Source organism: Macaca mulatta, chromosome 9 (assembly GCF_049350105.2).
Source record: "Macaca mulatta isolate MMU2019108-1 chromosome 9, T2T-MMU8v2.0, whole genome shotgun sequence".
NCBI classification, from domain to species: Eukaryota; Metazoa; Chordata; class Mammalia; order Primates; family Cercopithecidae; genus Macaca; species Macaca mulatta.
In genome coordinates, this window is record NC_133414.1 from 4601086 (window position 1) to 4743368 (window position 142283).

General features: G+C 48.9%; 2 protein-coding genes and 1 long non-coding RNA gene across 7 annotated transcripts; 1 reads left to right on the plus strand and 2 right to left on the minus strand.

The window, feature by feature from the left end:
- The first annotated feature begins 5387 nt into the window (after positions 1-5387).
- Positions 5388-71941, plus strand: PFKP (phosphofructokinase, platelet). Of its 2 annotated transcripts, XM_028825933.2 has the most exons (22): positions 5388-5581; positions 17499-17572; positions 34675-34752; positions 37125-37314; positions 39138-39303; positions 40469-40513; positions 40747-40855; positions 42073-42168; positions 43527-43619; positions 44185-44310; positions 46788-46852; positions 47999-48068; positions 48253-48399; positions 51795-51865; positions 53826-53913; positions 54949-55101; positions 64945-65109; positions 67541-67602; positions 68366-68477; positions 69688-69787; positions 70870-70972; positions 71586-71941. In XM_028825933.2, the coding sequence occupies exons 1-22, from the start codon at positions 5470-5472 to the stop codon at positions 71713-71715; spliced, it is 2355 nt and encodes a 784-aa protein (XP_028681766.2). In that variant the 5' UTR covers positions 5388-5469; the 3' UTR covers positions 71716-71941. The 2 variants fall into 2 exon arrangements, with proteins under 2 accessions (XP_028681766.2, XP_028681768.2); XM_028825935.2 differs by lacking the exon at positions 54949-55101.
- On the minus strand, positions 69445-72277 carry LOC144331055 (uncharacterized). Its single transcript, XR_013397882.1, has 2 exons — positions 72139-72277; positions 69445-69582 (listed from the first exon to the last, which is right to left on the minus strand). It is a non-coding gene; the product is annotated as an uncharacterized LOC144331055 (long non-coding RNA).
- A 594-nt stretch (positions 72278-72871) lies between these two features.
- On the minus strand, positions 72872-109077 carry PITRM1 (pitrilysin metallopeptidase 1). Of its 4 annotated transcripts, none has more exons than XM_028825919.2 (27): positions 107967-109077; positions 106310-106412; positions 103296-103402; positions 102194-102345; positions 101327-101441; positions 101152-101248; positions 99634-99794; positions 95586-95712; positions 94968-95056; positions 94026-94154; positions 93289-93402; positions 92685-92781; positions 92181-92315; positions 90854-90992; positions 86231-86347; positions 84629-84761; positions 83212-83332; positions 83028-83104; positions 82610-82775; positions 82102-82202; positions 80536-80656; positions 78889-78963; positions 78043-78155; positions 75817-75942; positions 74051-74196; positions 73366-73468; positions 72872-73267 (listed from the first exon to the last, which is right to left on the minus strand). In XM_028825919.2, the coding sequence occupies exons 4-27, from the start codon at positions 102321-102323 to the stop codon at positions 73174-73176; spliced, it is 2826 nt and encodes a 941-aa protein (XP_028681752.2). In that variant the 5' UTR covers positions 102324-102345; positions 103296-103402; positions 106310-106412; positions 107967-109077; the 3' UTR covers positions 72872-73173. The 4 variants fall into 4 exon arrangements, with proteins under 4 accessions (XP_028681752.2, XP_001102165.3, XP_028681759.2 ...); XM_001102165.5 differs by having other exon boundaries at positions 108983-109038; XM_028825926.2 differs by lacking the exon at positions 101327-101441 and having other exon boundaries at positions 108983-109077.
- Between the last annotated feature and the right edge of the window lie 33206 nt (positions 109078-142283).

The following is a 142283-nucleotide window of genomic DNA, read 5'->3' on the forward strand; positions in this document are numbered from 1 at the left end:
TTCACTCACTCAATCACTCACTCATTCACTCATTCTCTCCTTCACTTGCTCACTCACTCATTTACTCAGTCGTTTACTCATTCACTCACCCTTTTACTCACTCACTCGTTCATTTACTCATTCACTCACTCATTCACTAACCCATTCACTCTCTCAGTCACTCATTCACTCACCCATTCACTCACTCACCCATTCACTCACTCATTCATTCATTCACTAACCCATTCACTCACTCAGTCACTCACTCATTCACTCATTCACTCACCCATTCACTCACTTTCACTCCCTCATTCACTCACTCAGCCATTCACTAACTCACTCTTTCACTCACTCTCCCATTCACTCATTCACTCACTTATTCACTCACTCACTCATTTCCTCATTCATTCACTCAATCATTCACTCACTCATTCACTCATTCACTCACTCATTCACCTCTTCACTCACTCATTCACTCACTCACTCACTCATTCACTCACGCTTTATTCACACACTCATTTATTGACTCATTCACTCACTAATTGGTTCATTCACTCACTCACTTCTTCACTCACTCATTTACTTGTTCACTCACTGACTCATTCACTCACTCTTTCCCTCACCCATTCATTCCCTTATCCACTCATTTGCTCACTCACTCATTCACCCACTCACTCATTCACTAAGTCATTCATTCACTCACTCACCCATCACTCATTTATTCCCTCGGTCATTCACTCATTCACTCACTCACTCATTCACTCACTTATTCACTTACTCACTTATTCACTCACTCATTCACTAAATCGCTCATTCATTCACTTACCCACTTATTCACTCATCCATCCATTCACTCATTCACTCATTCCCTCACTCAGCAATTCACTTACTCACTCACGTTCACTCATTCACTCATTTACCCACTCACTCACTCATTTGCTCCTTCACTCATCCACTCACTCACTCATTCACTGACTCACTCACTCACTCACCCATTCACTCATTTACTCACTCATTTACTCCTTCACTCACTCACCCCTTCATTCATTCATTCAGCAGCACCCATGACAGGTTCACTCTGTCCTGGGCTTTGCTTTGCCCTGGGCCTGCAGCAGGGAATAGTCAAAGATCTCTGAATCCATGGCATTCAGAGTTCAGCAGGGGTCCTGTCGAGAAGCCCAGCAGATAGGTGAAATGCCCCATGTGTGACACTGACGAGGATGTTTTAAGAGAAGCAGGGAGGGAACAGGAGTGTGCGTGGAGCACAAAATTTCTAAGAGGGTGATCTGGGGAGGCCTCACCATGCAGGATACCTTGCAAGACAGACCTGAGGAAGGTGGGCAGAGTGGGTAGGGAGAGGAGGGCCTGGGCTGAGGAAAGAGCAGGCTGGTCCTGAGGTTGTCGGGTGCCTGTATGGGCCTCTGGGCAGTACCAGAATCTGATGGGACCAGAGGACAGGCCAGTGGGCCATGTGTGGGGCCTGTGACTCCGAGTCAGCAGAGAAGATGCCTGAATTACATCCTGATAGGTGCACCCTGACTTTGAAGCTGAGGACACCCGAGACATGGAGGTGGGGTGGAGGTTGGGGCAGGGCAGGGGATGAGGAGGGAGCCTGTTCTGGTCCAGGTCAAAGGTGGTGGCCTGGCCCCAGTGGCTCCAGATGCAATGAAGAGCCAATAGGGACTTTCCTGAGGGACTTAGATGCCGGGGTGAAGGAGCACTGCAAGGCTTCAGTCTGCGCCCCTGGGAGGCTGGAGTCACCAGGAGCTGAGGTGAGGAACACTGAGTGGTGGAGGGTTGTGCGGGGGTGCAGAGGCCTGAGCTCAGTTTGGGCCCTGCAGATTTGAGATGCCCACTCCATGCACAGGCCGAGACAGCAGGGAAGGGGAAGAGGCTGAAGCTCAGGTAGCCCTGGAATGTGCAGCCCCACATGCTGGGGCACTGGGTCATGGTGCCCCCATGGCTGGGAGCTGCTTCCCTCCTGGGATGCCAGAACTACTTTAGGGCACATCGGCAACCTCTGCGCTCACCACTGAGGGGAAGTGGGAAGGGCAGCTGTCCCTATGCATGTTCTCCTTCACCTTGTCCTAGGCGGGTCCCAGGCAGCACCTCCCCTGCCAAGTGGCTCCCCTTGGCCGCTGCCCCTAGTGTTCACAGCCAGACCCTTGAAGAGGGCTGGACTCAGTGGCTCACTTCTGATGAATAGAAACAGGCAAAAGAGATGGCGGTCTCCCCTGAGATTGGATTGTGGGGGGGCTGCAGGTTCCATCCACTGGAACTCTCCCCCTGGCTCTTGATAGGTGCTAGTTCTGGCAAAGCCCGTCACCTGCCCAGGGCAGAGGGCAACCTGAAGTTGATGCCACGGAGAGTCTGGGGCCTTCAGTCCAACAGCCTGCAAGCAACAGAATCCTGCCAGCAACACAGAAGCGAGCGTGGAAGCAGCTCCTCCCCTGATGAGCCTGAGCCTTCAGAAGACACAGCAGCCCTGGGCAGACACCTGCTGCAGCTGTGGAAAGCCCCTGGGGCAGAGGGCCCAGTGAAGCCTGCCTGAACTCCTGGCCCAAGGAGTAATCATTCCTGGGGTATAAGTGTGTGCTGGTGTGGGCCACACTTTGGAGTAATCTGTCAAGGGACAATAAAGAACAAACACACACCTCAGGTCCTACTGGGTGGAAGCTGTATGGTCAGCATGGCATGTAATATCTTCCTCTTGAATTAGAAGATTCATTGCTAAGACCCAAGATTTAAAAAAAAAAAAAACCTCTAGTTGTAGCAACATTGAAATACATGACTTGCAAAAAACAAAAACAAAACAAAACAAAAGAGCCATAGCTATTCTTTTCCATCTTTGCTACAGGTATATATTAATATATGTTAATTCCTTGACTGACTGAGCAATGGGCCAGACTCATGAGAACAGATGTGTGAGGACCGTCAGTGACCACCCTGACCCCAGCCCTTATACACAGACAAACTTTTGAACATAATCCGTAACCTTGGGGGTCTTGACACTCTAAATTTTATTGTTTTTAATTAACTATTTCTATTCCCTAAACAATACCTGTTCATCAGAGAGAAAAATGGCATTACCTATACTAAGCAAAAGAAAGGAAATAAAATGCTCAGAAACATTTACATATGTATGCAGACTCACACACACACACACACACACACACACACACACACACACACGCACGCACTCACACACAGGCTCACACTGCGTCTAGGCCTGCCTTTTCACTTATTTGTATGTCCTGAATATATTTCCATGTCAGTAGACACTTATCTTCGTAGCAATAACAGCAATTAAATATTACTGCAGCGTATATTTTTACCATCATTTATTTAGCTCATGTTTGAACTGTTAGGTTGTATCTATCGTTTTCTGTATTACAGACAATTTGATGACAAATGACCAATCCCCTAATGTTCAATATAAAAATATCAATTGTATAAGGAGATAAGGGGTATTTGGCTAAAATAAAATTCAGTGTGCTCCACCTTCGCCACATGTAATATGCTCTAAAAAGGCATGAATAATTAAATTAGCCCTTCTATTCTCCAGCACAGATCCTGAGCCCAGCGGTGGGTGCAGGTGCTTAGAGCCTCGGTCTGCTCTTCTGCCCGCCAGAAGGCAAAGGCCACTCAACTGCCACCTTAAGACAACCAGGATTCTCCTCTCCTTTTTTATTAATAGAATAATGCTCAGGCTCAGTGCATGAGAGCAGCGCTCTCTGACTTTGCATTCATCAGGATAACCTAGGTCGTTTGCTTAAAAATACACATTCCCTGGCTGCGCTCCCAGAAACTGGACTTCAGTGGTTTAGTTGGGGTGTGCATAGGACAGGTGATTCTGAGGACCACGAGGGGTTAGGAATTTCGCCGTTAATTCTGGCCAAGGGAGAGAGCAGACCATCCAGCATTGTCCGCAGCATATTTTTTTTCCCTCTTTTGCAATGAATATTTGATGCTCAGCAGGATGAGCCCCAGGATGAGGCACACATCCAAGAAAAATCCATGCCTCTCCATCTTTTCCCCAGGATTGCCCTTTGGCGAGACTCTCCTTTGCGATTACTTCAGTTTCCCCACAAAACTCTTCTTAGTCTCTTTTGTCGTCTCTTGTCTGTTCAACAAACACCCACTGCGCAGGACCATCCTCCGGAAAGCCCTCGAGTGGGGCCGTTTGGGAGCCCTTCTTCGTGGGGTGGGCACTGAAGGAACCGGGGCCCCATAAGCCCGTGCTTTTGTGGGGGCTGCTCCCTCTCCCATGGCAGGTAACTGGCACCAGGCTGTTAAGCTGTGGATGGGCAATTGGCACAGCGCTTTGGATGCGCGTATTTCAGCACGTGGAGTTGGCCAGTGGAGCCGGCCGAGGTCGACACAGCGTACCGCAGCGCGCGTGTCCGTGGGGAGGAAGGGTCGTCCCGCCTCCCTCCCAGGCCAGTCCTGTTGCGCCTCCTCCTGCCCCACTCTGACTTTCGCGCGCCCAGGTGTCTCTGAGGGTCGCGCCCCGATATCCTCCTCCACCCCAAGGCTTCTTCTCTCCAAGGGCCGGGCTGGGAGCCCAGGAGCGCCACAGCCCCCATGGGCCCAGGAAATCGCAGCTTCGTCATAGCTAAGCCCACCGCGCTCAGCTTTTCCCACCACCTGAAGGATCCACTCTCCATCCGTCCTTCCCGACCTCAGGCTGCAGAGAAAACCTGGGGGCGGGGGTCGAGGAAGCCGCCCCCCGAGGCTCCCAGCGCAGCCCCAGGAGGAATCCTGCCGGCAACTAGAAGCTGTGCGCGCGGCCGGGCTCGGCGCCGACAACAGCCGGAGCTGCCGGGCCTGCAGCGAACCTCCGCATCCAGGTGGGGTCTCCGCGCCCCAATTCCACCCCGCCCCGCCATCGGCGCTCCCCGCAAGTGCGGGGTTTCCACCCGCCCCGGCGTTCGCGCCCACTCACGGTCTCCCTCGCCCCCTCGGGAGACGCTCCCCGCGTTCTATCCGCCCCGCCCTGGCGCGCCCCGCAAAAGATGTGACCCCGACCCCCTGCGGTCTCAGCTCCCCCAGACGCTGCCCCTGCCCCCACTTGGGGAGCTCCAGGCATCTCTAAAGCCCCCAACCAGAGTCCTCCAACCCACCCGCGAGGCTAGCGCACCAGCAACGCGGCCCCACCCGCAGGGACCCCGCCCACCTGTGGCGCTACCCCCGCCTCTGCGGCCTCCCACACTGCTAGCGCGGTCCCCACCTACGACCACCCCGGCGTAGGTGCTCCAGCCCACACCCATCCCCCCGCCAGCCCCTGCCCCTTTCCCTGCCCCTGCCCCGAGCCGCGCCCCCGCTCCCGCAGCCCCTCCCGTGCGCTCGGGCCCCGCCCGTCACCGCCCATTGGCGCTGGGGCCGGGCGGGGGCGCGGGCGGGGCGGCGGTTCCGAGTCGGGCGCGCGCGGGCAGGGTCCCCATTGCCTGCTGCGCACCCGGACTAGCGGCTGCCCTCGGCCTCCTCGCCATGGACGCGGACGATTCCCGGGCCCCCAAGGGCTCCTTGCGGAAGTTCCTGGAGCACCTCTCCGGGGCCGGCAAGGCCATCGGCGTGCTGACCAGCGGCGGGGATGCTCAAGGTGCGTGCCCCCCTCCCAGCGGCGAGGGAGGGACGGACGGAGAAGGGGAGAACAGGGCGAAGGGGATGGGGGGACGGGGCAGAAGAGGGGGGAAGCGATGGGAGGACGCGGGGAAAGGTGGGGAAGCGATGGGAAGAACTGGGGAGAAGAGCGGGGAAGCGATGGGGAGAACTGGGGAGAAGCCCGTGCCCGGGAGCGGCAGGGGTACCTGCGGGGCGGCATGAGCCGGCAAGGCAGCCCCGGGGTCCTTGCCGGGTGGGGCGGAGGAGGAAGGGACATGGCGGTAGGAACCTCCATCCGGAAGATGGTGAGCTTTCCACCCCCTCCGGTTTATGTTTTAAATTGAGCCTGGCAGAGGGGGTCGCCTGGAGCGCCCTCGGGGGTCGTTCTGCCTCTGAGCTGTAGGACCCGGCCGGGCTTCCCCTCCTAAGCGTGGGTACAGCGCGATCACTTCCTAAGTGGCCCCCCGCCCCCCAACTCCGCCCCACGCCACCCCCTAACATGTCGAGGAAGAAACGGTCGGGTCCCCGCGCGCCTCCTGTCGCCTCGTGCCCCGCGCGGCGTGGGCGGGGTCCCGGCTGCTGCAATGCGGGACGCGGCGGGGTTGCTCTGGGTTCCTGCCTGGCGTCTGCGAGGCGGTCCGGCAGCCCCTCGCGTTTCCGCTGGGAGATTTTAAAAACGGGTTTCCTGCGCTCGCATGTGCTGTCGCCTTCCGGCTCGTGACAAAACCGAAAACTAAAATGGGTCCCAGGCCCTCCCCGCCAGCCTCCGCGGACGGGAAGGACCAGGAAGCGGGGACTCCGGGACGTCAGCGGCGCCGCGGCGCGGGCTCTGGGCTTCCCCTGCTCTGCAATGTGGAAGCGGCTCTCCAGGAGGGGCCCGAGTCTGGGTCCACGACGCGGGCGCGCCGGGAGGACATTTAACCTTGAAGAGCGGGAGGTGGTGGAGACTGCGCGCCCCAGGCCCCGGGTGCACGTGAGGGCGCCGATGCCCGGACGGTGGAGCGCCCCAGGCCGCGCAGCCCCTGGCGGGTAGATCGGCGCTTCCCAGGCGAACGCTACCTGCGAGCCTTAGCGATAGCGCGGGCTGGAGACGCGACGCGCCCGGAGCTGGGTTTTGATTTTTATTTTCCCGGTTCCTCCTGCCGCAGATGCGTGGAAAGGCCCAGATGGCGGATTTCTTCCCGTTTCGGGACCGCGCACTGCACAAGGATGGACCGGGGATGGGCCCATAGCCCACTGCCCCGGTGACCTTCCCTTCGCCCTTGAGCGCGCGGGGCGGGCGCGGGCGCTGCAGGTTGGGGCGCTGTGGGCGCCGCCCCGCCCGCCGCGAGCGCCTACGTGATGCCCGGCCCGTCGTCTCCGTGCGCCCAGGCACCGACATCCGTATGCCGCGCGCACTCAGAGCCAGCAGCGCAGCCTCCCCAGGCCCAGCGCCCTCGGCGGGAGACCCTGGTGGCAGCGCCAGGCCCCGCCCCGCAGCCCGCCCCTCAGCGCCCCTGGGAAGTGCTCTGGCGTTAGCGTTCTAGTTAAAGGATCCCAGCATCAGCGTTCCTCCTGCGGGGTTGGGTTCTCAGAGAAAGAAAAGGTGATGCAACAGAGGCTGGGATTGGAGAAATTACGAGAGTGAAGTGGAAAGAGCCTGGCCAGCGTGACTTAAACCGCCCGGGAGATGTGCGAGTACGAATGGAGCCGCCTTGGGGTCGGGATAGGACCCAGAGTGGCTTCTCAGTCAAAGGCCTTCAGAAGCAGAGGGAGCATCTTGAGTGACTTTACCCCGGCCGCGAAAGACAAGAAACCTTTGGCACGGGAAGAGGAACTGACCTCTGGAAGCCACCAGGGCGGGTGGAAGGTCAGGGTTTCAAGGTGATTTTGGAATTTAAGTGCTGTGGGTCCTGCACGGTAGCTCATGCTTGTCATCCCAGTGCATTGGAAGGCCGAGGCAGGAGGATCGCTTGAGCCCAGGAGTTCCAGAGCAGCCTGGACAACATAGTGAGACTCAGTGTCTACAAAAAAATAAAAAAGAAAGAAAAAAACATTAAGATGCTGTATGTATTGGAAAATATTTATGGGTCATTCTTTTGAGCTCCATGTCTAAAAGCTTGCTAAAATGCTTGGGAGTTTGTGTACAGGCATGTGAGATTAGGATACATTGGCAGAATCGCCGTGTTCTCTGTTGCCCTGGTTTTGCCACCTGGGAGGAGTTACACGTATTGAAGGTTAGTAAGTCCACGCCTCTTCTGGGGAAAAAGGTACTTTGGAAACCAGTATTATGTGGGAACGCGGCTTGGTTGGTACAGCCTCGGGTTAATGGGAGACAGCTGCCCTCAGCTCTGCAGGTAGCATCAAATACGGTGGCCTTGAGCCCACATGGGTCACACCTAGGCTGTCCCTGGGGAAGCCCGCCACGGCGGGTCGCCTGGGCATTCTTTCCCTGGCAGAGCCGAAGTCACAATTTTTTTGCAGACTCTGTAGAGAGCTTTACCCTTCCGAGATACGATCTCGAACCTGTTGGAGCATTTGGACGTATTTCTTTTAAGGAAGTTCACCTCCAGATGTGCTTAGAGGGCCTGGTCTTAGCTGCCACAGATTTACAAATCCTTACAGTAAGTAGGTTATTCCTCGAGAATTTATCTGTTGTGCCCCCATTCTTTTTGCCATTTCATTCTGATTCTATATTAGTACTTGATTTTCCCTGACATAGAAGACTATTGCCTGTAGCTGGAGATGAGAGAACACATTCACATTCAAGTATCAATTTCAGGGGAATTATCTGTCAGATGTGAAATTATGGTAAAATTCCATATATTAAAATGACCATAGCTACCATTTGTTGAAAATATTTTGTGTACTAGGAGCTTTACAATTCTTATCTCCAAGCCTAGATAGATGGTCCCAAGAGAGGCATGCCCTCATTTTGGAAGTGGGGAGAAAGACTCACAAAGAAAAATAGCTTAGGTAAGGGAGTGAGGTGCATACGCGATTGTGGTAGGAGCAAAACAGATCCTAATTCCAAATATTGTACTCTCCCTTAGACCACGAAGAGTACTTATGTCTGGCTCTGTCACCCACGCTGGAGTGTAGTGGTGCCGTCATAGCTCACTGCAGCCTCAAACTCCTGGGCTCACGTGATCCTCCTGCCTCAGCCTTCTGAGTAGCAGGGAAGACAGGAATGCAGCATCATGACCAGCTAATTGTTGTTATTATTATTATTATTATTATTATTATTATTTGTAGAGACAGGATCTCACTATGCTGCTGAGACTGGTCTTGAACTCCTGGCCTCCTCTAGTGAGCCTCCTGCCTTGGCCTCCCAAAGAGCTGGGATTACAGACATGAGCCATCATGTCAGGCCTCCACCATGCTTTTCAGGGGCCTTTCTTGGTGAAGCTCCTTATTCTAGTTAATGCTCAAAAGTGAGCAAAACCCAACTTGCTCAAAATTACACAGATATTCTTTGGGTGGTTTTGTAAGGGGAACAGAAAATAACTTTTTATAGCGATAGGAGTCAAGGTGGCAAAAATGATATTAAGGCTTAATACCAACGCGATGGGCTGCTTTTCTTCCCCGAGTAGAGTTTCATATTATTTAATTATAATATAAAATTGAAAATCTCTTTCCTATGTTCCTGACTCCCCAGGCCTTGAATGAAGAAAGTATTTCTCAGGCTGGGTTTTTTGTTTTTTTTTTGTTTTTTTTTTTCCCTACTTCTTTGGGTATCTTCTGTCTCAGGCTGTGGGTTTTTGTTTTTTATTTTTTTTTCTCTGCTTCTTTGGGTATCTTCTGTTGTCCCAAGACATGTCTGGAAACTTAAATTGATTTTCACTCAACCTAAAATAAGCTCCACAGCTCTGGATCGCGGACTGACCATGACTAAGTGCCCACCGCCACATCATGCTGTGCCACACACCAAGAGTGACTCATTGTCTTAGTCACAGGTTGTGGCTTCTGCAGGGCCTGGTGCCTGGTGGAGCTGAGTGTACTGGGAAGTCCAGGTGCATCCTTAGGGTGGGCTGGATGCGAAAGCGGCGTCCTTTTTGCCTGTGGTGACGTGAACATCAATACAGTATTTATAGAAAGTTCATATAAATGGAGTAAGTATACCTTTCCAATCCTAGTGAGAATAGCTAGTGTTTAGTGACTCTGTTATGTGGCAGGCCCTCAGTGATGCTGGGCACTGACTTATCCCCACTTTACACATGAGCAAGGGATGCCCGAGGTGTACCGGCTTCCCTGAGTTCACAGAGCTCCCTGGTGTGGCCAGGCCCTGTGGCTGCAGCAGGGATGTTCAGGGCTGCGTGTAGCTGTGTCTTCACTGGTGTCCTTCTCGCGCCCAGCACCACACCTGGCGCTTGACAGGAACGCAAGCATTTGCTGCCTGCCTCCCGCCTGGAATCTCCACTGAGGAGCAGGAAACCAGGGGTTCTAGCTGTCTTCTTCATTCATGAAGTCCTTTAGAGGAATTCAACCCTCTATAATCAAAAGTTTCCAATATCCTCAGGTCAATGTGTATAAACTGTTAAGACTTCAAGATTACAACCTCAAAACCGAAGTCAGAAGTGTGAGGTTTCAATTGACTGGACATGCATTAGGTCAATGACACACATATTTATTGGACACCAGGCTTGAGCCCCACATGGGCACCTTTGGTGTCTGAAGCAATATTCCTTGGGTGGTTTTGTGAGGGGAACAGAAAATGACTTTTTGTAGCGATAGGAGTCAAGATGGCAAAAATGATATTAAGGCTTAATACCAGTGTGATGGGCTGCTTTTCTTCCCCCAGTGGAGTTCATATTATTTAATTATAAGATAAAATAGAAATCTCTGAAGCAACGCTTTGGAGCCCAGTAGGATGGAAGGGGAAACTGAGAACAGCAAAAAGTAGGAAAACCAGCAAAAACCTATCAATAGGAGATTAATGAATCCATTATGGCACCTGGAATGGAAGGAATTTTTGTCAGCGTTTAATAAGGAGCTTTGTGCTGGTCGAAAGTCAAGAGGTGCACAGTACACTCAAGGGCAGTATTGAAGAGCCGAATCCAGAGCAGCTCTGCACAGCAGATCCCCCTGGGGCCAGAGGGGCCGTTTGCAAATCCAAGCAGATCCGCTTCTTGGAGGTTTCTCCAACGGGAGCATCTCCCAGGATTGAGGCTTGCATGGGTGGCCTGTGTTATATATGCAATTTTAAATGATCTAGTTACCACATTAAAGAAAGGCGGGCCAGGAGGGGGTGACACTGCGTGCCATGACTCACGCCTGTAATCCCAGCACTTCGGGAGCCCAAAGTAGGTGGATCACTTGAGCCCAGGAGTTTGAGGCCAGCCTGGTCAGCATGGCGAGACCCAGTCTCTACAAAAAATACAAAACAATTAGTCAGATGTGGCGGTGCACACCTACAGTCCCAGTCCCGTGGGAGATTGAGGTTGGAGGATTGCCTGAGCCCAGGAGTTGGAGGCTTCAGTGAGCTGTGACTGCACCGGTTCACTCCAGCCTGGGCAACAGAGTGAGACCCTATCTAAAAAAAAAAGAAAAAGTAAAAAAAACTATATTTTATATTCAGCCCACTATTTTGATAACAATCAGTTATTGTGTTATTAATATTTTACACTGTTTTCCATACTAAGTCTTTGAAACCCAGTGTGTAAAGAATCTTCAAGTACATCTCCATGTGGACGGGACACATGTGGCCAGCGGCTCCTCTGAGGGACAGTGTGGTCATGGCGATGAGTGGCGTGTGCTGCCTGTACATAGGTCCCCATGTGTTTCTGCGAAGGCCCTGAGGGATGTGCAGGGGAGGGCAGACACCGTCCCAGCCATACAGAGGACCCTGGAATGCAGCACGCTGCCAGCGCGCCCCCGCCCCAGCCCCTCTGCTGCCTGAGCTCTTTCCCAGATGTCGACTTAGCTAACCTCCCTCACCTTCTTCCCTTTCCTTCTTTCCCCAAACGTCACTCTCAGGCAGGTCTGCAGGCTCTCCGATTGTCAATGGCAGCCCTTCCCCATCCTCCACCCTCTTAACACCCCCCACCCCACTTGTTATTTTTCTCCTCAGTGCTTACAGCCATCCACCCCTGGGCATCATGCATTTGTTCACTGTGTATCTTGCTTTCGGGTCTCTCTTGATCAGAACAAGCTCTGCCAGGACCAGAGGCTTTCCATTTTGTCACCGATGCATCCACATAGCGCCTGGTAGAGATGGCTCTTGGGGCACCTGAGGTGGACAGTGGGCCGGTGGTTGAGCCCTACAGATTTATCTCAAGCCCTCCCCTGACCCTACCGGAAGACACGGTGGTCTGCACAGTCCAGATAGTCAGAGAGGCCCCCGGCTCGATGACTTTGAACCTGCGAGGGTGAGGAGGGGGGAACAGCACCATTGACAGAATCCCCCATTGGTATCCCACCTCCCCATGCCTACATAATCCCTACATTATCAAAGGAGAGACCCCTAGAAGGAGGTTTGGCAGCAGGAGTGAGATCAGCGCAGTGTAAGCTCATTTTCTGACAAACCAGTGGGAGGAGTCGGCAAACTGACTTTCTCAAAAAGAATGTATGCATCGAAATTAACAAGTGGGCCAGGCGCGGTGGCTCAAGCCTGTAATCCCAGCACTTTGGAAGGCCGAGACGGGCGGATCACGAGGTCGGGAGATCGAGACCATCCTGGCTAACACGGTGAAACCCCGTCTCTACTGAAAAAATACAAAAAACTAGCCGGGCGAGGTGGTGGGCGCCTGTAGTCCCAGCTACTCGGGAGGCTGAGGCAGGAGAATGGCGTGAACCCGGGAGGCGGAGCTTGCAGTGAGCTGAGATCCGGCCACTGCACTCCAGCCTGGGCGACAGAGCGAGACCCCGTCTCAAAAAAAAAAAAAAAAAAAAAAAAAAGAAATTAACAAGTGATCAGCAGTGTGGGAAAATTCAGGAAAAGCAGTTCAGTGCTGTGAGAGAGGGCGAGGCAGGGAGCTTGATTACTCCAGACAACGGAGGAGGTAAAAGGATAGACCTAGATTATTTCATTTGAGTTCATCTATTCTTACTTTTTTTTTTTTTTTTTTAGATGGAATCTCGCTCGGTTACCCAGGCCGGATTGCAGTGGCGCAATCTCGGCTCACTGCAACCTCCGCCTCCCGGGTTCAAGCGATTCTCTTGCCTCAGCCTCCTAAGTAGCTAGGACTACAGGCTCATGCCACCACGGCCGGCTCAGTTTTCTTTGTATTTTTAGTAGAGACGAGTTTCACCCTGTTAGCCAGGATGGTCTCAATCTCCTCACCTCGTGATCTGCCTGCCTTGGCCTCCCAAAGCACTGGGATTATAAGCATGAGCCATCGCGGCCAGCCTATTCCTTACTTTTTTCTTTAAAAAAAAAAAAATACAATTTAGATTTTATCAGAGCAGAATCCCAGGAAGCTGAGATTTGTAAACTGGGAAATCCAGCTCCTCCAAGTAGCCAGGAAATCAGGGTGACCTAAGTCATTCTTGCTAGGCCCTGGTGTGGGCCGGGGATGACTCTGACTCAAGGAAGAAGCCGTCTTGTGACTCTCTTACCTGCACTGTGGTTTAGTAACAAGCTGTTAAAAAGTATATCATATGAAGAAAGTGATTTACTAATTGGTCAGAGTAATGACCACAGATTTCCTATGTAACCACTCCCTCATTATCTCCAACTTTATCTTTGGTTCTCATGACAAGATTATCACTTCCCAGAAAACTGGGGTTTTTGCAAATTACGAGGAGGTGTTTTTCCAAATGGTAAGGTTCTTTGGTGGGAAGATGTTTTCTCCTGGAAATCCTTAGGAAAGTTACTTGATTCTTGGGTTGGGCTCCCAAAACCAAAACAAAACGAGATGGATTATCCCCAGGATACCTGAGCTATAAGGACAATCTGTAGCTTGAGCGTGGAGTGAAAGACACTGAAACTGCCCTTTGTCCCAAATGGCTGTGTGCGGGGCCCTAGAACAGCCCTAAGGAGGTGGTGAAACAGGTGACATTTACCTGTGAGGCTGAAAGCCCGCACTGCAGGTGTGCATGTCTTCATCCCTGTCCTGTGGGTGACAGAGCCCGCCAGTGAATGCTGGTATATTTCCTTCTTGCTTTTCATCCACCCGTGTTCTCCCTCCTAACCCCTCACTGAATGTTCCTGGGGCTTCCTCAGGTTTCACCCTGCAGGGCCCAGCAGGAGGCAGCTGATTTGCAGTCCTCACCATTCAGAAGTTCAGAGGGAAGGCTTAGAACCAAACAGGCTCCACCCCCAGGCAATTAAATGAGCATCTGGCCTCAGCAGGCATTATTTTCCTTCAAATTCCCATTGGTGACTCTAAGGCACAGGTATCCTAATAGAGGAAATCAGGAAGTCTTGAAAGTTAAAAGGAAATAAAACTAGGGTTTACCCTGTAGCTTCACCACTTCACTAAGGTCGTTACCTTCCAGTAAATCAGTTTATCCCCCTCAGAGCCTCAGCTTTCTCCTCCCTCCAGCGAGGTGTCAGGAGCTCTGCGGGCTTCCTGTGAGAATCATCTGGGCCAGGGCTCTGGCTGTGGGTGTGCAGTCAGCAAGGGACTCCCTACTAGGTCCCACCAAGTGCTGCCAGCCCCTGAGCTCAAGGAGGACACGTGAAGAAAAGCCCTTTGCAATGTAGGGCTCCATCCCACCAACGTGCAAGTGAATAGAAGTCCTTTCAGGACCTAGTATTGTGTATTTTTAAAAGTGTGGTGTCCCGTCACCTGGAAATTGCTAGAAACGCACGTCCCCAGGCTCCCTCTCCACCTGTGAAACTCTGGGGGTGGCCCAGCTACCGGGGGTGCCGCGGCCGCCGATGGTGAGCTCCTGCTGTGGGGTGGTGTCACCGTTCTTTCCAGGTGGGTACAGGTGGACCCAGGGGTGGGGGGTGGGGAGAATCCCGCAGGGACTTCAGGGACTGAGTTTAGTGCTGGGGTGTGTTTCTACTCTGCACAGCAGTCTCCTGGGGTCACCTTGTGTATCATGTCCAGCTTTTTTTTTTTGAGACAGTGTCTCGCTCTGTCGCCCAGGCTGGAGTGCAGTGGCACAATCTCCACTCACTGCAAGCTCCTCCTCCCGGGTTCACAGCATTCTCCTGCCTCAGCCTCCTGAGTCGCTGGGACTACAGGCGCCTGCCACCACTCCTGGCTAATTTTTTTTTTGTATTTTTTACATTATTATTATTTTTTTTTTTTTGAGATGGAATCTGGCTCTGTCGCCCAGGCTGGAGTGCAGTGGCGCAATCTCGGCTCACTTCACTGCAAGCTCTGCCTCCTGGGTTCACATTATTCTCCTGCCTCAGCCTCCTGAGTAGCTGGGACTACAGGCGCCCACCACCACACCCGACTAATTTTTTGTATTTTTAGTAGAGACGGGATTTCACCGTGTTAGCCAGGATGGTCTTGATCTCCTGACCTCGTGATCCACCTCCTTGGCCTCCCAAAGTGCTGAGATTACAGGCATGAGCCACCGCACCTGGCCTCATGTCCAGCTTTTAAGAATTTTATTCCTTCTGCTATTTCTTTCCACTTAACATTTTCTAAAATCCCTGAGTTCTTCATCATCCTTAATGCAAGACCGGTGGGAATGAGGTCTTCAGAGAGCAGGGGAGGAAGGGGTGAGCAGGGGAGGAGCAGGAGCAGGAGTGAGGGGCCATCATCGGGTCTTAGTTGTGTTTCGGCATCATCTGCTTCCCAGTGTTGGCACGGGCTAAGTGTTTGATGGTTAATTCATCCAGTAGAGTGAGCAGAGCATAAGGTCCTGGAACCAGAGCGGTGCCTCTACCCTTGGAGTTGAGGAGTCCAGGCACTGCTGAGCCTGGCCATGGGAGAGATGGGTGAGGACGTCCCACAGGTGTGAGACCAAGGGGGCGGGAGGCTTTGTCCTGCCAGGAATAAATGGAATCAGGTGGGAGGCAAGCCAGGCCCTCTTCCTGGGAGGTGCCAGAGCCAAAGAGGAGAGGAGGAGGAGGAAGGAGGAAGAGCGTCGGAGCATCGGAGGGCTGGTGGGACTGCCACCCAGGTTCAGGGACAGGAGCCTCCAAGTGCTGCCAGGCAGGTGGGAGGTCCCTGGGGCATGACCGGGAGCTCAGGGGAACTTGGGTTTTCTTCTCGTAGCCCTGGGAACCTGCAGGAACGCGGTCATATTTGTGCTTTAGAAAAGAACATTGAAACTGATATGGAAAACATCTCGGATGTAATATCAAAGTGTAGAAAGAAATAATCAGTGTGAAACTTCGCACAGCCCGGCAGCAAGGCCCCAGCCCCACACCCAGCTCTCCAAGGGGCTGGGGCTCATGTGGCCGTTACTTCATTTGTGTTTTTTTCTAAACAAGGAGAATATATTCATAAATTATTTGCATAAAAGCAAACAAAAGAGAAAAAACTGTTGGAATCCTTCTGGCCACAGTGTGGCTCATGTCAGAGGGAGTCAGGAATTCAGGGGCAGTGTTGGGAGCAGCTGTCAGTTGTATAGGCAGGAGCCAGCAAGGGTGTCAGTAGCATTCAGCACCAGCGACAGAGAAGAAAGTCGTGCTGTTTGGCAAGAGAGAGAGGGTACAGTGGGGGGAGGAAATGTTCAGGGTGAGATGACCTGCATTTTGAAATGCTGAGTTTCATGTTCTTGAGAGATGGCCACTAGTTAATCAGCAGGTCATTAGAATTCTTTTTGTTATAAACTAGGTTTGAATATAAAGTAAATAAGACTATGTCATATATATATGCATACGTGTATGTACATATTAGATACATAGTAAACATGCATTTACCTCTAAAATATGTATCCCCAAGCTTTTTCAGCTAAATAGATATTCTTATTCAGAATTGTGAACTTTCAGAGGTCATGGGGGCTCCAGCATCGCCAACCTGGCCCAGCGTAATTGAAGGTTTTTTTAAGCGTGTCCTGAGCCAGTCGCCGTCCAAGTGCACGTAACCTGCCTCTGTGTCCCAGATGCCCCTGCAGGACCAGAGTCCTGTCATTTGTGGTTTATTGACTGGAAGCATCGCTTGCTTCATGGCCCATGAACTGCAGCATCTTTAGTCCTGACAGCTGTTTCTGAAATTTAACTTTGTGGAGGAGGAAGCTTGGTGCTCTCAGGTGTGTTTGGGAGCGAAGGCACTGAAGGCTCAGGTGCTCCTCATCCTTAAGCAGCAGTGCTGCATGGCTGTGGGGGCAGCCCTAGTGCCTTTTCACTCCTCTCCCGATGGGCCTGAGCTCGTTAGCCACGACAGCAAGACAGACCCTCCAGGTCCAGAGGTGGTTCCAAGACACTAGTGACTTCAGCTCCCCCAAATCCGTCTGCAGTGGAGAGCGAGATGGAGGCTAACAGACTTACATGATGATATATTGTAAACAGACACATATTGTGATACATTGTAAACAGACTTATGCATTGTATAACACTGTTCTTCTAAAGGGGGGCCTCCCTTTATCTTCATGAGGTATGATTATTTGTAATACACCGGCTTATTTTAACTTTACTGATCATAACATTGCATGACTTGTTTTCTGTTGAAGCCCATTGCCTGTTGTTTTTTACGTTGGTAGTTGGTGATGCGATAATCCATTTTCATCTCCTCAAATCACACACACACAGAATTTGGCTAGCTGCAAATAAACACCTATTCTGTAGTTTGTTTTGCAGTTGGATGGAGTGGCCTACAAATTCGTATCAAGTCCAGAGAGTGATGTTTTGAACTGAAAGTACGCTGGGCTCTTAGATTCAGCCTGGGCACAGGGGCACCTTGCATTATGTTGGCTGTTTCTTTTAGTCATTCCCCTAATCCCAGAGGAGTGTGTGTACCCATTTCTCATATTAGGAGATGAGGCATTGAGAGGTTACGAAACGTACGCATGGTCATGGGTAATTAGCGGCAGAGCCAGAATTGCCCCAGGCTCTTCAGTGACTATTGCTCCTGTTTCCACTGCAGGTATGAACGCTGCCGTCCGTGCTGTGGTACGCATGGGCATCTACGTGGGGGCCAAGGTGTACTTCATCTATGAGGTCAGTGTCTACCCCACGCCCCCTGTCACTCTTCCTTCCACCTGCCCGGAGCCCTGCAGGCACCAGCGCTCACCCACCCCTGCCTCCCCCTGCGGCAGGCAGGGGAACCAGGTCCTGCCAGCCAGGGCCTTTCCTCAGCCCGCAGGAGCCCCTGGTGGGGACCGTTTACATAGGAGGCCATGCCCCCTGGTCTCCAGGGATAGATGCCTGGTCTGCAAGTTTTTTGTTAGGCAGCAAGGGGAGAAAGGAGATGAGAGGGAGCCCAAAAAGCCATTTATTTATTTAGACAGAGTCTTGCTCTGTTGTCCAGGCTGGAGGACAGAGGCATGATCTTGGCTCACTGCAACCTCCTGGGTGCAAGCATTTTTCTGCCTCAGCCTCATGAGTAGCTGGAATTACAGGTGCCTGCCACCACGCCCAGCTAATTTTTTTATATTTTTAATAGAGAAGGGGTCTCACCGTGTTGGCCAGGCTGGTCTCAGACTCCTGTCCTCAAGCTGTCCACCCGCCTTGGCCTCCCGAAGTTTTGGTATTACAGACGTGAGCCATTGTGCCCGGCCCCAAAAGGCCATTTTGATATCAACTTCCTGGTGTTGATTGATAGTATTAGAGGTCAGCCAGTGATCTCTGCTTGGCTGTACTGGTTGATCGGTTGTATTTGTCTGAGGCTCTGACTGCTGTAGAGGTGATTTATTAATTTCCAATGTAGCCTGAATTTGAACACGCATTTAGGGAAATGGGGAAAAACAGCGACTTTGAGCTTTTCATCATTTGTATAAAATGGAAACGATGCCTGGTGTCTGCTGATGTCTTAAGTAACAGGAGGGACTCCCTGGCTGCCACTTTTGAAGTCCTGGCAACTTAAGACTAAAAAGTATTTGAAGGGAAGGCACGAATATAGTTTGGATCACAGTACTGATTTCAGAAATTATTAGGAAAAATATTTAATGTTTAAGTTTATAAAACCTAGCTTTAAAAATGAGAAGAAGATATTTTTGTAAATCACTTAATGCCTCCAAAATGGCTATTAGTGTTTTAGTCTGATTTCCCTCAGTATGACGTATGCAAAAGACCGGAAGGAAATAAACACATATTAGGAAAAGTATAGCAAACACGTTCTGTATACTGTTTTTTGTTTACGACTATATCGTGGCTTTTCGCTATGTAGATTCCATGACTGTTGCTTTAACTTATTTTTTATTTTTCTGAGAGAAATCTCATTCTTGTCCCCCAGGCTTGAGTTCAATGGCTTGGTCTCGGCTCACTGCAACCTCCGCCTCCCAGGTTCAAATTATTCTCCTGCCTCAGCCTCCTAAGTAGCTGGGATTAAGGTGCCTGCCACCATGCCCAGCTAATTTTTGTATTTTTTAGTAGAGACAGGGTTTCACCATGTTGGACAGGCTGGTCTCAAACTCCTGACCTCAGGTGATCTGCCCGCCTTGGCCTCCCAAAGTGCTGGGATTACAGGTGCGACCCACTGCGCATGGCCGACTGTTGCTTTAAATGTCAACATACTGTCCCATTGAATTGATGTCTCATCATTTGTGATGGACCCTGTATTCTACCATTCCCTTGGTATCGCATTATTTAGCTTTCTCCCCGTTTTTTAAGCTATCATAACAATGCAAGATCTATGTTAATAGAGCGATTTGATGTTTTGTTATTATTTAACACTTTGGTCCTAATATCGGGCACTGACTGAGCTGAAAGGGGCAGTCATCATGATGGCTTGGGATGCTTCTTGCCTAAGTGATTCCTGAAACCTGTCCAGCCTCGTCCCAGCCCTGCGCAGGGAGTGCGGCACACTAGCTCCCCGTGACGACGCTGTGTGCAGCTGGATGTGGCTGCCTTCTGGGCACTGGCATGATTCCCCGTCTGCTTTCTAAGCCCTGTTTCCCTTTGGTGAAATGGCTGCTGCTGTTATTCTTTGCTCATTTGTGTGTGTATCCATTTGTTTATCATTCGCTGGAAACAGTTTTTTATTTTTTTATTTTTTTTGGTTTGCTTTTATTAAACTGGTTATGTGGTTATTGTTTGTATTTATCCGATTTGGGCAATTTTAATGGTGGGTCTAACCGTAGCATTCCCAGGCTGTTGTTTTTTTCATTTCATATTTGGACCTTTTTAAGGTCAGATTGCCCTCGTGAGTTTCCCTGCCTGGGCCCTGGCCCCAGTGGCACCTGTCCTTTGCTCAGGGACGTGGAATGAGCACGGTAGACTCAGTCTCCAGCACAGTCCTCCACCCGGTCCCCAGCACAGTCCTCCACCCCCCTCCCCGGCACAGTCTTCCACCCCCCTCCCCGGCACAGTCCTCCACCCCCTCCCCGGCACAGTCCTCCACCCAGTCTCCAGTACACTCCTCCACCCGGTCCCCAGCACAGTCCTCCACCCAGTCTCCAGCACAGTCCTCCACCCGGTCCCCAGCACAGTCCTCCACCCAGTCCCCAGCACAGTCTTCCACCCAGTCCCCAGCACAGTGTTCCATCCAGTCTCCAGTACACTCCTCCACCCCCTTCCCCAGCACAGTCCTCCACCCGGTCCCCAGAACAATCCTCCACCCAGTCCCCAGCACAGTCTTCCACTCAGTCTTCTACCCCTCTCCCCAGCACAGTCCTCCACCCAGTCCCCAGCACAGTCCTCCACCCCCTCCCCAGCACAGTCTTCCACCCAGTCTCCAATACACTCCTCTACCCCCTTCCCCAGCACAGTCTTCCACCCAGTCCCCAGCACAGTCCTCCACCCAGTCCCCAGCACAGTCTTCCACCCAGTCTCCAGCATAGTCCTCCACCCCTCTTCCCATCACAGTCCTCCACCCAGTCCCCAGCACAGTCCTCCACCCAGTCCCCAGCACAGTCCTCCACCCAGTCTCCAGTACACTCCTCCACCCCCTTCTCCAGCACAGTCCTCCACCCAGTCCCCAGCGCAGTCCTCCACCCAGTCTCCAGTACACTCCTCCACCCCCTTCCCCAGCACAGTCCTCCAGCCCCCTCCCCAGCACAGTCCTCCACCCAGTCCCCAGCACAGTCCTCCACCCAGTCTCCAGTACACTCCTCCACCCCCTTCCCCAGCACAGTCCTCCACCCCCCTCCCCAGCACAGTCCTCCACCCGGTCCCCAGCGCTGAAATTTGCACACAGACTTCCAGAAGAGGCCGTCACCTGCACCTGACACCAGCCAGCTTGGTTTCTGCTGCTGCTGCAGCGTATACATGTGCATACACTGAATACCCTGAATTTGTTTCCTTTGCCTTTTGTTTTTTTTGGGGGGGTGGGAGAGAGGGTGGGTGTGATCTGCCTTGGACTTTGGGAGACGGTACCACACCCGTCCTGAGAGCCGCTCTTAGTACAGAAATGTGGTTTTAAAAACTGTTTGGGGATGGAGTATCCCGAGATGAGTTTTTTCTATTATAATTTGCAAAATGTTTTTAAATTCATGAGACTTGTAGTTCCTAGAATGTTTCCCAGGACACCTTGTGATTTTCGCGGCTGCTCCTGTTCCCGCGGCCCTGACGCTGTTGTGTGTTGAGTGGAAGGAAGTCCCCTCACAGAAGTGGCGGCCCGAACACTCACAGGGATTCTGGGTGCAGAGGAAAGGAAGGAAGTGACCTCTGTTATTTCACAGATAAACCGACTCATCTTGGTTCACTTTCTCCATGTCACCACTCAGCATTTTCAGGGCCAGGAACAGCGTTAGACCCCCGACCCCTGGCCTCCAGCCAGAGGTGGGGAGTGATTTACCCCCTCAGGACACTCACTCGTGTGTGATTTACCCCTCAGGACACTCACCGGTGTGTGATTTACCCCTCAGGACACTCTCCGGTATGTGATTTACCTCTCAGGACACTCTCCAGTATGTGATTTACCTCTCAGGACACTCTCCGGTGTGTGATTTACCCCTCAGGACACTCTCCAGTGTTTGCAGCGTTTTTGGATTGTCCCATTATTGAAAGGATTGTCCCTGGAATGTACTGGGGAGAGGCCAGTGATGCTGCCACACCATCTAGGATGGACGGGATCACACCCCACAAAAAATGGTCCGGACCCAAACGTTGACAGAAGCAAGGCTGAGGGACTCTGCACTAAACCAAGGGCATGCTGGGTTTGGTTTCAATGTTGTTAGTTGAGTATGGGTGCGGGGAGTGAGGCCGAGGGGACTGTGAGCGCCTAATCTTGGATGCAGTCACTGGCGCACTTTAGTCTTTCTTGATGTAAGGTTTGTGTTTTTGTGGCAGTTGTCGGGTGTCTGATTTTTATTGGTCACTGTGTGCTGTAGTCGCCCATCTGTTTCCTGGTGGGATTGAGATGTCCTCAGACCTGTGCCTGTCTGCGTGGCAAGTGCCAGAATTAAGGAGTTGGTATGGAACACACTGGGAGGCCTACCCAGGAGGCCCTGGGCTTTCTCTGCTTTTTGTTTCATTCTTTTTGAGACAGAGTCTTGCCCTGTGTCACCAGGCTGGAGTGCAGTGGTATGATCTCGGCTCGCTGCAACCTCCACCTCCCAGGTTCAAGTGATTCTCCTGCCTCAGCCTCCTGAGTAGCTGGGATTACAGGCATCCGCCACCATGCCTGGCTAATTTTTGTATTTTTGGTAGAGACGGGGTTTCATTCTGTTGGCCAGGCTAGTCTTGAACAGCTGACCCCAAGTGATCCACCCACCTTGGCCTCCCAAAGTGCTGGGATTACAGGTGTGGGCCACCTCACCCGGCTCGTAGGCCCTGGGCTTTCTTCAGAGGTAAACCCCATCTGTTCTCTCTGTCTCAGCTGGGAGGGCTGGGGCTCTAAGGCCCATCCATGTGACTCCATGGCCGCAGGTGCTATCTGGACGAGGTCTGGACAACCTCGTCCGGCGGGGATCGTGCCTCTTCCTGCCCCTGCCCTCGGTGGCGAAGGCGGGGTTCTGACTCTGAGATCTCATTTCCTTTAGAGAAATTCAAGGAATTTCTGCAATTCCTTTGCTGAGATGTGGCCGAAATGAATCCTTGTGTGCAAATGGTGTTTTGGGGAAATTCTCATTTTTATGATAACTTTTCTAGTAAGTGGCACTTTCGAAGCTGTCTAGGGAGCAGAGCCAAATGGACTATTTATTAATTTTGGCACAAAGAACAATCAGGCTTTTGGAGTTATCTTACTGAGGGAGATAGGAGCAGCCTGGGGATCGGCTCATTTGAGCCCAAATTGCCTCTCTGACACCCTCCCTACCAGCCCCAGAAGGTGGGAAATCCTTGTGAACGGGTCCTGTTCCTCACCTCCCTCCAGAGGTAGCCCAGGCATCAGCCTAACTCTGGGCGCCTTGGGAACATAAATTCTCATGGACCCTCAGAACGCCAGGACTTTGTATGAATGGTGGGTTCTTTACCCAGTTGTAGCAGTAAGTGTTGAATCCATTTAGGGTATCATCATTTTGCTGTTACAGATGTAAAAATCCTGTATCTTTAATTCTAAGATAGAAAACACGCTAAAATCTGCGAGTGTTTTCCTAACTGGGCAGCAAAGTCCCGGCTGACCTGGAGCGTGTTACATGGGGGTGATCCCATCCCCCAGCCGAGGTGGCGCCTCCCACCTCTCTCTGCAGGAGTGGGTTTGGTGCTGAGCACACACTCCCAAGGGCCCAGGATAGAGGTAACACACACGGTGACGGCTCCCACCTCTCTCTGCAGGGATGGGTTTGATGCTGAGCACACTCCCAAGGGCCCAGAGTACAGGTGCAGTAACACACACTGCTTTTTAAAACATTTTTTATTTTTAATTATTATGAATACATAATAGTTGTACCTATTTATGGGGTACATGTGATTTTCAACATTTTTTTTATTGAAGTAAAATATGTGTATATCATTTAACATCTTTACTATTTGTGGGCATAGAGTTCAGTAATAGTAAATACATTTACAGTCTTTTCTTCCCTTTTATCCTTTCTTTTCCCCACCCCTCCCTTTCCATACCTCTGATAAGTGCAGTTCTCTTCTCTATGAGATCAACTCCGTTGGCTCCCATGTGTGAGTAAGAACACGCAATGTTTTTCTTTTTATGCCTTGCTTATTTCTTATTTTTCTTTTTTTTGATACAGTTTTGCTCTGTTGCCCAGGCTGCAGTGCAGTGGCACCGTCTCAGCTCACTGCAACCTCTTCCTCCTGGCTTCAGGCGATCCTCCTGCCTCAGCCTCCTGAGTAGCTGGGATTCCAGGCACCCGCCCCCATGCCTGGCTAGTTTTTTGTATTTTTAGTAGAGGCGGGGTTTCACCGTGTTGGCCAGGCTGGTCCCAAACTCCTGACCTCAGGTGATCCTGCCCGCCTGTGCCTCCCAAAGTGCCGGGATTACAAGCATGAACCACCATGCCCATATGCCTGGCTTATTTCACTTAACGGTAAAGCACTTTCATCCCCATTGCCACAAATGACGGGGTTTTCCCCTTTATGGGTGAACAGTGTTGTGTTGTGGGCACGCACCACGTTTTCTGTGTCCATTCATCCACTGACAGGCGCTGAGGCTGATTCCACACTGGGCGGTGGTGATCAGGAGTGAACATGGGAGTGCAGAGGTCTCTCTGTGCCGATTCCCTTTCTCGGGGTATATACCCAGTGGTGGGGCTGCTGGCTTGTGGGGGAGTTCCAGGCATGTCATATTCTCATACAAGCATGTGATGCATTATGATAAAATCAGGGTAATTAGCATATCCATCACCAAGATCGTTTCTATGTTAGGAACATTCCAGTTTTACTCTTTTAGTTATTTTGAAACATTATACATTATTATGTATACGTTATACATTATATATAATATGAATTATATATGTATTATACATATTGTATACAGTGTTACACATTATGTGTACATCGTTATGTATAACTTTGTTGTATATTATTATTATTTTTTGAGATGGAGTCTCGCTTTGTTATCCAGGCTGTAGTTCAGTGGCACGATCTCAGCTCACTGCAAACTCTGCCTCCCGGGTTCACACCATTCTCCTGCCTCAGCCTCACGAGTAGCTGGGACTACAGATGCCCGCCATCATGCCTGGCTAATTTTTTGTATTTTTACTAGAGACAGGGTTTCACTATTAGCCAGGATGGTCTGGATCTCCTGACCTCGTGATCGACCCGCCTCGGCCTCCCAAAGTGCTGGGATTACAGGCGTGAGCCACTGCGCACGGCCTATTATGTATTATTAAACATTATTATACATCATTAACTGTAGTTCCCCTATAGTGTCACTCACCCCTGGATTTTATCCCTTCTATCTCAAACTGTCTTTACGCCCCCCTGCTCCCCACTACTTTTCTCAGCCTCTGGTAACCATCATTCTGTTCGGTGTCTCTGCGAGATCAGTTCTAACTCTGTCTTCATGAGATCAATTTTTTATTTAAGCTTTAACGGATGAGTAAGAGCGTGCAGTATTTGTCTTTCTGTGACTGGCTTATTTCACCTAATTTCTGCCTGTTCCATCCATGTTGCACTAAATGACAGGATTTCATTCTCTTTTATTGGCTGAATAATATTCTGTTGTATATCAAGATGTGGAATCAAGCTAAGTGACCATCAGTGGGTGCATGGATAAAATGTGGTGTATATACGCAATGGAATATTTTTTCAGCCGTAAAAAAGCCTGCTTTTTAAAATCCCAAGCCTTCTGCGTCCTGGTGTGCCTGTCAGTCCTGGGTTTTGGGTGAGCAGTCGTGGGCCTGCAGGAAGTACTCTGGTGACTGTGGACCCATAAATCAACGTTTCGTTTCTGTGTGCTCATCTGTGCAGTAGAAACCGTGTGTGCCCTCCTGTCTGCCTGGTAGAAAGGACTTGGAGAAGTCTTGAGACTAACGGGGCAGAGGCGCTGTTTGACTCCTTGTCAGGGATGAGATGTGCACGTCTTTGACTCCGTGGGTGTGTGACCAGGTGGGGAAACGGGGTCTGCACCTGCACACATCTGTTCATAGGTGGCTCTGCATTGAAGAGGCCCAGCCCCGTCCCCGGCCCACTCTCCAGGTCATACCACAGGCTGGGCTTCTCTCTGAGTCTCAGGCTATGGCATCTGGGGCTGGGCAATTCTTGGTGGGGGGGGTCCTTTGAACCACAAGAAGCTGAGCAGCACCTCTGCGTCCACCCACCCCATAACCACGGCAGTCAAAGATGTCCTTACATCTCCAACATCAGTGAATGTCCTCTGGGGGGAAAAATCACTCTTTTTGGGTACCATTGTTCTAGACCTATTTGGGCTCGAATTGAGAAGATGTTATGTTTTATTTTTTTTGAGCATGACTCAGTAATGTATCCAACAGAATTTTTCACCTATACTCTAGTTTCTAACCTACAGCTCTCTAGGTTACCAACAGACCAAAACAATTAAACAGGTTACTATTAATTAAAGGGGCTTGTTTTTTCCTTTAGTAGTGCATGTGTGAAGAAAGTATTAATCTGGAAACAGTGGCATTTCTGCTGAAAGCCTGGCCTTGATCGACTGAGCCCTGCTGTCTGGCCGCTGCTTGCGCTCCTGTAAACCTGGGCCAAGCCTACGTGTGAGGCATGCCAAGCCTTGGGCTCCCTTCCAGGGAGACTCGGGGAGGTTTGCCAGTTAACCCATTCTTTTCTACCTGGTGAACCAATTGTTAGTTCTTTCTTTTTTCTCTGAAGCTAAGGTTTTTCCTTAGAAGCCTACAAATGGCTTTAGTTTCTTGGAGATCATCATCTCCAAGATGTTGATCTCATATACCAAGTATATCAGATGCTTTGACCCAAAGGCCATGCCCAGGATAAACTACCCTGGCTCCGGTGGGTCAAAACCAGGCTGGGGCAAGTCAGTTGGTTAACCCAGGGCTGCCACTGTGGCTGCGGAAAAGAGTCGACTCCTTGCATTTGGTTTCATTAATGGATTTAATATCCTGTTGTCGAAGATTTTCCTGCAGAGTTAAAAAATTGTTCATCTTGGCCGGGCGCGGTGGCTCAAGCCTGTAATCCCAGCACTTTGGGAGGCCGAGACAGGCGGATCACAAGGTCAGGAGATCGAGACCATCCTGGCTAACAAGGTGAAACCCCATCTCAACTAAAAAATACAAAAAATAACTAGCCGGGCGAGGTGGCGGGCGCCTGTAGTCCCAGCTACTCGGGAAGCTGAGGCAGGAGAATGGCGTAAACCCGGGAGGCGGAGCTTGCAGTGAGCTGAGATCCGGCCACTGCATCCCAGCCTGGGCGACAGAGCAAGACTCCCTCTCAAAAAAAAAAAAAAAAAAAAAATTGTTCATCTTATTATAGTTCTTCAAATGTGACTCACTTAAGATTCTTGCCGAGCACCGTGGCTCATACTTGTAGTCCCAGCACTTTGGGAGGCTGAGGCGGACGGATCATTTGAGGTCAGGAGTTAAAGACCAGTCTGGCCAACATGACGGAACTCCGTCTCTACTGAAAACACAACAGGTAGCTGGGTGTGGTGTAATCCTTGGAAGGCTGAAGCTTGAACTCAGGAGGTGGAGGTTGCAGTGAGCCTAGATTTGCACCACTGCATTCCAGCGTGGGTGACAGAACGAGACTGTGTCAAAAAAGAAAAAAGTCTTTTATCTTAATTTTTTGTTTGTTTGTTTTAAAGTTTGGTTCCGCTCTGGACAGCTGTTTGTAAATATTATCAGAGCCTTTGTCATCGTCCACACCCTAAAGAAAGGCTAGGAATAATTCTGATCATTTTATCAGCTAGTTCTTTCCATGATTAAAAACAACACATTCAAAAGGTGTCAGATAAGTGATGCCTTTTTATGTTGAAGGGATAACGGGTGTTGGAACAGCATCAGCATCCAGCCTCTGGTCTTCCCAGATGTGCTGCCACAGAGCCTGTGCCACCCGCCCCCTCCCCCAAGCTCACCTCAGGTGCCCGAGGGTCTCCATCTCCCCACACCCCCTGGTCAGCAGCTCTGTCCCTGCACCCAGACAGGCCAACCCTTCTGAGCTTGAAATATCAGCATGTGATCTTAGCTACCCTTGTTTCAGCCCTGAGCATTACAGCTTGACTTACTATACCAATACACAAACCATTAACTTATCAATGAATTGATTGGCATCATGCTTCCCCTCCTTAGTCGGTCTCATGGAGGTAGAGAGTAGGATGATAGAGAGCAGAGGCTGGGAAGGGGGTGTGGACAGGAGGGGGTACAGAGAGGTGGACAGGTGCAAACATATGCTTAGATAGAAGGAGTAGGTTCCAGGGTAATAGCAGAGTAGCCTGGCTGTGTTAGCAACAGCGTATTAATATATTTCAGAGTAACTGGGGGAGAGGACTGGAAATGTTCTGAATGCGTAGAATTTAAAAATACCTAGGGTGACGGACACCCCAGTACCCTAATCTGGTCATTACAGGTTCTGTGCGTTCAACAAAGACTCACATGCACCCCACAAATATGTAAAATAATATGTGTCAATAAAATTGAAAACATACGGGGGAAAAGCCTTTCCCTTCCTGATAGAAACCCTTCGTTTGCCATAGGAAATATTTCTTTTTGAATAAAATGAACCTCCTGCTTTTACAATTTTTTAAAGTGAGAAATCTCACACTTGGGACCCCAAATAAACACCTTTTCCCCAGAAGTGCTGCTGCCCCCCCTGTCTGAGGAAGAGGGTGGAGGGGCCTCTCCTAATCCAGAGGATTCCTGAGCTCGTGGGATGTGTGGATGGGGGTGGCCATGGAAAGCAGTTGGCAAGACAAAGACCAGGTGATAGCACTGGCCCTGACTTTTGGGGCTATGTCTGATTTTTTTTTGTTTTTAATTTGTCTCACCCCTGCCATCCCTGAGTGTGGCCCCTACCTTCCCCCAACAGTGTTGAAAGACCAAGTTTGTCCACATCCCATTCAGTCACATCTCTTTGATGTTTTAAACATAACTGTTTCTGCCTGTTAACTTCCTTGAAGTGAAAACTATTCAGCCACTCCATTTCTGTCTAAAAATAAGTGATGCTTGAGCACAGCACTGTGCAGTTTCTTACGTGTAGCTGTTCGTGACCTGACTCTGCAGGGTCTTGACCAGAGCCCATGCCTTCCACTAACACGCGTGTGTGCTCACCGAGCTAGCTGACTCCCAGAAGGCCAGTTCAGACGGCCTGGGTCTGCTCTGCACTCCCTGCCTATCGCTGGAACATTGTCCAACAAAATCTATGCATCCAGGCTGATGGTAACCACAGGAACAAGCATTGTCTTTTATTACATGTTTATACGCCAGCCAGGTCCCATGCTGAATTCTTCATGTATGATCTGCCTTCATCCCACCACCACGTACGCCATTGCCCGTGGCTTCAGACAGTCTGGTTCCAGTCAACATTGCAGACTGCAGAAGAGCGTCATCTCCGTTCACCGCCACCTCCCACCACTGTGCTCAGCTGAATGAGCCTGGGGGAGGGGGGGTCTTTGCTATAAGGCCACTGCTGGGCCAGTGCTTAGAACTCTCTCTCTACTGGGGAGGAAGGGTGACTGGCTTCGCTCCTGCTGGGGCTGTTGGTTGTACAACTTACCTGGAATTGTGCACTCTTAGCTTTGGCTTAAAGAAATCTGTGATGCCAGAGGGCTAAATACATCATGCTGTTGCCTTATTGGTCTTCCACAGAAGCAAGTGCAGGACCATACGATGGTGTGTCGTGTTCTAACCTATTTCAGAATTTTACAGTTGACTGAGTCTCCCAAGAAGAAATCCTGAGGCTGCTCTATAGAAATTTTCTATCAAGTAATGAAATCAGTGAGTGTGCTTTGCTGGGGTGATTGGTAGGGTCTCTGGACAAGAGCGTTCCTTCAGAGTCTTGGTGGGGAGGTGAGCAGGGCTTGGGGTGTGTACTGGCGCGGGGCTGTTTAATCTCAGGCTCTGCCTCTGAATTTCCTAGAGACAGGATAAAACCACGATTCCTGGCCTTTGAAAACCATTGACATAGTGAACTTCCTGCCGCCTCTCTTTCATGCACACCTAGTTTTGAACGCTGGTGTTTCCTGAGTCTAAGCCTAGGTAGCCGTTCGGAGCTGACCTCTCTGCATGCGTGCCCTGAATTCTAGAGGTGAAACATTTTAATTTATTAAGGAATATTGTAGCTTTAGGTTCTGTGGGGGAGGGAAAAGGATTAAACTAGGGAAAGCTTGATTCTGTAGGAAACAAAAAAAAAAATAGTAGGCCCGGCACGGTGGCTCACACCTGTAATTCCAGCACTTTGGGAGGCCGAGGCGGGCGGATCACGAGGTCAGATCGAGACCATCCTGGCTAACACAGTGAAAACCTGTCTCTACTAAAAATACACACACACAAAAAGCCAGGCATGGTGGCGGGCACCTGTAGTCCCAGCTACTCGGGAGGCTGAGGCAGGAGAATGGCGTGAACCCAGGAGGCGGAGCTTGCAGTGAGCCGAGGTCACACCACTGCACTCCAGCCTGGGTGACAGAGTGAGACTCCATCCCCCCGTCCCCCCCACAAAAAAATTAATATTTACTCAGAAGCAGCAAAGCCCATAAATCTCTAAATGCAGTAACTATGTCTGCAGGAAGCTGGTGATAACATTATCTGGAAGACACTTTTAAAGTCTGTTATCTCCAGTAGCTTATTTTCTTCTGGTAGTGGGAATGTTCACCATTTGGAGTTAGTTGAGTGAAGAATTCAGGAAATCAGATTGGAAAAAAGCATTATCTGGTTGAGAAGACACATGGGCCCATCCAACAAGCATTCTGAAAGAAAAAGCCTACTGCTGCCACACAGCAGTATAATTTCCCTTTGTCTGTAACTTAAAAAAAAAACAATACATCTGAGATGTCCGAGAAAGCCATCCATAGGTGAACTAGTTTACTCCATTTATGATGGATTCAGTGAATGCCTAAAAATTCTGGCCAAAACCACCTCTACATATGGAACAATCTCCTACCTGGTTAGAAGACTGTGGTTATTTTGGCACGGCTCAAAACAATTTCGAATAAGTTACAATGACTTCAGAGCCTGTGGCATGTTCTTAGATGTGATCAAATGACTCAGTATAAAAATTCTATCGGCCGATGGATCCGATGCAGCCAACAAGGAGCGCTAAGGTTCATCTTGTGAGTCAGAGTCCACAAGACAGAGAGTGTTACTTTGGCCAGAAAACTGAGATAAGGTTAAAGGTTTTATGCTCTGTTTTTCCTATGTGAGTCATAAAACTGGCTTGGAAGGCAAATTCCAAAAGGGTGTTTTAGGAAACATGTGGTCTTTGGCTGTAGTAAGATAAATATTCAGCCTTCTAAGAAGACTTCAAAAGAGAAAACTCATCTGAATTTCTACGTTGTAGTACGTTTGGGCAAAATGAGTCTTCCTAATTTAGTAATATCTTCCTTGCTGGTGAAAGACAGCTTAGAACTGTGGTTGGTGGTTACTTTTCACATGTTCCATGGGCATCGTGACTTTGCAAATTAAAGAATGAGTCATTTCCTAGCAACTTAGCTGACGCATGCACTAGACAGGCAGCTTTGGGGGCGGCACTCAAAGTCCTCCCTTTTAATTTTTTAATTGTTTTCTTTGCCATATGCATCTATGCAACACAAAATAATGAAATTATTTTTAGAGAACGTTTTACTTTTCAAAATGTTGTGGTTTGCAGAGCAGTTTTATTACTCTAGAGGCTAGGGGATTCGTTACCATGTTTGATTAAATCCGTATTTAAATTCTGTGAACTCATGCAGGGAAAGGCAATTGTTTGGTTCCCACTATGGCATATTAAGTAGTAAAGTGCCGGGTGGCGGTCGACTTGGAAGCAGCGTCTGGGATAGCACGTGCTCCAGGAATACTCTGAAAGCTGATGCCGTGAGGGGTGCACGGTTGACTCCTGGGCCTGAGATGGCCTCAGGATGCTGCAGCAGCCTTGGTGGCATCCTTTTAGCAGGGCAGCGGCCGGGATGGCGCCTTCCCCTCAGTCTCTTTATTTACCAGGAAACTGCATGCACAGAAATGACTGCAGCAGCTCTGGGTGTGGGAATTTAGAGCTGTCCGTTTTCAGTTTTGCCAGAGCCCCAGGGTTATGACCACTCTACATCCCGGGCCACCCAGGGAGGTCCTGGTTTCTGCTGTGGTTCAGGCCTCATCATGGGCCATCTTTTCTCTCCTCCTGAGATGTGGGCTTGGAGGATGGGATGTCGTCCCTCTAAGAAGGGTCTGTTTCAGCATGGTGGTGTAGGCTCTGACTCTTCGGCCCAGGTCACATGCCTGCTTCCTTGTTTCCTTGCCCCACAAGCTTCATGGAAGTGAATCTGGAAAGTCAAGATCACCATAGATGCAGTTTGTTCAGCGTTGCTCCCAGACCTGAAGAACGAGGTGCTCTGTTGTACGCGCAGCATGAAGCATAATTCTTAGCAGAAACCTGGGAGTTTGGGGTGGTAGAGATCACTAAAAATGCAACCCCAAGGCTAGGTTATCTCTTTATTTATGTATCCACCCAGCCACCCTCCTACCTATTGTACTTCAAATATTCTAAGGAATATGGCCTCCAGGAGTCACTCACGGCTTTGCATGCGGCCGTCTGTGCCTGGTGCGTCTTTGTGTGGACTACAGCACCCGCAGCAGGACAGAACAGAAACGGTGCCTCCCAGGGTGCCCTGTGCAGAGGGGAGGCCTGCGTCCGACCTCACACTTGCTCACCCTCACCCTCCAGGGGGACAGCTACACTGAGCTCATCTGCACTGCAAGGGAAATCTGTTTTCAGAGCAAGGGGAGACAATAATAATAATAATCCCTCGAGTGAGACTGGGCTATGTTTAGAAGATGTTTCACTGCTTTGCCATGGAGGTAGGGGCCTGGTGATGAGCAGTGCCTATACCAGCCTGTGAGCCAGTGGCTGGGTGCCTGGGGGGGTCTCAGGAGGTGCAGACGGGGCTGCCATCGCTGAAATGAACCAGCTCTGCTTTGGGTTCTGTTCCATTCCAGACTGTTTTCTCCTTTCTTGTTTATTACATGTATGACACTAAATTATAAACACACACGTGGCCAGGCGTGGTGGCTCACACCTGTAATCCCAGCACTTCAGGAGGCCCAGGCAGGCAGATCACTTGAGGTCAGGAGTTGGAAACCAGCCTGGCCAACATGGTGAAACCCTGTCTCTACTGGGGAAAAAAAAAAAAAAAAAAAGCCAGATGTGGTAGTGTGTGCCTATAATCCCAGCTACTCCAGAGGCTGAGGTAGGAGAATCACTTGAACCCGGGAGATGTAGGTTGCAGTGAGCCAAGATTGCACCACTGCACTGCAGCCTGGGCGACAGAGCAAGACTCTGTCTCAAAATAAAATAAACATATATGTATATATAATGTTTCTGATGGAAATTTACATTTATAAATATAAGTATACAAATTGGCCAGCTATCAAGGTGCCTGCACCATTGATTAATTTATATACAGAACTCCGTAATCTATGAATCATTTCCTTTTTAAAAACCTTTCTTCCTTTTTTCTGTCCTCCTGACCCTCACTAAGGAGGGCTTATGAATCCAACAATAATCTATTGTGAACTTTTCTAAATCCCTAATAGTTATTCCTTCTTAAGGTTAAATCCTGTGGAAGGCGAGTTACATAGATGAAGGTACCAATAGGCATTGCTGCATTTCCTAATCTTGTAGATTCTGTGGAGAAAAAGATGGGGATGCATTTAGCATTGAAAGGTAATTGTCCTTGGGCTTCTTCTATCAATATGTCCTCACATGTTGATATCTGATTCCCTAATGCAGTGCAGTGTCATTAATGGAGGGTAAGGCAGACAATTATTATTCGGCTGTGCTGTTTAATAATATTTAATATATATCTCAAGTGGCCCAGGTTGCCTTGGCAGATGGAGCCCCTGACAAAATGCTCCCTTGTATGTCCTGTGGTCGACAACACTGTATGCCTGTGAGTTTGTGCTGAAGTATGATAAACACGTTGGGTGAACGTGACCCCTTTCAACCTCTCAGGAAACACTGGGCCATAGGAGAATGGCTTGATTCCTCGTTGCACTCGCAGGCTGAGTCTAGGCAGAAGTTCCCATTACTAGGGACTCGGTGTGAGGGACTTCCTCACAATTCCCTGCTTTCACCCAGCACTGGGGCAGAAGTTCCCATTACTAGGGACTCGGTGTGAGGACTTCCCCACAATTCCCTGCTTTTAACCAGCGCTGGGGCAGAAGTTCCCATTACTAGGGACTCGGTGTGAGGGCCTTCCCACAATTCCCTGCTTTTAACCAGCGCTGGGGCAGAAGTTCCCATTACTAGGGACTCGGTGCTCGGCCTTCCCACAGTTCCCTGTTTTCATGCAGCTCTGGGGCAGAAGTTCCCATTACTAGGGACTCGGTGTGAGGGCCTTCCCACAATTCCCTGCTTTCACCCAGCGCTGGGGCAGAAGTTCCCATTACTAGGGACTCGGTGTGAGGGCCTTCCCACAGTTCCCTGCTTTCACGCAGCTCTGGGGCAGAAGTTCCCATTACTAGGGCCTCGGTGTGAGGGCCTTCCCACAGTTCCCTGCTTTCACCCAGCGCTGGGGCAGAAGTTCCCATTACTAGGGCCTCGGTGTGAGGGCCTTCCCACAGTTCCCTGCTTTCACCCAGCGCTGGGGCAGAAGTTCCCATTACTAGGGACTCGGTGTGAGGGCCTTCCCACAGTTCCCTGCTTTCACCCAGCGCTGGGGCAGAAGTTCCCATTACTAGGGACTCGGTGTGAGGGCCTTCCCACAGTTCCCTGCTTTCACCCAGCGCTGGGGCAGAAGTTCCCATTACTAGGGACTCGGTGTGAGGGCCTTCCCACAATTCCCTGCTTTCAGCCAGCTCTGGGGCAGAAGTTCCCATTACTAGGGACTCGGTGTGAGGGCCTTCCCACAGTTCCCTGCTTTCACCCAGCGCTGGGGCAGAAGTTCCCATTACTAGGGACTCGGTGTGAGGGCCTTCCCACAATTCCCTGCTTTCAGCCAGCTCTGGGGCAGAAGTTCCCATTACTAGGGACTCGGTGTGAGGGCCTTCCCACAGTTCCCTGCTTTCCTCCAGCGCTGGAACTGCCCTGTCCTCTGACCAGCGGACGCTCAGGATCTAACATTCACTGTTATTTTTCCCATTTTATATAGTTTAAGGATCACTTCCCATTTAGTGAAGTTTATCTCAGTTTTAAAAGATTCTCCCTTTCTCCCCTAGGGCTACCAGGGCATGGTGGACGGAGGCGCGAACATCGCGGAGGCCGACTGGGAGAGCGTCTCCAGCATCCTGCAAGTGGTGCGTACTGGGCTGCTGTCCACAGGGTTCTCTGGGTTGGAGACTCTTTCATGTGTAGTAAATTCCCAGAACACTTGAGCTCAGATCAGTTGATAGAGATTATGTGGACAGAACAGACTGTGAGAAGCTCTTTACTTTTGGTTTGATCTTTAGAAATGCATGTGTTAATCTGTGACTCACTTTGAGTATTTGCTAATAGAAATAATCCAAATCGGTGCCTCCCCGCTGAAGACACTCGTGGGGCCCACACCTTCCTGCTGGTCTCAGGCTCTCTCTGCACTGGGCGCCTCCTGATTTCTGCCATATCGGAAGGGAGGTGGAGGGAATTTTGACAACCACAGAAGTTAGGTGGAGCAACATTTGCAAAACATCAGGACGTTGTGGGCTGAATTCACACAGGGGAGCATTTCCATTCTGTGGTCGTGATTGACGTAGGAAGACGTGAACAGAGGGCTGAAGTGTGTGTGTGTATCAGTGAGTTTGTGTTTCTGCATGTGGTATATGTGGTGTGTGAATCTCAGTGTGTATGTAACTGAGTTTGGTGTGTGTCTGTATGTAGGTGTGTGAGTCTGAGTATGTGTGGTTTGCCCGTGTGTATGTGTTAACTGTGTGAGTTTGTGGCTAGTGAGTGTGTATCTGTGTGTGGGATGTGTGTATATGTGGTTTCCTTGTATGTATAGGTGTGTGTGGTGTCTGTGTGTGTGTGGTGTGTCTGTGTGTGGCGTGCCTGTGTGGGGGGTGTGTGTGTATGTGTAGGTGTGTGTGGTGTGTGTGTGTGTGAGCGAGCGAGCGAGGGAATGGGAATGGCACCCACTCCTCTGCAGTCCAGTTATCCTGGTTTCGTTCCCAAGTTGCAGCCACCTCTTTTGTCTTTTTGGTGGGAGTTTCTGGGTTGCTGACTCTACCTCCCATCGTGCCGGCTCTCATGCTGCCCCCTGGCTTTTTGTCCGGGCAGAGTCTGGAGAGCACCCCTGCCCTGCTCTGCGCCCCTACCCTCACCTGCCTTGGGGACCGGGTTGTAAGTGGTCTCGGTCACACTTGGTGCTGGTGACACAGGATCGTGTGGAGTGAATTTCAGTTTTTATGACCTTTTCATAATGCTTTGACAAATTAAATGATGGTAGGTTTCATGTAAAAATATAAACTTTTCTGGGATTTGGAATAGTAATAAGTCTCCATATGTGAAAAGGAGCTGTGTGCATGTACCATTGGTGTATTGAAACACACACACATAGGCCAGGCATGGTGGCTCACGCCTGTAATCCCAGCACTTTGGGAGGCTGAGGTGGGCGGATCACGAGGTCAGGAGATGGAGACCATCCTGGCTAACAAGGTGAAACCCCGTCTCTACTAAAAATACAAAAAAAAAAAAAAAAAAAAAAAAACAGGCGTGGTGGCGGGTGCCTGTAATCCCAGCTACCAGGGAAGCCGAGGCAGGAGAATGGCGTGAACCCAGGAGCGGAGCTTGCAGTGAGCCAAGATTGCGCCACTGCACTCCAGCCTGGGTGACAGAGTGAGACTCTGTCTCAAGAAAAAAAAAAAAAAGGAAGAAGCAGGCAGTCACATCAATGCAGGGGTTTCCTGGGAGCTGCCTGCAGACTGAAGTCAGGGAGAGCCCTTGCCTCCAGCACGGAGACAACCCCTGCTGCGCTTATGAGCACCTTGCTTGACGAAGTCAGCGTGCGTCTAGGGATCCAGTCTGGACTGGAGTTTGTTGGTGCATTCATGATTTTATTTAAATGAATCCTGCATTTGTCAATCCCATCAATTCTTAGTTTTTGGAAAACCAAGTGTGATGAATCATGGTCTATGTCCCCTGGAAGTCTGGATGAAATAATTTAAGTTCCTGAACACATAGCTCTTTAAAAGGGGCAGCAGGTATGTGGTGCAAAAAAAAAAAAATCCCCTTGGCCCCAGGTTCCTGCTGGTTTTACCTGTAGGTGCTGTAAGGGGAGACTGGAGGGAGAGCCTGGCCACTGGTCACGCCACTTCCCTTGTCCTGGCCGGCGTGCTTGGTGGTCAGTGGGTTCGTCTTTGGTTCCACATGCATCTGGTTGAGCTCACTGGCCCGTGCTGGGGCGGCTGCTGTGACCCCACAGGCTGGTTCCTGCTCCATGTATTTAACTGATGGCTGCTGTGTGTCTGGCTCCTCCCCTCCCTGGCTCCTCCTGGTGTGATGTGCCTGTCTTTGTGGAATGCTGGTCTGGGACTAAAAACAGGAAAATCATAGTCTTTCATAGCTAGTTACTGACAAGGTGAAAATGAGAAAAACGTGAATTCCAGCCCCTGTTTATAGTCAGCCTGTGTGCGCCATCCACCTGGCTTTCTGTCATGCTGTGAGGAGATGAGTAAGCTGGTGTCGTCTTTCCCAGGGCGGGACGATCATTGGCAGTGCGCGGTGCCAGGCCTTCCGCACGCGGGAAGGCCGCCTGAAGGCCGCCTGCAACCTGCTGCAGCGCGGCATCACCAACCTGTGTGTGATCGGCGGGGACGGGAGCCTCACCGGGGCCAACCTCTTCCGGAAGGAGTGGAGCGGGCTGCTGGAGGAGCTGGCCAGGAATGGTGAGTGGACGCCTGCTCCCGTGTCCTGCGGGTTTTTGTCCTGTTTCAGAGCTTTGGAACGGACACGTTTCCCTCTTCACTGCAGCGGAAGCACCTGTTCTCACAGATCTTCCAGTCACCATCTCAGGACTTTTTATGATCTCAAAACACAACAGCAGCAATCATAAGAATGCTAGTAATTTAACCTTACCATGTGCCAGGCACCCTTTGACCTTTGACACAGATAGTTTTATGGAATCCTCACGACAGCCATCCAAGTCAGTTTTTAGATCATCCCATTTACAGATGAGGAATCAAATAGCCACTCGGCTGTGGGGTGGGCCAGGTCCCCAGCAGCCTGGGACACCAGTGTCCGCCTTTCAGCCCTCACACTGTATCCCTCCAGCTCGCTGGGGTCCCTTAGAACTGAAGTTCTCACAAGACTTTATTTATTTAGATACATTTCTGCCAATACATCATCTGGTACCACCTTTGACACTACTTAGGAAAGCGTTTCTGAGAGTCCTGTGTGTATGTAGGTTTTTTGGTTTGCTTGTTTTGAGACGGAGTCTGTCTCCCTTGCCCAGGCTGGAGTGCAGTGATGTGATTTTGGCTCACTGCAGCCTCTGCCTTCTGGGTTCTAGCGATTCTGCTGCCTCCTTCTCTTCCTCCTGAGTAGCCAGGATCACAGACATGCACCACCACACCCGGCTAACTTTTGTATTTTTGGTAGAGACGGGGTTCCATCGTGTTGGCCAGGCTGGTCTCGAACTCCTGACCACAGGTCATCCATCCACCTCGGCCTCCCAAAGTGTAGTTTTTCTCCCTTGAAGCAGTTGTTATGTAATTTCAATGCAATATTAAATATGACCAGGGAAGCATATTGTTTAATAGCAACTTGATGAGAGGCGGCTTTGAGGCAAAGCAACTGTCTCCAGGCTTGTGAACATCCTTGTAGGGGACGGAGAACGCTGCCTGCTGGAAGCAGCCAGGCCTCACAGTTCTTGCTTGTCCACATCGTCCTGGTCTGGCACAGCCCACTGAGTGTACAGAGCAGGACAGCGGCCACGAGTCCGGGCCTAAGCTTGCCCCTGGCCCTTCGATGGTTCCGACTCCCTTTATGCAGAGCTGCGCAGCCTAGGTCTGTCCTGAGTGCGCGGTAGATGCCCACCCACGATCCAGCTTCCCACAGATGCGTGAGAAATCAGTGTGAAGATGGCCTAGTGTCTTAGATTCTCAATTCCATAATTGTAACATATCCGTGTTCAAAGCCGTGTCATTCTCGGAAGCTGTTGCCAGGAAATACTGAGATTTTTGTTTACCAATTGCAAATGTGGATCCTTTCTTTTATTTTTCGAATCCACTGCTCTTGTCTAAGTGCCAGGTGACAGTGCCCATTGTGTGTAACTGCTGCCAGCTTTGTCTGGCTTCTCTTTCCTTAACTATGCAGAATCCGGTTGCATTGAGTTCTGAGGAAATAAAGAATTGACCTGGGCAGTGGCTCACACCTATAATCCCAGCCCTTTGGGAGGCCAAGGCAGGACGGTCTCTTGAGCCCAGGAATTTAAGACCAGCCTGGGCAACATAGAGTCTGGCTCTACCAAAAAATTAAGAAATCAGCCAGGCATAGTTCTAACTTCTCAGGAGACTGAGGCAGGAGGATCGCCTGAGCCCAGGAGTTCAAGGCTGCAGCGAGCTATGATGGTGCCACTGCACTCCAGCCTGGTCAACAGAGTGAGACCCTGTCTCAAAAAAATGATAATACATAAATGATACCAGTAACAAATCAAAGAGTTTAGAGTGTTTGTTTAGGGTGGTTGTGTTGCTGTTTGCTCCCCACGCAGGCCAGATCGATAAGGAGGCCGTGCAGAAGTACGCCTACCTCAACGTGGTGGGCATGGTGGGCTCCATTGACAATGATTTCTGTGGCACCGACATGACCATCGGCACTGACTCCGCCCTGCATAGGATCATCGAGGTCATTGACGCCATCATGACCACGGCCCAGAGGTAAAGCACTCAGAGGAACCGGCGGGAGGCCACGTGGGGCCCGATGTGTGCCCAGCTCAGATGTTACCACGGGCTCTAGAACATTCTGCAGATTGGGTGTCCTGGTGCTGGCTCGTAACTTGACTTTTAGGAACTATTGCCAGAAAATTGTTCTCTGGTCTGCTTTCCATTTTTAATTTTAAAACATTCCTTGTTTTTAACCCGATGATAAAAGAAAGCTGTTGATTAGAATTTGAAAGGAAGAAACAAAATAATAATTATCTGAATGTCCTATCCAAACATCTCCGGAAGGAGTGGCAAGAAGTAAACTATGGTATGGATTTTCCACACCACTCATGAGAGATGCGGCCAGTGATGTCCTGCCCTGTGTAACCTATGGATTCACAAAGTGTGGTGGGGCCAGTGCATTTGATCCGAGGTGCTCTAGACTCGGCGGATTATCACTAATGACTCTGTGGGGCACCCTACAATTTCTGAAGCAATTTGCATGAAAACCATGTGAAATGGTAAATAGAATAAGTGTCTCCCCTTTAAGGACGAGGTGCTTGAGACTGAGAGAGTGCTGAATCCAGTCCCCGGTGTGGTGCCTCCCAGTCCTCTGTGTGTCCTGTTCCCAGTGATGCCTTCACTGGACATTCTCAGTGCGTAGGCGTGAACCCCACGGTTGGTGGAAAATCACTAAGTTGGAAGGCTGCTCGGAGCAGTTGGATTTTTCCATTCCCTGGGAAGACCCAGTCTCTGGGTGTTAACCACTTAGTGACACTGGCACGCACTTGTTTCCCTGGGAGAGATCCAGCCGTGGCTCTTGACAGCAGCCACCGACTGTGCCCAATAGAGAAGGTATCTGGGAAAGAGCCCAGCACGGGGCCTGGGAGTGTGAGTGTGTCCTGGGCACAGGCAGGCGAGGTGTCAAATGTGCAACTGGAGAGCGCAGAGGTGGCTCAAGTCATTTTCCTCACAGGAGTCTGGAAGGCTACTGCATAGCGTTTGCCTTAGTAGAAAATGAACCATTTTTGAAGCCTAGGTCCTTGCAGGCCTCCTGGCTAACTCGGCTGTCAAAGCCCCTTCTCTCTGCTTTCTGAGCTGTGTCCAGGGCTGAGTGGGTGCTCCCTGTGTTTCTCTGCTTTCTGAGCTGTGTCCGGGGCTCCCTCTGTTTTTCTTCCAGCCACCAGAGGACCTTCGTTCTGGAGGTGATGGGACGACACTGTGGGTATGTACCTGCGGTGGGTCCAGTGTCCGCAGTGCGGGTTGGGGACCCTTAGCGTCATCTCCCTGAGGCTATACCCCACATCCAGAATGCTCCCGCGGAGAGTCCTGGAGGGGCTGGCGTCCCGCTTCATACCTGGCATTAGATCTGCCCATCTGTCACTGAGTGGGGTGCCTGGGGTACCTTCATGGGAAGGATCCTTCTGGGGTGTTGATGCTGTTGCCTTGTCCACATAGGTACCTGGCCCTGGTGAGTGCCTTGGCCTGCGGTGCAGACTGGGTGTTCCTTCCGGAGTCTCCGCCAGAGCAAGGCTGGGAGGAGCAGATGTGTGTCAAACTCTCGGAGGTAATGTGGGTCCTGTGGCCGTCGATAGCGGGTGATGCTGGCTGCATTGCTTTAATCAGGATCCCAAGTGGGACGGCATTTTAAGCAAGTGAAAATATTTCTCTGTCTCCAGTTTGTCACACTTTGTATTTCACTCTATGGACTGTGAGCGTGGGGCATGTTTTCCTCTATGAAGGCTGAGACTCAAGGCAGGAGAGGTCTCATTTAAGACCTGAGTCTCAGACAGAGTGAGCCTGGTTAGAATGCCCCGTGTGCCTGACTCTGGCAGGTGGACTTCAGGCACTGTTGGCTCCAGGCTCCACACAGCCACCACTACCATTTTCTACGGGCGGGGCTTTAATGCGGGGCTTTATAGAAAGCGAATCCATTGAGGATGAGTTAATCCCACATCGTGGAGTGGTCGCTGTATTCCTTTCATGACCTCTTTAGGCTCACGTGACTGCTGTGAGCATAGGAAGGACGATGGGGACAGCAGCCATGGCGGCCCAGCAGTGCAAGGCCTTTCGGGTGTCACTGTGGCCACCAGAACCCGCTGTGTGGGCCCTGTGTTCGCTCACACTGTGTTTTCTGTCCCGCCTCTCTGCTGCTGGAGCCTGTGCGCAATACAACTTCATGCCAGTGGCCAGGCTTCGGGGCCTCCCCTGGGAGGGGCCGGGGAGGAGTGGTTTACAGGGAGGGGGCAGGACACTCTGGAGGGAGGCAGAAAGCATGAGTGCATGAGGCGCCTGTGGGGAGTCCATCTCTGTGTCCTTCCCCTTGGGAACCCCTGTCAGTCACACCAGTGCCCTCCACCGAGGGCTGGCTGGGGGCCACATTTCTGTCTGTGGTGGTGATGTGAGCTCCCAGTCCCAAAGAGCTCTCTTCCAGTGAGCCACAGCTGCCCTGCCCTGCCCCTTCACCCCTGCCCCTCGCCCCTGCCCCTCTCCTCGCCTCTGCCCCTCACCCACCCCTGCCCCTCACCTCACCCCTGCCCCTCCTCACACCCCTGCCCCTCCTCACACCCCTGTCCCTCCTCTCACCCCATCCCTCCCTGCTATCATCCAGAGCACCTTTCACCACCTTCTGATGTCATTGGGAAGCAGCTCTTAGGAAGCTGGGCAAAGATTCCCGCCCAGAAAGAGGCTAGTTCAGTCCAAGACAGATTTCTGTGGTTTTGTTGTAGTTGTTGCTAAGAATGGGATTAGGAATTTGAGAGCTTTAATTTTCTGTGTCTGCAGAACCGTGCCCGGAAAAAAAGACTGAATATTATTATTGTGGCTGAAGGAGCAATTGATACCCAAAATAAACCCATTACCTCTGAGAAAATCAAAGAGGTGAGTGCGTGCAGCTGTTCCCTTTCGCTTGGTTTCTGCCTGGAAGCAGGGGAGGTTAGCATCATGGGCAGGCTTGGTTTAGAACACTGAATTATTAACTTTTTATCCTTGATATTTAAAACATTTTCATCATGACTCAGAAGTTGGACGGCCTGGGAAACACCCAGCTGCCGCTCCTGGGGGCCTGTTCCGCTTGCATCCCCTCTTGCCGAGCCCCTAGAGGTTCTGGGACTCCCCCGCAGACACAGAGGTCAGCTCGAGTGGTCACACGTGTTCTTTGGATTAGAGTGTTCTGGCTCTTAAACGTGAGCTGCTCTGAGAATGAGGACTGAACACTTGGCAGCTGACCTGGGCTTCTGTTTGCCACAGGGGGAAAAGGCGGCGCCTTGCTATTCCCTGTGCCCTCCCGTAACCCAGAGCATCAGCTGAGCACATTCTTACTCACAAAGAAAGCTGCTGTGTCCTCGTGGCCCTGCCAGGGGACGGGCTCTGGCAGGCTTCATGCCCTGGGGCTTGCTCAGTGCCTGCCCATCTGGAGAGGACTCCGATGCCATGGGCCGGGCTCCTGCTCTAGACGGGGCTGGGGACGGGCTCTGGCTCTAGCAGCCGCAGGGCAGAAGGCATCGCCACCTGCCTTTGTAAGTCGTGTTCTTTATTGTGCTTTGTTATGGTCAGTGAAGGAGCAAAACATGTCTCTGGATATGAAAACGGTGACAGGCGCCGGGGAAAGACAGCTGCCAATATTTATAAGTGGCGATCCATAAAGTCGAGGCAAAGATTTTATTTCCCACTTACTCATAATTAAATCACAGGACAATGGACCAAGAAGGAACCATGAAATTCACGTAGCCCAGCCCCACTGTTCTTACAGAGGAGTAAGCTGAGTTCCAGAGACAGTCAGTGGCCTCTCCAGGTCACCGGGCCAGCGTGCCTGTGGGGTGGGGCGAGGGGAGTGCCTTGATTGGACTGGGTTGTGCTGTCAAATCACAGCTAAACAAATTTAAGCTGGTTAAAGGAAGATGTTTACATTTTTGTAAAATATAAGTAATAGTTTAAATGCAAGCTACTGAAACTTTTTGTTGTTGTTGTTAAAGCACCGAACATGTGACTTGCATTCATTTTCTAGGTGCAAGCCAAGATTTTGTTGGGTAACAAAAGTATTATTTTTAAAACCGAGTTTCAGCTGCCCGTTATATATACTAAATGTTCTGCTAGGAAACAAAATTTAGAAATAAGTCTTCCCATTTAGATCTGAAGAAAGAGCGAAAAACCTTTTTCAGTGCCCAGTACCTGCTTCCAGATCTGGGCTGCTGGGTCCGCATCACGGTTCCGCATCCTAACGAGACGTTTCCTTGCAGCTCGTCGTCACGCAGCTGGGCTATGACACACGTGTGACCATCCTCGGGCACGTGCAGAGAGGAGGGACCCCCTCGGCATTCGACAGGATCTTGGTGAGGATGGGAGCGTTGGGCATCTTCACAAGGTCTCTAGCAGGAAGCGTTTCTGGAGAGGTGCAGGCACCAGCTGGCCACAGAGCCTGGCATAATGCTCCCCCAGAGATGCCAGCGGCCCGGCCCTCTTCTTAACGATCCTTGAGACCTTTGGTGCAGACCAGTGTCTAGGCCTACAGCCATTCAGAGGCGGGGAGAGCTCCCTAGTGTGGGAGGGCAGTGCCTGCTGTTGGGATGACATGGACCCCAGAGGACACAACCCCAGGGCAGAAAGGCTGTGTTCCTTGTGTGGGTTTCTGGAAACTGACTCGGGGCAGCAGGAATCCCAAGTACAAACTCAGCTCTTAACACTCCTGCTCTCCGTCTGGCCCTGACCTCCCCTCTGTTCCCATCTTGCCGGTTCTAAAGGAGTGGAAATCGATTTGCTCTGAAGAGTTAGGCTGCAGGTGGGGAGGGCTGTGAGCACCTGACTGAGATCATTGGAGGTCATGGAAAGACAGCAGGAGGTGACAGGGACGGGGCAGGGTGGGGGGCTGCCCCTGACTCACATGGACCTGGTTTTCAGGCCAGCCGCATGGGGGTGGAGGCAGTCATCGCCTTGCTAGAGGCCACCCCGGACACCCCAGCTTGCGTCGTGTCGCTGAACGGGAACCACGCCGTGCGCCTGCCACTGATGGAGTGCGTGCAGATGGTGAGTGGGCAGCCCATGGCCACAGGCAGGGCGGGGGCGGCTGGGGACAGACGCTGCTTGTCGGGCCGGCCTGGGTACCTCGGGTGTCTCGTCGGTGCACGCTGGGTTACACGGCCTTTCTGAGAAGGAGGTGAGCTGCCCATGGGGAGGGAGCAGGCTTGTGTTCTCACCCACACCTGCAGAACCTGTGCCGTCTTCACTCTTTGGTTTTCTAAGTTACCGTCCATCCTTGTGGCACGTAGTTGTAACCTCCCCTGAGATGGGTCTAGAGTGTTGGGATCCCAACAGTCGAAGAGTTTCCAGGTGGCCCCAGTGCACCCAGCGCTGCAGAAGGACAGAGTACAGGGAGGCAAGAGAGATCTGTGGACAGAGTGGCAGGGAGGCGGGCGCAAGAGAGATCTGTGGACAGAGTGGCAGGGAGGCGGGTGTGAGAGAGATCTGTGGACAGAGTGGCAGGGAGGCAGGCGTGAGAGAGATCTGCAGGGCAGTATTTTGTAGGGGAAGGTGGGACCTTCCCAAACTTCTCCAGTTTCAGCCACTTCCTGTCCTCCTATCCCCAAGGACATTCAGGTCTGTGATGGGACACAGGGATGACTCTGGTCACCCGAAGATACACCCACCCTTCTCGGGCCAGGGAGCTGCCATCTGCAAATGAACAAAGGGAAAAGCAGTTCCGGCTTTCCAGGCATTGTTCAGTAGTGGAGGTGACTGTGAAGTTAGCTGCATTCGAAGTTTATTTTAGTTTATTTTATTATTTATTTATTTATTTAGACATGGAGTCTCGTTCTGTTGCTCAGGCTGGAGTGCGCTATCTTGGCTCACTGCAAGCTCCGCCTCCTGGGTTCATGTCATTCTCCTGCCTCAGCCTCCTGAGTAGCTGGGACTACAGGTGCCCGCCACCAAGCCCGGCTAATTTTTTTTTTTTTTTTGTATGTTTAGTAGAGACGGGGTTTCACCATGTTAGCCAGGATGGTCTTGATCTCCTGACCTCATGATCTGCTCGCCTCGGTCTCCCAAAGTGCTGGGATTACAGGCATGAGCCACCGCGCCCGGCTGTTATTTTTCAGAGTTCATTCGTGACTCCTGTTTTGTTGGGTCTTTCCAGTGACCCTGAGGTAAATGCCTCTTAACACACACAAAGAAGTCATGAAGCAATCAAGTCAGGGACTTGTTGAAAGTCACCTTGGAAACATAATTTCCAAAAGCCCAAGGGAGAAAATAGTATTTGTGTGTATGTGTGTGAAGGCTTGTGTCTGTGTGTGTGTGTATGTATGTATAGTGTGTGCATGTGTGTCTCTGTATATGCATGTACATGCAGGTTTATGCATATGTGTGTGTTTGTGAGTGTGTGAGGTAGTTTGTGTCTGCATGTGTTTGTATGTTTATATGCATGGGTATGCATGTTTGAGTGAGAGCTAGTGTGTCTGCATGTTACCCTGTGTGCATGTATGTTTATATGCGTATGTGAGTATGTGAGGTATTGTGTCTGCATGTCTGTGTGTGCATGCATGTTTATATGCATGTGTGTATGTGAGGTAGTGTGTGTCTGTGTGTGCAGGTATGTTTCTATGCATATGTGTGCATGTTGGTATGAGTACAAGGTAGTGTGTGTCTGCATATTAGTGTGTGCCTGTGTGCATGTGAGAGGCAGTAGGCTTAAAAGGCTCAGAGCACTGAACGACACGCAGTACATGTATTTTGAGCCTGTGTCTCATGTCTCTGCTTGTCTAGAGATGATCACGGTCGGTGTCACTTGCCCTGACCTTGAAACCACCCTTGTGTGGCTTTGTTGTTAAAGCGGAGGGAGCCACTACTGTGCACCTGTGCACCTGCTGTTTGTCAGGCGTCTTCCTGAGGGTCTGACATGTTTGAATAACCTTAGAGATTGCTGGAAGGAGGAGTATTTTTCTCATCTTACAGAGGAGGAAATTGAAGTTTAGAGCAAGAAAGAACTTGCCCGAGATCTGACGTTGCCCGGGGCTGCCTGGCATGCATCACTCCTAGCCCTGCATCCGGGCCCCTCTGCTCCCCCGCCCGCCGTGACCTCACTCCCGTCCCGCATCCTCCAGTGAACTGGTTGTTTTGTTTTGTTTTTCCCCACCATAATCAAATTGAGAATTCCTTAGAACCATGCCTGAGAGATTTCATTTCCTCCGGCTTTGTTCTCTTGGGTTAAATCTTCACAATGTTGTGTCCACAAACAGCAGGTGACACCTCCTCTTTTTCCTCAGAAGCCTCCTGAGCTAAGCAGACCCCAGGGCTCTGACCTCACAGCCGGGCAGTGAGGGGCTGGCTGCCAACCAGCATTAGGTTATACTTGGTGGCCGGTCGTCTAGACCATTAACCCTGGGGCTGCCGGCAGCCTGGGTCAGACTGGAGAGGGCTGGTGGGAAGGACCGAGCCAGCCTCCACCCACCCCATCCATGGTGCACCAAGTTCTGACACATTCTTTCTTCTTTTCATCATTGTTTTAAAAGACTCAGGATGTGCAGAAGGCGATGGACGAGAGGAGATTTCAAGATGCGGTTCGGCTCCGAGGGAGGTGAGGTGCTTTGGAGAAAGCTCTGCCCTGTCGGGAACACACACCCCTCGGGCCTGGCCACTGCAAATGTGCTTAGGGGTTGTGCTTATTCCATGTCAGTCTGAAAACTCAGAAAGTCAGGCAGGACTCACAGCACCCCTTTTGCAGTAGCAGGCCCTGGTGACTGGTTAGAGAGAAATCATTTTCTAAAGTTGCCATTGGTCCTTTTTGGCAAGGTGGTGGTGGTTTAGAAGCTAATGAGATTAAGGCACAAGGTGACATGTGGCCTTTTAAAAACAAAACAAAACAAAAAACGGAGTCTTCTTCTGTCACCCAGGCTAGAGTGCACTGGTGCCATCTCAGCCCCCTGCAACCTCTGCCTCCCATGTTCAAGAAATTCTCATGCCTCGGCCTTCCAAGGAGCTGGGACTACTGGCGTGTGCCACCATGTCCAGCTAATTTTTGTATTTTTAGTACAGACGGGGTTTCACCATGTTGGCCAGGCTGGTCTCGAACTCCTGACCTCAAATGATTCACCCGCCTCAGCCTCCCAAAGTGCTGGGATTACAGGCTTGAGCCACCGCACCCGGCTGTGGCCCTCGTTTTGCAAGAGAAAGTTACGGAGTGTAGAAGCATACCCTTTTCGGCCGGGCGCGGTGGCTCAAGCCTGTAATCCCAGCACTTTGGGAGGCCAAGACGGGCGGATCACGAGGTCAGGAGACCATCCTGGCTAACACGGTGAAACCCCGTCTCTACTAAAAATACAAAAAAAACTAGCCGGGCGAAGTGGCGGGCGCCTGTAGTCCCAGCTACTCGGGAGGCTGAGGCAGGAGAATGGCGTGAACCCGGGAGGCGGAGCTTGCAGTGAGCTGAGATCCGGCCACTGCACTCCAGCCCGGGCGACAGAGCGAGATTCCATCTCAAAAAAAAAAAAAAGAAAAAAAGAAGCTTACCCTTTTCTCTCAGTCCATTTCCTCCAGACACGGATAATACCATGGGTCGTGGTTAAGGGCTCTGCAGCGCACGTGGAATCCTGGGGCCTCCTCCGCCTGCCCAGATAGTTGGCAGACACATTGAGTGCTGGCAGACAAGCCGCTTTTCTCTGCGTGAGCCCCAAGTTGTGTGTGGTGTTCCCAACTCTGATCCAACAACACCCTCTTCCTTTAGGAGCTTTGCGGGCAACCTGAACACCTACAAGCGACTCGCCATCAAGCTGCCGGATGATCAGATCCCAAAGGTTGGTGGCCGGCCTCCCGCGATGCCCCCGACCTCTCCTGTGGGCCTCCCCTCATGGCCTCTGCCTCGCTGAATGAGGCCACCAGTTTTCAGGCCTGGCTCGGCATGGGCCGCTGCCACAGCGTGCCGCAAATGGAGCTCGCGTGTGCCCGTGACCCAGTGCTTGCCCGCCTTCTGTTTTGCAGACCAATTGCAACGTAGCTGTCATCAATGTGGGGGCGCCCGCGGCCGGGATGAACGCGGCCGTGCGCTCAGCTGTGCGCGTGGGCATTGCCGACGGCCACAGGATGCTCGCCATCTACGATGGCTTTGATGGCTTCGCCAAGGGCCAGGTGAGTCACCCAGGACGCCATAGGCGGGCAGACCCCCTGGCTCCGAGCACAGTGGAATGGGGGGCCCCCTCCACGGCCCTCACACCTTTTCACGCCTCAGTCCAGGATCCTGTCTCAGTCCAGGATCCTGTGACATTGTGACTGAATGCCTACTTATTAAGGCATTGCTTCTGGAGTGAAATCTCACCCTAAGGTAGGTTTCAGGCCCTCAAATGGAGCCCAGGGTGTGATGTGCTTTTGAATTTTCTGAAAAGGTGCTGGGGGTTGGCAGTGCCTCTGGGGTCTGATGGCCCTGACATTAGGTGAGAAGGAAGGTGGTGTTGTCTCGGAGGCTGCGGTTGGTTTAAACCGTGCACTGGAGGGAAAGTAGGCGGTGTCTGGTGTGCACAAGCACCCACTGAAATACAAACCTTAGTGAACACGGGTAACACCTCTTGACGTGTGCTGTACCCAGTTGTTCTGCGGGATTTACGTGTGTTCACCCATTTAAGCCTCACACTGAATCTAAGATGTTATCCCCATTTTCCTTACAAGAAAACTGAGGCACAGGGATGCCAACTGGGCTGGATGCACGAGGGAGGACTGGAAACAGGATTCTGAGCTCCTGACGGGGGGCTGAACTGGTGGCTCTTTGTTTATCTGATTAGCCAACAAATACCTGCTTTGTGAAAATTTTTTTTTTTTTTTGAGATGAGGTCTCGCTCTGTTGCCCAAGCTGGAGTGCAATGGCGTGATCTCGGCTCACTGCAACCTCCGCCTCCCGGGTTCGAGCGATTCTCCTGCCTCAGCCTCCTGAGTAGCCAAAATTACAGACACGCGCCACCACGCCCAGCTCATTTTTGTATTTTCAGTAGAGATGGGGTTTCATCATGTTGGCCAGGCTGGTCTCGACCTCCTGACCTCAGGTGACCCACCCACCTCGGCCTCCCAAAGTGCTGGGATTACAGGCATGAGCCACCGTGCCCGGCCTCCGACTTTGTGGAGTTCTTATGCTGAGGAATTAAATGAGTGAGCACAGCAGGCACAACTCTCTGGTTCCGTGGAGACTGCATTTTAGACGGGGAGAGAGAACAGTGACTGAGGACCCCCTGCTCTCTGGACAGTGAGCAGTGCTCAGAGGCACGCGGAGGAGGGCCTGCTGGAGTTCCCCCAGACAGCCACGCTGGGGAAGGTGCTCCCAGGCTGCAGGTCAGAGGATGAGCAGGCGGCTCTTGGGACCCTCGAGGGACACTCATCCCAGGCGGAGGGAAAGGATGCTCTGGAGCTGATGCTTACAGGGGCAGGGGCTCCGAGCCCACGCAGGGCAGTGGGGATGGGAACTGCAGGGGCGGGGCCGGCTTGTTTGTGAGCTCGGAGGCCGCGCAGGGCAGTGAGGATGGGAACTGCAGGGACAGGGCCAGCTTGTTTGTGGGCAGCCTGAGGAGGTTGGCTTTTATGTTATGTGAGATTTGGGGTCCTGAGCGGGGACTGGCCCACACCGAGAGCTTTCTAAAGGGACTCTCTGGTGTTCATCGAGGCAGAGGCAGGAGGCAGGGCTTCCAGCTGGGGCTTTGCAGTCACCTAGCAAGAGACGGTGGGTCCAGACGGGCTACTGTGCAGATGGCAAGAAACCTCCAAGGGTCTGGAGATATTGAGGGCACGGAGGGCACATGGGATTTGCTTGCTAAGTACACGCAGGCATAAACAGAGGAGGCAAGAATCACTCCATTCCTGGCCTGAGCACATGGAAGGGGTAGAGTTGCAACTTAAGAGGATGGGAAGCCCTGAGAGACACTGCTTTCAGGAAGGATGAGGAGTAGAGACTCATGAGGCCACAGTGAAGGTGCGTGTCCCGCGGCCGAGGACAGGACTGGGGACGCTGGGTGAAGGTGTGTCCCGCGGCCGAGGACAGGACTGGGGATGCCAGGGTGAAGTTGTGTCCCCCGCGGCCAAAAATGTGCAGTAAGCCGCTGTGTCCCGGCGTCTTCAGGAGGGGTGGGTTCAGCACGTAGGTTTGGGAGGCTTCAGTGTCTCCATGGTAGTTAAAGGCACAGAACTCACAGAGCTTCCCTGAGGGCCTGAGTGCAGGTAGGAGAGAGAGGAGGTCCGGGACTGAGTCCTCAGGGCGCCATTGTTAAGAGTGGGGTGGGAAGAGGAGACCCCAGCCCAGGAGACTGAGGAGTGGCAGAGAGTTAGGGGCGAGACGCGCAGTGGCATCCCCGGGAACACAGATGATCCACCTTCCACCACCGCTGGCCCCCTTTCCATGTTGGCCCATCCACCTGCATCTCAGCTGCAGGAACCGGACGAGGAACCGTTCTGTCCTGGGTGGATCTTGCTTTCCCCGTCTTTCTTGTTCAGACTTGTAAAGATTAATTGACCTAAAACTGGTATTTGCTTTATTTAAAGAAATATTGCCTTCAAAACTGATTTATGTGAAAAAAAAAAGCCTGATTTATATGGTTCTGTCAAATATATATATATATACACACACACACACACCTTGTACAATATTTACCTTTTGATATAGAATGATCTTTTTTCTAATGTAATTTACCTGGAGATCTCACTGCAGCATAGCAGTGCGTCCGCCAAATCCGTGAACTTACCCGGAATCTTGTGACCGGAAGCTTCGGAGCTGGGGTTCGAGCCCCACAGGTTCTCCTCCCGCGGCCGTGCCGTCCTCGCAGTCGCATCCTCTTTCTGTGATTACATTAGTTTGCTTAGTAATCTGTTTTCCTTTTCTTCTCCCTAGTTTGTAAGAAAAGAAATTTTCCCTTAATCTTTTACCAATTTAGAAACCATCATGTTACTTTTAATTGCCGGAGGCGGGATATGGGGAGCGGCGTATCTCACACGTGGCTGGGGGTAAGATGCAGAAGCCCTGACAGGCAGGGAGAATGCAGCCCCTCTGCTGTTCTTCTGTTTCTCGCCTTGATTCATCCAGGCATCGCGATAAATGCTGTCTCACACGCCTCTCGAATCTTTTTTTTTTTTTTTTTTTTTTTTTTTTGAGACGGAGCCTTGCTCTGTCGTCCAGGCTGGAGTGCAGTGGCGTGATCTCAGCTCACTGCAAGCTCTGCCTCCCCGGTTCGCGCCATTCTCCTGCCTCAGCCTCCTGAGTAGCTGGGACTACAGGCGCCTGCCACCACACCTGGCTAATTTTTTGTATTTTTAGTAGAGACGGGGTTTCTCCGTGTTGGCCAGGATGGTCTTGATCTCCTGACCTCGTGATCCGCCCGCCTCAGCCTCCCAAAGTGCTGGGATTACAAACATGAGCCACCGCGCCCAGCCTTGCCTCTCAAATCTTTACCGGAATGCAGCCTGTTGAAAAAGCACAGAAAGCTGTTTTTAGTACTTTCTAACTTGCCTTTCATTGTTCACTTTAGCTGTTTCATTCTGTGTTTGCACATTAGATCAAAGAAATCGGCTGGACAGATGTCGGGGGCTGGACCGGCCAAGGAGGCTCCATTCTTGGGACAAAACGGTAACTTCCAAATCTCAACTCTATGACCTGCTTTTAAGGAAGAAGGAAGAGCCGTGTTCTGGAAGAGAATTGCTAGGTGCCGATGCCGCTTGCGATTCCTGTAAAGGCGTCCCTAAGGGAGGGGTGCAGGTAGTTACCGGTCCTCCCTCCAGTGGAACTGCCTGTGTTCCAGGGAGCTGGGGATGCATCCCAGGGCGTAAAAGAGATGCGGAGGTAACTTGGAATGCCTTCCTCTAATTCATATTTCCATTCATTTGAAGAGCCAACTGGCAAGCCTAAAGCCTCCACTTGGAGGTCATAAAGATGAGTGGTGTCACAGAGCTGTGGAGGCAGCACTCTAAGCAAACCCTAAAGCAGCCTAGATAGCAGGTAGCATTGGTGGGAACCTGCTCAGTGGCCCTGAGCAGCTGTGACTCGAGGCTCAGATTTCCACAGCCAAAGAAAGGACCCAAGGAATTCTAGTCTAAAAATCTCTTTTTCGGACCTATAGTAACTCTTGCGTCCCTGCATCACTGGGGACGATGGAATTTTCAAATGTAGATGAAGCCTGAGTTCTTCTCACCTTTGATCATGTCAGGGGTGCGAATGTTAATGTCTGTCATCACTGCAGATCACGATTTCATATGGAAGGAAGGTGGTTTTTGGCAAATATAATAAATGATGGATTCCACGTAATTCTGGCTTATCGTTCCAAGGGAGTTAGCTGCACCCTTTGCTTTGCTTTACAGCCAGGACCCTGGTACTCCCAGCCACTGCTGGGAAGCCTCAGAGCTGGGTTAGCTCTGCGGCTGCCTCCTGGCTGTTCTCATGAGCTGTGCATGTCGGTGGCCCAGACGGTAAAGCTCTAGGTAGAGGCAGATGCATCCCTCGGTGTGCGTCCTGGGGCTGAGGACTGGCCGCCGACTCCCCGGGCGCAGGTGCTTGATAAGCTGGCCAGGGCGTTGCCCTCGAGGATGTAGAGAGGACTCGCTGGCTGTTCTGGGCTTGTCCTGAAGAGGCTTAAGAAACCTCACCTTAGGGGCCAGGGTAATTTTGCAAGTAGCTGCATCCATTTGTCTGCTCTGATGGCCAGGCCTGAACATTTTTGCCTTATAAATCTACCAAGAGTACAAGTACTTCACTTCTTCCAATCAACATGAAACCTTTGGGTGGGTTTGGGATGGGATCCAGGGGGCACACAGTCTGGTGTTGCACTTGTTAGCCCTGTCATGTGCCATTGGTGATAGCATGGGGGAGGGAGAGCAAGTATGAGCAGATGGGATTTTAAATGAGATCAATAGTGGATAATGCATACGTAAGTTATTTGGAAACTGGAGATTTCCATTTAAACAATTATCGGGCCGGGCGTGGTGGCTCACTCCTGTCATCCCAGCATTTTGGGGGGTCGAGGTGGGTGCATCACCAGATCAAGGGATCGAGACCATCCCGGCCAACACGGTGAAACTCTGTCTCTACTAAAAATACAAAAAATTAGCCAGTCGTGGTGGCGGGCACCTGTCGTCCCAGCTACTCGGGAGGCTGAGGCAGGAGACAGGAGAATCACTTGAACCCGGGAGGCAGAGGTTACAGTGAGCCGAGATTGCACCACTGCACTCCAGCCTGGTGACAGAGCGAGACTCCGTCTCAAAAGAAAAAAAATGATCGTTAATAATTATGTTTTTATTTTTATTTTTTTCGAATGGGGCAGCAGAGTTCTTTTTAGGTCAAGGTATCAGCTGAAATGCTTTATTCCGTTTTCTCGTTAAAACACTATTTCGAGATGAGATTCCTGATCGTTCTGCCGTCTGCCAGCCACAGTGGCCTGCGTGAAATGGCAAACGTTTACCGCTCCTTAAAACCACAGACTAGGGAGGGAGGCCGGGTGGGGACCAGCGTGGTTTCTCGGGTTCCCAGCGTGATGTCCCGCGGTCTGCGTGGAGTTCCAGGTGTCTGACGTCATTCTCCATTTGGCTGTTTTCAGCATTCTCCCGGGAAAGTACCTGGAGGAGATCGCCACGCAGATGCGCACGCACAGCATCAACGCGCTACTGATCATCGGCGGGTTTGAGGTACGTTTCCGTTTCTCTCTTCACCCGCTTGCCAGTCTTGCGGGTGTGAGCCGCGCCCTGTGTTGGCTAAACATTAAGCTACTTGTTGGCTACTGGCCACGATCCGAGATGATAGGTTCCCAGACCAGCTGCCACTGGTGAATTGTAGAACGGCAGAATAGCAGGTGGTAAGACGTGGCCTACGAGTGACCCAGTTCCCAATAAAGTAACTTAACCAAGAAGCAAAAGCTTGACTCCTGAACTGGGACTCATCTATTCAGTGAGCTCTTGATGTATTTCAGGTTTGTGGAAGTCATTCTCTCTCTTGAGTCCAGAGTCCAGTGGCTACTTAGAGAGTAAGGTAGTTATACCTAGAATTTTGTTTAAAATCACATTTTGGACTATAGACCCTAATATTTTTCTATTCAGTGAAGATTAGTCCCATGGTAACCTTTCCATTTACTTTTAGAAAAAGTAAGAACCAGCGGGGCGCAGTGGCTCATGCCTGTAATCCCAGCACTTTGGGAGACTGAAGCAGGCAGACCACCTGAGGTCAGGAGTTCAAGACCAGCCTGACCAACATGGTGAAACCCTGTCTCTACTAAAAATACAAAAATTAGTCGGGCATGGTGGCAGGTGCCTGTAGTCCCAGCTACCCAGGAGGCCAAGGCAGGAGAATCGCTTGAACCCGGGAGGCAGAGGTGCAGTGAGCCAAGATTGCGCCACTGCACTCTAGCCTGGGTGACAAAGCGAGACTCTGTCTCAAAAAGAAAAAAATAAAAACAAAGTAAGAACCTCAGAAATGAGACTCTTACCCATGAGGGTTTAGTCTTCTCACTGATTTTGTCCTTCACCCTTTGTGCTTAGAACCTGCTGATCCTTGTATTCTTGTCTGTGGTCTTAACGCGACTTTGTGTTGGTCTCGTAGTGGTTTCGTGACGCCCTACTGTGCTCCCTGTGTGCTGTGGTGGAGGTGGCTCTCCCTGAGGCTCTCCCAGCGAGACCCCCTCCTCCCTGCTTCCCTCTCGCCCCACAACTCCCACGCTTGTCTGACAGGCCTACCTGGGACTCCTGGAGCTGTCAGCCGCCCGGGAGAAGCACGAGGAGTTCTGTGTGCCCATGGTCATGGTTCCCGCTACTGTGTCCAACAATGTGCCGGGTTCCGATTTCAGCATTGGGGCAGACACAGCCCTGAACACTATCACCGACGTAAGTCCGTGTGCGCCCCGCCAGGCGGGCGCCGGCTGACGCTAACCTGAGGGCCCCGGCCCTTTTTATCTACCAGTGTGCTAGAAACAGCCTTTTACAAATACCCTGAATGAGAGCTTCTCGTTCTTTTTTTCCCCCTAGAAAGTATGTTTTTAGACTCTGAACATTTTTGATCTCACTCCCAAAAAGTTTTACTGCCTTTTCTTCTGTGTGGCCACCGGCAGGGACGTAGCGGGTCCGGCAGGGACGTAGCGGGTCCGGCAGGGACGTAGCGTGCCCAAGACCCCAGGAGTGCCCGTGAGTACCTGCAGCGCTCAGGAGGACTGGGCCGCAGTCTCCTGTGATTGCGCCAGCATTAAAATCTGCTTTTTTTTTTTTTTTTTTTTTAATGCTGAGCCTAAATTTTCTTTAAGCTTCCAATACCCATTATGACGAACCCCTGCCTTGATGCTGAGGGTTGAAATTGAAGTGAATATTTTATAATTGTAGTCATTGCCCTGAACGCACCATTGCAATTGTTATCTCTTTGGTCTTGGCTGTTGACCTCATTTTCCCCTTTGTAAACTGAGAATATTAAATTACATCTAAGGCAACATTGGGGCTAGTTTAGTTTTTTTGCCAAGAGACAATAATAAAATATAGAAATATATTCTTCTGTTTTTTGTTTTTTGTTTTTCTTTGTGAGACAAGGTCTTACTCTGTCACCCAGGCTTGAGTGCAGTGGTGTGATCTCGGCTCACTGCAACCTCGACCTCCTGGGCTCAGGTGATCCTCCCACCTCAGCCTCCCAAGTACCTGGGACCACAGGCACATGCCGCCATTCCCGGCTAAAAGACATACACGCCTATCCCCATGTTTGTGTGTCACACTTGGTGATTCACGTGGGAGTCTGCAGATCCGTACCTAATGCAGGAAGCATTTCATTTTTTTAAAATTTGATGTCTAAAATTTTTCAGTAATTCTCAAGTTTTAATTTTTCTTGTGCGACTTAGTTCTCATGAATATTTTTCAAAGTTTTTTTTTCTTTTATAAACCCTTGGCATGAAACTTATTTCTAGCACTGGTAAATAAAAAAACAAGCTTTTAACATACAGCTCATATGGTAAGTAACGCTTAGCACTCCTTTCTTGCTTTTCTGATCATCTTAAACTTTCTTCAATTTCTTTGCGAAGGAAACCTGCCCAGGTTTTCCCGTGTTCACTGGCTTTGGGGGGGCAACTTTCACCTTATTTTTGGCAGTCACTAATCTCTGACCTAGACGTTGCTTCTGTAATTCTGGTGACAGGTGTCACGGCTTTGCTGCTGCGGGGCTGGCCCGGCTCTGAGGTGACCTTCGCGCTGGAAATGTGAACATGAGTGTCTGTTTCACAGAGGGGATTCCAGCATGGCTTTCACTGCTCTTTCACTGGTTTTAGCTGGACTTTTGGGTCTGTGAAAGTTGGGTGTGCAATGGGAGGGATTGAAGCTTCTTTTTTCCCTAATTGTTACCTATTGGAACTTGCCCAGAGGGAATGGGTGGGGAATTTGAGAGCAGTCACTGCAGTTAGCTGAGCATCTGAAGATGTGGGACAAAGCTGGTATTGATCTCCCCGTGACTTTTTTTATTTTGAAGTTTCCACACAAAGTATAGATCCTTGTGGTATGTGATGTACACTTTCAGGCATGAAGAAAATCTATCTTTTTAATGCCAATGTCCTCTGCTATAAATAACTTGTTTTTTTGTTTTTTTCAGATTGTAAATATGTAACAAATGTGTAGGGTCAAAATTTGAAAACCAAAATACGTGAGGCAAACACCCCACATATGACCCGTTCCACCCTCTGACTTCCCTTGGAGGGACTGGTGATTTATTATGCAATTGTTTTAAATTCACTTTTTCATTCATTCAAATTTCTCAAAGCTAGGTTAAACAATTTCGTTTTCTTTCTTTTTTTTTTTTTGGAGACAGGGCCTCACTCTGTTTCCCAGGCTGGAGTGCAGTGGTGCAATCACGATTCTCTGCAGCCTCGACCTCCCAGGCTTAGGCGATCCTCCCACCTCAGCCTTATGAGTAGCTGGGACTACACATGCATGCCACCGTGCGCGGCTAATTTTTTGTATTTCTACAGAGACGAGGTCTCCCTGTGTTGCCCAGGCTGGTCTCAAACTTCTGGGCTCAAGCAGTCCCCCTGTCTTGGCCTCTCAAAGCACGGGGGTTACAGGGATGAGCCACCACGCCGGGCCTTAAGTTAACTGATTACAATAGAGAAAGAACTGGAGCGTGTAGTTAGTCGAGCCTCCCGTTGGCCAGGCACAGCCACCTTGGTAAGTGTATGTGTATGTCCTCATTGCCCTTCTGATCCCGAGCTCTGAGGAATGAGGCTGTCTTGGCAGTGCCGTGGTTCTAGTCTCGTGAGGGGTGAGTGATGCCGGCTGATCGAGGTCACCCTGGCGAATGCTGCAGCTGCTCGGGAGCCAGGGCAGGGACGAGAAAGCTGCTGAGGGTCCCTGTGTGGACCCCTGAAGGGAGAGGGACGGAGATGTGAACGTGGCAGCTGTTTTCTCCAGAGCCCTGTTTACTGATGGCCAAACAGCGTGAATCCTGAGGTTTGGATTTGGGTCTGAACTGGGCTCGTCTGGCCGTAGAACAGGAGCTGGTGGCGAGCTCAGGAAATGAGGGCCTGAGGAGACTTGATGTGGATGGCTCTGGGTCACTCCAGCCACTCTCCTGACGCCGTCGGAGGCTGATGACGTGTGGGAGTGAGCGTCTCTTCCCTGTCCGGCCACACCCTCTGTGGCCCTGGGCAGCATTTATGTTTGAGGTCTGTGGATGTCTCCAGTTGTTCAGTCAATTTGGTGATTCTCATGGGGTGACTGTGACCCAGGGGATGTTTGCACCGTCCAGGGAGGTTTCTGGTTAGAACTGGGAGAAGGGATGCTCCCAGCACCTGGGGCTGGAGACAAGGGAAGCTGAGGAAACTCCCTCCAAGCACAGGGCGGGCTCCATAGTAGGAGTCTGGCTCAGGACGTGGCCGTGTTGCGCTTCAGAAGCCCTGGGCGGATCTGATGTGGTGAAGTTGTCATCTTCTTTGGACGCGTGCGACCTCATCCTCACTCGTGATTTCCTTCTTGCCAGCATTGATGCTTAGCTGACGCCACAGCACCTCCGAATCTATGCTGTGCTGGTGAGTGGGTCTTCAGGGCAGAACAGAATGAATGAAATACCTCAGAGCAGGTGTTACACATTCTCAGGATATGGCTGCAGGGAGTTTCGGTTGGACTCCTTTCATTCCTTAGCGCTGGCTGGTGTGTTACTCCGTCCTGTAAGCTTGATCAGGTCACATCAGAAACACAGTAGGTGGGTGCCACGCTGCTGTCAGGTGTCGCGAAGGTGGCGGTGACCACAGCCTTGTGAGTATCCTTGTCATAGTGGCCCCACCACGGACCTAGGGGCCCGGCTGTGTTTGGTCTTGAGAGTTTTATACTTTTCTGGGCAGAGTCTCCCCCGTCTTGAAGCTTCCCTCCCCTTTTTTGGAGACTGAAGGAAGGAAAAAGAGCGATAGGGAAGAGGGGAGAGAGAATTTGCAGCAATGTGGCCATTCCCACAGATTTCAATGTGGAGTTAAGGAGCCGAGACCCCCCACCTGCCCTCTTGTGTGCCTCAGGCCCCTCCTGGCCCCGGGTCACCCACAGCCTCTGGCTTCCAGCGAGAGCTTCTTGGAGAAGCAGCCAGCTCCCCACGGCCAGTCTTGGTCCAGCCAGTCTTGGTCTGTCCTGAGCTAGGGTATTCCACAGTAAAGGAGTGACGTCACCTGTCTGAAAAGCATAAGGAGCCCCCCATGTGGTGGTGCTGACGGGGCCACATCCTGGGCACCAGGCCAGCGAGTATCCCCAGATGAGTGTTTCTAGCTGGGAGGGAAGCAGGCTGGCATTTGGGTTGAAGTCCTGCAAAAACTGCCATGGCCAGAGCCTGCAAGGCAGAGCCTGTACGGAGCAGCCCAAGAGCTGGGCATGTGCTGGGTCTGGGTGGACGTGGAGGCCGTGCCATGGGGTGCGGGGGCCCCTCTCACCGCTCACCTCGTGGTCACCCAGCACTGACCCACCCACCTTACCCTCCTACCCACCACGCTGTGAACTCACCTGCCACGGATCTGCACTCACTGTCTGAAGCCCTCGGCCCACATGGGCTCCTGGCCTTGGGATGCTTTGGGTTGCACCAGGGCTGCAGAGCCTGGGTCGCTCACTGTCCAACTCTCCCGGGGAGATGTGGGCCCCACCCTGTGTCCCAACAGTAGCATTCCTGCAGCAGATGTAGGGATATTCACAGTAAGAGGGACACATCCAACACCATAAATAGTTGGTTTTGCCACCAAGTGGATGACAAAAACACCTTGCTGTGTGGGGCCGCTTGGAGGTGGGAACAGTGAGCGTGTGGACCTGTCCTGCTGTTACCTTGGTTAACACCCTGAGGTGGAGTCTGAAAAACCCCGGTGCACACGGGCTCGAGAACCGCTCCCATTTCTGACACCAGAGCCCATTTCCCAGTGGAACCCCAGAGCAGCAACTCAGGTTCTTGCTTGCCTGTGTGGCTTTGTGTGCGGCTTCCCAAGGGCAGAAATAGCAGCCTCCTGCCGGAGAGGAGAGATGCGGCCCGGGGCTGAGCGTGGCCCGCCGGTAATCCAGCTGCCTGCCTCCTTCCCTGCCTGCGCGCGGGCCGCCTCTGCACGATGAAGGCGGTCACTTGGTGTGGTCCTTACAGCTGTGGGCCCCATCCCACTCATCCTTGCCTGCCTGCAGAAAGCTACGGGACTGGCTTTGCGTTTAAACGTCCTGACCGCCCTGGCCTCCCTTACCCACAATGAGATGCCGAGAGCTGAGCTGTCCCGCTCGTGACTAACTCGCCTCTACCTGTAACCTGCTCTGCTGCCGGCCTCACACCCACCCTGCTGTGCTGCCTGCAGGCCTCCCCTTTCACGAGGACCTGGGCTGTGCCCAGGCTGCCTCCTGTGTTGCCGAGGCCTGTCCTGCTCCCACACGGCCTCCAGAGCTCCCCTCGGCCCCTTGACCCGCATGAACGGGCTTCCCCTGGTGACTCAGGCCCCTCCTGTCCCTTCCTGGACCTCAGCACAGGCCCTGGGGCTGGCAGGTGAGCACCCGGCACCCCCGCTAACCGCTTGGCCCTGCTGCTTCAGGCTTACAAGAGTGCGTGCGACATGGCCGAGGCGCGAGGCCGCCACCAGGAGCTTTGCATCCCCCTGTGTGTGGTGCCGGCCACGATTAGCAACAATGTCCCAGGCACGGAAATAAGCCTGGGCGCCGACACTAGCCTGAATGTTATTGTCCAGGTAAGAGAACCCCGTTTCCTCCCATTGCTTTCTTTCATTTATTTTAGCAATTTGTTTCTTCTGTGCTAAGAATGAGCCAGATTTATTATGACTCTTCCCCCCCACCCTGTGCTAGCTTGGCTTTATGTCGGTCACACTGGCCAGAACAGGGTAAACTTTTTAGCTTCTCTGCCTTAGGGAGAACCTGTGTTTATTGATTAAAAGTGAGATGATATATCCAGTCCTTGGGGTTGTGTTTCTATGCCACCTAGACTAGGGGAGCGGTGAGCACCATTTCTCTGGAGCCTGCCTCTCCTGCCTGCGTTGAGTAGCGAGGCTGCAGGGTCAGCTGTGGGAGCCTGCAGGAAGGTGTTTGAGTGCCTGGTACGTACGAGCTCTGGGACAGAGCCGTGCCCACTGGGGGCCGCTGCCCGGAACCACAGCCTTCCTGGTGAGATGAGAGGTTCTTTAGAGAGCCGAGATCATGCCCTCCTGGGCAGGCAGTTTCACCAACATGTGCTGTGGGAGGAGTGGATTCTGCCGGTCATGGGCGTGGTGCTGACACCCGCATGGTGGCCCCTCCGGTCCCTGATAAGCTGACCCACCTCTGTGGTCATGAGCTGGACATGAGGACCTGTGGGAGTTCCACAGCCTTTGCTGCAGAGAGGGTCCTCACTCAGCTGCAGATGGCACAGTGGCCACCTTGGCACGTGGGGTCATGTCAGTGGCTTGGCCGCCTGGTGCCTCCTGGAGAGCAGCCGCTGGCCTTTACCTTAGATGTTCACGTCCAAACCAGCTCGAGTTTGCGGTGAAAACTCCCAGCCCTGTTGGAGACTCCTTAGTTCAGCTTGGCACAGAACCTCGGAAAACAGCAGTTCTATTCCAGGTTCTTCCTTCAGAACTGAGTTCCAGTGCAGGGAAGGGAGCAGAGGGGCCGTGAGGTCGGCTGCAGCCTCCTGTGCCTCCCACTCGAGCTGAGGACCATCTCTGTCCTGGGCTTCTCCCTGTCGTGTTCCCTGGTGCTGTACTGGCTTTGCAGAGGTTGGCAATGGCTCGTTCCATGGACTTCCTTGGGCCCCGCGCTTGACTCCTGTTCAGTGAATGCCATTAGGGTCTGGCCGTCGCTGGCTTCACTCTCCTTTAGCACCTTGTAGATGTCCACACGTGCTTCCACCCTCGCACCCCGCACGCGGCGCAGCACTACCCCAGCCAGCGGCTGTGCTTTGCTGCAGGTCCCTTGCTGTAGCAGGGACGGGACCCCCACCCCCTGCCCCGTCTGGCCACTGACTTCAGCAGAGGCTCGGCTGCCGTGCGGGATACCAGTCATGGGAAAACTGGCCTCCCTGCGGATTCACAGAGCAAGGTGGTTCTCACAGAGAAGTCAGTGGCTTTTTTCTACCTTAACGCTGTAGCAGACACCACCTTATGTTTTACCACCAATTTATGTTTCTTACCACCACACCAATGGAGCAAAGTGCTGGTGATGTTTGAACTGTAACCTGGGGCTCTCGCTCCCATGGGACTCCTTGGGGAATTTCCTAGCAGGATGGTGTGTGTGCCCTTGCAGGAGGTTGTGTCTGCCGGGCACATCCCATTGTGTGGCAAGAATGGCTGAGGTCACAGGCTCTGCCTGACGAGTGCCACTCACAGCTGCTGTCCACGTGCCGGGCCTGGGACTCAGCCCTCTGCCATCCTTCTGTCCACTCGGAAGCCAGGGAGGCGCCTCCATGAAACACTGCAGGCAGGCAGGGCGACGCTTGGGATTGGCCGCCTTCTTGTCAGTGCTACTTTGACTAATTGCCTGAGGCACCACCGGAGTGACTTGCTATTTTTAGAAGCTAATACAGGCTTAAGAGCCATCTAGGTAATGAGGAGAGAGTTCAGGAAAGCTGTATCTAAGCTCCAGCAAAGGCGGACTCTTCCGTCCCAGCTGTCACTGCGTTTACACTGAGAGGAGCACACGGTCGGGGGCGTGGCTCAGGTGTCAGGGCTGCGCTGTTCCACACACCCACAGCGGCAGCCTGGCGGGACCAGAACTCAGACACGCTCGGGCACAAATCAGCCTCTTGGGAGAGCTGCTTGCCTGCAGAATTCTTTTGCCTTTAAGCGGTTGATGTCATTCTTTGAATGAGTGACAGTAATTCCCCACCTCAGGGTGGGTTGCGGGGGAGATTCAGTTGGAAAAATAACCCATGAGGCTTTGTGCCTCTGGGGGTCCTGATGCCCCACCCACATTTTCCTTCCCATGCCCGGGATTCTCTAAGACAAAGGGCAAGTCTTAAAGCCTTATGGCCTCCTAAGTCTTAGATCGCAATTAGAGAGAGACCCAGTATAGGTGGAACAGTGAAACCCTCAGAATGCTGCACTGGCCCTTCAAGAAGGCAGTTGTGGCCTCTTTGGACCCTTGATGGGCTTCTGTCCTCTGTCCTTCCTAAGCACAAAGACGGGAACTCTTCCCATTGCCTGTTTCTCTCCCCATCTCGGCTTCTACACAATGCAAAGTGGCCCTCTAACTAGAGCCCGTGTTCAGTTTTGAATACATCAACCAATTATTTTGGGAGAAAAAGAATCTGCCAAAGAAATGAAGTATAGGTTGGAATGGTTTAATCAAGCCTGTGTTTATTCATCAAAGTGCACTTTTAAATTTCATCCGAAGTACTCAAGTGAAAATTTCCCAGTGGGTGTTAAACTTTGGTGCACAGACTCTCATGTGGCCCCCAGTCTCAAGTCCACACCCCACTTCATGCTTTTACTCTTGGCTGAGTCCCATGTGGAGGCTGGTTAGGGAATCCTGCAGGATCAGCCCTTGACCAGGACGGACGGACGGACGGACGGACAGACAGATGGCTGGCTGGCTGGGGAATACTGTGCTTATGTCATTCAGAGACAAGCATTTCTTGAGTGCCTGCTGTAGGGGCTCGGCCGCGTCCTGCTGATGGTGCAGTGGTGTGAGCCCAGCCCACAGTTCCTGCCCTCATGGAATTTGCAGCCTAGTGAGGACTAAAAGTCAAATAACCACGAGGTAACTGCAGGGAGAGACTCTGAGGTGATTTCTATGAAGAGAGGACATGGGGTGCCCCGAGAGCCCCCGACAGAGGGAACTTTGTGGTCCTAGAAACCAGGTGGCGTTTTCCTGAGGAAATGGCATTTCCCTCTGGGTCAGAGCTGAGGAAGGTGCCTGTGTGTGTCCCGTGGCCGCTGTGACCCTGACCACACACCTGGGGCTGGAAAATAATACTCACTCTCGCACAGCTCTGTAGGGCGGGAGCCATGGGCTGAGGCCAGAGTGTTTGCTCCAGGAGAGTCCCTCGTGGCCCATTCAGGTGCCCAGAGCTGCGGGCCTTGCCCGCCTTGTTCCCTGGCGCCGCCTCCTCCCATGTGGGTGCACAGCATCCTGCTCCAGGGCCTCTGCACCCCTCATCTGCCGATGCAGGTGGTGGCACTTAGGGCCCACCTGGGTAGTCCTCAGGATTCACCTTTATCACCGCATGAGGGAACATTCCCAGGTTCCAGGCATTAGGACCGGGATTCCTTTGGGGGCTGCTCTCCCGCCCACCACTGTACCTGAATGAACACAGCGGCCGGCATATCCAGAGGCCCCAGGAGGACCTGGGGTGGCTGGATCTAGAGCGGGACCTGGTGTCAGAAGCAGGCGGGGCCAGGGATTCCCGAGAAAGGCTTGACGTGTACTTGAAGTGAGCAAAGGGTTTTGAATGACTGGATCAGATTTATGTTTTTTATAGATGGGTCTCCAGTCTGTGTGAACAGATTGCAGGGTGCCGGGGTGGGAGCTGAGGCCCAGGCAAAGGTTTTGCAGAGTCCCAGGAGAGGGCGCTGCAGCCCGGACTGGTGTGTGGGTGGGAAGGCAGCCGATGCATTTCTCTGCTGTTTTTCTCCCCGCTGAGCTTGGGTCCTCGTGGAGGGCGGATGGCAGACATTTCTCTTGGGGACCTGATGCCTATGCATCCGAAAGACTCCCCAGGCGCCTGGGTCTAAGAACCACCGTCTGCCTTTGAGTAGAGTTTCTATAAACGTAACATTCACCGATGGATGGAAGATGGCCACAGCTCTAAAATCACAGGGAGCTTTAACAGAAGAAAATAAAATAGCACAGCTGTTCCCATGGACTAAGCTGGCAGGTGACAGCCCCCTAACTTCTCAACTGACACCTAACGGTGTCCATGTCTGTTGAAAGCTGCTTCAGCAGGGACAGTCAGAGAGCAGCGTGGAGTGAGCCGGCTTGTGGGGTCATCTTTTCAGTCTCCTCCTATGGGGCCTGGGAGAAGGGAGCGGCAGATGGCCAGGTCCCCACCACAGGTCATTAAGGTCACCTCCAGGTGGCTGCCGTGGTGGGGTGGGGGGGCATGTTCACACCCACTCCGAGGGCACATCCCGGCTGCTGCACACCCTTCACCTCTTCGATGCTGGGACCGCATGCTCAGGCGCGGTGGGGGGCCTTGCTGCACTCACTCATCGGGGAGCTCTGGGATGGTGCACCCTGGCCCTGGGCTGGAGTGACTGATCTCTTCTCTGTGACCAGACCTGCGACCGCATCAAGCAGTCCGCCAGCGGAACCAAGCGGCGCGTGTTCATCATCGAGACCATGGGCGGCTACTGTGGCTACCTGGCCAACATGGGGGGGCTCGCGGCCGGAGCCGATGCCGCATACATTTTCGAAGAGCCCTTCGACATCAGGGATCTGCAGGTATGTGACAGGGGCTGGCCTTGGGGGACCGTCCCCTTTGGATCCACTCGGTGCTGCGGAGTGAATCATCATGTCTAGGATGGTTTGCTTTTCAAGGGGGCATGGAGACGGAGGTGCTACAGAACACGCCACGATTGATGCCCTTTGCATCGCCCAGGTGCCTCTCCTGTCAGGTGACGGCGGACGTGCCTGGTTGAGGACACCTTCTAGTCTCTTGTGTGAAACACAAGCTTGTTTTTTTGATGTAGTCTGTTGTGTAGTTAATGTTTTCTCACGTCTGTCACAAACGATTTGAGTGCCTCCGCTGACAGTCACCACCCATGTCTGCGACTGGCTCTGAAGCTTGCTGCAGCTTCTTTTAAATCTTGAGGCCTCTGATGCTGCGTCTGCCTCTGAACTGACACAGACACAGACACAGCCGTGGTTTCTTGGCATCTGTGGCTCTTTTAGGGAAGGATGTCGCCAAACCCGGGGTCTGCCCCTGCTTGGATGGCACAGCAGAATCCAGGCCTGGACCCTGCAGTGTTCAAAGTTGCTAAACTCCATGCAGGATGAGAGGCCTTGGCAGATAAAATGCAACTTGAACAATTGTCTTTATTTAGTTATATAAATATGTTATATATTGCTCTGTCACCCAGGCTAGAGTGCAGTGACGCGATCTCGGCTCACTGCAACCTCCGACGCCCAGGTTCAAGCCATTCTCCTGCCTCAGCCTCCCGAGTAGTTGGGATTACAGGCGCATGCCACCATGCCCAACTAATTTTTGTATTTTTAGTAGAGATGGGGTTTCCATGTTGGTCAGGCTGGTCTTGAACTCCTGACCTCGTGATCTGTCCACCTCGGCCTCCCAAAGTGTTGGGATTACAGGTGTGAGCCACTGTGCCCGGCACCATTGTCTTTTAAAAAGTTAGGATGTTACTTGTTTCTGAGCCAAATAGATCAAGTAAAAAGGGCCTTGGTGTTGTCGCTAATTACGTGACATATGAATCACGAATTTCTTCACTGTGTCAAGTTAAATATTTGTGGAGTCATTCACTGCATCGCGATGTTTCTGTCAGCGGTGGGTCCCTTAAGATGATAATGGAGCTACCCCAAACAGGTGTACTGTTTATCTTTTATTAAAAGATTACATATATATTTTTATATATATAGAATATATATATATTATATATATATTTTATATATATATTATATATATATATATAAAATATTTTTACGGTGCTTTTCTACATCTAGACATGTTTAGATACACAATTGCCTGCAGTATTCAACAGTCCCAGACATTCAGGTTTGTAGACAGGAACAACAGGTGTGTGGCAGGCCCTCCCTCCTGGGTTTGTGAGAGTTCACTGTAGGATGTTTGCACAAGGCTTAAGTCACCTAGCAATGCATTTCTCCAGAACATATCCCCCTGTTATGTGACTCATGACCATATTTCAGAAATCTGTCCAAAGATCCTGCCTCACCAGCACTCAACATGGCAAGGGCTTAAGAAGAGAAATTATGATTTGTTGTTGTTGTTGAGATGGAGTCTCGCTCTGTCACCCAGGCTGGAGTGCAGTGGCACAATCTCGGCTCACTGCAACTTCAGCCTCCTGGGTTCAAGTGATTCTCCTGCCTCAGCCTCCCAAGTAGGTGGGACTACAGCACCCGCCACCATGCCCGGCTAATTTTTGTATTTTTAGTAGAGACAGGGTTTCACCATGTTGGCCAGGCTGGTCTCAAACTCCTGACCTCAGGCAATCTACCCGCCTTGGCCTCCTAAAGAGCTGGGATTACAGGCGTGAGCAACTGCACCCAGGCTCCTACTTTGTGAAATTCTGCCACCGTGCCCAGTGACAGATTGATTAGATGTAAAAAATCTCCCTTTTCTTAGGATAAGTCATTAGAGAATTACCTCCCTCTTGTAATCCTCCCAAGATGATCTGATATAGGATGTTACTCTTTTCTAAGACAATCTGTTCCTTAAGAAATCTGTGTGTGGATGAGAGTTTACAAAATTCTTTGGTCAGACACTGTTCATCAGGCCATCATAGGAGATTCCATAGAAAGGCCACAGGTCGCTCTTTTCCTCTGAGAGTGCCAAGAGAACATCGTCATGAAAATAAATAAGGAGCAATAGAGCCATGAATGAGCACTAGGCCAGTCACGGAATTATCGTCTTCAGAGGGACCCTGTTGATTCCGGAAGGCGTTTCAAGTGGCCCCCGTGAGGGCTGCTCACCTGAGTGCCCTGTGCTCGGCATTCATTGCTGCAGACGTGCTCTCGCCGCCTGGGGGAGGCTCCCCGAGACCCGAGCTGTGAGAGCTTGCAGCCTCCTTGGCCACGCTCACCACCACGCGTGGTTGGAACTTCCCGTCCTGCAGGGCCTGGCACACAGTAGGTGCTTAGCAGAAATTTATTGTCTGATTAACAAAATACTCTTTTCCAGTCCAATGTGGAGCACCTGACGGAGAAAATGAAGACCACCATCCAGAGGGGCCTTGTGCTCAGGTGAGTGAGACACCAGGGCTGATCTTACGGTCACCGTCACACTGCGGTTCTTAGATTCTGGTCTGTGACTTTGGGCTGGATGAGTGGTGATTTCTTTGCCACTGGAGTGTACTACACACTGAGCAGATGCAGGAGAGTCGTGGTGCGTTGCTCTAAAAACTTGCCCGCATTTAGACAACTAAAATTTTTGCTTTATAGTCTTACTCTTTTAGATATCTCGCAATCATTTCTCTAATTAGCACCTGATGTTTATGAAGGAAGAAGGAAATAGTCATCCCTCTTAGCCTCAGGGAATGTGTCCCAAGACTCCAGTGGGTGCCTGAACCTGAGGATAGTACCCGCCCCCTATATACATGAGGGGGTGGGTATTGATAACCATCTGATAACCAAGGCGGCTACTGAGTGACTCAGGGGCAGGAGGCACAGACAGCATGGAGACTCAGGGCACAGGGATGATTCGCGTTCTGGGTGGGACACAGCAACACAGCACGAGATTTCATCACACAGAATGGTGTGCAATTTAAAACTTACATATTTATTTCTGGAATTTTCCATTTAATATTTGTGGCCCTCAGTTGACCACTTGACCATGGGTAGCTGAAACTGCAGAAAGCCAAACCGTGAACTGGAGGGACTGGCGTTGATGCAGAATCACCGTAGGTCAGGGGACGCGGGAGGCCAGCCTCCCAGGGCCATCTCCCCAAGCAGGGGGCCACGTGCCCACTGCACACTAAACAAAGTGGCTCCTTCCTGCTTGTTTCAGAAATGAGAGCTGCAGTGAAAACTACACCACCGACTTCATTTACCAGCTCTATTCGGAAGAGGGCAAAGGCGTGTTTGACTGCAGGAAGAACGTGCTGGGCCACATGCAGCAGGTGGGCCCAAGACCGCATGAGGGGCCCACAAAGCCACTGTCGTGTGATTTTTAAAGATTAATGTCTTGTTTTAGCCATTTTAGGGGAACATGTATAAGTAAATTCCAAGATGATAAAAAAATCAACTTTTTTTTTTTTTTTGAGACAGAGTCTTGCTCTGTTGCCCAGGCTGAAGTGCAGTGGCGCGATCTTGGCTCACTGCAACCTCCACCTTCCAAGGTTCGAGAGATTCTGCCTCAGCCTTCCGAGTAGATGGGAGTACAGGTGCCCCACGCCCAACTAATTTTTGTATTTTCAGTAGAGATGGGGTTTCACCACAGTGGCCAGGCTGGTCTCAAACTCCTGACCTCAGGTGATTCGCCCACCTCAGCCTCCCAAAGTGGTGGGATTACAGGCGTGATCCACCGTGCCCAGCCAAAACATCTAAACTTTTAAGTCATGCCAAACATCACCAGCTTTAGGATTCTTTTGTTGGTGAGGTTTGAGTAATGGGGATTTTAAGGGAGCTGTCAGCTTTCATGAAAACAATGACACCCCCATTACTTGGAAATGCTTATTCAAATTAAACACTTCATCAAGTTAAAAACTGGAGCTTCCTAAGATTTAAAATGGATTATCAGACATGTAATATACTTGACACTCACCACAAATCAGAATGACCTGGAATGAGCTGCATGCAGGCACACGCATGTCATGAGCTGAGCCTGGGACACAGCAGTCCAGGCCTCCTAACTCGCACACACTCCTTCCTCACCACCACCTTCTATTCTTTATACTTTTAAACCAGAGACCGTGAATTTATTCCAGAGGGCTCATGAATCCCCTGAAATGATGATGAAATAGTAGGCATATGTGTGATTTTGTTAAAGAATCCACAACGGTTATCAGGTTCTTAAAGCTGCGACCCATCCCCACCCCAGATGAGTTTATGAAATCCTGACTGAAGATTTTAAGATATTGGAGATTGTTAGTTGACTCGTTCCATTTATTAAAATCCTCCTCTTACTGGGCAGGGGGAACACTTGCTACTTTTGCTTAACAGGCTGAGTTCAGGCTACAGGAATCACAGATCTTGTTTTGTTCTGTTCCAGCTATCCATAAAGACCTAGAAATAAAAACATGAATTCTGTGAAATAGAAATTGTCATTTCTATTTAACAGCAAAGTGTTACTGTATAACTGATATTTCATATGACTCTAACTACCAACAGGGTGGGGCACCCTCTCCATTTGATAGAAACTTTGGAACCAAAATCTCTGCCAGAGCTATGGAGTGGATCACTGCGAAACTCAAGGAGGCCCGGGGCAGAGGTAAGGGGTGCGGGGAGGGAGGCGCCATCTGCCTTGGTGAAAATGCTGTCCTATCAGGGAGAAGTAGGGTGTGCTGGTTCCTTCTTCAGTCCAGTACTGAGCTGCGTGTGATGTTCTAACTCCTGCTGGTCCCTGAGCATTGCTATTTAACCAACCGTGGATTCCTGGGATAAGGTCAGCTTGGGCATGGGTGACATGTTCTCTTTTATCACTGCTAGATTCAACCTGCAGTTCCCCTCACAGTTTAAGTGGGGCCTTCTATTTTTTGGATGTTTGGTAGGACAACCTCCTTGGGACTCCATCCATCAGAACTTCCAGTTTTGAGGAAGATGTGGCTGCTGAATGAATTGTTCATGTTTGTAGAACTATGCATGTTTTTCCTTAAATCAGTTTTGTAAGTTATATATTCTAACAAATCTTTAGATAAACTGAAAAGTTTTAAAAAACATTACATTTTGTATAATACTCTTGTTAATGGTTCCAACGTGGCTGGTCCCCACTCATTCCTGAGTGGCTGTTTGTGCCAGCATCTTTCTCACCCCCAGCCCCCTCAGCTTTCTTCAGTCATACCAGATGTGTGCTTTTTTTAGGGCAAACCATTATCACTGCCAACGTCCGACTTAGAAGAATGACAGTCTACAAAAGCATTGATGTGAATAGTTTCAATTGGTTTGTCTTTTTGAAGAACTGACTGATTCGTTCTACATCGATTTTCTTTTGCTAATTTAGCTATGGATGCTTCTTGCCTCTCAGTGTGTGTATTCGTGAGCATCAATTTCTTATTAGTGTTTTGTCGTAATTTAAGCTAATTTCCCTATTCTACTATTTAGTGAAAAATTCTCTCCACTGAGAAAAAACAAAAGCTGCTTTCCAGGAAGCCATCAGGGCGATCCCACAAGAGCAGAGCTGCGCAAGCCCAGGCCAGGTGCTGGCCACACTGCGCGGCTGTTCTCAGCCTCACCCGGGCTTCCAGGCCAGGTTCAGCATGGTTCCCAGGAATCTCACTTCTCATCTCGCCCCGTGAATCTGCTCTCCCGCCGCCCATGTGACAGGATGTTAATCTTTTTTTAAACCTTTTATAGGAAAAAAATTTACCACCGATGATTCCGTTTGCGTGCTGGGAATAAGCAAAAGAAACGTTATTTTTCAACCTGTGGCAGAGCTGAAGCAGCAAACGGATTTTGAGTAAGTTGGGGTCTTATTGCCTTAGTAAACCCAGCCAATGTGAGTACAGGACAGGGGAATGGCCATTGCTGTTGCTTTCGACAACTCATTCAGTGGTTTGAGGAACTGGCTTTTCTGAAGCTCAGTGAAAAAATACTAGGTCTTGGCCAGGCATGGTGGCTCACACCTATAATCCCAGCACTTTGGGAGGCCTAGGTGGGTGGATCACAAGATCAAGAGATGGAGACCAGCCTGGCCCACGTGGTGAAACCCCGTCTCTACTAAAAATACAAAAATTACCCGGGCGTGGTGGTGTACACCTGTAGTCCCAGCTACTAAGGAGGCTGAGGCAGGAGAAATCGCTTGAACCCGGGAGGCAGAGGTTGCAGTGAGCTGAGATTGCACCACTGCTCTCCAGCCTGGGGACAGAGCAAGACTCCATCTCAAAACAACCACAAAAAAACCACCACTAGGTCTTTGGGAAGAAGTTTTAAAAATATAAAAACAATGGTTTCATTTGACCCTGAAATTAAGATTCAGCCGACCCTACAACCCTCGTGTTTCTGGCAAGGCCGCTCACTGTGCTGGCCGTGGCATCTCTCAGCCTCACTGCTGTCCCCCCTTCCCTCCACAGGCACAGGATTCCCAAAGAACAGTGGTGGCTCAAGCTGCGGCCCCTCATGAAGATCCTGGCCAAGTACAAGGCCAGCTACGACGTGTCGGACTCAGGCCAGCTAGAGCACGTGCAGCCCTGGAGCGTCTGACCCAGTCCTGCCTGCATGTGCCTGCAACCTGGACTCACCGTGGACCATCTGTTTTTGTAACACTTAAGTTATTTATCAGCACTTTATGCAAGTATTATTGACATTAATACCTAATCAGCAAGCACCTGTCACCACCCGTGTGCCCCACCAGCTCCAGTGCGTGCTGTCTGTGGACTGTGTCTCATGCTTTCAGATGTGCGTATTAAACGTTTGCCTACAACTCCAACAGTCCTTCGTTTTCGTTTTTTAAGTAGGAGATTATAAACCTCAATCTATGGGTGGCTGCTAAAGGTTTTCTCAGCAGTTTTGTGGGCAAAGATTATAAAAATATTTTTATAGAGATCACTGAACTACGCATAAGTCATAAAAGGAGAACAATGCCAGTAGTTTACACAGGCCAAGGGGAACGCCATGTTTACTTACCATTACATATTTGCCATGTGTCAGTTTCCATCCACAGCAGCAGGCCAGGACCCTGGGCCTCGACCCCAGGCTCTTGCTCTCCTTAGAAAGTAAAAGAGAACACATGAATCTTACCTACTCAGCCTCTTGACTGCAATCCTAGCTGCATGTTAAAACCACCAAGGTGGGGGTTTGAAAAATCTGATAGCCAGTTTCTCGTCCAGTCCAAGCCACCGTCCTCGCTGGGACCTAGGTTGGAATTCTCCGATGACTCTTGCCAGAGTAGACATGGGTGCTGGGGTGACGGCCCTGCCGCCCTCGTGGGCCCCCCTCCTGTCGGGACAGCGTTTCTGCCTCCTAGCTCTAGTCTGCAGGAGACCACAGCTGTGCCTCAGAAACGGCGGCAGAGAGCTGTGTGGAGGGAGAGGAGACCCCAAAAACAAGCTGTTTGGGAAATCAGAGTCCAACGGCCAAGAAGAGCTGGCATGCAGGCTCTCCTTTCTGGCTCTGTGAAGACGAAGCGAGCGCTTACTCACCCCAGCCCACCTGCTTCTCAGGACTGCTTCCATCCGGCCGCCCCGCTGAACTTCTGTCTGTTAGGAGGACGCTCCCACAGGGCCTCGGTGTGATTGAGTTTCATGAATCGGCACAGGCAGGCGTGGGACACCTTTGTGTACCTTTTCATTTCACTTCTGTTTTTTAGTAAAGGCCCTTAAAATAATGGGCCTACTTAAAATAATGACTCAAGCAGAGGTTAAGTCAGAGTTGCCCTTTATTTTTAGATTCTTAAATAAATATTCTAGAATTGAGGTAAAACAAGCCTTTCTGTCAGTAGAAAGTGAAAATTCTACGTGGTGCATCTTTGGCATTTCATGCATGACTATTTCAATGGACATCTTCCTGGTCGCTCTTAAGATTGACTTGCCAGTCAGTGGCAACACCTTAAGAATGACATAATATTCTTGGAAAAAGCAGTAGCATTTCTGACTTTTCATATTCAGCTCTAGAGGCCTGTTGTCTCAGGGGCTCCTGCGCAGTCAGGGGCGCCAGGGCCGCTCATCTGATGATCCAGGAGGGGTCCTTGGCGATTTTGGGGTTCTCGGGTCCAAGTATGGCCAGGCCATGCGTGCTCTTCCCAGTGCCGAGGTACCTGAGAGGAAGGCAGGTGAGGTCAGCAAGGACTGGCTTCTGCATCAGTGCTGTTAAGGCCTCCAATCCCAGGCGCTGTCTCCTGCACTCCCCACTCACCTATCGCTCACGGCCAGTAGCTTGTCGTGGCTGACGGCGAAGAGCTGCTCCCTGTGGGCCTGCTTCATCTCATCCGAGAGGCCGTACAAGAAGTGGTCCATTCCTAGAAGACAAACCATAGGCACGGTGGGGCTGCCGCCCAGGAGCTCGCACAGTGGGCTGTGCCCTCGTGTCCCGGCGGGAACAGGTGCATCTCACTGTTACTTCACATACATGTTTCAACCACAGGGACATGTCTAACAGCCCAGAGATCACACCCTGACCTCCAGCTCCCACGAGCCACGCTGACTCTTACCAAGGCCTGCTTCTGCAGTGTGGACGCAGTCAGGGCTGCGTGAGGCTGATAATGCTATGAGCAAAAGTGGCTCTACAGAGTAATGTGGCCAGGCCTGGGCCATGCCCACGTCGTCCTTCCACCCTAATGAGCCCAGACACTGCCGTGGGTTGGCCCCACTGGGCCTCAGGTCAGTAAAACTGAAATGACAGGATGCACTCTTCTCGCCCGGATGTCGGGAAGCGTGTTTCCAAGGCCAATGTTTAGGGTGTCAGACGTGGAAATCGTATCACAGGCAAGGACGGAGACGCCAGAAGCTGGTGCTCCTGCCTGTGCATGAGGGAACTCAGAAAACAGCAACGTCATCTGCGAGGCTGTGGACTGAGATTCTCACTGTTACACTCACAATACCTTTGTCTGAAGGAGCGACAGGAGCATCTACGGTTGAGAAGACAGAAAGTTTGGCTTCGTCGATGTCTTGCTGCGTGAATTTTCCAGACTTTGCCCAGTCAACAGCCTTCCCAAAAGATTGGAGCGTCTCTATTGTATTTGGGTCCCTAGGAAACCCAGAGAAATAAACAGGCAAGCATTTTACCAACAGACAAGTTTATGACAAACCTGTGACTTAACAGTTCACCATCTTCTATGGGTTAACAGCTCTATTTTACATCTGATCTAGTCCAAACAGCCCACTGACAAATTGCTCAATTACTCTCAGTGGAAATTTAAATCCCATCACATAAGACTTTCAACACGTTCTCCCTCTTACACAGGGTCTGTCTGCATAAAGTCCTCCCCAGATGATTTAAATCCACCTTTCTGTGACCTCATCGGGAGAGGAAAGATGTGGAGGGTGGGGGCAGGTCAAGATTACAAGGAAATTACAGAAGACTCACATGGAAAAATCAAGCAAAGGTTTTCCTTTAATCTCCCTTAAGGACACACCCAGGGCAGTACAGGAATCAGCCTGAGGGGGCCGATCCAGACTTCCCTTTGTGTAAATGGGAAGAGCCCAGCCCTCCCTCCACCCTGACTCAGAGCTGCAGAGGGGCTGTGAGCTGCTTCCCCATCCTTGTCTAGAAGAGTGGCTTCCAGCACAGCAAGGGGGAGAACTCAGCAGGGTGGCAACGGCTACCGACTTCTCTACCTACGTGCCTGCCTACCTACCTAATCTATCTCTGCATCCATGAGCCAGGCTCTCACTCTGTCGCCCAGGCTGGCGTGTGGTGGCACAATCTGCTGACTGCAGCTTCAACCTCCCTAGGCTCAAGGGATCCTCCCGCCTTAGCCTCCTGTAGCTAGGACCACAGGCACTTGCCACCACGGGTGGCCAGCTCCTTCTTAAAAAGTGTTATAATATATGTTCTCTTGGGCAGCAAAGCTATAGACAATTAAGAATTTATTGTTTTAGAGTAACGGTGTTATGTTTATGAAAGCTAACACTTGCATCCACATCAGGCACCTCCAACTGAAATGAGCTAAGAATGTTCTCAGGCTGTATAGCAGCCCCTCACCTGGGGCCTGTGTTCCAGGCCCCCCAGAGCAGGGCTGCAACCTCAGACAGCCACTATGGATACTGTGTTTTTCTCCTATACCTATGAAAAAGTGTATAGATTAGGTGCAGCAAGATATTAACAAAATACAACAATTATACTGTAATAAAAGTTATGCTAAGTAAAACACGGGTTCTGTGAACAGAAGCTCTTGGATATCCACAGTGTATCAGATAACCTAGATGGCTACTGAGTGACCAACAGGCAGGTACCGTAGACAGCGTCAGCTTTCATCCCACTGCTTAGAAGAATGGTGTACAATTTAAAACTTCGGAAGTGTTTATGTCTGGAACTTTCCATTTAATATTTTCAGACCGAGGGTGACTGGGTAATAAACCGTGGAAGGCAAAACCATGGATGGAGGAACTACCGTGTTCTGCCAAAATATGCTGGCTTAAGCCAGGGTTTACTGAAGGCAAAATGCTTCCCGTTTAGGCTGCTGGCCCCAATCCTTGCACCAGAAAGGACATTGCTGGGTGTGGCTAAGTGCTTGAGAAGTGAAAAGCAGCACATAGAACAACTTTTGTCTAAAGTTCACTGCAGTAGAAGAAAATGACAGATAATCATGAGTAGGAGACTGAAACACCGTGTGCGTCCCAATGTGTGAACTAGAGCAAAGCTCACCTGTAAGAGTAAAGGGTGAAGACCCCACTGTGGCTGAGTTTTGCGCCTCCACCGTAAGCGCCACCTTTTTCTCGAATTTCCGTATGCAAGAATTTAGCAGTCATCAAACGTGCAAGGATTTTAAGACTAAAATGAACAAGTAAAAAATGCAAGTTAAAAACACCATGGCTGATAAAAAGCATATAGACAATGAAGTAATTATTGGATTAAGTGAAAATGAAAATAAAATCAGGTTTTAAAATAATGCCGTATAAATTATGGTCCCATTTTTTGGTCTTGTTTTTTAAGAGATGGGGTCTCACTGTGTCCCCAGGCTGGAGTGCATTAGTGCAATCACAGCTCACTGCAGCCTTGAACTCCTGGGCTCAAGGGATCCTCCCACCAGTCTCCCGAGTAGCTGGGCCTACAGGTGCGTGCCGCCACACCTATTTTTACAGTTTTTGTAGAGGCAGGGTCTAGCTTTGTTGCCCAGGCTGGTCTCAAACACCTGGCTTCAAGTGATCCTCCTGCCTTCAAAGTGCTGGGCTTACAGGCATGAGATTTTCTTTTTAATTAACAAAAACTAAAAAGCACAAGGAAGCACAATTTTCAAGCAGTTGGCTTGGATTACAGGGTCGAAGGGAGAGGTGGTGGGGAGGAAATATAACACTTCCAGCACCACACTGCTTAACTTGTTCCAATGCATATGTGGCATTTTTAGAATCTGGTAAAGCAGAAAGAGGTTATTTCTATTGTAAAGGCAAATGTGCAAATGAACATTTAAATGTCTCACATCAGAATATGGAAAAAAAAGGAAACAGAAGTCAAACTCTGGGTATAGGAATCCCTTAAGAAAACACACACTCTCCGATAAAGCACATTTCCAGGCACCGGGCTGATTTCCTCTGCCTTCCACTGCGAACGGTGACATCACATTCTAGATGATTCCAGAACACACCCACCTCCGCCAGAAGGCAGGGCAGACAATGATGGTAGCGTCTGCAGCAAAGACACAGGCTCCTTAAAGACGCCCATGGCGAGATCGGCCCCGGGTCACCACTTCCACAGATGTGCCATTTCCCAAAGCAGATGAAGGGGGTCAAATAGACCAGGTGGGAAATCAAGGAAGGAGTGGGCATGTTCCCAGGGGCTGTGCTGGGAGAAGTCATGACCATCTCGTGTGGGCCCTCCAGGAGAAACCCAGCACCACTCGGGTGGCTGGGGCACCGTCAGTTGGGACCAGCGAGGTTGGAGCCAGACCCTGGGGGTCTCCTCCTTGGTTTAGTCCCTCATGGGGGTAGCTGCCTGGGACAAGGATACAGGAAGTGAATTTCGGGATATAACATGTTTGCACAGATCTGTGTCATCCACACCCAACTGACAGGTCCCCAAAGGTGCATGTCTGTGAGTCTGTCCTCCTGGTCTGGCCAGTTTCCGCAGATGGGATGAACACAGCCGAGGGGCAGCCACACTTCGGAAGAAGGGGCTGGAGGGCCAGTCCGTAGGCTGCAAACTCCCTCGCCCCACGCCACTTTGGGAACAGGCCTGGCCCTCACTCTCGGCTGTGGCTTCGGCCGCTCAACCCAGGGCCTCCTTCTCTGAGCTTCTGACTTGGTGGGGAGACAGGGGAGGCAAACTCCTCAGAGGGACTGCGAGGCGGCCTCCAGCCCTGCCATCTGCAGGGCTCTGCAGGACAAACTGGTTTCTCCCCACCGTCCTGTCCCTCTGTGGCCCCGGGTCAGGCACCCCCCACCCACCCACAGTCTGGCTCATGAGGTTCTCCTGCAGCCCCCATGGCTGCCTGGGTCACCTCCCACTCGCCCTTGTGGCTTCGTGTCTTGATCTACCTTTGCTGTCATTCCATGCATCTGTCCTCACGAAGGCTTAATCTACCATGTTTATCAGAGGTCTCAGCCTAAATTCATTCAATTTTTACCTAGAGATGAGATGAGTACATGGGGCATTTTGAAAGGAGTCTGTGTTTAGGGTCATAAATATCTGTTTTGTTTATAGGACTCAATAACAGAAATTGTTTACAAAAATGACTGGCTCTAAAGCTGGGCCTTTGTTCATAAAGACTCTGCTGTTTAAAGAGGGCTGCTCGTAGACTCTCACAGCCTCAGGTCCAACACTCAGAGTCAATACAGACTCTTCCTGTGCTAAAACATGCCCTGTGAACTCGAACAGGCTTGACCAGCTGCTTCCATAAGGCTCAGGCCTGAGAGGTCCCGACCTCCACCCTCCTACCTGGCATGATCTGGGTCCGTGTAGGGGACAGTTCGGATGCATTCGCCCACATAATTCACCGGGAAGGGCATCAGGAAGTGAGTCTTCATCTGCCAGGGCTTGAAGGTGGGTTCCTGAGGGACAAGGTGTGGTCAGAGGCGGCCGTGCTGCCACACACCACCCACGACGCTGGGATGAACCCATCTCAGGGGTCCCATCTCCGTGACAGTCTGCAGCCAGGTGCTGGGACGCAAGAGCAAGGCACTGCAGTTACGTCGCTCCACACTATTTCTCACTGTAAAACGGACATGAAGTCCTCCAATCTTGACGTGATGCTTTAAAGTATACTGTTCAATTAAAAACATTTCATTCTATACCACTTATATCATAGTTATATATTTATGTTTCATATCACATTATACCATAGGAATATGTTAAATCACTCGACTCCACAAGGAACCAAACCAAACAGCATCAGCACCAGGCTGAGTGGGGGAAAGGATCTGTCAGGCTGCCCCACTGGAGTCGACTTGGCTCAGGAGCTACGTTCAAAGGAGGGTGAGTTGCCCGGGAGGAGACCGCACGGAGCAGTAGCCCTCTTCCTGGGCACAGGGAAGACGCACCCCGTACCAGGGCCCGCACCTCCTCGGCACAGGAGGACACACTCCCACCAGGGCCTTCACTCAGCACTGTCTGAGAGAGAAAAGGCTCAGGGTGGCAGTGACCAAGGACGCACTGAACTCGCAAGTCTAGGGACACGCCAGCCCCACGGACAGGCGGACAGAGGAACGTTCACCATCAGCGGCAGACACAGCCGTGGAGGGAAGCACCCGCCTGCTGGGAACCCAGATGGGCTGTGGTTCTTACCATGACCAGCTTCCTAATGATCTGGGAGCCGTGGAGAACGTGGGCATCTCCACCAGAGCTGCTGGGCACAGGTTTCTGAAAATCAAGTTTCCAAGAGAAAAGACAAAAATTCAGAACTCACTTGAAATATGTAAGAAGGAACAGTGGGCCGGGCACGGTGGCTCACGCCTGTAATCCCAGCACTTTGGGAGGCCGAGGCGGGAAGATCACGAGGTCAGGAGATCGAGACCACCCTGGCTAACACAGTGAAACCCCGTCTCTCCTAAACATACAAAAAATTAGCCGGGCGAGGTGGCGGGCGCCTGTAGTCCTAGCTACTCAGGAGGCTGAGGCAGGAGAATGGCATAAACCCGGGAGGCGGAGCTTGCAGTGAGCTGAGATCCGGCCACTGCACTCTAGCCTGGGTGACAGAGCGAGACTCTGTCTCAAAAAAAAAAAAAAAAAAAAAAGAAGAAGGAACAGAGTTTATAAAATTCACAGAGCTAATATAACAAGTGTTAGGGCAGACTTGTTTAAGTGTTTTAAATAATAAACGCTTAAAAAAAAAAGGACAGAAAATAAAAATAGGCTGGGCACAGTGGCTCATGCCTAGAATGCCAGCACTTTGGAGGCTAAGGTGGGAGGACTGCTTGAGTCCAGGAGTTTGAGACCAGCCTGGGCAATGTAGTAAGCCCCCATCTCAACAAAAAATTTTTAAAAATTAGCTGGGCACAGTGGTGCACACCTATAGCCCCAGCTACTTGTGAGGCTGAGACTGGAGGATCACTTGTGCCCAGGTCACGGCTGCAGCTAGTTGTAATGGCACCACTGCACTCCAGCCTGGGTGCCAGAGTGAGACCCTGTCTCAAAATAACAAAAACTAAAAAAAGAAAGTGAATAAAAGAAATTAAGAAAATTTTAAAATAAATTTTCAGACAGTCAAGGAAAAGGTAGCCTTGTTATACAGTACAAAGAAAATATTTTAAGCTTTCTTTCTGCACTTTCTCGTCATTAATCTGTGAAATCAAGAGGACACGTAAAGTGAAAGGGCTGCAGGCAGAGGGGCCTAGAGCAGCAGGAGGCCACCTGCCATGGGCTCCACTCCCAGAGGCCAACAGAGACACCACACCCAGAACTGAACCAGGGATACGCAGACACCAAAGGAGAAGACGTGAGCGCCAACCTCGTCCACTGAGGAGCATGGCTTCTCTACTGACATCCATGAACTAGACTACAGTTCTCTTTGTAAGTTAATCAAATTTACTAAATTAGTTATCACCAACATCACTGTTCTATGTCAAATCCATGGATTCGGGAGTCATAGAAACAGCAGTAAAGCAGCCTTCTTGAGGCCATGGTTTTGGGCCATTCTTATGCCAGCATATCCCAGGCGAAGTCTGTTTTCCTATCAGACTACTCACTGCAAGGCACAGAAGTGAGTGCAGCATCTAAGGCCACACCACAGAGTCTGAACTCACTAAACTGGGCCAACACTGGACAACATATTTAATCCTCCTGAACCTGAGTTTCTTCATCTGCGTAACGGGGGATATGAACCCCGACACGCTGGACTATTCTGAGAATTGAGTTAATATGTGTAAAACATGACAGTTGCTCCTGGCACCTGCCAGGCGCTCACCAGGCGCCAGCACCACCATCAGCACATACCTCGACCGTGTGTGGGCGCACAGGCCTCCGTTCCTTCTTACTCCGACCGATGCTTCTCAGGAAGTCTTCGACCACTTTTTCTGTCTGAGACATCTGCTGAGGAGTCGCATTCACTGAACACCTGTTTTAAAAATTACGTATACATAAAACCATTGTTAGGAAAAACAGTTTTAGTAATTCATCACATTTTGTATAATAACTCAATGATGTTGGTTTTATAGAAAATAATGTTCAAAGTGTTAAAACAAACAGCAGCCAAATGTGGAAATACCACAGCCGCCTCCCTGCTCTGCAGTGCTTCAGGTTATCAAGAGATTTCCGCACAGTTCAATGTGGCAGCTAATGAAGCCGTCCAGAGGCAGAGCCTGAGACCCTAAACTCCTGTTCTTCCGAAGAGCAAAGAAAATACAGAGACTATTAAGATCTGCTAACCATGCCTTCGGAACTACGCTATCAAAACACTGACAGCTTTCAACACTACTGTCCAGAAGTCATCCATTTGAAAATGTGAACTGGTTGTTAAAGCAGAACATTATAAAGTGCAAAAAATTACCATGCTCTCAAAGTTACATGAAAACAGAACTCTCCCAAATTCTACAGAATTGCAAATACTACTATCATATGAAATCTACTTGAACTCTACAGTGTATTGACAGAGTGTATTTTTCCTTTTGGCTGTAAATCCTAAACTTACTCTAGTTAAAGTAACAGCAGGTACCATTATATTAATACTAACTATATCCCAGGCATGTATGCTGCCTTGCAGATATTCTTTTATTCCTAAGATAAACCTGCAAAGGAAGGTTTTATGGAGGAGGAAGCAGAAGGCCCCAGTGGCTCAGCTGCCCAGGACCTCCTAGGTGCGAGCGTGAGCGCTGACCTGGCACCAGAAGCTAGGCTGGCCTGAGCCCAATGCCAGGAGCCCCTGATCGCCAGGCTTCACCTCTGCCCACCCACAGACCGCCCTGTAGAATCTGCCAGGGATTCACAAGACATGACTGGCAAAAGGCATCAGGACTCTCTGTGAAGAAGGACAAGTGACTTCAGCAAACATTTTCTTGTTAAGTACTGACGAATACATCAATGTCACTGACAATAAGATGCTGAAAATAAAACTGTCAATCATTTTTAAACTTCATTCATGCTCACACACCTGAGGGCACATAAGGCCAACTGCAGGTGTAGGACTGAGCTGCCAGATATTTCCTCAAAGCATCACAGAATTATATAAGAAACTACTTTTACTCTGACCTTCGGCAAGCTCACCCTTACGGATATCTCAGTTACAGACCATTTGCTTTTGGAAGCAACATAACTACTGCTCTCAACCTATTTGCACTTCTAGAACAAAATTAGCCTGCTTTCTTCCCCATCTCCTACAACTTTTAATAAGCTTAAAATATTTCTTTCTTAGTTTATTAGAACACTTGACATCTACAATAAATTCTGTAACCTTTACCTTTACCAAGCACTTTCTATCTTGAAGTTTCTACAAGTAAAAAATACCTAAAAACTATGCTTAATAGAATGAATCATAAAATATTTAGAAACAAATCACAAATGCACCTCATATTATCACCATTTAACAGGTGTTTCTTGATACGCGGGAGCTTCCTCAGGATGGGTTTGATATCTGTCATTTCTGCAATCCTCTTCATCAGTCGCACCTGAGCCAGAGAAAGCTCGCTCACAGAGAGGCAGAGGCCACGATAGACCCAGAGGAAGCTCGCTCACAGAGAGGCAGAGGCCACGACAGACCCAGAGGAAGCTCGCTCACAGAGAGGCAGAGGCCACGACAGACCCACTCAGTCTGAACCAAGCACCCGTGACATCAGAACCCTGCATCGGCAGGGGTTATGTGTGCAAGTGTGTGGCTTGAGGAGGGCTGGAACTGGGGTGCAGGGTGGTACAAAGAAGAAGATGAGTTAAAACCAACCAATCAATTCTTCCCCATATTTGGTCAGTTAGAAAGTTAGCATTTCTGGGACATAAGTTAATGTATTCCCAAAGAAATCAGTAACTCTGGAATATGTGGCTAAACCAGAGTAACAGAGGTTCCTTCCAAGCTTCTTACCTGATCCATCCCGCTGAAGGTCTCCTGCAGGTCCCCTGCAGGCGTGAGGGTCCGGCCTGCCCTGATGGAAGCGTACAGGTGTCCAGAGTCGGGAATTCCATTGGCGAGCTCCTGGGCGGTCATCTTCACCAGCACCTTGAAGTGCTCCTCTTCTTCAAAGCACGGGCTATGGAAAAAGGAGAAGAAGAAATTCCTGGAGACCCATTCATCGTGTCCCTTCAATATCGTGGAAAGTTGATTAAATGTAAGTTTGCAGACTACTTTAACGACCAAAGAAATTTTATAAGTCCATACGAACTACAAGTAAAAGTCAGACTTGGAAATCAACACACACAAGTAAGATTGTCTATTTTAAAGTACTTCAAATGAAGATCTCTAGTACACCCCAAAAATGGACAACTCTTGCAAATAAAGTTACTTGTTAAATATTTCACTCCACAGATGCATCATGTCTGGCAGGTTTCGATCCAGGCAGAGAGAGGAGAAAAGCACACCCTGAACCAAAGAAAACACAGAAGAAAGGAATTAGGGCCGAATCAAACAGTGACAGACACTGGAGAAAAGCTTCCCACCGCAGCTGTCATCTGACGGTAACCGGCTACCTGCTCGTAGGTGTCCATGTGCGAGTCGTCGGGGAGCACGTGGGGAGAAGCGCTCATCCCTCCGGTCTTCAGTTCTATCTGCTGAGCCTGCTTCCGGTAGTCAAGAAGGCCGCAGCCCAGCCTGACACAGCAGAGAAGCACAGCCCCAATTACAAGGCAGTCCTTACTGAATCATTTTTAAAACCATGCATCTTGAATTACAAGTTGCTGCCATTAATTGAATAACTGCAGCTTTGCCAACCTCTTCACAGTTCGAAGGTCATCAAGCAGGCACACGCTCTAACCTTTGCCCTCTAGAGTTCACGCGTCCCCTCCCCCAGGAAGACCCCAGTTTCTCCCGCCTGGGAAGTCAGTGTCCAGAGGCACAAGACACTTGGGTGGCCAGTGTCTGCACTCAAAACAACATTCTAAAATACGCATTTCCAGTTGTAAGCTTTTCAATAAATGTTTTAGGAGGACTCCCTACTCTCTTCGCCCAGATCACTGTGATACATACTTTCTTTGCTCAAATGTCTGGTAGCCTGGGCGAGGGAGTCCAAAGGCTAAAGACTTTGTAAATTTTTAAGAAAAGTATTTTCCTCTCAGCACTCACGCTTGTGAAAGAAACATTCACAGTGACACTGCTAATGCCAGAAATAACTGAGTCAAGGGAATGACCAGGAGGTGTTTTCTAAACGGCTACAAAAGGATGAACAGCGGCAGCTCTATTTAAAAAGGCAGGGAGCTTTCAAACCCATGAAGACATTTCTCCATCTGAGCGGACCCTCAGCCAGGGTGCAGAAGGGCCACAGCCACGCAGCTTTCTGCCGCACACCGACAACGCCACCTCCACCAACGGAAGACCCCAGCTGCACGTCAGGTTGGGCAGCGGTCTCTGAAGCTGGCTGCGGGGTTCCATGTCCCCCTATTATCCTGGATAGGAACGGGAGCCCACAGCCCTGTCTACTGCTTGTCCTGCAAGCTCGGCCACCGCAGAGCTGGGCAAAAGGTCAAGTGTTGATGTGGGTACTCGTGTGTTTCCAGACCTGTGCACACCCCACCTAGGGAGGACGCCAGCAACTACAGGTCAGCTCGGAGGAGGAGCAACGCAGGCAGCAGGCACATCCAACTACTCACACTTTCGCATTAAACCAACCGTCAATCCTTTCCAAAGCTTCACAGATTCATATGCTAAGATAGAGATCTCTAAGTATATCCTTACATTATACCGTAGATTCATAAATATTTCAATGTAATATAGTAAGAAAATGTTACTTTCATAAAAAATTCTAAACCAATATATTGTACACCATACTTACACACTAACATTGTAAGCTGTGATTCACTGAAGGTAATTCCTACTGATGCATTAGAACAACACAGATATGCACACAAAGCAGATGTTAGTAAGACACACAAGGGTGTGTTGCGATCGTACTTGGTGAGGACGCTGCAGAAGAGGGGCACATAGGGCCTCAGCTCCTCGGGGAGTGTGTTCAGGCTGGAGAAGGCCCGGAAATACACCACGCCATTGGTGGGCTGGGCGCAGTACTGAACAGGGATATCTCCGGCTAGAAAAACAAAAAGGATTTCATTTTTATTGTTGCCAGTAAAATTTAAACCACTTATAATATTTAAAAAACGCTATTTATTGCTTTTCAAGCATGGAGATTTAAAACTTATACTAGAGTTTATATAAACTTCTCTATTGTATTTTCATGATAAAAAACTGGTGTCTTCAATAGTAAAGCAACCCGCGCTCTCCAAGGAAAGGGAAAGGAAGGACGGAACCACGACCTTCTGGTCTCACAACTGCAAGTTCCAGTTACCCAACCTCTCCCCGTCAACCAGAGAGAACTCCGACCAGGTGCCCCCAAGAACCCCGGGCCCACATCACACCCGTCCTCAGCTCTGCTCATCTTCCCCAACAGGCCCTGCCACCCTCTGGCCCCACAACAGAAGGCTGCCCCAGGGCCCCAAACAAGGCTCCTGGTGTTCCCCACCCACTCTTCCTGACCTCTTGAGGGGAGGGCTGGGCATTCAGCTTCGTACGTAGGTTCCTACCTAGCAGAGCGCCCTAGACCAGCGGAGGAACCAAGGCATGGAAGGATGACTGATTTATTCTCACTCTTAGCAAACACTTAATGAGATTCACAGACAAAAACTGCCAGGGTTAACAGATCAGAGAGATGTCAGCCTCGATTTCCACTCACATGCGCGTGCACACACACGAAAATAAACAGGACACAAACATGACAAGCGCTGTTAGAAGACAAAAGGCGGGCTGGAGACGTTTCACAGGACTCAGGGATGCCCAGGGTGAAATCCCATCCCCGTCCTCGAGGTGCAAGTGACAGCCATGCTGCCCTCAGCTCAGTCACGTCCGGCCACACCTGCTGGTAAGCTCAGCATCAACACCGTCCCAGGTGAGGGCCTCTTCAGCTTCCCGCCGGGAGCGAGAGAGAGGAGGCACCCCGAGAACTCAAAAGCAGCGACAGACCATGGAACAAAAAGTACCACGGAACGAAAGGTGCCACGGAACGAAACATGACATGGAACAAAACGTGTCACGGAATGAAATGCCAGGACACAGCAGGGGGATAAACTTGGCCTCCAACTCCCTTTCAACTCAACACCCACCTTTCCGGGGGATCTCATCCCTCTGCTTCCTCCGTGCTGATGGCAGGGTAAACAGTTGGGACAAAGGGCTCTGAGGATGCCTCTATTTTTTAAACTGCACTTAATACAGTCACAGCATAACCCAAATCCTCATTTGATTCTAGAAGCAGGAAATCAGAGCACCCTATCAAACCCCTCTCAGGAACACACACATAGGCTCTTACTGAGTGAACGCGTCTATCACCACTGAGAGTTAGGAACAAGGCAGAAGACACGTATGGAGCAAGACTATGAACGCACAGGGCTGCTCAAGTGTTGGAGGGAAAACCTCCGAGACGTGATTCTATTGCTTCTGTGAGGAGCGATATTTAATTTCCCCAAGGACCCCGAGACCCGGGAAAAGCGTAGTGTTCACAGTGACCTGTCAGGACCACGCCCAACTCTGTGACAGGTATGGTGGGCTCAATATCTGACACTTTCAACGCTGGCAGGCAAGAGGCATCTTGAGGTTTGCTTTGTTGAGTCCGTAATTCTAAACCTAAAAAAGAAACAAGAAAAAGGAATATTCGGGGCCATAATTAAAAGGATTGATGCAACTTATCTCCTATGTTATTATCTTACATCCAGAATTAGTCGTCCATGCCAAGTGTGAGGAATACAGGAGCACTATGGTTTGCAAAGTATCTATTTCCAGGCTGACCAGATTTAGATGCACTAATAACTTCCTTAGTGGGAAGCCCTTTTCCTAATTCTCACTTTCAATTCTGAACATTCTGCTGGGGAGTGGTGGTTTGCTCAAGAAGCTTCTCCTCCACCCCTCCAAAGTTTACATTAAATAGATTCGACTTGTTTTCAGAGCTTTCAAACCACTTCTTGTTGGACTGACATTTAGTGATCTTTATACTTATCTTTTTTGTTTTCAGACACGGCCTGGCTCTGTCACCCAGGCTGGAGTACAGTGGCACCATCTCAGCTCACTGCAGCCTCTGCCTCCTGGGCTCAAGTGATCCTCCTGCCCTAGCCTCGTGACTCTTTTTTTTTTTTTTTTGGTAGAGACGAGGTTTTGCCATGTTGCCCAGGCTGTCTCAAACTCCTGACCTCAAGTGATCCTCCCACCTTGGCCTCCCAAAGTGCTGGGATTCCTGGCATGAGTCACCACACCTGGCCCTATACTCGTTTGCTATTGCTTCATTTTCACTAATTTCAACAAAAGACTTACACAATCACATAAATCACACAAATTACAGTGGTGCTTAGAAAGACACTTCCTGGGCCTGACAGTTCATTCATCAATGAGGGAGGCAGCACCTTTACAGCGGACCCCTCCACTGAGCCACAGCCTATGCGGAAGATCCTAAGACCCAGGTGTGTCCCCCGCCCTGATGGCCATCAGTGAAGCGGCTTCACAGTGCTACACTGTGCCAAGCAAGTACACGAGTGCACGATTCCACGACTCCCAGGGAGGGCTGTGCCAGGTTCCCGCTTTAACTCAGTCCCCACAGACAGCACTCCTGGTGTCTGCTGGGCTGACCTCCCCCATGTTCCATTTCCACCTTCTGAAGTGCCCCGAGAGCGTGCCACACACTTAGACACAGGACCTTGGGGCACAGTGAGCATCTCAGGCAGTGTCGCCCCTCCACAGGCGCCCCACCGTGGGCTCCAGCCCTTCCGCCCACCTCTGGAGCTGCAACTGCCATCAACAACCACCCCCGCTCCCAGAGGCATCTAGAGCCCAGGCTCCCAGTGGCAAGGAGCTCAGACCCGGACTCGGCAGGCTTCCCCCACCGGCTCACCACCTACCTAACATCTTGACTTTCCCGACCTCATGCCACTCGGAGGTTTTGTAATCTGTGGCTTTGCCAGGAAGCTCCCTCCTGCCTCTTCCCTTACCTGGCCTTCCCCGTGGTTCCTGGGCCCACCTGCACTAGAGCACGCCACAGCTACCCTGACATCCCAGAGCTCCTTCTCTGAACACACTCACTCACAGTGGGTAGAAAAAGCCTCTGGCACGTTCTCTTCTCTGTTTCCTTTCAGCACATCACACACTCCCTGATGGTGGAGGCTTTACCCCTGCACAGTGCTTAAGACACACACAAGACCAGAAATCAGAAGATTCAAGCTTTTACTAGTTTCCCATTCACCTCTTCTGCATTGTTGTTCTCTACAGATTGGCTTTAATTCACAGAATCCTAACACTGCCGTGCACACTTTAAGACTTACTGACCTGAAATAACCATTCAACGCACTAGCACTGTGCCCTCCTTTAAAGGAGCTCTGCAGTGAGTGTGTCAAGGAGAACTCTGTAGTGTGAGGACTGCTCATTAACCTACTGGTCTGGACTACAGTATACTGGGTTTTCTTAAAGCACAGCTCTGAGGTCAGGCCAACGAATATGAAGTAATTTAGGAAACGTACAACCTGTTGCCTACTCATGGAATTATCTTGTGTACTCATGAATAACTTCAGTTAAAAGTGGGAAGATTGGAGCTTGTCAATTATCACAAAACAGAGCTTTAAAAAAAAAGACTAAGGTTAAAAAAAAAAAAACAGCTTAAAACAGTTGTCTCTAAACAAGAATTCAGATAGAATAAGAACAGATTACAAGTTGACATTAATTTTTCTATTTTTTTTTTTTTTGAGACGGAGTCTCGCTCTGTCACCCAGGCTGGAGTGCAGTGGCAGGATTTCAGCTCACTGCAAGCTCCGCCTCCCGGGTTCACGCCATTCTCCTGCCTCAGCCTCCGGAGTAGCTGGGACTACAGGTAGCTGGGACTACAGGCGCCCGCCACCTCGCCCGGCTAGTTTTTTGTATTTTTTAGTAGATACGGGGTTTCACCGGGTTAGCCAGGATGGTCTCGATCTCCTGACCTTGTGATCCACCCGTCTCGGCCTCCCAAAGTGCTGGGATTACAGGCTTGAGCCACCGCGCCCGGCCTAATTTTTCTTTTACTATATAACTTCAACCTTAGCATGATCAAATGAAGTCACTTACTTTCCACCTAATGTCCACTCTTACCTCCTGACAAGCCTGACAATTTCTCACAGAATCCCAGCCCAACTAGCTTTTTTTTTTTTTTTTTGAGATGGAGTCACGCTTTGTCGCCCGGGCTCAGCAGTGTGATCTTGGCTCGCTGCAAGCTCCGTCTCCTGGGTTCATGCCATTCTTCCTGCCTCAGCCTCCTGAGTAGCTGGGACTACAGGCACCTGCCACCACGCCCAGCTAATTTTTTGTATTTTTATAGAGACGGGGTTTCACTGTGTTAGCCAGGTTTCGATCTCCTGACCTCATGATCCGCCCTCCTCGGCCTCCCAAAGTGCTGGGATTACAGGTGTGAGCCACTGCACCCGGCCCCAACTAGCTTTTTTAACAGGAAAAGTGTGTGTGTATGTGTTGCATTTATTTTTAAAAGGCTTTATTAATACATAACTTACAAGCCGTAATATTCACAATTTTAAAGACACAATTCAGTGAGTTCTGAAAAATGTGGCAAGTTATGAAGCCACCACATCACAGCACTGGGCCTTTCTCGCACCCCCAAAACTCTCCCATCCCCCCTAGAGTCAACCAACCCCCAACCCTGGGCCTCCAGCACTTCTCATCTGCTCTCTGTCCCTGCAGCTTTGCCACATCCACGGCTTCCCATGAATGGTCTCGGTATGTCACCTGGCTCCTGGCTTCTTTCCCTTTGTGGGAAGTTTCTGAGATGCACCAATACCAAGAGCGCATCATTGTCGTGCTCCTTCGCAGCTAGTGGCATTTCTTTGTAAGGATGTATGTGTTGATGAAAGTCTGGGTTGTTTCAAGTTTTGTGTGGATACCTGTTTCCATTTCTCTGGAAGGAACGTTAGGAGCGGGGCCTTCCTGGTCCATGCGTGTTGGCTGGCACTGTGAGAACTGTGACCCTGTTTCCTAGGTGGCCACACCAGTTTGGCTCCTTTGGCAGTGTGTGAGCATTCCCCCTGCCTCTCAAGACTGACGACATTTGGTGCCGGCAGTAATTTTTAAACTGCTAGTCATTCTAGTAGGTGTATAATGGTATATCACTGTAGTTTTAATCTGCATTTTCCTGATAATTATGATACATTTCCCTAAGAAAGTAATGAGATTATTTCCATGTAATGATTTATGTGCCTAGTTGCCATTAGGATCTCTTCGATGACATCTGTCAAAATCTTTTGCCCATGCATTAATTGGGTTGTGTGCTCTCATGACTGTATTGTTGGTTTTTCGTATATTCTGAATACAGGTCTTGATCAGACACTTTTGCAAATGTTTTTTCCCAGAGGCCGAACTACCTGTGAGAATCCATCTGGGTCCCCTTCTCTCCCGTGGCCTCCTCCCTTCCTTCACTCCTGCAGCCGCTCCCGCTGCCACTGCCAAAATCCCCTGCCTCTCAGCAGTTTTCTCCATTCAATTTCTCTATTTTTCTGCAAAACTATCCCGAATGAGGCTGCTGCTACGCTGCTCACTGACCTGGCAGTTCTTCTGCCTTAATCCATGAAGCACCCATGTGCTCCCCGTCTTCCACACAGGCCCTCCCCAGGGCCACTGGGCACACCTGTCTCCCCCCCACACGCTGTCTTCCCTCCATGCCCAACGCTCCACCATCCCTGTGTGCCCCACGCCTGTCCCACAGAATCTTGGTGCTGCTCTGTGGCTGACACACCCCCTCTATGCCTGAGACAGGCCTCTTCCCAACACACAGCTCTCACTGTCCACTCTGCTCACAGGCCATGCAACACGCACTGCAACATAACAATGGTACTGGCATGTTATGGCACCTGATAAATACAAAGTATTTACAAAATCTGTAAATACATCTTTCCAAGCTACTTCTTTTCAGTGACTCCTGCCTTTCCTACTGAGCTATGAGGGCAATTTTCTGAAATTATCTGAACCCACTGCACCGAACGTGAGCTCTGTCGGTGCCCAGTGGACACCTGCTGGTTGAAATAATACCTGTCTCCAACTATTAACTCACTAACAAGTGCACTCGGCTTGAGTGCAGGTCAGGCCTCGCCGGCTCGGAAGGAAGCCTCGGACCTTTCTCGTAGATCTGCTGCCTGTCTCCGGGGGACAGAGCCTCCACCTTCTGCTTGAGTTTCGTGGCTTCCACTTGCGCCTGCTTCTCATGATACTTGTCATCTGGCCTCATGGACAAAGTCAGCTTATGCCGGTTATTCTGCAGCAACCACAGCAACAACAAAAGCCAAGTGAAAACAAGATCTTATTACAATCTAACACTCAACAAGCTTCTGCTGGTGTGTTCTTGGTCCTGTGGTTCCACTTTCCCACTTTAAAAACAGTAATAATAGAACGAACCTCAAGAGTTGTTTTGCCGATGAAAGTACACAAGTCTTATAAAACGCTTACCACCATACCTGCCTGTGTAGTAGTTACAGAATTCATAAATGCTATTATTCTACTATTATCATGATTATGGTCATTAGGTCTTAAGCATATCAATACTAAACATTTTCACTACATCTTAGTTGTAAAAAGGTTTGCACTTTTAAGTACTATAGATCTTAGATTTTAGTCTAAATTGAAGTTAATACAGAATTCTATTTTTTGTCTAGTGTTCATTCTACTATTAACTTCTAAAAGGCTAGAACTAGATTTCCCATTCGATACTTTATAAATTATTAGAACAAAATACATGTTGATGTAATACAAAAATAAACGTTAGGTTATTTCATGTACTTTCCTTGTTTCAACAATTAAAAAAACTACACATGCACAAAATGCTCCCATATAAAATACTACAGAGGTAAGATAATTAGAAGACACCAGAAAGTTCATGGAAAATAACTTACAATAGCTGAGAGAAACTGCAGGTCAAGTTATTAAATCGTATCTCATGCCTAAAACAACGGAACCTACTGGAGAGTTCCCCTTCAAAGTAGACAACAGTCTTTCCCACCATGGGAACACTTTTTAAAAGTTCTACCATAATAACGAGTACAAAGCAAGGAACAGGCAACCAAGCACAACTGCCCAAAAATCTGAGAAAACAAACGCACAAGCATCAAAAGTATTCACTCATGAAAACCAGAAGATTCATTACATTTGGGTGACTGTTCTCCTATTTTATATTCTTCTACTAATAAAAGAACAATATATGCAAATGTTTTGTTCACACACACATACATATATTCACATACTAAAAATGCACACAGACATTCATCTAAAAACTCTCAACTTGCATTACAATCTGGAAAATAAAGTTAATGTAAGCATTTTTTAATTAGAAATTCAGTCACCCATTAACAGAAATTACTTAAATGTATAGATTATGTTCCTAATATTCCTTTCATTAGTATAAAATTCAACTTCAAAATTAGAGAAATGAATTATCCAACTTTCTTACCTTAAAATACTGTTTTACTTTTTCTTGCAAAAATTTTGGATTTTCCTGCAGGCACTGTCTGAATTTAGCCAACTGATTTCCCAACTTCAGGAGCTCCACAGGGTCCCCGTCGTGGTTCCAGCAAGAAGCTATGTACTGGAAGGAAGATTTCCACATCCACAATGCAGCTGGTACCACACAGTACAACCTCCACAAACAGCCCAGACTTGATATTAAGATCCTAGTTTCTATGTTTAAATATACCACAGATGATTGTTTATAAAAAAGTCATGTAATTATTTGGATGGAGAAACAAAAAACCTTACTTTAGCTCTATTTTGTTCTAATAAAATAAAAACCACAGGCTGAAATAATGTTTAGGAAATAACCAACAGATTACTAGTTATAAATCCTTACCCATTTAAAGTAATCAATTTCACATAAAAATATCAAAAAGCCAATTAAGCTAATAACAAGATAAAACGTCTATTATAAAAGTAAATTTGTTGTTGAGAAATCACTTACTGATGTCAGCATCAGCCCAAAGCTGGTAGACTGATGTTTCATCTGTATTTCAATTTTATGAAGTAAAGCCTCAATTCGATCATCTTCAAATCCTTTCCTAAAGAATACAATGAAGAACAAAGATGGGCCAGACACAATGGCTCATGCTTGTAATCCTAGCACTTTGGGAGGCCAAGGCAGGAGGACTGCTTGAGGCCAGGAGTTTAAGACCAGCCTGGGCAACATAAAGAAAGCCCATCTCTAACATACAAAAATTAGCTGGGCATGGTGGTGTGCACCCTAGTTCCAGCTACTTGGGAGGCTGAGGTGGGAGGATCACCTGAGCCCGGTAGGAGAGGAAAATGCAGTGAGCTGAGATCACGCCACTGCACATCAGGCTTGGTGACAAAGTGAGACCCTGTCTCAAAACGAAACAAAAACCTAAGATATAGAAGAGTTTTAGAAACAAAAAGTGGCAGAGAGAACATTTAAACAACTTAATATGAACAAATGCATATTATATGACAGAGAGGGAAGGCCCAAACAATGGATCAGGCTCAGCTCCTCCCAAAAAGTACGCAGAAATGAGGAACGAAAGCAGACTGTACAAATAAGCCATACTTACTCAACTACTTCATCAATCGTTCTGTCTACGAGGCTTCCGACTGTCTCAATGTCTTTCTCTGCAATCCCTTGGAGGCCGACACTGAAGTAGGCCTCCCTCGTGTAGCCATTATATCTAGAAGACAAAACCAGAAATGATGCACTGGAATCCAGGCACGTTCATCATGCCCTCGTCATATGCTTGATTTAAAGATCAGAATGAAGTGCTTCCAACTCCAGCCCCTCCACTGAAAAGTGCATTCAAGCAGTGTTCTCAAGTAATTGGTTCCATGTACATCTATGTCATTTTTACATCTTTTTTTAAAAATTAAATTTAAACTTTTGAGTTATGGCAGGATAAATATCAAAACAGAGAACTGCTGAGTTTTACACAATTTTAAAAATTTCTAATACTTAATGACCTGACCTGTAAGAGACAACACCATGACATTCTGAGGCCCTGGAAAAGCTGCCTTTGTGCTGGGTGTTTTATTTTGGACAAACGCCCCCTTGAGGCGACAGAAATGGCTGGCACTGGATCCAGGATCTCATCCAGAGCTCCCTGATGGGGGCGGCCATCCTGTGCACCATGAGACACTCAGCAACTTCCTGGTCCACCATCTTCCAGTTATAGCGATCAAAAATCCAAAAATGGTCCAGATATTGTTAAGTGTGGGGCGGGGACAGGGTGTGGAGGTGAAGGAGCAAAACTGCCCCCAACAAATCAGAACTACTGATCTAATCTAATCATAAACTCACCCAACATCAGGAGAAAAGTCTGTGCCAAGGCCAGATTCAATCAAGGCTTTGTAAAAGGGAGAATTGGGCCCAGAAGTCAAGAGTGAAGACAGAAGACTTAATGTGAAGGCTTCGAATGTGTCGGTGATGCTGCATCGGAGGGGAAAAAAAAAAAAGGAAAGGGGAGGTAAGAGAAAAGGGAAAATTATTGGCCCTTATGCACATTTTATTTAGAATCACTACATATCTTTCTAGAAATTCTTGCATTTCAACATTTATTTTAACAATTTTATGAGCAAAAGAGAATTTCCCTTAAATACTGGGATTTTTGAGGGGGGTACAAACCATAAAATTAACTTCACCGCACATGAAATGCTCCCCATGTGACAGCCTGCCAGGCACTTTCCACACGTGATTTAAATGACAGGCACAGTGGCAGCACCATTAAGGAGACAAGGAACAAGACAGGAGAGGTGCCACCCATGGAGCTGCAGGCTGAGCACGGGAGGGCCCAGAGCCTTCCCTTCCTGAACACCCGCCGGCACGGTTCTGAGCTACTCTCGTGAAACCACCGGAATTACAAAGTTTTGTATGTGGTGTATTTTGCCGAGGTGCGTGTTCACAGTACCATTCTCACACTCAAAGGGACCTGTGACCTCAAAATGTGAGCAATTGCTGGTCTGAGGCATTCTTTTCTCTGTAGGAAGAAAGCTTTGAAATACAGTAAGTAAATTACTTTTCTTCCGGAGGGCTATCAAAAATGATTTTCCTCAAAAACCATTTCGGATGTTATTAAAAACTTTGACATTTTGTTCTCTTTTCCTAAAATCCACTTAACCCCTGAATCCTAACTGTGTATTAATTATTAATTTACATTCAATTGTAGAACTCACTTCTGAACTTTCTAGTAAGAATATTTTCCTCATGTTTTTGTCTTGTGTGAGTTTGACAGCATATACTTACTCCGGTAAGAGGAAGCTAACGCTGGCAGTTGTTTGTTTAGAGGGATCTGTAGCAAATGAATCCGGGCCACATGTTATCTGGAATTCCCTCTGTAAAATGACGTGACCTTGTGAGTAGGCATAGTGTCTGACAGTTGTTAACGACTCTACGTTATCTGGATACACAAAATGGACCGAAACATGCTTTCCGCTAAGTTAACTTTCTTTTCAAACAAGTAACTATTCTTTTGGTTTGAAAAGATCTCCCATACTCTGTACCGACCATGACAGCCTCTGAAATCCCATCACAAACACCCAGTCCAAGTCCCCGTGTCAACATGTTTACCAGGCAGGACACAAACACGCGGGGCCTCGTGTCAACATGTTTACCAGGCAGGACACAAACACGCGGGGCCTCGTGTCAACATGTTTACCAGGCAGGACACAAACACGGGGGCCTCGTGTCAGCATGTTTACCAGGCAGGACACAAACACGCGGGGCCTCGTGTCAGCATGTTTACCAGGCAGGACACAAATACGCGGGGCCTCGTGTCAACATGTTTACCAGGCAGGACACAAACACGCGGGGCCTCGTGTCAGCATGTTTACCAGGCAGGACACAAACACGCGGGGCACTCACAGGCTTGTCCCAGGGTGTCTGAGCTGGCACCGTGGTGCTTGGTTCGATTTTCTGGAATTTGCTCAGTGCTTCCTCATGAATTTGTTTCAGATGCTGTTCTAATGGAAAATTACCATACGTGAAGAACCTAAAATTTTAAGGGAATATAATTAGTCTGTTTTAGTTTAAAAGATGTGAGATCAAGGGCTGTCTTTTTCACTGAAACACAGTACACAGGACTGCCCCTCACCCAAGGTCTCGCCTTTCGGTTTCAGTCACTTTTACTCAACTGAGGTCCAAAAATATCACGGAACTTCGAGAGACCAAAATTCACGTAACTTATTACAGTATACTGTTATAATTGTTCTATTTTATTATTGTTGTTGTTAACCTCTCACTGTGCCTAATTTATAAATTCAACGTTCATCACAGGGCATGGTGCTATTCCTGGCTTCAGGCAACCGCTGGAGTGCAGTGGCACCATCACAGCTCACTGCAGCCTCAAGCTCCTGGGCTCAAGCAATCCTCCTACCTCTGCCTCCTGAGTAGCTGGAGTGCAATGATGCAATCTCAGCTCACTGCAACCTCCACCTCCTGGGTTTTAAACAATTCTCCTGCCTCAGCCTCCCAAGTAGCTGGGATTACAGGTGCCCACCACCACGTCCAGCTAATTTTTGTATTTTTAGTAGAGATAGGGTTTCACCACGTTGGTTAGGCTGGTCGTTTTTCAAACTCCTGACCTCAGGTGATCTCCCCGCCTCGGCCTCTCAAAATGCTGGAATTATAGGCATGAGCTACCGCGCCCAGCCAGCTAATTTTTAAGTTTCAGAGATGAGTTCTCACTGTTACCCATGCTGCTGTCAAACTCCTGGCCTCAAGCAATCCTCCCATCTTGGCCTCCCAAGGTGCCTGGATTTGTAGGCATGAGCCACCACACCTAGCCAAAAATTGATCTTTCAAACTTCATCTAGAAATGTGACAAAAACCAAATGAGGCCGGGCGCGGTGGCTCAAGCCTGTAATCCCAGCACTTTGGGAGGCTGAGACGGGCGGATCACGAGGTCAGATAGAGACCATCCTGGCTAACCCGGTGAAACCCCGTCTCTACAAAAAATACAAAAAACTAGTCAGGCGAGGTGGCAGGCGCCTGTAGTCCCAGCTACTTGGGAGGCTGAGGCAGGAGAATGGTGTAAACACGGGAGGCGGAGCTTGCAGTGAGCTGAGATCCGGCCACTGCACTCCAGCCCGGGCGACAGAGCAAGACTCCATCTCAAAAAAAAAAAAAAAAAAACCAAATGAGGTATTTGTTAAAATACTTTATAACCCTAGGTACAGTAATAGAGTAATCCAACTGACAATTTCACAAAACTCAATTTTTGGCAACAAGTTCAAGGTTATACATGTTAATAAAGATAACACATTTATTCAACCAGAGGAAAAAGGTTACAGTGACAGAATTTATCTTTTTCTTTACTATGCTGCCTAAGCTATGGTTAAGGTTTGGGGAGCTAGTATCTTAAAGAACCTTCAGTAATTTCTCATTCTAGAATTTAGAAACAAACTTTACACTCTCGGGGTTGAGAGAATCCAGGAGCAATCACCATCCCTAGTGTCCAGATGCTACTCTCCAAAGGCCCTTCCCCACTAGCCACAGAAATCAGAGCTCCCTGGGAAACAGACAGTTGAGCCTCTGGAGCAGGAGGGCCTGGCTGTGCCTGCGTTAGGGAGGTGGGGGTGGGGGCGCAGAAACCAAAGAAGTGAGACCAAAACAGGCCAACAGCTGCAGCAAATGTGGGCATAAAAATAAATAAATTCCAACTGATCACATAGTCTCAAATATACACACATATAGAAATATTTGTGAGGTCACAGTGGTACTAAAAAACAAAACAAAGAAGACTGGGGGGAAAAAAAAGAAGAAAAGAAAGAACTCTCTTCTCCATGTTGGGCGCAGTGGCTCACGCCTGTAATCCCAGCACTTTGGAGGTCAAGGTGGGCAAAATGTTTGAACTCAGGAGATCGAGACCAGCCTGGGCACCACGGCGAGACTCTGTCTCTACAAAAAAATATAAGCACTAGCTGGGCATGGTGGTGTGCACCTGTAGTCCCAGCTACTCAGGAGGCTGAGGTGGCCCAGGAGGCTGAGGCTGCAGTAAGCTAAGACCATGCCATTGTACTCCAGCCTGGGGGACAGAACCAGACCCTGTCTTTAAAAAAAAAAAAAAAAAAAAGGCCGGGCGCGGTGGCTCAAGCCTGTAATCCCAGCACTTTGAGAGGCCAAGACGGGCGGATCACAAGGTCAGGAGATCGAGACCATCCTGGCTAACACGGTGAAACCCCGTCTCTACTAAAAAATAGAAAAAACTAGCCAGGCGAAGTGGCGGGCGCCTGTAGTCCCAGCTACTCAGGGAGGCTGAGACAGGAGAATGGCATGAACCCGGGAGGCGGAGCTTGCAGTGAGCTGAGATCCAGCCACTGCACTCCAGCCTGGGTGACAGAGCCAGACTCCGTCTCAAAAAAAAAAAAAAACAAAAACAAAAAACAAAAAAAAAAAGCCTCTTCTGTCAACATTAGAGGTAGTTCCTGCACCACCCCTCCTCCTCAAACTGGACTTCCCAGGGAGAGCAGCCGCCCCTGCCTTTTCCATAGAACCATATTTCAAGATAACCCGAGAGCCCCAGCTGATGTGGAGCTCTTCTTTGAAGAAGTCCAGCAAACGAATGAAGAATTACAGAATTTGAAAACTTCACAAACTCTAATAAATGATTCAGGCAATAATCCTCAATGAATATGAAAACCATTAATAGGTTGATGAGGAATTATCACAGGACACCAGAAACTCAAGTGCACCAGATGGTCTGTGGCTGAAGGGAAAAAGCAGATCTTCACAAGACAGTGGCCGACTCTCAGCATTCACCCCGCTGGCGTGAGACCCCCAGTGGAGGCAAGCAGGCCTCACAGGAAGGTAGGATGTGGCCACCTATGCAGAGCTCCCCACGAGGGACTCTGCTTAAAAAGGCGCAGCCTGACTCAAACTAAGGCTTTGGATCTAAGTTCCAGTTCTCAGGAAACACAGGAACATGGTACCCAACACCACACAGGAGCAGCAGGACACCTGGAAAGTGAGAGCGCCCGGAGGAAACCCGGCCTGTACACTCCTCTGCCGTCCGAGAGGGGGCCCAGGAGAGACCCGGGTTGACCAGCTGTGATCTGTGGGATCCTGTGCAACAAACACTTTGGGGCCAACTAGAAAATGTGAATATGGAATAAGAAATAGGCAGTTTTATGAAGGTATGTTTTATTCTATTAAAACTGTAAATGGCATTAGCTCATGTAAGAAAAAATCCTCATGTTTTAGGGTCACAAATTCAAATATTTAGGAGTAAATGATGACATTTATAACTTACTTCCAAAAACTTCACAAGGAAAAGGATATCTTTTACGTGATAAGTGTTTAGGGGCTCATTATCCTAGTCTACTTTTCTGTACGCTTGAAAGTTTTCATAATTCTTTTTACATAAACTAACCTTGCAAATATGTTTTTACATTAGCATTTATATGTAAATTAGTGTTTTATATAATACATATAACTATATTATTACTATAATGACCTTATATTAGTGACATAAGAAACAAGCGATGTATCAGAAAGTGCGGATGTGATGAAGGTTCTGTGACTGCATCCACTACCGGAAGAGCACTTCTCCGTGCCAAGGACAGGCTCGAAGCTTCGCACACCCTGGGTCGGGGTGGGCACCATCCATGCACCCCCACTCTGTACGCAACAAAGCTGGATGTGAGGCAAGAAGCTGGGGGGCCAGGACCCTCCTCTAGGGGGCTCTAAATGCCATGTTTGTAACCACCATGCTGAGCCCACTGAAGGCTATCATTGTAAATGTCCAAAATCAATGTCCAAGTAAGATAGGCACACTTAGGCCAAGAATCTTACCTACACTTAGATATTTCTTAAGCATTGCTAAATGTGAGAGACCCCATGTCATGAAATTGGAAGAACACAAACAACTCAACTTTTCACAATCCACCATCAAACTTTTCCAACAAAATATTACCTAGCATTGCTTGGGTGATAGTGAGTGGCATGAAATTGCTTAAGCTGCTCCCACGTAAGCTCCGGGATGCACAGTGGGTCACCCCCGGAGACCACTGAGTATGTGTGGTCGGGAAGAAGTCTGTTTTGAAGGTGCTGGGAGAATATCCTCTCATTGTCTGTCTTGAAACGTGAAATAAATAAATAAATAAGAATATATACATGTAAAATAATACACACATGCTACATTACTTACAATATATGCAATTGATCACATTCTGGTGCATATGCCTGTAATACTTTGCAAATAAAACTGTTCTAATGGTTTTTAAAAAAAAAAAAAAAGACACCCCTGCAGCCATTGTTTAACACCGTATTCACTCATCACCCATGCACAGGACCCAAGGATTGAGAACAATGGACTTTTTGATGTGTGTTGCAACAAACGCATAGCCGAGGGCTGTAAATCGGAGGGATCACCAGGTCTGCCCACCAGCCAGGAGGGAAGTGGGGAGAAGCTCTCACCCCAACTTGAGTTTCAAGAAGACTCCTTGGAAGAAAAGACCACCAAATTGAGAATGAAAAGGTAAGAAATAGTTCACCAGCTGAGGGGGCCTACGGGAATCAGAGAGCAGGCCACCCACGAGCCTCAGGGACACCAGCACAGGCAGGTTGTCAAAGTCACAAGAGGACATGAAGACACGGGCCCAGGACAGCAGCTCTTAATCCAAAATGGTCTCAAGACTCCTTTACACTCTGAAAAATTAACCCATTTATGCCTGAGGTTGCAATATTTTTGGTAAAAATTCAGACCTTGGCAATGACCTTGAGCTGTAGGATATAAATAACTCCCACAAGCTTAGGATTCCAATAATGGAACACTAGGCATAAATGGGTTTTAATGAGGACCCAAAGAGCTTTTGATTATGTGGGCTTTTTTGCCTGTGTAGGTGCCTGTGTGTGTTTATATAATTTTTCTATATTCTAAATTAAAGCTGAGACATTTAAAAAATACGTATTCATTAAGGTAAGCCATCATTACATGTTAATATAAATATGTTTGAAAATTATTTCTCATAACAAAGTGAAAAACGGACTACTCAGAGTGATGCTGTGTTGCCTTTTTTGCAAACCTCTATAGTGTCTGGCTCAGAGGTGAAGCTGGACTCCCCCATCTGCTCTGTATCCAGCTTGCTGCATGTCACACACCTCGCCACGCAGCCTCTAGAAAGTACACCATGTACTTGGGCAAGAATGAGTGAAAAAGACAATGTGTTGATAGTGGTATGAAAAGAGCTTTCTCTCGCTGCAGATCATACACGGGGGTCGTCAGACATGGTCTGAGACATGGTCTGAGACAGCAGCCTGGCCCCGCTACCCCCGGCTTCTGCTCACAGCACTGACCCAGCTAATTCAAGAACATGTCACGTATAATGAGAATATTAAATAAAAATCAACCACCTTCCAGATGTGTCTATATCATGGTATTGGACATGGGTAAGGTAAGCTGAACACAACATAAAAAAGGAAGAAAACTTACAAACGCTCCCTTCATCTCATTAAAGACGACTCCTTTAAAGACCAAGGGCGTCTGGGGGTCGCTAGGATTCTCATGTTCCAGCCGCCATCCTTCCTGCCTGAGGACAAATAATTATAAGCTGACAGTGACTCAAATACTAAAGTCTGTATCAACTAGTTAATCACTCATGACATACCAGAAATCCAGCTCGCGTAAACATGGGAAAAAGGTGGCATCCAAATACACCGAGAGGAGATTCTGAAAGTCCTTGGGATTTTGTGTGGAAAATGGATACAGAGTATAATCACTAGCTGGGTACAAATGAAAAGTGAAATTGTAAAATATAACAGATTTCTACTAAAATTATTGAAAATCAAGCCTCATTTCCCCTTTGTCCTAGGACAGTAAGTTGTAGCTATTCTTGAGATGAGGCAGTGGCTCCATGCTCTGGCCCCCGACCTCAGCCACTGTCCGAGCTCATCACCCTGAGGGACGGCTTTCCCATCCGGTCTCAGGATCTGCACTCGATGGGCACCAGGGCTTTCTTCAGAGAACACCTAAACTCTCTCCAGTGTCTCCAGAGACTTTCACACGTCTACAAAGACGACCTCATTCTGTAAGAGCGTGGATTTAACCTGCTATTTGATGCCACTCCTTTACAGAGTGCACTGTTCATCGTCACCCTCTCCACTAGCGTCAGTCTTACTAAAAGTCAAACATCAACGTTACTGGTAACTCTGGAGGCCTGGCATTGTAGCGATATCCCCAAGAGAAAATTGTTTTCAACCTTTCTGGGAAAAGTTCACGTACCTTTTATTAAAACACTAGTTTTTATAATCTCGCTACCATGTGGCTTTCCTGAAGGATGAAATTTCTAACGTCCTTCAACTAGAGAGGGGTAAAAATTATTCTAGAACATTAATTGCCCACTCCTGTCATCCCTTCTCAGAAACTAACTGAATTCCAGTGTGTGCGCCTGGCAAACGCAAACGCGGTTTCCGTTCAGGATGCTGGTCTTACCTGTGAAGGCAAACGCGGTTTCCGTTCAGGATGCTGGTCTTACCTGTGAAGGCGTTCATGAACGTGGAGAGGGACCGGTTCAACATTTTGAAGAAAGGGTCTCTGCACGGATATTTCCGAGACCCACAAAGGACGGTATGCTCAAGAATGTGAGGAACACCAGTGCTGTCCATGGGAGTGGTGCGGAACTGCACGCTAGGGAAGAAGGAACGGCACGCTAGGGAAGGGGAGGAACAAGGAACGGAAGGCCAGGGAAGGGGGAGGAACGGAACGCTGGGGAAGGAGAATGACTAGAATGCAAAACGTTCATCTTAGTGCTGCAGACACAGTTCCCAGACGCATCATCACCTCAGGCTACTAGAAATCATTCTGACACTACAATACTCTGATACAGGGTTTCCCAACTCTAATGTAAATCACTGATTCAGACTATAAAATTGTATTTTGATGAGATTGTAAGTCCGTGTAAGTTTCTCCTTATTTTTCAAGATGCTCTGTCATGTGGCCGGGCGCGGTGGCTCAAGCCTGTAATCCCAGCACTTTGAGAGGCCGAGGCGGGCGGATCACGAGGTCAGGAGATTGAGACCATCCTGGCTAACACGGTGAAACCCCGTCTCTACTAAAAAATACAAAAAACTAGCCAGGCAAGGTGGCGGGCGCCTGTAGTCCCAGCTACTTGGGAGGCTGAGGCAGGAGAATGGCATAAACCCAGGAGGCGGAGCTCAGCAGTGAGCTGAGATCCGGCCACTGCACTCCTCTAGCCTGGGTGACAGAGCGAGACTCCGTCTCAAAAAAAAAAAAAAAAAAGATGCTCTGTCAATAAAAATACTAATGAGATGATATTTTAAACCACGTAATGTAGAGTCAGTGCTTTAACTCAAGCTTGTCTAACCCACAGCCTGCAGTCCGCATGCTCAGGACAGCTTGGAATGCGGCCCAACACAATTCCTACACTTTCTTAAAACATTGGGGTCCTTTATTTATTTATTATTTTTAGCTCATTAACTGTCCTTAGTGTTAGTGTATTTTATGTGTGGCCTGAGACAGTTGCTGTTCTTCCCATGTGGCACAGGGAAGCCAAAAGATTGGACATCCCTGATTTAAATAAAACATTCAAGACCATGTTCTTACAATGCACCACGTACCTGAACAGATTATTCGTGTCTTCTCTGGCCAGGTGTAAATACCTGGCTCCTGTGTCATCATGGCTGAGCTTCACTGCCGTCAGGAACAGCTCGGGAACAGATGTCACCTGAGTTAACCAGAAAAACACGACCAGTTAAACAAAATGGCCTTTGAAATGGTGATCTTCGACACACTGAGAAAACTGGCTTTTCTGCCTGAAATTAGATGATGCCGGGAAGCCAGTACTTCAGAGCTGGAGAGAACAGAACCATCCTGTCCAACTCCCTTATCCTACAAACAAGGAAAGGAAGACCTAAAGAAGGCAGATGAGAATGTGTGTGTATATATATATATTTTTTGAGTGCTTATTACTGGCTAGGTATTTTCTATTTTTTAATTTTTAATTTTTTTTTGGCTAGGCATTTTCTAATCATGTCACATATACTCTGTGAGGGAGGTATTCTCATCCTCATTTACGGATGAAAAAACTGAGGCTCAGGGTGATGACATAAGCTGCCCAAATCAGAGCCAGGATTCACCCTGGTGTCTGCCCTTCCCACGGTACTGAGCTGCACCGAAGTAACACAGCACCCTTTCCAACGTCTGCTGAGTGCCCCCTGCTTTTGTGTACTGCACCTCAGTAACACAGCACCCCTTCCAACATCGGCTGTGTGCCTCCTGTTTCTGTGCGTAGAATCTCCTGTAGTGCGCAGAACCGGCCTGCAGGGAGGGGCAATGCTGGAGTGGGCTAGCTGGCGACAGTGGGGAGAGGCTCCAGGATCAGTCTTTGCTTCTCCTAGTGTGGGATGGATTCTCGGTGGTAGCTGGAAGCACAAAGCTGGGGCTTCCAGAACATCTGGAGGGGCCAGGAGGCTAGAAATGCCCCCAAAAAAGCTGAAAGACTCCCGACTTCTGAGTGGGATGGAAGGTCTTCTCCTACTTTAGGTAAGCCTCCGGGTAAGTGTCCATACTCCTCGGTATGAAAGAAACTGTCTTCTCTTTCAGTCACGCCAGCCGGCCCTCTCCCGCAATCACATACCACGTCCCTGTGATCACCACACCACTTGCCACCCCCTCCGATCAGGTGCCATGAGTCACCTGACCAAGCGCACACAGCAAGTCGCTGGCAGAGGTGAGACCTCGGGTCTCCTCAGCCCAATCTAGGGAGCCTGCCATCCAACAGTCGTGCATGAGCGGCCCACTATGACCTGCATCACCTACCGCTGTTAAATCACTTGTTTCCAAGCTTACTGTACTTTGTAACAGACGATCAATGCATTTAAAATCAGCAGATACAGTGAGATGTCTGCTTTCTAACAATATATAGCTTTAATAATAATAGCGCTCATGGTAGCTATTTCTCAAACAAGAAACATGACTTATCGTAAGTTTCTATGGCTGGACACAGTGGCTCACACCTTTAATCCCAGCACTTTGGAAGGCCAAGGTGATATGGTTTGGCTGCGTCCCCACCCAAATCTCATCGTGAATTGTAGTTCCCATAATCCCCACATGTTGTGGGAGGGACCTGGTAGGAGGTGATTGAATCATGAGAGCGGTTCCCCCCATGTTATTCTCGTGACAGTGAGTACGCTCTCACGAGATCTGACGGTTTTATAAGGGGCTTCCCCCTTCACTTGTCATTCTCTTCCCTGCCACCCTGTGAAGAGGTGCCTTCCACCATGATTTTAAGTTTCCTGAGGCCTCCCCAGCCATGCAGAACCGGGAGTCAATTAAACCGCTTTACTTTTTAGCTCATTCTTTATAAATTACCCCATCTTGGGTATTTCTTCATAGCAGTGTGAGATTAGACTAATACACAAGACAAGAGGATTGCTTGAACCCAGGAGTTTGAGACCAGCCTAGACAACAAAGCAAGTTTCCATCTACACACACACGCACACACACACACAATGAGCCAGGTGTGGGGGCACCTTGTCCCAGTTATTTGGGGGACTGAGGTGAGAGAATCGATTCAGTTCAAGGCTGCAGTGAGCCAAGATCACGCCACCACACTCCAGCCTGGGCGACAGGGTGAGTCCCAGTCTCAAAAATAAGTACATTTCTATAAAATTTGAAAAATAAAGGAGAAGAATCTACCACTCTGGGTGAGGCCCTTATTAATAGTCACCAGTACTATAAACCCAGGTGTCTTTGCCCGGCCTTTGCAGGATTTCACAAATGCACTGAGTCTGTTGTCAGGACTCCCATGCCTGGACCTTGACTGGAACCCCCTAGTCACTTCTCTGACTCCCTTGCTGGAGCCCTGCCCAGAGGCAGCTGCTTTCTCATACCACCCTCTCCAGGAGCTCTTCCCTCTCCCCCCAGCAGCAGCAGCTCCTGCCCTTGTCCTTGGCCCTCCCCATGGCGTCCACCATGTGCCTCCAGTCACAGCCGCATCAGTCTTTCTAGACGGTAAGCTGTTTGTCTTTTACATTTGCTACAACATCAAGCATAGCACAGAGCCAACAGCTGGCCAAATATGTGAAGTGTTGTCATTTTTAGTTACTATGCTAAAAAAAAAAAAAATGGAAAAGGTTTACGCAAATAACAAAACAAAAAACAAATGAATCCATTTTAATATAAACCCAAGTAAGTATAAGTCCACAATTTCTTCTTTATAATTTTGAAACCCAAAAGGCTGAGAAAACTGAAAGATTCTGCAGAAGTTTAGAGCAAACTATTTGATGGCAAAACCTGACTGAACAGATCACGCACTGAGTCTTCGTGCTCACACTCAGCGAATCACCAGGTTTGGCTGCGGAAACCCTAGTGTGTCTGATGACAGAGACCCAGCTGGAAGTGTTACTCTCAAATCTGACAAGAATCAGGCTTCGCAGGATTCCAGGAAGGGACCGGGGGTCATTTCTCTCACAAGCTCTGTTCAGCCGAGTAGCCATCATGCAACAGGAGCTGGGCCAGGGCCTTGGGACACAAGGACAAGGCTAGTCTCCCCGCTGAAGGGCCCGTACCTATGCCAGAAGCCACACCTGCAATGTATGTGGATTTATAAGGAGGTGCCGAGGACCCATACCTGGTTTATGGTGAATCCGTGGATCTTGTCTCCTAGTTGATATTGTAGAGCCCTCTCACAAGCCCGGTTACTGTTCCATCGCCACGCTCTGTGGTGTGCATGTCTAGATTAAAAGTCATCTAAGTTAGATGAGCTGCAGGAAAATTATCTGGCTAACATTATTCAGCCACATAGTGAAAATACTCTCATGTGATAAAGATTATTAATTAGAAAAAAATTAAATACTGCATCTTCCAAAATCTTGCACATTCCAGAAAACTAATTTCTGGTAAGGTCCTTCCCATTTTAATGACCTTTTATCTTAACTAAAGCTTCAGTGTTGGAAACCTTTTCTTTATACATGTTCAAAAATAACGATAATACAATTATGGTTTAAATTCCCCTTAAGAAACTCTTAAACAAAAGGGTTTCTTTTCCTCACAGAATCCTCACAAGCCTTCACAATATAGCAAGAAATTCACACTACAGTTAAATCCCATTACATGCCTACCGAATTGGTGAAAACTTAAAAAGCCTAATACTACAAGGAACTCTCACACACTGCTACTCATACTGCTCTCATACTGCTACATACACTGCTACCTGTCCCACAGGGAGTACAAAGTGGAACAACTTTGGAAAAACACTTGGCATTCTTTAGAAAGCTGAAGAGGCAGGGCATGGTGGCTAACACCTGTAATCCCAGCACTTTGGGAAGCCGAAGAGTTCGAGACCAGCCTGGCCAATATGGTGAAACCCAGTCTCTACTAAAAATACAAAAATTAGCCAGGCGTGGTGGCGGGTGCCTGTAGTCCCAGATACTTGGGAGGCTGAGGCAGGAGAATCGTTGAACCCGGGAAGCGGAGGTTGCAGTGGACCGAGATCACGCCACTACACTCCAGCCTGGGCGTCAAAAAAAGAAAAGAAAAGCTGAATACTAGAAATCCATTCACCTCTTGGTCTATATCCTCCACACCTTACACTGCTGCCCCAGCACTCACAGACAAGATGGTCAGCACGAACTCTGACAGTCCCAAACTCAACTCACCTGGAGGTGTAACGACAGCGAATGGATAAACTGCAGACTAATCATTCAATTAAAAAAAAAACTAACCAATAAAAGTGCCTACAACTGCATGTAACAAAGATACAGGTCACATAATGTTAAACAAAAGATACACACGATACAGTATTATCCTAAACAGGTATTATTCAAACAGGTAAAAAGATATTGTCAGAATGCATAGAGATGGTAAAATATTTTTAAAAAGCAAGGACATTTCTGTATGACAGTGCTAATCTGAGAGGGTAATGAGCAGTTAGGGGAAATCTTTGGCTTGGTCATGGGGACACTGTTTTTTTGTTTTTTATGAGACAAGAGTCTCGCTCTGTTGCCCAGGCTAGAGTGCAGTGGTGCACTCTCGGCTCACTGCAACCTCCACCTCCTGGGTTCAAGCAATTCTCCTGCCTCAGCCTCCTGAGTGGCTGGGACAACAAGTGCTCACCACCACGCCCAGCTAATTTTTGTATTTTTAGTAGGGACACGGTTTCACCATGTTGGCCAGGCCGGTCTTAAACTCCTGACCTCAAGTGGTCCGCCCGCCTTGGCCTCTCAACATGCTGCGGTTACTGGTGTGAGCCACCGCGCCCAACCTACTCATTTTCTAATTATTCTCACCTGGATGAAATGGGTTACACCTGTAAGCCCAGCAATGTGAGAGGCTGAGGAGGGGGATCACTTGAGCCCAGGAGTTCAAAACCAGCCTGGGCAACAGAGCAAGATCCTGTCTCTTAAGAAAAAAAAACACAAAAAAACAACTATTATTCTCTCAAATTGTATTATATGTCTTATGGGATTTTCTACATTAACGTATCCCACCGAAATATTTTAAAGATATGTACAGGGAAAAAAAAACACCTATTCAGTCACTGGCAATATTAGGAAGATATGCTATAGTCAACATTTGCTTACTGATTTAGCAAATTTCAGAATTATGGGACAGAGAAGCATTTTAAGAAGTTACTTATCAGCAAGGACATGATAGGAAACCCCTGAGCGGTAAGGCCAGGGTCTCCCCCGAACTTTCCAGTAACCTGCTGCCAAACTCACGCCACGGACGCCCCGTGTCTCCCCCCGGCCTGGGCCGGCAGCGCTGAACTGTTACATTAAATACGGGCATGTGGATTACCACGAACACTAAACCGCTTCGTCATTTTTTTTCCCCATAAACTGAGTCATTAAAAAACCAAAACAGTTAAATTCCGGGAGGCTTCAGTTCTCTGAACACAGCCGGACTTTAAGAGTGGGCTGTGGGCGCCTCGGGTCTCTTAAGGACTCGGCCTCCAACAAAAAATGAACTAGGAGCAAAGATATCAGCGAGAACCACAACTGCCGGCCCCATTTACTACCCCCATTAAAGCCCACGCCAATGGAGGGCCCTGCCCGGAGCGCCACGGGCGGACCCGGCCCCCAGCCCGGAGCATCGCCCCGGAAGCGGGCAGGAGCTCCGGGGTCCTTGGGCCTCGGATGCGGGAACCCCAGGAAGGGCTCGGCGCGCAGGACGCCCACAGTGAGGGGAGCTGCCAGCCCTGGGTTCAAAGACGCAGACCCCTACGTCTCCGGCCCGCCCTGGACCTTCCTCTCCCGGGAGCCAGCACGCCGAGCACTTCTAGCCGCCGACCGCAGCGTCTCACCCGCCGCTCAGCCGCCTCAGCGCACTCAGCACCTTCCGCCCGCCGCAGCGCCACATGGCGTATGACCAGCGCGGGGCTGGCGAGGGACCCCACTTAACCCGACGTAGGGCGTGGGGCGGGGCTTGCTGTGACGGCCACCACTCCTATTGGTCACCGCGAAAGGCAACGTCCTCTGCGATAGGCTGTAGATGAAAAGGGCGGGCCTCCACTGCTCTGGGACGGGCGGAAGGGCGGTGCAGAGGGCGATGGGCGGGAGGGGCGGGGCCGACATGCGGAAGGAGGTGGGCAAGGCGAGGGGCGTGGTCACGGGTAAAAGGGGCGCGGCCGGCTTGCCGAAAGGGGCGGGGTGTGGCCATCAGCAGGATGTGGACAGTTGATAGGAGGGGGAAGTGGGCAAGGGAGAAGTGGGGCGTGGCGAGAGGCGTGTCTATGCAGATAGAGTGGAGCCTGGTGAAGGGCGGGGCTGCGCAGGTGAAAAGAGGGGCTCCTGGGAGGGCGTGCTATGTTGGGCGAGGCTGGGCAAGTGAGGGGAGGAGCTTAGTGAGGGGTGGCTCTTTGCAGGTGAGGAGTGGAGCCTAGTGGGAGAGGGGCTTGCAGGAGAGCAGGGCCTTGGGGGCGGGGCTTGCGTGCGAGAGGTGGGGCCTTGTGGGGGCAGGGCTCGCAGAAGAGGGTGGGGCTTGGTGATGGACCGAGCTGTTCAGGTGAGGCTAGTGGCCTGCTCAGAGGCTGCAGGAAGCTGGGCCAGGTGAACCTTGGTAGTCCTCTCTGGCCTTAGTCCTGTTTGTAGGGCTGAGCTGAGCTCCAAAGGCGTCCTGCTGCCCCTCCAGGCCTGAACCTTGGGGGCTGGGGGGCTTCTTGGATGAGGTCTCAAGGCCTCATGGCCGGTCCCACGGCCAGGGCCCCACGGTGTCACACGTATCACGGATGGCCCCCAGTAAAGCACAGCTCCGAGTTCCTGCATGGGAGCCAGTGGCCCCCGCTGCTGCCTCCGCGTTCCTCTGCGTGTCGTGTCTAGGAAGATGCACCTGAGCCCCCTGCCATGGCCCAAGTGCCCAAGGGCCCTTCTGGGAACCCCCAGAGAGGCTGAAGGAGACCTGCGTATGAGTGGGTGGCCCTGCACTGTGGGCCAGAAGGGGCCCTGGGATTAGCCATGCTTGGAGAGGGTGGGGTAGGCCTTGGAGGAAGTCCGCACCAAGTCTGACCTTCTCGGTTTCTCAGAGCCTCTCTTCCTTCCTCCCTTCACCTCCTCCGTCTTTTTTCCCTTGTATCACAAATACAGACTTAAATCTCCCTCTGTCTCCTAATGGGCTCTGAAAAAAAAGAAAATAAAAATAAATGGTAAGTAGATGGCTGCAGTCGGCTGGAACAAGCTAAAGCTTTGGAAGCAATGTGGAAGGTAATACTGTGAGAAAAAGTCACAACGTGTCTACCCCAAACTCTCCATAGGGCAGTCAGTTCTGGGCTGCAGGTAAACACATACCTCCTTATTGAAGAGCGCAAAGGAACCAGAACAAAGGCAATAATAGGAGTGACAGACACAAACACATTCTGCCCCATCACCTGTCTTCTAGGGAGAATTTGGGTGTGCGCACACAAAATATCCGAGTCAGGTCTCAATCAATTCAGAAAGTTAATTTTGCCAAGGTTAAGGGCATGCCCATGACCCAGGAGGTCCCGATGACGTGAGGCCAATATGGTCGTGGCACAATTTTTTTTTTGGAGGAGGGGACGGCATCTCACTCTGTCGCCCTGGCTGGATTGCAGTGGTGCAATCTTGGCTCAGTGCAACCTTGCAACCTCAGCCTCCTAGGTTCAAGCGAGTCTCCCGCTTCAGCCTCCCGAGTAACTGGGATTACAGGCGCCCGCCACTACGTCCAGCTAATCTTTTTTTTTTTTATTTTTATTTTATTTTTAGTAGAGATGGGGTTTCACCATGTTGGTCAGGCTGGTCTTGAACTCCTGACCTCATGATTCGCCCACCTCCGCCTCCCAAAGTGTTGGGATTACAGGCGTATACCACCGCGCCCCGCCACAACTTGCTTTTACACATTTTAGGGAGATATGAGACATCCACCAATATATGTAAAATGTGGATTGGTTGGGTCCAAAATGGCAGGGCAACTCCAAGTGGGGCTTCCAGGTCGTAGGTAGATAAGAAGCAAATGATTAGACTTTCACTGAACACACAATTTATGTTTGAGAGGAGGGTAGAGGAACAGTCACTGATGCCTTAGTCTGGCTCAGTGAAACAGTAGGGCAGAGGAAGTGATCGGATATGCATTTGTCTCACTCGTGAGCCCCAGGGGGATGGCTTTGAGATCTGCCTGTCCTTGGTCCACAAGGAATTTCCTTGTGGACAAATTGTGAGAAAGGTATGTAGCTTTTTAAAATCCTTATAGCTGTCTTACTTAGGAATAAAATGGGAGGCAGGTTTGACAGTTCCCAGCTTGACTTTTCCCTTTGGCTCACCGATTTGGGTTCCCAAGATATTATTTTAGTTTCACGGGTCATACCTATTAATAAGTCATCATTACATCTCTGATCCTGGGGGAGATAGTTTGGTATCATTAACCCTATTGTGAGTGGCCAGGAAAATGAAATACTGGCAGGTTATGGTGTTTTTATTTCTTTGAAAATAGATGCTGTATAAGTCTAGTAATTACCACTTCAGAGTGTGTTCCCATAGCATCCAAATGTCACTGATGGATAACCTAGATAAACAAACGCCCAAACATTCACAAATAATTATTTTGAGTAGCATTCAACCTAATTTTAACACCTACAGGTAGTCTCAGTTTATATTAACACAAATAACTCCAACACAGAAATTAAATGTCTGAAATTGTCTATGCAATTTGCTATGTTACAAAAATATATCCTATGTTATAGTGAAATTCATTGTTTTCGTGAAATTAGAAAGCGATTTAAAAAAAAATCAGAATAGATTGTGACTGAAACTTAGAAGGGCAATCAAGTGAATATTGAGTGTTAAAGGTTTAATTGTGTCTACCCAAACAGATATGTTGGGGTCCTAACTCCCAATGCCGCAGAGTGTGACTTTATTTGGAGATGGTCTTTACAGATATAATTAAGCTAAAATGACATCATTGGGTGGGCCTCACTCCAGGATGGCTCATGTCCTTATAAAAAGGGAAAATTTGGATGCAAGACAGACATACACACACAGGGAAAATGCCATGTGAAGATAAAGGCAAATATTGGGGGTGAAACCCTTTATAAGCTGAGGAATGCTAAGGGTCACCCGCCAATAACCATAATCTCAGGATGAGGCATGGAACAGACTCCGCCTTCAAGCTCAGAAGAAAGCAACCTTGCGATATCTTGATCCTGGACTTCCAGCTTCCACAACGGCTACATCATACATTTTTTTTTTTCTAATCTACCCAGTTTGCAGGACTTTGTTACCATGGCCTCAGCAAACAAATACAGAGATGTCAAAGTACTTTTACCTCAGAAAGAAAAATATGCAGTGGTTTAACCAAATATGGTGTTTTCCAAGATTGCATGTCATGAACATAATACATGCTTTTGGAAAACCTTTATTTCTGAATTCATCATAAATTAAAAGTGATGATTGTTGGAAATTAAAAATAAGGGATTAACTCAGTGCCTCTAAATGTACAATTATAGAAATGTATGGAATGTCAGCACACTGACTGTTAATGACAAAGTGTAAGGAGAAAGAGCCTCCTACTTTCTGAAAAACCCAGGCACCAATCCTAGTACCATTCATTCATGCATTCCTTCATTCTTGTTCACTCAACAAATGATCATAGTGTTACCTATTTGCTAGCCACTTAACTTTGCTACTTATGAGTTTGAATAAAACATTTCATCTTTCTGTTGAACTTACAAAGATAGACTCACCTTTCAAAAAAGACAAGGCTAGGCTGGGTGCAGTGGCTCACGCCTGTAATCCCAGCACTTAGGGAGGCCAAGGCGGGCAGATCACAAGGTCAGGAGATCGAGACCATCCTGGATAACAAGGTGAAACTCCGTCTCTATTAAAAATACAAAAAATAGGCCGGGCGCGGTGGCTCACGCCTGTAATCCCAGCACTTTGGGAGGCCGAGGCGGGCGGATCACAAGGTCAGGAGATCGAGACCACGGTGAAACCCCGTCTCTACTAAAAATACAAAAAATTAGCCGGGCGCGGTTGTGGGCGCCTGTAGTCCCAGCTACTCGGGAGGCTGAGGCAGGAGAATGGCGTGAACCCGGGAGGCGGAGCTTGCAGTGAGCCGAGATCGCGCCACTGCACTCCAGCCTGGGCGACAGAGCGAGACTCCGTCTCAAAAAAAAAAAAATAAATAAAAATAAAAATAAAAATACAAAAAATTAGCTGGGTGTGGTGGTGGGCGCCTGCAATCCCAGCTATTAGGGAGGCTGAGGCAGGAGAATGGCATGAACCCAGGAGGCGGAGCTTGCAGTGAGCCAAGATCGCCACTGTAGTCCAGCCAGGGCGACAGAGCAAGACTCTGTCTCAAAGAAAAAAAAAAAAAAAAAAAAAAAGATGAGGCTAGATTTTCTTCAAGTTTACTTTCAACCCTAAAATTCCATAATTTTGTTGTCTCCGGTCTTACTTGTGACAGTGACCACAGCATTGACTTCAACTTTCAATGTGTTTTCTGTGTAAAATGACCCATTGAGAAATTCAAATTAGGCTGATCATGATTTAATCTTTCCTTCTAGGTATCTTCCCTGATTTCCACCTTTGAGGGAGATCAGCTCTTTCCCTAAGTTTAGTTTAACTTTGCATGTTTTAAGTTGTTATAGAAAGCCTAGAGTGTTAAATTTCTCTTGGCTCAGACCATTAATAATTTTTTAAAACTTTACAAATGTATATACGCATGTGAGGAAAAAAGCCAGGGTTACTTATAACTAAAGAAAAGTCACAGTGATGATGGTATATTTATTATTAATATCTATTGGATAAAACTGTTCCATAAAACAAAGACAAGTAAGGTTTGTGAAGTGATGGTAATTATGTATTTTCATCCTCTGGGCATGGTGTAGCACTATATTTTTCTTGCCTTTTTTTTTTTTTTTTTTTTTAAAGCACTTCAGCATTATCTCTATAAATTTTAAATGCACGCACTTTTTTTTTTTTTTTAAACCAGAAATTTCACTTCATGAAATTTCTCCCACAGTTATATTCTCACAAGGGCCCAATGGTATAAAAATAAAAATGTTCCCTGCAGCATTTTTTTTTTTACTACAAACAAATATAGAACATAAAAACCTATCAAGAAGAGTTTTCTTAAATAAAATATAACATATTTATATAATTAAATGCTTTGCAGATACTAAAATAGTCATATGTATCATTTTTCGTATATCATACACATACTACAAATTGGTAAGCAAAAGAGGCAGCAGCAACTCCATTCTATATGCAAGCTGCACCTCTCACTTAAGTGGGAAAAAATCAACTCCCTTGTGAATGGGAAGAATCCACAGGAGTTTCTTAATTGTGAATCTAGCAAAAACACTTTAATGAAGGACATTTACAAAAATCTAAATAAATGGCAAAATATACTCTGTTCATAAATGAGAAACTTAATATGATAAAGTGGTCAGTCCTCACTAAAAATGCAATATGATTCCAGTAAAGAGCCCAGAAGAGCAGAAGCATGAAGTGAGTCTAAAATACATATAAAGGAGAAAAGCTTCAGGAACAGGCAAGTCAATTTTGAAGAAGATCCAGGTAGAAGACTTCTTCTCCCAGCTATTAAGGCAAGCCTTCTTACTAAGGACCTGTTTTTAAAGACTTAGAAAGTCTTACAAAACTATCTTATATAGAACAGTGTGGTGTTGGCACCAAGAGAGGCAAAGAGGTCAAAAGGTAGAGTAGGAAAAGCCAGTGGCAGACACGCTCGCACGTAGAGGAGACACTCGTATGGAGAGGTGTGAGGTATGACTGAGGCAGATGACTGGAGAACAGATTCAATCAATGCTGTAACGCATATGGGAGGAAATAAAACTGCTGTTTCAATTCACCCCACCTACTTTAAGGCCATAGTGACACTATCTTTTATTTCTTCTAAGGGTTTGCAAGTTTTACTTTTCTTACCCATGATTTTAATATACATGATGTGAACTTTATTTCTGCTTTCTGTAATAGAAAAAGTCACGAAGTTTAAAATGACCTCAGAACAGGCCAAGCGCGATGGCTCATGCCTATAATCCCAGCACTTTGAGAGACCGAAAAGGGCGGATCACCTGAGATCAGGAAGTCAACCATCCTGGTCTACATGGCGAAATCCCGTCTCTACTAAAAAAAAACAATACAAAAATTAGCAGGGCGTGGTGGTGGTCACCTGTATTCCCAGCTACTCAAGAGGCTGAGGCAGGAGAATCACCTGAGCCCCAGAGGTGGAGGTTGCAGTGAGCCGAGATCATGCCACTGCACTCCAGCCTGAGCCACAGAGGGAGACTCTGTCTCAAAAAAACAAAGCAAAACAAAACTGACCTCAGAATAAGTTGTTAGATTGGAACCTAACTCACAGTGCAATGCTTAGGAAGGAGTTTAAGCAGAGAAAAAAACTTCTGCCTGCCTTACTATGTTTGTCATCCTTAAAACTGATTAATCACATGCTATCCTTAATGTGTATTTTATCCTTAACATGTGTGTCATTCTAAACATGTGTGTCATTCTAAATATGTGTTAATCACATGGCATCCTCAACATGTGTTTGCTAACACTGAAAATACTTTAACAGGAGGCAATATCTTGTGTTCCAAATTGGTCAAAATGCTCAAAATGCAAAGACCCACTTACTTAAATTCACACTAAGAGTGAATAATGTTCTAAGGGAAATTATTGGAAGGAAAGAGCTGGCAAGTATCTGAGGACATCAGAAAAGAACATCATCACCAGTGGAAATGATTAAACAGAGAGAGAAAAACAAATGTTGGGAACTTCCAAAGACAAAATGTATTTTCTCTAACTGTTTATTTTCTAAGGCTAGCCATTGGGCAAATTCCAATTGTTTAGTAGGTTCAGACTTTTTAACAGTAACTGCAGGTGCCACTGTTTTCACTGTAAACGACCTGACAGCTTGGGGAAGGACATGCCAGTCCACTCGGTTACAACATAGAACAATTGTATTTAAGGCTCTGTGTTTTGCCCTGTTATCTGTCTCGTGGTCATGGATTGCTTTCTTTATGAGACAAGCCATTCCATAATAGTTGTGATGCTTTAAAACACTTTTATCATTGGTTTCATGGGTACGACTGCAGGTGGGTTCATAATTTGAGTCACTCTTTGTTTGAAAAAATATTAAGCTCCCAGGGTAAGCTACATAGTTTGCTGCTGCTAAGTTTTGGATAAGAGTGTGTGTGTGTGTGTGTGTGTGTGTGTGTGTGTGTGTGTGTGTGTGTGTTTCTCTTTTTTTTTTTTCTTTTCCAAGACAGAGCCTTGCTCTGTCGCCCAGGCCAGAGTGCAGTGACTTGATCTCGGCCCACTGCAACCTCTGCCTCCTGGGTTCAAGCGATTTTCCTGCCTTAGCCTCCAGAGTAGCTGGGATTACAGGTATGTGCCACCACGCCTGGCTAATTTTTGTATTTTTAGTAGAGACAGGGTTTCACCATGTTGGCCAGGCTGGTCTCAAACTCCTGACCTCGTGATCCACCCGCCTTGGCCTCCCAAAGTGCTGGGATTACAGGTGTGAGCCACCACGCCCAGCCATGGATCAATGTTTTGGGAGGAGCACTTCAGGTGGAAATTAAAGACATTGTCCCTACCTTTATGGTGCCGTTGGTGTAGTAGAGATTTCAGAAAAATAAATGGAAAATCGTTGTGCAGTCTAACACATTCTGTAACAGATAAACGCACAGTATGCTGGGGGAGGGCAGGCGTGAAGATCTCATCACAAAATTATGGTTCAGAGAAGACTTCTTGGAGAAGGTCAGATGAGGTTTTCCAAAAATTATGAGCTTGCAACAGTTTAATTTGTGTGTAGGAGTTCCTTAATGCGGCTGTAACAAATTGCTACAAACCCAGTAGCTTAAAGCAACACAAATCAACTATTTAACTAAATAGAGACAGAGTATCGCTATGTTGCTCAGGCTGGTCTGAAACTCCTGGTCTCAAATGCTGCTTCTGCCTCTGCCTCCTAAAGCAGTGGGATTACAGGAGTGAGCCACTGTACCTGGCCTCAGATTGATTAACTTGCAGTTGTGGAGGTCAGACATTCGACACTGGTCTCACTGTGCCAAAATTAAGGTGTGGGCCGGGCTACATTCCCTTCTAGAAGCTCTGCTGGAGAATCTGTTTCTTGCCTTTTCCCGCCTTTAGAGCATGCTCACATTCCTTGGCTGGGGGCCCGCCCTCCATCTTTGAAGCTGGCAGTGGTTGGCCCAGTCTCCCCTGATGCCAGTCCTCTGGCTCTGGTGCCTCTGCCCTGCTCTCCTCTCTATTTAAGGACCCCCTGTAGTTACCTCGGGCCCGCCCCGATAATCCAGGATAATCTCCTTATTTTAAGGTAATCTGATTAGCAACTTTAATGCCACCTGCAACCTTAATTCCTCCTTCCAAGTCTCATAGCATATTCACAAATTCTGGAGATTAGAATATGTACTTATTTGGGGGCCATTATTCTGCATACCACAATGTTTAAATAAGGTCTCCTGGCCAAGTACAGTGGCTCACACCTGTAATCCCAGCACTTTGAAAGGCTGAGGCAGGTTTATCGCTTGAGATCAGGAATTTTTTGATCAGCCTGGCCAACATGGCAAAACCCCCCAACTTTATTAAAAAAGAAAAAAAAATTAGCCAGGCATGGTGGTGCATGCCTGTAGTCCCAGCTACTCAGGAGGCTGAGGCAGGAGACTTAATTGACTGTCTCCAAAAAAAAAAATTATAATAAAATAAAATAAATAAAATCTCCATTCTGTATTGTAAAATAGAAGAACTTTTAAAGATAAAATATTTAGTTGCTTATAAAACAAAACGTTTTACCCATCTATTGTTAACATTTTCAAGTAAAATTGTCAGATTTATATTCCTAAAAAGAGATAGTCTATTGATATAAGCTCCTTTTTTTTTCCACATTTTTTCTTCAGCTTCTTTTTTCAGTTTCATTAATAGTCAAAATAGTTATTGTACAGATTAAATGTGAAGGCTTTATTGTAAATTGTTGATATTTTCAGCAAAACATTCTACAATATTCTAGCTTATTTGTATGAATGAGAAATTTTGATATGCCTGAAATAGAATTATAGAAAATGCATATTATAATTTAATTTCCAGGCATCACTTTTTGGAGCTTTGAGAGAAATTCCTGTCAGTTATAGAAAGAATAAATGGGTCCATATCGGGGCATGGAGGAAGGAAAAGAGTGCCCATGACAGCATTTGTGCACCACTTTTATGTAGTATTGTTTGTGGCAGTGAACTAAATGTTCCTTTGTGAAATGTCTTTTCAGTGGAAACAAGCCAGAGGTAATGGCACATTTGTAAAATAGAAATCTCAGTGGGAGAAACACTGGTTTCGCCCTCCTCAGTTGATTTTTTTCTGATTCAGACACCATCATCACCAAAAGTTGGTTTCTTGTAACACACCTTCCAACATTCTCATCGTGAAAATTACTGTTCCTTGATAATGATGAGACACCCTTCTTGGGGAAACAGTGAGGATCTTTTGGGTATGAGAGAAACAAATTTGTACCAAAGTATGAGTCCCGGTGGGTAAGAACCCAGGTTTATTATGTGCCACAGGCTGTCTGAAGTGGGAAGATGAAGGAGGGTTTTTTTTGTTTGTTTGACGGAGTCTCACTCCGTTGCCAGGTTACAGTGCAATGGCATGATCTGGGCTCACTGCAACCTCTGCCTCCCGGGTTCAAGTGATTCTGCTGCCTCAGTCTCCTGAGTAGCTGGGACTACAGGCGCCTGCCACCACGCCCGGCTGATTTTTGTATTTTTAGTAGAGACGGAGTTTCACCACGTTGGCCAGGATGGTCTCAATCTCTTGACCTTGTGATCCGCCCGCCTCGGCCTCCCAAAGTGCTGGGATTACAGGCGTGAGCCACCGTGCTCGGCCCAAGAGTCCTATTTTTAACTAAAGGGTCTTTAGGGAGGCCTGACTTTGAAGATATGAAGCTGGGAAGGCCTAAATTTAATTATCAAATCCCATTTCAAAGGAGGAGCAAACCAAGTTTCAGGAATTCGATTAGAGAGAAACAAGTGAGAAACGAGGCCCAGTGGCTGGAGCGACTTCTGCAGATCCCACCGGGTATTTGTTCATCGGCTCTCCTGTTTCTGGCGAGGGTATGCTGCCCAGGTTTAGGTCTGGTCTTCATATGTGAATTTGAGGCAGATACCTGCAATTCTGTACCTTTCGAATCAGAGCCACCTTTTCAAATTTATATTGTTGCCTAATATATTTCTAGAGAAATGAAATCTTTTGGCATATTCTTCTGTGAACATTAGCAATGCTTTCAAGGCAAGAATAGATCATCTGAGTCAACATGGTTTAAACAGATAGGAGTTTACAATATGGCTGTATTTGGAGATAGGATCTTTACAGAGATACTTAAGTTAAAACTGAGGTTATATCCGGGTGGGCCCGGATTCAACATGACTGTTGTCCTTTTAAGAAGAGATTAGGACACAGGCAAACCCAGAAGATGGCCATACAAGGACACAGGGAGAAAAAGGCCAGTTACGCACCAAGGAGAGAGGACTCAGAGGGGACCAACCCTGCCGACACCTTCGCCTCAAACTTCTAGCCTCCAAAATTACAAGACAATTTGTTTCTGTTGTTTAAGCTGCCCAGTTTATGGTATTTGTATTTGCTTGAGGCCAGAAGTTTAAGACCAGCTTGGATAACTTAGGCAGACTCTGCCTCTACAAAAAAAAAAAAAAAAAAAAATTAGCCGGACATGGTGGCGCATGCCTGTAGTGCTAGCTACTTGGGAGGCTGAGGTTGGAGGATCACTTGAGCCCAGGAGTTGGAGGCTGCAGTGAGCTACCATTGCCCGTTGTACTTCAGCCTGGGTGACACAGAGAGACCCTGTCTCTAAAAAAACAAAAGAATGAAAAATAATAAATAAATTAAATAATCATCTTTAAAAAGTATCATAGTATGATTTTCTTTTTTTTTTTTTTTTTTTTTGAGACGGAGTCTCGGTCTGTCGCCCAGGCTGGAGTGCAGTGGCCGGATCTCAGCTCACTGCAAGCTCCGCCTCCCGGGTTTACGCCATTCTCCTGCCTCAGCCTCCCGAGTAGCTGGGACTACAGGCGCCACCACCTCGCCCGGCTAATTTTTTGTATTTTTTAGTAGAGACGGGGTTTCACTGGGTTAGCCAGGATGGTCTCGATCTCCTGACCTCGTGATCCGCCGGTCTCAGCCTCCCAAAGTGCTGGGATTACAGGCTTGAGCCACCGTGCCCGGCCCATAGTATGATTTTCTAAGCCCTAAGAGTGTATCACCCACTCCTGGAACCATTTCTAGTGTGTTGAGGTTTCGTATTGTCTTTTGTTGTTGACTGTTCTTGCCAGTCCCTGAAAATGTCAACTGGAGCTGAAGTCAGTTCATCAGTTCCCCAACTCTACCCCCTTTGCTTTGCAGAAAAGATAATTACGTTTCTCTCCTCATTCTTAATCTCTTTCTTCTTCTTTTTCTTCATCACTGAAAAGATCACCAGGAGATCTGAATAGTGGGGAGGAGAACTGTATTGCGATTCCATTTTGCAGATTGGGAAGAGACAGTTTCTGGTGTGTGCTGTGGGTGCCCTCTCTTGGAAGAGGGGGAGAGAAGGTTGGGTTTTCTGCCTCACAGGGTCCGCATCATACAATACAGTCCTGCATACTTGGCAGGTGTAGGGGGAAAGCTATACATATTTTGTTGTTGTTGTTGTTGTTGTTGTTGTTGTTGTTGTTTTTGAGACGGAGTCTCGCTCTGTCGCCCAGGCTGGAGTGCAGTGGCGCGATCTCGGCTCCCTGCAAGCTCCGCCTCCCGGGTTCACGCCATTCTCCTGCCTCAGCCTCCCGAGTAGCTGGGACTACAGGCGCCCACAACCGCGCCCGGCTAATTTTTTGTATTTTTAGTAGAGACGGGGTTTCACCGTGGTCTCGATCTCCTGACCTTGTGATCCGCCCGCCTCGGCCTCCCAAAGTGCTGGGATTACAGGCGTGAGCCACCGCGCCCGGCCAGCTATACATATTAATGAGGGGGTTGAGTACATGTGCAGTGGATACCATATATGTAACAGACATCTCATGTTCACGTTGGAGTGGGCTTTAGCATTAAGATGAGCTGGCATTTGGCTCTCTACGTCGAAAGGTGAACTACACAAAGACAGTTTCTGCACGGCCTCTGTGAGTTGCTGAAACTGGCTTAAGGTCTGCAGTTGCTTATGGGAAAAAATGTTGGTAAGGCCAGTCATCTGCCCAGCCAGAGTTGTCGTGGTCTGGGTTTTAAATCAGAAGTAGGAGGGCTCTGATAACTCCTATTCTTAGGGAGTTTGGCAAGAGTATGGTTTTTCTTTCAGCCTTAGGAATTTAGGAAGTTGTCATGCCAGCCAAGCCTGGAACCCTAGACTTCTAGGTAAATTTTAATTCCTTAACCTTAGAGCCCATCTTAGTTAATAAAGGGATACCTATTTGGGTCTCTCAGATGACATTTTCTTTCCCCTCTTCTCCTCCTCCTCCTTGTCCTCCTTCTCCACCCCCTTCCTTCTTCCTCCTTCTTCCCCCTCCTCCTTTCCCCCTACTCCTCTATTGCATCCTTCAAGACGGAAAAGAAGCTATCAGATGCCCTGCATCGTCCTGCCTAAGATCCTTCAATTGGCCTTAATTTCTATAGGATTTCCTCATCTGACTCTACTGCTTTTTGTATGATACGCATAAAATGTGATTTCTACCAGATTGCTTAGGATTATCCTTTGAATAGAAAAGAATTGGTCCTATTGAACAAGTTTTGTCATCAGAAAGATTTGGGTTTGGATCTCATTTTCACCACTTTTGGGCTACTTGACCTTCAGCACTTTACCTAAATTCTTTAAAGTTTAGTTTCTTGTAACATAGGAGTAATATTTCTTATCTCATAGAATATGTAAAGTATTTACTGTAGTATCTTTGATATTCATAGAAACGGAAAAAAAATGGTACTTTAAAAGCTTTAAAGCTGATATTACCAATTACTACCATTATAGTAATAATAGTCATTCTAACAATCGCCTTACTCCAAATAAATTTCTTAAAGGGTTCTTTTTTTTTTTTTTTTTTGAGACAGAGTCTCGCTCGGTGGCCCAGGCTGGAGTGCAGTGGCCGGATCTCAGCTCACTGCAAGCTCCGCCTCCTGGGGTCCCGCCATTCTCCTGCCTCAGCCTCCCGAGTAGCTGGGACTACAGGCGCCGCCACCACGCCCGGCTAATGTTTTTTGCATTTTTAGTAGAGACGGGGTTTCACCGTGTTAGCCAGGATGGTCTCGATCTCCTGACCTCGTGATCCGCCCGCCTCGGCCTCCCAAAGTGCTGGGATTACAGGCGTGAGCCACTGCGCCCGGCGTCTTAAAGGGTTCTTAACGATTACTTTACTATCCCTTATTTGAGCAATTTACTTTAAAGTATATATGAACACACATTTATTTATTCTACTTATAATCTGTTGTTTCTTCACAGTATTAATAAACAATAAAAACATCTATTCTCTTAGAAATACTTAAATTTGAAATGAATAGGGATAGTTTCAATTAACCCAAAGGAAGAGATAGCTATAGACTTTTCAGGACCCATCATCCACCCTTACATCGCATTATAAGAAATTACTATCTCATTTGTAAAATGCAATGGGGGATAATAATAATAGGGCTCATCACACAGGATGTTGCTGACAGTGAAGGCAGTAATGCATTGGAAGTGCTCATCCCAGTGCCCTACAGGCAGCTTTTGCAACAATAACGAGAGGAGAGCTACCCATGGGCTATCACGTTCCTCCTCACTGATAGCATCTTAGTCTCTCTAGGAGGTACCCACTCAACAGATGCAGTTCACCTTTATCAGCGCAGCTGAATTCTTTGCGGCTGCTTTAGTTATGATGGTAACATAAACTGCCACTTGAGTTATGATGATACTATAGAAAGTTGTATTTAGAAAAGTATCCCTCTTCAATGAACATTTTTTCACTACATATTTATTCCACTACCTATTTAGGAATAAATATATAGTCAATGTAATGATCTCATCATGCTTGTTGTTGTACATCTATTTATTCATTTGTATTAGAGAATCTAACTGTTGAGTTAATATATATCATTTATGGCCGGGCGCGGTGGCTCAAGCCTGTAATCCCAGCACTTTGGGAGGCCGAGATGGGCGGATCACGAGGTCAGGAGATCGAGACCATCCTGGCTAACACGGTGAAACCCCGTCTCTACTAAGAAATACAAAAAATAGCCGGGCGAGGTGGCAGCGCCTGTAGTCCCAGCTACTCGGGAGGCTGAGGCAGGAGAATGGCGTGAACCCGGGAGGCGGAGCTTGCAGTGAGCTGAGATCCGACCACTGCACTCCAGCCTGGGCTACAGAGCGAGACTCCATCTCAAAAAAAAAAAAAAAAAATATATATATATATATATATAAAATTTATATTTCCTCTTTTTCAGCATAAATTATACATAAACTATTTAAACACGGATTCCAGTTTTTAGAAGGCCTTTTGAATATTCAAGTTCTTAGAGTATTATAAAGAGGAACATTAAACCTATTACTTAGAGAAAACATACATGTCATCCATGAACCTAGTTGTGATATGGACAGAAGGCAGGGAAATGCTGGGTGGAAAAGGGTGGTGCCCAGCGAGGGCCACACCGTCAAGCCTGGGACCATGGCCCAAAGTAAGAACATGCATTCTTGTTTTCCTGCTTGAATGTTGCTTTTTGGCCCACCCTGCCCCCTATCCTGTACCCATAAAAGCCCCGGGCCTCACTGACAGAGCAGCAGAGAAGGAGAGAAGAGAAGCAGCAGCCAGATGTTGGAGAAAAGTAGCTTGACTTCAGAGGGCCGGCTTGACAGTGGGACCTCGAAGAGGAGTTCCGCTGGGGATGGCCAAACTCCAGGGGAAGACCCCCTTCCCACTCCATTCCCTTTCCAGCTCCCCATCCCATTGAGAGCCCCTTCCGCTGCTCAATAAAATCCTGCACATTGACCACCCTTCAATTGGTTTGTGTGACCCACTTCTTCCTGGAGCCCACACAACAACCTGGGTGTGGGTGCAAGAGGCTGTCACACCGTCCCTTCACTGAGCTGTTTAAGACTTAAGCCACCCACAAACAGCAAAGCTAAAAGAGCACGCTGTAACACACATCCTCTGGGGCCCTGGGGGTCTTGGGCAACCCCTAGATGTTGCCGTGGGCCCACACAGAGTTCTGCTGCTGCCCGTTGCCCACAAGTGCACATCCCGGCCTCTGTACCTGCTCACCTGTGTGCTCCCTGTCCTGCAAGGGGTTGAGAGCTGCAAGCTGAGTAAATGAGCCAATCCCTTTCTGAGTCCCATGATGGGGTCAAGGGAATTATCAACCATTTCAGTCGGGCTGTCTTGGTAGTCAGTGTAATTGACTTGGACCAACTAATTGGTGATCTGATTAGTTGCCTCATCATCTTCTAAATCAATCCGAACAAAGTTCATTCATTGCATCGGAAAGATTTAGCTTCCAAATCAATGTGTAGGGGATTTGTTGATAAACTGACTTCACTGGAAAACCTGGCTAGGATTCAACTGCTTGTTCCAAGTCATTCGTATGTGAAATGAAATTGGGTTTTAAAATTTCAATTTATTTTCATTCACAAGACTTGCTCTCCAGCGACATGAAATAGAAGCGTAACCTTCACGGAGGTGAATAACGATCATGCTCCTGCAGAGATGGTTGTGCTTTCGTTGTGACAGAGCAGTGTCTCAGATCTCCATCACTCAACATGGTCGCGGAACAGTTTGTTTCTGATCTGTGATGAGGTGAGGTTGAAACCCGAGAGCTGAGAAGAGGTTGAAGTTCTGAAACGAAGAGTTTGGAAGTTCAGAAATTGAGGAAATTGAGTGTAGAAACTGAATTTAGAAAGTTTAGCAACTTTTATTGCATTTTAGCAAAATGTCATCTATTTACATTTAAGATAAAATGTGGAGTTATATTTATTGTAGTTTCTTTTCTTAGTAATTAATTTTTATTGTATTTTAGAAAAGAATCAGTCCACCAGGACTGGAGATTTAAAACAAAACAAAGCTGTTTCTTCCTCACAAATAGTGTGGGAAGTACTGATTTAAAGGAAGGCTTTGAGTGCAGTGAGAGACTTTTGTGGGGGGCCCTCAGCCACCTGGAAGGGACTCTCATCCAGGAAGTTCTTTTTTATTTTTTTTCAATTATACTTTATGTTCTAGGGTACTACATATGTATACATGTGCCATGTTGGTGTGCTGCACCCATTAACTTGTCATTTACATTAGGTATATCTCCTAATGCTCTCCCTCCCCCTTCCCCCTACCCCACAACAGGCCCTGGTGTGTGATGTTCCCTACCCTGTGTCCAAGTGTTCTCATTGTTCGATTCCCACCTGTGAGTGAGAACATGCAGTGTTTGGTTTTCTGCCTTTGCGATAGTTTGCTCAGAATGATGGTTTCCAACTACAAAGGACATGGACTCATCCTTTTTTATGGCTGCATAGTATTCCATGGTGTATATGTGCCACATTTTCTTAATCCAGTCTATCATCGATGCACATTTGAGTTGTTATTTTCCTTCCACTGAAAGACAGGGGCTACAAATCTCCTCTCCATATCATGTGAGCCGAGAGGTGCAGCTTGGAGCAGAAAAACACAAAGACTCAGATGAGGGTGGGTTGAGCAGAGGCAGGGATTTTAGTCTAGGAGGCAACCATAGCCAGTGTTTTACAGCTGCTGACAAAATACAGCAAATAGACTTGGAAATTGAGTTGTTAAAGAATCATGTTCCGCAGGTAAATATTGGCCTGGAGCAGGGGCAGGGGAGGGAAAGTGCTGGTGTCTCTCATTTGCAAATCCCCTTGGTGTAAATACTCCCTCTGTGGATGGATCCAGGGACCAGTGTGAGGCCCTGCAAAGCAGAGATGCTACTAACTGGCTTTGGACCCAGCATAAGCCCGCATAGCACACCCCCGGGTCGTGGTAAATGTTCAGAGAGACTGCAGACAGAGAGACAAATGCAAGGACCTAACCGTGTCCATGCAGAAGAGTGGGGCACAGAGGGAAGGATTTAGGTGAGCCAGAATGAGGACAAAGGAACGCTGAGAGGACTGGGCAAGGTCTAGGATGCTTCTCCAGCCTTCTCCCAGCATCATCTGGAAGAAACTCTCAGCAGTACCTCCAAGACGTGAAGCTGGAAGACAATTCCAGTAAGACACGTTTGTGGCGTTTTGTGCATGAGTGGTCCTGTATAAGTCATCTTGCTACATTGTATGTGCTTCTTTCTTGAAGTTATTTTCAGTTAATTGTTTAAATGATAAAAGGTCAATAAAGAATAAAGATTCTTTGCTGAGTTAGGGCATCTCCAGGACTACCTGCAGGTTGAATAATGCACTAGAAGGGCCCATAGAACTCACCAGAAACATTGATTATAATGAAAGGGTGCAGAGTACAATCAGCCAAGCGGAGAGGTGCTGAAGGCAGAGCCCTGGAGAGACCCACACAGAGCTGCCACCTCCTCTCCTGGTAGAATCGGGGCTGAGCCTGCTGCTCCCAGAAACAAGGTGTGGCAGCTCACACGGAGCACAGCCAGCCGGGATGCTCCACAGGCCTGCGTCCGGAGGCTTCCCTTGGACCTGGTCACAGAGACATGCTTGACTGCGCTTGGCTGACCTGTGGGCCCCAGCTGCCTCAGTCTGTTTGTGCCCCTATCACAAAATACCTCGGACTGGGTAGTTTATAAAACACAGAAATGTATTTCTCAAGTTCTTGGGGCTGGGAAGTCCAAGATCAAGGAGCCTGCAGGTTCAGGGGCTGGAGAGGGCTGAGCTCCGCTTCCAGATGGTGCCTTGTGGCTACGTCTCCTGGAGGTGGGCAAATGCTGTATCCTCATAGGATGGAAGGGACAGAAGGGCAGGAGTGTGCTGGATTCAACCTGCAGCCCTTTCATAAGGCATTGATTCCATTCACAAGAGTGAGGCCTTCATGACCTAATGGCCTCCCAAAGGCCATACCTTTTAATACTGTTGCACTGGGGAGTAAGTTTCAACATGAGGTTTTGGGGGGAACATCGGCGTTCAAACCATAGCATCAGTTCTTCACGAAGTCATGCCAATATGCATGCTCCAAAGCCCCACCATGAATCATATTGTTAGGCTCTGCGTGTGGCCCAAGGCCCCAGCTAGACACAAACACTCTTACCAGAGAAGACATGCCTGTGGCTTAGACGTGACCTCCCAGGAGCTGAGGGCAAAGGCCAGAGTGCTCCTTGGGTAAGGCTAGTTTTTTCTTTTTTCTTTTTCTCCTGACAGGGCCTCTCTCTGTTGCTCAGGCTGGAGTGCAGTGGTGTGATCATAGCTCACTGCAGCCTCCATGTCCCAGGCTCAAGCGATGTCCCCAGAGGAGCCGGGACCACAGGTGTGTACCACCATGCCTAGATAATTTTTGTATTTTTTGCAGAGATGGGGCCTTGCTATGCTACCCAGGCTGATCTCAAGCTCCTGGGCTCAATCCTCCCATCTCAGCCTCCCAAAGTGTTGGGATTACAGGCATCAGCTACTGTGCCCAACCAAAGGTTGGTTCTTTACTACATACCGTTGAAAGTGCTATTTTTTTTTTTTTTTTTTTTGAGACGGAGTCTCACTCTGTTGCCCAGGCTGGAGTGCAATGGCCGGATCTCAGCTCACTGCAAGCTCCGCCTCCCGGGTTCACGCCATTCTCCTGCCTCAGCCTCCCGAGTAGCTGGGACTACAGACGCCTGCCACCTCTCCCGGCTAATTTTTTGTATTTTTAGTAGAGATGGGGTTTCACAGTGTTAGCCAGGATGGTCTCGATCTCCTGACCTCGTGATCTGCCCTTCTCGGCCTCCCAAAGTGCTGGGATCACACGCTTGAGCCACCACGCCAGGCCCGAAAGTGCTATTATATAGAAATATTTCTAAATTTCAGAGACACTGATTGAACAACACAACTACCCTGCCAGGGCTCAGAGTGAAAAGAACAGAAAAGCCCTGCCCTTTATTAAGTGCTGATTGACAGGGCTTATTTCTGTATTTAGATCATGTCTGCAGAATGTATTTCCTTACATTTATGCACATATTAGACAAATCAATCACAGTGCTTGATGTATCCACAGCCCCTTCCCCAAAATCAGCTTCCACTCACATTCCCCGCTGGCATCTCCAGCCTCAGCCACCAACACTATGTGCTGCAGGACAGAGTCTGTGGCTCCCACTAATTTAGAAATGGGTCCCTGGAACCACCAGCAGTCTGTCCACGGGCAGCCAAGGTCTATGATTGACATGATGTATTCATCAATAGTTATTAGCGGAGCCAATAGGAAGCCCTCTCTCAATAATTTCAATTGGTTTTTTTTTTTTTTGAGACGGAGTCTCGCTCTGCCGCCCAGGCTGGAGTGCAGTGGCCCGATCTCAGCTCACTGCAAGCTCCGCCTCCCAGATTCACGCCATTGTCCTGCCTCAGCCTCCCGAGTAGCTGGGACTACAGACGCCCGCCACCACACCTGGCTAATTTTTTTTTTTTTTTTTAGTAGAGACAGGGTTTCATCGTGTTAGCCAGGATGGTCTCGATCTCCTGACCTCGTGATCCGCCCGTCTCGGCCTCCCAAAGTGCTGGGATTACAGGCTTGAGCCACCGCTCCCGGCAATAATTTCAATTGGAAGTCAAAGAAAGACTCGGCATAGGAAGTGGGAAGAAGTATATCTGAACACAGTGTAGCTAAATTCTGTTAATAGTGTGGTTCTAGGGCCCCCTCCCCTTCCAGCACCTCAGAGCTGTCTTGGATGCACTATATCCTTCCCTTCCGTAAAAACTGACCCTTTTGTGATTTTAAAACATTTTCCTGAGATTCCATTTCCTCATCACCTCACACATATGCTTAGAATGGACCCCTCTGTCTGCTTGTGAGAAAAGTAAAGTAAAATAAAATAAATAAAATGAAGAACAGACCCCTCTGCGCCTGATCTAGCCTGACTGGCTCTGCATTCCCCGCACTCCACGTGGGCAAATTGAACCAACTATTGTAGGTCAGTGCTGTATCAGCAGATGGAACATGGAGCTTAGATCATCTCCATGTTGAATAAAAAGGGTTGCAGGATTAATGAAACAAAGGCAATGCAAATCATCAGTGCTTGCTGCTCTACGAAATCTTTGCATGCCTTTTATAAGAAAAGGTTTAGTCTCATGCTTTTTAAAAATGTAAATGACAGGTCTATATTAATAGTGATCACATATTACAGGGCTCCTTAGGTTTGGTATCATATTCTTTTTTTTCCTGAATACTAACTATGATAGGCTGTTTTATCTCTTTCTAAAGAGACATATTTGTCATAGTTCAATAATGAATACTTAAACATATCACGTTATTGATAAACATTCATTTATATAATATAGGCCATCTAACATGAATCGATTTGTAAGTGGAAATTTTTTAATGAAAAATTTAAAAAGGGAAAGTAACCTGTTCATGCACCATAAATTTCACTTAGTTTCCTTAAATATTAAGGCTACACAATAAACAGCATCTGTCTCTTCTGGGATTTCACAGGTAAACTCTTCTTCTCAGGTTTTTGGCAGGTATTTCGCATGTGTTAATTGGATGTCAACAAAGTAATCCCATATGAAACTACGGTCACAATTCCAGTCTTGGCTTGTAGTGGGAAGCCAGCAGCAAAGTGCGCTTCACCGAGTACGGTGCTGGGGTGCTGGGAGTTCAACTCCATGCTCTGCTGCTGCCGGGCTGTGTGGCTCTGGGCAGCTCACACAACTTCTCTGGGCTTCAATTTCCCTTTCTGCAAAACAAAGAGCTTCAAGCCAACCTCAATATTCCTTTTCTGTTCCAACATTCTGTTATTCCATGAGTTAGTTATACAGTAATGATAAGACAAGGAACAACACCCACTTATAAACAAGCATCACTGCCCTTCTTTGAAACTTGTAAGCATTCGTGGAGAATGCAGCCCCCATCCTTCCTCTCTCTCTCTCCCCAGCCCCTATTTGCCAATAGCTCTCCTGCAGTCATTGAAACCTGGTTTAACAGCAGATCAATAAAACTTCTGCTGAGAAATAGACTTGATGGATAGACTACTGAGCAGACTACAGAGTTTCAATGGTAGGACTTATAGAAATATATTTGATATATTTGTATATTGTATATTATTTTGAAATACTGAAAATAAAAATTTAGTTCCCCCAAAGTATACCCCTCCCTCCTGACCCAAGTTAACTATTTTCTTGCTTTACTTTTCCTCTTTTCTTTTCCTTTCCCTTTCACTCTTTTCTCTCTTTCTTTCTTTCTTTTAAAAGGAGTCTTGCTCTGTTGCCCAGGATGGAGTGCAGTGCATGATCTCAGCTCACTGCAACCTCCGCCTCCTGGGTTCAAGGGATTCTCCTGCCTCAGTTGCCCAAGTAGCTGGCTTTACAGGTACCTGCCACCGTGCCTCGCTAATTTGTGTATTTTTAGCAGAGATGGGGTTTCACCATGTTGGCTAGGCTGGTCTCAAACTCTTGATCTCTGGTGATCTGCCTGCCTCAGCCTCCCAAAATGCTGAGCTTACAGGCATGAGCCACCACACCTGGCCCTTGCTTTATTTTTCATATATGTTTACTATAGGTGCATGCTCTCTTAAAATACATGTATTTACTATTTTCCTTGATTTTCACCATATAAAATAATAGCATATGTTGGGTAAATTTTTGGGACTTGCTCTCTCCACTTAATAGTAAAATACATTACTAAGATGAACTCACATCATTGGATGTCAAACGAATAGTATTGTTATTGGGTTATACGAATGTGAACAGAAAGCACATGTATTGGAATCAGTGAAATACAGCAGCTGAAAATGTTACCATATATATTAGGAATCCCAGGTTCAGGGAGTAAGCCAGGAGCAGGGTTTAACGTAACATAGGCATAATGAAATGAAATGAAAATAGTTTCTGTCATGCGCGTCCGTGTGAAGAGACCACCAAACAGGCTTTGTGTGAGCAATAAAGCTTTTTAATCACCTGGGTGCAGGCGGGCTGAGTCCGAAAAGAGAGTCAGCAAAGGGAAATAAGGGTGGGGCCGTTTTACAGGATTTGGGTAGGTAAAGGAAAATTACAGTCAAAGGGGTGTTGTTCTCTGGCGGGCAGGAGTTGGGGGGGGTCACAAAGTGCTCAGTGGGGGAGCTTTTTGAGCCAGCATGAGCCAGGAAAAGGAATTTTACAAGATAATGTCATCGCTTAAGGCAAGGACCGGTCATTTACACTTCTTTTGTGGTGGAATTCATCAGTTAAGGCAGGGCAGGGCATTTGCACTTCTTTTGTGATTCTTCAGTTATTTCAGGCCATCTGGGCGTATCTATATACACACAAGTCACAGGGGGTGCGATGGCTTGGCTGGGGCTCAGAGGCTTGACAGTTTCTGTATAACTATTCCCTAAGTGAATTTCTAGATGGAATTTGGCTCTGCTTTAAAAGGCGCAAATAAAACCAGGTGCAGTGGCTCACACCTGTAATCTAAGCACTTTGGGAGGCTGAGGTGGGTGGATTACTTGAGCTCAGGAGTTCAAGAGCAGCCCAGACCACATAGTGAGACCCCGTCTCTACGGAAAATTAAAACAATTAGCTGGGTGTGGCGGTGCGCAGGTGTGGTCCCAGCTGCTCTGGACGCAGAGGTGGGAGAATCGCTTGACTCCAGGAGGAAGAGGCCGCGATGAGCCATGATCGTGCCACTGCACTCCAGCCTGGGCTACAGAGCAAGATCCAGTCTCAAAAATGGGGCAAATAATATATTTTGAAAGTCATTGCATTTCGTCTCATTGATACAATCGTTTCCTCCTAAATAGAGTTGAATTCTCAAATCTTTGATTTTCAGCAGTGTTATGACAGGACAATGCCACTAGATGGCTGCCTTTCTTCTAACTTTGACAATTTCCTTGGCAAGGGCTCTGCATTGAGTAAACATGTCCTTTACATGGTTTATTTATTTTTACTAAAATTGCTTTCATGACAGTTATTCAAACTCACAACCACTTCATACTGCTAGGCTGGCATTTTGAACAGGATAAGTGAAACAGCAACTGTCGCTGAAAATGGATGGAACGTCACGGTGAGTTCTAAAAGGACAGGGAGCTTGTGCGGTGCCCTGTTGTAAATAATCTGTAAATAAATGCGGGGCACCCCTGTTGGAAACTGGAGCTCTGGGCGTGGCGTCTGGAGTGGGTGTGTGCTGCTTTTGCTTCGGAGACGTTCATTTCCCCTCCTCAGACAAAAGCTCTTCATTCGTAGCATGTGGCCAGCGTGGGCTCAGCTCTGAGTTCGAACGCAGCTCTGAGTTCGAACGCAGCTCTGAGTTGGAGGCCTGGCCCATCAGAGCGTTTCCCTGCCTCCGGCTACAGGGATTGGATAAGGAATGAACTGACGACCAAGTCAGCAAAAACTCAATTCCAGAATTTTGGGGGACTCTTAGGAAAGTTACTTTTCTTTTTCACTTGGGTTTCTGAGAGACAGACTAAGCCTCCCCAAAATGAAGCCGCGGAAAGGCAGGCAGGGCAGGAGAGGGAAGGACCATGGTCCCATGCTCTGCACCCTCTACTCACCCTGCCTGACGCCATCTCTGCTCCTGGATTTTCCACTTTTACAGCTTTAAGCTGGTGTCTTTCAGTTGCAGCCCAAACTCCGGAAGATATCAAGTCAAAAGACAAACACCATTTGACTGGACCACTTTCTGGCTACAGTTTTGACAAACCAGTTTGTGTCTAGAAGGACTACCGCTCTAGTAACCTTCCCTCACTTTGTAGTTTCCAGGTGCCTGGTGTGTCCTGGATAAGAGGAGAGGGACAGCAACTGGTGTGAATGATGGTATCTTAGCGGATGTCATGGACATGGCGTCCATCAGCACCACAGACGAAAGTAAGTGACCTCTCACGTCCACCTAAAGGCGTGTCATTGGACAGAGGTTTATACAATGAGGCTTTGCATCACCAGAACCACCCCAAACTCCATAAAGAGCAGCAGAGACATGTCAAGAGAAAGGGGAGTAGGGAAGCTGAAAATATGCCCTTTACATGTCGAGAAACATGGCTTCTGGGGTCCCCTGTCTCTGTCTCCCTTGCTTTAACTCCTGGCAGTTGATGGACGCTGGAAAGCCACCGTCTGCCTTCCAATTTCCAGGGAACAGGAATCTTGTTTCTACCTACCAAGTGCATTGTCAATGTTTAGTATTGAGAGATAAAGCCTTATTAGGAAACAAAAGAAGTTTACAAATAAAGAAAAAAGAGAAAAACAAAAATGTCTTCTAAATAAACTATAGTTCAGTTTAACACAAATTCAAAATAAAACACAAACAATCCATGATATTGAGAATTTCAAGTGTCCTGGCTGGGCACGGCGGCTCATGCTTGTAATCTCAGCACTTTGAAAGGCTGAGGCAAGCAGACAGCTTCTTTTTGGGAGTTTGAAATGAGCTTGGATAACAAAATGAAACCCTGTCTCTACAAAAAATACAAAAAATTAGCTGGGTGTGGTGGCACACGCCTATGGTCCCAGCTACTCGGGAGGCTGAGACGGGAAGACGGATTGAAGCCGGGAGCTCAAGGCTGCTATGAGCCATGATTGCCCCACTGCGCTCCAGCCTGGGTGACAGCAAGACCCTGTCTTTAAAAAAAAAAAAATTCTGTTCAGGGAAACAGGGAACAAGTAACTGATTGACTCAACTTCTACCCTCTTACTATTTTTTCTATTTGTCCTCACTGAAGTCTGTTACTCTGTCCTCTGACTGGAGGCCCTGGTGGCTCCTGGGCTGGGATGGGGCCCCCTGTGTGCACAGACCCCTTCGGGAAATGGAGTGGAAACCTGGGAGTTTGTATGCGGAAGAGTCAGATGGAAGCCCAGGAGCCAGCAGACACTGAGCACCTGTCTTTGTCACCACGCAGGGCTCTGCCCATCACAGGAGGGACTTGGGGGCTCAGGTTCCAGCACTTTCTCCCCTGGCCTCAGGCTGGGGGAGCAGCTCCCGTTCACCCACTGAGAAGGCCTGTGCAGGCTCTAGTGTCCGGGAGAAGGGCCGTGCCTCATTTCCATCTTCCCAGGAGGCCCTTCTGAAAAATATGGCACTACCACCCCTGTTTCTATTTCAGCTTCCCGTTCTTTTTCTTTTCTTTTTTTTTTTTTTTTTGAGACGGAGTCTCGCTCTGTCGCCCAGGCTGGGGTGCAGTGGCCGGATCTCAGCTCACTGCAAGCTCCGCCTCCCGGGTTCCCGCCATTCTCCTGCCTCAGCCTCCCGAGTAGCTGGGACTACAGGCGCCCGCCACCTCGCCCGGCTAGTTTTTTGTATGTTTTAGTAGAGATGGGGTTTCACCGGGTTAGCCAGGATGGTCTCGATCTCCTGACCTCGTGATCCACCCGTCTCGGCCTCCCAAAGTGCTGGGATTACAGGCTTGAGCGACCGCGCCCGGCCGCTTCCCGTTATTTTTCTCAGTTCATTGGAATATGGGCCTAGAATTTCCATCTCAGCACAGTCTCTGCCCTATTCTCCCACTTGCTGGCGGTCTTCCAAGAGCCATCCCAGCAAACACTGGGGCATTTTTGAGTTACGCCTCCAGCCCACCACGGGGACCGAGCCTGGACCTTTGGATCAGAGCTTTATTGGTGGGGCCAGTGCAGAGGTGGGTGATTCATCATGGATTACCAAGGTGGGCTCTGGAGCCAGGGCTCTGGGTGTAAGTTCAGTTCCACTCCCTAAGGCTGTAGGACCCGGGCAGGTCCCTTGGGGGCTCTGTGACTCTGTTTCTTCTTCTACAAAATGGCAGTATTCATGGAAGAGCTCCTGGCTCAAGGGTTATCAAGATTCATGAGTACATACAGGTAAAGCACCCAGCACAACGTATGGTATAAATGCTTGTTGCTGTGAATATCATCCTATTCCCCGGTGGTGTTCGGGGAACCTGTTTTCCCCTCTCTCCTGGGTAGATTTGCCTGCAGTGAGTGGGAATTCTGTGGCTCCTGGGGTCATCGGCGAGTCCCTCTCCGGCTTCTCCCTCCTGACTGAGAATTGCTGGGTGGCCACACTTGGGTGTGTGTCTCTCTCCATTCCCTGTTACTTGTGGCAGCTGACGCTTTGAAGCCATGATTCCAGTTGGAACTGAGAAGCAAATACTGCCCACCTGGCCGCGGACACTGGCTGCCCGTTCAGAAGCTGGCCAGTCACCAGCAGCTGCCCTCTGAACGACTGCCTTCGAGAATGGCTAGTTTGCCAAACATCAATTTGTTAAAATTACAGGTTTATCGTTTCTTTGAAACCAACTTACACTACATCAGGCCACAAACTGGGTGAATATGCAATTCCAGGGTACTGAGCCTGGCTGGTGTTGACGCTTCACTTTCTTGTTTTCTTTTTTCTTTTCTTTCTTTTTTTTTTTTTGAGATGGAGTCTCACTCTGTCACCCAGGCTGGAGTGCAGTGGTGCGTTCTCAGCTCACTGCAGCCTCCACCTCCTGGGGCTCAGGCAATTCTTATGCCTCAGCCTCCCAAGTAGCTGGGACTATAGCGCGTGCCATCACATCCAGCTAAGTTTTGTATTTTTAGTAGAGATAGGATTTCACCATGTTGGCCAGGGTGGTCTTGAACTCCTGACCTCAGGTGATCCACCCACCTCAGCCTCCTAAAGTGCTGGGATTACAGATGTGAGCCACTGCACCCGGCCAATGTTTCACTTTCTAAAGCCACATTTTTGAGGTACACAGCCCATGCTTCATGCCAGGCCTACGAGGGGGTTCCTGGTTGTAAACCTGTCTCTGACCTCCCAGCTGGCTCAGAGGTGTCCCCAACCCAGAGTCCCGAGGACAGCCCACTTTGGGGAGGAAGCTCGCTTCGGGTCCTGGGTGTAAAGCCAGCCAAAGCAGCACCACATTTCTGGTCTTGGCTGCCAGCCACAGTCTTCTCTCTCTTCTCAGAAATGGGTCTTGAATCTCTTCTGATCATGTGTCCATTGGGCTAGACTGGGAAGAAGTTTTCAGTTGTAGTCTTTCTAAAGAAGCATGACTATCGTTTCTGCTTCTATTTCAGCTTGCTGTCACATTCCCTCAGTCCAGTGAGACCTGCACACGGAATTCTGATCTCAGCTCAGCCTCTGCCATGGTCTTCAACTTGCTGGAGGTCTCCCAAGAGTCATCCCAGCAAACATGGGGGCTCTTTTGCCCATTTATGTGAATGGCCACCATGGGGAATATTCCCGCCCCCTGGGGCCTGTGGCGGCTGTGTTCACCCGGGGGTGGGGAGGGGGGCCTGTTCCTGCAGGTGGGTCCTCAGTCCCCTGGCAGGGGCGTCCTTGGATGAGCTCTCCTGCTGGGGGATCACGCAGAGCTGCTGAGGGGAAGGAACAGGCAATGAGGCCGAGGCCAGGGGGCGTCCTCTCACTTCCTTCCAAAGCTTCCTTCTGGGACCTCTCATCTTGGAGGCTGCTTTTTCCTTTGGTTCATTTCATCTGGATTTTACCAAGGAGAAAATGCAGTGGGGGAAGCAAGGAGTTACAGGCCGAGGGCTCAGTGGTTTGCTTTAGTTCTGCACACCCAGACACCCTGGCCCCTTCCCCAGCGGTCCAGGAATCAATTCCAGGAATGCTCTGTGTCCCAGCCTCCTGCAGTGGGATCTCTCTCTGCTGCTTCCAGCCGAAGGCCACTGGAGGGCAGCAGAGGCCGAGCTGAGCCGGGCCGGCGCTGCAGGGACTCTGGGAACATCTCCCACTCAGTCTCCCTCAATCTAGGGCTGGTAGCAGGCAGGTGCTGGTTCTTTCTATGAGGAGGGGTGACTGCTGACCATTGCATTACCACACGGAGCAGCGGAAGGAGACATCCCCATCAGGTCTTCCAGGAACGGTGGCTCAGAATTTTCACTGGGATCTCTCAAAAAGGCGTTCATTTAAGGGACAGCTTTCTGTTTGTGGATTTCTTAGGGTTGAGTCATTACACGAGGCTTATCAGGGACAGGGATCAGTGCTTCGGTGTCACTGGTGAAAAGAAGCTCATAAAACAACCTTCGGGATTAGCTCATTCGCCAGCCACGGCCCCAGCACAGCGGGTGTTGAGTTCATTATGTGACACAGACTCTACAACGAGGTGGTGCTGAACAGACTTCATAAAATTGTCTTGTATACAACTCCCCGAATATTACTTAGGAATATAGTTCCGTTGAGGGCACATGCAGCCAATATTTATTTGAAAATGTGGAAATCTAGCCAATTGGATACATGCAGGTGATTGAGATAATCCAAACTTTAATGTCTTTTTGAATATTGCATTCTCTTGTTTATTCTTTGGCATTTAGACACAGTCTGAAGCTCAGCTGATTCTCATGATTTGGGAGTGGAACGCCCAGTGTTTCAGGTGAATTGTGTTTAGGGCTAATTTGGGCTCTGAGAAGGGCCCATTTTCTCCGTGAAAATCGTGGCTTAAGAAGTGCTTGGTTGTCTTAGCCAGCTCGGGCCATGACAAAATACCGAAGACTGAGTGACTTCAACAGCAAACAGGGATTCCTCACGGTTCTGGAGGCTGAAGTCTAAGGTCAAGGCACTGGCAGATTCACTTCCTGATGAGGGCCTTTTCCTGGTTGAGAGAGGGCACCTTCTCATTGCATCCTCACATGCGAGAGAGAGAGAGAGAGGGGGAGAGAGAGAGGGCTCTGCCCCCTTCCTCTTCTTTTTAGAGCACTGGTCCCATCACCGGGCCCCACGTCGTAGCCTCTTCCAACCCTCATTGTCTCCCCAACTTCCCGCCTCTAAATACTGCCATATGAGGGGCTTGGGCCTTGACGTAAATTTTGGGGTGAACACAACCATTCAATGCATGCCCAAGGGTTCACTGGTGGTCATATGATGGCTGAATCGTGTATTCCCGGAAATTCTACATGGAAGGCCCAACCCTGGGACCTCAGATTATGACTATATTTGGAGATAGGGTCTTTAAAAAGGTAATTAATGTAAAATGAGGCCGTCAGGGTGGTCTCTAATCCACAGGGTTCATGTCCTGATAAGGGGAGGAGATTCAGATGCAGGTGCACACACAGGGAGAAGACGCGGCCTGCAAGCCATGGAGAGGACTCGGGAGGAACCAGCCCTGCCCACACCATCATCTCAGACTTGCAGCCTCTAGGACAGTGAGAAATACCTTGCTGGGACTTAAAACCCCAATCTGTGGTGCTTTGTGACCACAACCCTTGTGCACGGATACACCAGGCTGGAGAAGCATGGCTCAGCCTTGAGGAAGCAGCAGAGAGATCATGCAGGTGGAGGCAGACGTGGGGAGGGGATCCAGCCACTGGCCTCAGCTTTTCTACACCCCCTGAGCTCCTGCCGACCTGGAGGTGTCTCCCAACCTGGGTTTAGTTTTAGTAGAAATCGGGGCAGCTTTCTCACAGACATTCAGGCAGCACACACAGAACAGACGGTCACCTGCCTGGATGTCACGGGGCAAAGTGAAGCACAAACACACACGGGCCTCACCTGCCCAGCGTGGCCGCAGGGTCGCCGGCTGGTTAGGGTCCCTGGCTGGTTAGGGTCCGTGGCCGGTTAGGGTCCCCTCCACTGCCAGGGCAGGTGAGGCCCGTGTGTGTGTCTGGGCTGGAACCAGAGTGAAGATTCAGGTTGCGGCGTCAGCAGGTGAGCAGGGAGGTGAGGAGGGCAGCTTGCAGGGACCAGCAGGTGAGGCAGAAGGAGAACTTAAGACACAGAGAAGTATGTGAGGAAGCAAATCGCAGCACACAGGGCCATCTGCGGGGCTCATTTCTGGAAGGCTGAGGATGGATGAGTCGTGTGTGTGGTCTCAACGATGCGTCAGGAAACCCACTGAGTCAAAGCTGCTCACTCTGGCTCAGGTGCTGCTCGCTGCTCCTGGCTGCCTTACAGCCTTCTAAGAGCCCACTGGAAACTCTCCAGACCTGGCGGCAAGCGGGTCCCCAGGTGTCAGGACCCGTGGCTGCAGGCTCATTCCCTAGGCTCAAGATCACCATCCTGCAAATGAGGCAAATGATTGGAACCCTGTCCCATCTGATCATAACTGATGCTTGCAAGTCTCGTAAAACAAGTAAAAACTGAGTGCTGGGTGGTCTGTTTGGGGTTGAAAGCATAGATATGAACAAGACACCCTTCCTCAACCAGAAGAGTGGATTCTTTTGGAGGGAAGGGGTTCCGGGTAGCTGGTTGTGCAGGGGATCCTTGTAGCTTGCCAAGACATAAAGCCCACCTTTGCAGGAAGCCAGACGCACTGGTCCAGGGGTAGTGCTCGGCCCAGCTGTCCGATTGGCCCTGCTCATTACTGGGGACTCTGATTGTATTAGTCTGCTCCCACACTGCTAATAAAGACATACCAGAGACTGGGTAATTTATAAAGGAAAGGGGTTTAATGGACTCACAGTTCCACAGGGCTGGGGAGGCCTCACAATCATGGTGGAAGAGCCAGGGACGTCTTACCTGGCAGCAGGCAAGAGAGAGCTTGTGCAGGGGAACTTCCCTGTGTAAAACCATCAGATCTCGTGAGACTCACTCACTATCACGAGAACAGCACGGGAAAGACCCACCCCCATGATTCAATTACCTCCCACCGGGTCCCTCCCATGACGCGTGGGAATCGTGGGAGCTGCAAGTCAAGATGAGATTTGCATGGGGACACAGCCAAACCCTGTCACTAACCTAGGGAGGGCTTTCCTGTGGAGCACTTAGCGCTGCCTGTGAACTTGCCACTTTCCCTGCCTGTTTACCCTCACTGGATTGAGAGTTCCTTAAAGTTTGTGATAAACTGTGTCTTGTTCACTTCTTCTAGTGCCTGGCATGGGATAGATGACCCGCTCATATTTGTTAAAGAATGAAAGAGAAATTTCAAGAACTTTGTTAACTCTAAATGACACAACCTACACATTTAGAAAGGAAACTTCCTGCCAAAGGTTTACCTTCCTGCCAAAGGTTTACAGGCTGCAAGGTGGCCATCCCAACAGTCTGGGAAGTGTAGCCCAGCCTGGAGCCTGCAAGGCAGGCACTGCGAGGGAAAGGAGGATGGAACGGGGGTCCATGCTGAATGGATTAACCAATCATGCATATTCAACAGATTATAGGAGGATCTATGAATATTTATGAAGGGGGCTGGCACATGCATAATGAACAAACACGCCTGTTACATAAGACCCAAGTTCTCCTTGGGGTGTAAACCTAGCATTTAAACGAATTTCACTTGGGCCATATACATCGAAAGTTCTTTTCAGGACACAGAGGAACTTAAGTGCTCAGCCTCTGTGAAGCGGCTGGAACCAGTCCATGCTTGGGGGTCTTTTTATCAGAAGAAAGTTACTGAAATCAGTCTCTTGCCTAATCAAAACTGTAGTGGTGGCTGCCGAAACGGGGTTCCGTTGGGCAGTGTCTGATGGTTGGTGAGCTGTAACTGCTGCAACATTGCTTATCTCGAGGCCAGGGCTTATTTAGCTGCCAGAGAAAAAGAAACACCTTATGAGAGTTAGAACACAGTTTATTCTTTAAGTGTGGGGTGCGTGACTTAACCTTTGTCTGGTACAGCCTTAGGTCCCGAGTATAATTTGGTATTGTATCGCCACAGAGTTCTCTCTGTCAGTCTCGTGGTCTCTGTTCCAACGTAAATGCTGGCCAGTTGTGCCTAAACCCCAGAAGAGTGGGGTGTGATGAGGCTTGAGGGACTTAGAATTTTCCTTTTGGCATACACTTCCCGATGGTGAATGCGGGAGCACGTGGCAGGCACTGCGGTTGCGGGGTCCTGGATTGGACCTGGGGGGAAGTTCACGGTGATGCTGAGTGAGGATGAGCGGTTCTGGGATGGAACGCGACACGCTGAGCCATGCCACGTGCAATGTGTTTGCATCGAGAAGCCAGAAGTTTAGGAATTTTCTCTCTGCTGTGACCTGCAGTCCTTTCACTTCATCAGCGGGACTTTCTTTCTGAGGGACTGGGGGAGGGTGACTGCCTTTGAGAACTGAGAGAAGTGCGGAGTGAGGCGTGGAGCAGGTGGGTCGGTGGCTGCAGACTCCAGGTCTAAAGGCAGGCATCCCCATCATGATTTGCATGGCAGGCAAATACCCGGAGCTCCCACGGCCACGTAGGCAACACTAGAATCACCGGGCTATGAAAATCAGGTCTGCAGCGAACAGCTCAGTCTGAGTTCTCTACTGGAATTTTCCAGCATAACTTGGAAGTCAGAACTGTGCTGGGATCCCAGCGACTGGGGGAGGCAAAGTTGGGTCGGGGGAGGGAGGGTGGAGGCCATGAGGGAGACACAGCAACCTAGAAACGTTCAAATAAACAAAGAACCGGAAAATCAGAGCAACACCAGGTGAAAAGAAGGAACCCAACGGTGGGCGGGCTGTTGCTGGACGCCAACCTGATATGTGGCATGGTTTGCAGTGAGGCACGCAGGGGTGAGCTGCCCTGGTGGGCGTGCCCACCCCTCACACTTAAATAACATTTTACATTTCATTCATTCATTCATTCATTGGTTCATTAGTTCAATAGATTGTTTTTCTTTAATGAAAGCCTTTTGTTTCTGGGAACTTTCTCTGCTTGCCTCAAGAATGTTATGTTTGAAGATTTTTATGCTTCAGAATGTTTGTTTGTTTACTTATTTGTTTATCTTTTAAGGCAAGGTCTCCCTCTGTCGCCCAGGCTGGAGTGCAGTGGTGTGATCTTGGCTCACTGCAACCTCTGCCTCCTGGGCTCCAGCCATTCTCTTGCCTCAGCCTCCCGAGTAGCTGAGACTACGGGCACGTGATACCTTACCCAACTAATTTTTGTATTTTTAGGAGAGAAGGGGTTTTGCCATGCTGGCCGGGCTGACCTCGAACTCCTGGACTCAAATGATCCTTCCCTCTCAGTCTCCCAAAGTGCTGGGATTACAGGCATGAGTCACCGTGCCCGGCCTAGAATACTTTTTTTTTTTTTTTAAATTTAATTGTATTTAATTTAAAAATATTTTCATTTTGGATTCAGGAGGTGCACGCACAAGTTTGTTTCTATTTTGTGAGACTGAGGTTTGGGTTTCCGTTGATCCCATCACCTACACAGTGAGCACAGTACCCAATGGGAGGTCTCTCCTGGCCGTTCCCTCTCTCCTTTCTCTTGGAGT

Coding starts and splice junctions, on each gene's coding strand:
- PITRM1 (XM_001102165.5), bottom strand. CDS start 109,038: ATGTGGCGCTGCGGCGGGCGGAAGGTGCTGAGTGCGCTGAGGCGGCTG. Junction 93,403..94,025: donor GACTTTTCTCCTGATGTTGG/GTGAGTTTATGA, acceptor TTTGTCTTCTAG/ATATAATGGCTACACGAGGG. Junction 74,197..75,816: donor TTCACCCTTTACTCTTACAG/GTGAGCTTTGCT, acceptor TGGGTTTCCTAG/GGACCCAAATACAATAGAGA.
- PFKP (XM_028825933.2), top strand. CDS start 5,470: ATGGACGCGGACGATTCCCGGGCCCCCAAGGGCTCCTTGCGGAAGTTC. Junction 40,514..40,746: donor GTGATGGGACGACACTGTGG/GTATGTACCTGC, acceptor TTGTCCACATAG/GTACCTGGCCCTGGTGAGTG. Junction 70,973..71,585: donor AAGCAGCAAACGGATTTTGA/GTAAGTTGGGGT, acceptor TTCCCTCCACAG/GCACAGGATTCCCAAAGAAC.